This window comes from Hypanus sabinus, unplaced genomic scaffold (assembly GCF_030144855.1).
Source record: "Hypanus sabinus isolate sHypSab1 unplaced genomic scaffold, sHypSab1.hap1 scaffold_118, whole genome shotgun sequence".
NCBI classification, from domain to species: Eukaryota; Metazoa; Chordata; class Chondrichthyes; order Myliobatiformes; family Dasyatidae; genus Hypanus; species Hypanus sabinus.
The window spans coordinates 584864-729042 of record NW_026779240.1 but is presented as its reverse complement, the minus strand read 5'-3'; the positions used below and the strand labels follow the sequence as shown (position 1 = coordinate 729042).

General features: G+C 45.2%; 1 non-coding gene across 1 annotated transcript; it reads right to left on the bottom strand.

The window, feature by feature from the left end:
* Positions 1-5651: 5651 nt before the first annotated feature.
* trnae-cuc (transfer RNA glutamic acid (anticodon CUC)) lies at positions 5652-5723 on the bottom strand. The gene has a single exon. It is a non-coding gene; the product is annotated as a tRNA-Glu (tRNA).
* Between the last annotated feature and the right edge of the window lie 138456 nt (positions 5724-144179).

The window sequence follows — 144179 nt, the reverse complement described above, 5'->3', positions numbered from 1 at the left end:
AAAGGCAGTTGTGGGCTGTGTGTTGTGTTGTGCTTTGACCAGGTACATTAGTATACAGGAATGCTTCAGAAGCTGTGATTGTAATGTGATCGATTTTATCCTGCAGTCTGAGAGCGAGAATCTAAAATTAGACGTAGGAGTATTCCATGCAGTAAGTGGAACTGCAGTGGCACGAGTGAGGAGAATAGAAAGGTGCAAACGGTTAATATTATTCTCAAAGTCTGCATGTACAATACAACTCTGATATTTGTCTGCTCCGGACAACAACTGAATACAGACAGTTCTCGACACTGTCACTCGCAGAAAACAACAGCGACCTAAGTCTAGGGCTGGCCAAGTCGATTGGAAAGGGGAACCAGCAGGGTTAACGGCAGATCCCGCAGAACTGGTGTTCTAGGGGCAATTGGAAAGGCGCAGGATAGATGCATCGCAAATAAGAATAAATACTCGTTGCGGAGAATGAGGCAACAGTGGCCGACACCGGAAAGTAATAGCAGCATAAAGGCAAAAGTGAGGGCTTCTAATATAGCAAACATTAGTGGGAAGCTGGAGGTTTGGGATGCTTTCAAAATACAAAGGAAAGCAAATAAAATTTGATGACAGGAAAAAAATAAATGGCTAATAATAGAGAAAATAACATTTTTCAGACATATGAAGAATAAAAGGGATGCGAGAGTGGGTATCAGAAAGCTGGAAAATGACGCGGAGGAAACAGTAATGGGGGAAAAGAAAAGGGTCGAACTGAATGAATATTTTGCTCTGTGGAAGACTCCAGCATAATGGCACCGAGAAACAAGTGTCAGTGGGCATCAGTGAGAGTGGATATTATGGCTCTGGAGAAGGTGCCTGTGAAGCTGAAAGCTCTGAAGCTGTATGTCAACGGGACCAGTTGGACTACAAACCTGGGTTCCAAAAGTGGGAACTGAAGATTCTCGAGGCAGTAATAGTCCTCCTTCACGTACCATTACATTCTAGAATATATTCTGATGGTTGGAAAATTGGGATTGTTACTCCACTCTGAAAGAAAGAAAGAAGGGAGGCTAAAGAAAAGAAAATATAAGAAAGGTAGCCTGACTTCAACGTGTTCAAAAACTCAAAAGATTAAAACACATTTAAGATCAAAGACAGTTGAGGAGAATGGGAGGATTTGTCAAATAGTTCATCGTGTGGTACCGTGATGCACATTGGAAGGAAGGATATGGTGGGATACAAAGATTTGGGCAACGATGCTCAAAATTTCTGTTACTGTCAACAGCTAAGCGAGTAAAAGATGACCTGATTTCCAAAAGGCATAAACTTAAAGATGACACATTTCTTTAATATTTTAAGCAAGATTACTTTTTATTTATTTCCATCTTTTACAGTTTCAAGATAAGAAAAAAAGTAAAAGGAGCCGAAGCAAAAGTTTGTACCACCTGCATGTTGAGTACTTAATAACAACCCCTTTGGCAAGTATCACACCTTGTAAAGGCTTTCTGTAGCCTGCTAAGAGTCTTTCAATTTTTGTTTGGAGGATATGCGTCCATTCTTCCTTGCAAAAAGCTTCTCGCTCTGTGAGATGCTTGGGTCATCTTGTATGCACTGCTCTTTTGAGGTCTGTCCACAGATTTCTGATGATGTTTATGTCGGGGGATTGTGAGGGCCATGGCAAAATCTTCAGCTTGTACCTCTTGAGGTATTCCTTTGTGGATTTTGAGGTGTGTTTAGGATCATTATCCTGTTGTAGAAGCCATCCTCTTTTCATCTTCAGCTTTTTTACAGACGGTGTGAACTTTGCTTCCAGAATTTGTTGGTATTTAATTGAATTTATTCTTTCCTCTACCAGCGAAATGTTCCCTGTGCCACTGGCTGCAAGACAAGCCCAAAGCATGATCGATTCACCATTTCCTTTACCGAAAATAAATCAAGTACAACGCTCACTTCAGGTGCAGCGCTACGGTAGGTGCTGAACATTGATGGAGCTGCGATGGCCGAGAGGTTAAGGCGATGGCCTTGAAATCCAATGGGGATTCCCCGCGCAGGTTCGAACCCTGCTCGCAGCGCTCACACTACAAGCAGCAGCGTGTAGTGTGTCAATAAAATTTATCACCCTGGATGCTGTCTGAGCGCTGGCCCCAAATGTGTTCAGTTGTCAATCTGCAGTTGCCTTGCAAAATACATGATCCACCCATCGGCTCGCCATCTCTGTTTCGGGAACAGTTTCCTTTGACAGTCTCACTGCAACCGATCGTCCTTTGTGAGTCCTGTGTGAGTACATGACCTCACACATTCCAGCATTCCTGTTTATTCAAAAAATGAACACTTTTGTCCAGTTTGTGCCCTCACTGAACGAAAAAATTGCAGCCGAAATATTCTCATAGCAACCCGCTGTCCGGCAATTCACGACATCAGCCTCACACAGTAAAGACAGCTCATAAATGAACGACGATAATAGACCGTCATGACACTGCCGATAAAAATTCCTCCAATCTGCAAAGGAGCAATGTCGACACAGATGGCACCGGATATTCGGGTTGACCTTGGGTGTCTAAGGTTATGAGACAGAAACACACATTCAGCGGTTCAGGAACAGCTTCTTCCCCTCTGCAATCAGAATCACGAATGGACTTTGAAGCGTACACTACCTCACTTTATTAATATACAGTATTTCGGTTTCTACATATTTTTCAAAATCTATTCAATATAGATAATTGATTTACTTATGTATTTATTATGTTTTATTTCATTTGTTGTTATTATTATTATTTACTCTCTCTGCTAGATTATGTATTGCATTGAATTGCTGCAGCTAAGTTAACAAATTTCCCTTCACATGCCGGTGATAATAACCCTGATTCTGATTCTCTGTTCAACGCGGTACTTTCCCGATTCGTTTTTCATTAACGGCATTGATTTCGAGCTACTGTGTTCTGGTACCGTATCCAGCACAGATCTGGAGCCGGTAACACGTTCTTCAATAAATCCTGTTCCCTCGGCAAAGGAGATTGGAGAATTTGTGGAGTTGACATCCCATATTTCTGACAGTTCAATTCCCTCAGCATTTTTAGCCGAGAATATATACCAGATTAAGTGGCCCTGACTCAGTATTTCAACGCAAAACACTGAATTTCCAGCATCTGCAGATTTCCTCCTGTTTGCTATCCAAATCAGAACTAACTTTGGAATTTTAAGAATTAATGGCACTAATTTAATGTTAATTGCCTTTATAATTGAAGAAACTGGGAGAATGGCATCAATAAGTATAACGTGCTCTTGTGCCCTCTGTCGAAGGGCAATGTGTAAACGCATGAACCAGTTCTCCTCCTCAGTACAAACGGTGATAATACTGACGTGTCCTGCAGCGTTCGAGTTTAAATGAAGGGACGGAAAGATCCACTTCGTTTTGTCGGTGAGGTCAGTTACTCTGGTGGTCAAAAAACACTGGGAGGGAAACAGTGGCCGAAAGTGAACATGAAATTGATAAATTGCCGTGTAACTGTCTCTCTCCCTAACAGCCTTTCAATTCTCCCTTGTTCTGTCTACGATGTAACTCTCTACCCTGCCTCACTTCCATGTTCCTCTCTCTCTAACACGCCCATACACACATTCTCTCTCTCTCTCGCTCTCTCTCTCGCTCTCTCTCCCTCTCTCTCTCTCTCTCTCTCTCTCTCTCTCTCTCTCTCTCTCTCTCTCTCTCTCTCTCTCTCTCTCTCTCTCTCTCTCTCTCTCTCTCTCTCTCTCTCTCTCTCTCTTTTTCTCTCATTCTCTCTCCACATCTCAGTCCCTCACTCCCACACTTTCCTCACAAGTTGAAGCGAACGCTTAGCTGTCAATATTCGTGTTCAGTGAAAGGACTGCGTGAATGCAGTTGGACGTTTATAGATTTTCCTTTACAAGACCGCTCGGGTGGAGCGCAGGGGAGTGGGTGTAAACTGGTGCTGAAATGTCGGGGCGAACTGGTAATATGACATGAAGGAGTAGCGATTTTTTAAACAAATCTGCTCAAGGACTTTGGTTCACTGCTCCGTCATGACACGACCACCATGTGAAATTTCGGTTAGCTGAAAACACTTGAATTGTCAACTTATAAAAATATTTCCATATTCAATAAGATATGTTGTTCAGCCGCGGCTGGGAGAGGGGAGATTGAGATTGTGATTGATTCGCCGAAGTGGGCAGCACGGTCTCTGAACGCGAAAAGCTTTTGCCGTTTCATATCACTCACTGTACAGACTCCGCATTGCTCTCTTGTCTACCGAGCGACCTCGCCTATTGCCATACACAAATCGGTTCGCTGACATTCCGTCAAAATCACCCTCGCCAATTGTCACTGACGCGGTGTCATGGTCCGACATCAACCAATCTCGTCAAATACGTGCAACTACCTAGCTCCCATTCGTGTATGCAGATGACACTCCAATGTGTTATCCAATTGCGGAAAGGGTTTCACCCAAGAGTTGTTCCCTCCCACAGACTCTGACTGCTTCTGCCTCCCCAAAGTCCGCTCAATACTGAGCAAAACTCAGAACAATGTCCCATTATAAAACGTTCATATCCATATGCTTCTGATCGAAGCTGGGAACTCTGTCAGGGAGTCGAAATAAAGGCGGGCGACTGGAGTTTATCTCCTCTCACCGGGGGAGACGGTAGAAGATTTGGTGGAGGACACTGGCCGACTTTTGTCCAGCAACTGAAGTATGGGGAGTAGGATTGAGAAAAAGTCTGGGCCAGCCTGATCTTATTGAATGCCGGGGCTGGTTGAAGAGGATTAGAGTCTCTCCCTTCTTTCTGTTGTCTGTCTGTTTAAAGAAAATGAATAAACAGGCCTTTCTTGGGTCTGCATGCTACCCCGTGGATATAATAGTTCGCAACCTATGTTATCCGTTTGCCTGAGGAATCATTTCCAATCCTGAGACTGGCACAAGATTTATACCTATCTTTTGTTAATGGTGCAGAATTGTACAATTTATGTTTTGCGGACTGTCTGTCTTTTCGAGCCTGTAATGAAGCTGCAACTGTTTCATTGTACCTGTCCCTCACCGTCCCTGTCCACACGGCAATAAACCCGACTGGACCTGACAATACTCACTGAGATTTGGGCAGTGATGACCCCGGGCGGATGAGTCCAGGTGATGTCGGCAAACTGAGTGAGTAGGACCAGAGTCCAATATGGGAAATGTATGGTCACCCTCTTCTACAGAGAGACAGCGTCTCTGAGTGGATTGAGGTGCAGTGAGAAGTGAAGAAAATCAAATCTACATTGTATCGATTGCAGGTATTGTCTGTAAGACCTCGTACAGTTATTCCCAACTTTATTGAGACTGCACCTGCGATATTTTTTTTTTCAAAGTCATGTTTTCATTGTCTAACAAGTGTCATACAGAACAAATATTGAATCGCTGCAGAAACAGTGTTCAGCGGGTGAGGCAGCATTTGTAGACGGAAAGAGGTAGTACACACAGTAGAAAGCAGGAGAATGGGGCTTAGAGGAAATGTCGAAGCAAACCCGATAGGCCAAACGGCCCAATTCTGCTCCTGTTTTTTGTGGTTTTAATGCGCTGAATCAGGCGGATGCAGTTTAAGCACAGACAGGAATGGAGTTGTGGTGGAAGCAATGAAAACACAAAATAATTTAAAATCAATACACTAATTTACAGCAAGAAATATTTTTATTCCCTGACCGGGAATCGAACCCGGGCCGCGGCGGTGAGAACGCCGAATCCTAACCACTAGACCACCAAGGAAGCTGATGATACTCTGCATCACAGCAATATACAATATCAAATCAGACAAATACAAAACAAAATCAATGGATAAATAATAATAATGAATGAATGTGATAAATATTGTCACCAATCTACTGCTCAGCACTTTGCGTATCTCTTGTTCACCCAGTGCTTCTGGTTAACCAACACTCTGGACTGCATGAATCGGTGGGGAACAGTCTTTGTCCAGTGTCTTTCTAAAGATTGTGACATTCGGATTCTCTTATGAGTTCTTGGTCATTTGTTGTTTCTGTCTTTCGCCTCGAAGCAATTCAGTGGTCGGCACTCCGATTCCCGCGACATCGTTACCGATACATCTGGAGTCTTGTTCCTCACCCTGCGCCTGGATGGAGGTAGGAGAAAGAAAATCAGACGATCAGAATGCCTGAAATATGGTCTGGGGTTGAATGGTAGGCTTTCCTGATCGTTCTCTAACAGTGGTCGAGAGTGCGGGAGCCCCTGGTACTGAGGATGATGTGCTGATGACAAATAAGCCTAGATTTCATTAAATAAGCCTGATAGAAATCCCCGCAATTATTGGAAAGTCCTCAGGGTAGGCAGTTCCTTGTTTGCCGGTCGCGGCACTCAGTAAATGGTATGCTTGCTTAACGTCTGCTCTGGCGGTATGTGAAGTGCCGTCCGGATCAATGAGGAGAACCTCTCGGTAAGCAGCACCGACAGCACTCAATCATTGGATGTTGTGATTGGGGGAACAAGGGTGCGGCAAGACCGCCATGTACGGAGAAGGTGAAGAGTTAGTCATGAAACAACCCCGCTGTTCAACATCCACCCCACACCCCGCCCACCCCCTGCACCGCAATACCGTCTTATCTTCTCCGAACGGTGGATCGAGAAGCCTTCCGGCTGTTCCACCGAACTGAGCCATGTCTCCATGAAACAGAGAGGACACCAGCCCCTCATTTCCCACCGAAACTGCAATGTTGCGCTGACGTAATGCATCTTTTTCTTTTCAAGTAATTGACCTTTGGCTAAGAAGATGCTGGGCAGGGGATGCTTCATCACCCGTCGATTTAGTCTGGCTTGAAGTCTTCCGAACCGACCTCTTTTTCGGCAATGGAAATGGCTGACCTTCGCTGATCACTGAAAGGTGCCGCACCTGAAATCCCGAGAGTCAAGTCCACCTGGTCCTTCAGCAGCTCGTTAAACTGCCGATTAATTTAGACAGATCAACAGTACGTTTCTTAAAGGGAAACTAGGGGTTTCGGATTGCAGCGACAGTGGTTCAGCTGAAATACATCGAGTCATTTTGCGATCTGTCGGCAATACGTCGCGTGTATTGCCAGTGCCATCGTGAATCTTTGGATTTATAAACAAATCTCAAAATTTCTAAATCCTTATCAATAATGTAGACATCCCGCTCTTACTGGAGCCTACAAAATGCATCACCCGGCACTTCATCTCTCTCCCTTCTATCCCCCTCCTGCATTCTCCCGACACCAAACACCTGACTCCGATCTCTCTCCCCTTCGAAATTCTTTCACCAGCCTCCGATCAGGAACAGGAATATTAGCGATGGACAATATGGACCAGTACGTAGTAGATCATGTCTAACCAATCTCACAGAGCTTTACAGGTAGTAATCTGGAATGGTGTTGAAGGCAAAGCTGTGGATGCCGTCTACCGGAACTTCGGCAAGGAATTTGCAAGGTTCCGTGTGGGAGGATGCTCGGGAAGGATCAGTCGCTTGGCTTTCACAATGAGGAAGTAAATTGGATTCGCCATTGGATACGTTGGGGAAGCTAGAGTGAGGTAATGGATGATTGTCTCTCTGACTGAGGACCTGTAATGAGTGGAGTATCCCAGGGATCGTTGCTGTGCCCCTTGTTCCTTGTCATCCATATCCCTATCTGGATAATAATGTCGTTAAATGGATCAGCAAATTTGCCGATGATAACAGCATTACAGCTGTAGTGGACAGCGGGGGAAGAGTACCGGAGCATAAAGCGGGATCTGGACCAGCTGGAAAAACGGGTTGAGAATTGTCAGATCGGACTTAACACACACTGTCCTGGACCCTGGCTGGTCCGACACAATGAGAAATAGGGCACTGAGGAGGACGATAGAACAAACGAATCTGCGAATGCAGGTTCATAATTCAATGAAAGTTGCGGCACAGTTAGACAGGGTAAAGCTTTTCGCACATTGGCCTTCCCGGACCAAAGTATGGAATACAGGAGTTGGGACGTTACGTTGCTGTGGTTTAAGGCTTTATAGGGGCCCGAATTGGAATATTGTGTGCTGTTGAGCTCAACTACCTGCAGGAAAGATGCAAATAAGATTGAAAAAATGAAGAGAAAAATTACACGACTATTGCCGGAACTGAATGTTTTGAATTAAAAAGGAAAGATTACATATGTCAGCACTTTATTCCCGAGCGGGTAGAAGACTGAGGGGAGATTTGATAGAGGTATACAACATTATGAGGCGTATAGCGAGTGTAAATGCAAGCGGGCTTTCTCTACTGATGTTGGGCGAGAATACAACTCGAGATCATGGGTGAAGGGTGAAATGTGAAATGTTTAAGGGGATCATGAGGGGAAAAGTCTTCACTCAGAGGGTCGACAGAGTGTAGACAGTGCTGCCAACGCAAGTGGTAATTGAGTCTCCGAGGTCAACGTTTAAGAAATGATTGGAGAAGTACACGGATGAGAGTGATATGGATGGCTACGGTCCGGGTGAGGTCGATGGGAGTAGACAGTTTAAATATTTCCTCAAGGCCCGAACTTACTGAAGACCCTGTTTCTGTGCAGTAGTTCCCTGTGGCTGTCTGTCTGTATATCTGGGTTAGAACCTTACTGTCTCACAGCACCGACCAATCTAGAAAGTCGCTAATACTGTTCGATCCCTCTGTCCTTGCACACACTGAAGCATGGAGACTGAGTTAATGGATGGTTACAGCATGAGGAGATGGAAGCTTTGGAAATTGATCATTCTGTATTCTCCGACTGTCTGCGATGGTTTTGAAGGAAGACGAGAGTGAGTTCAGATATTTGCTTTGCCTTCGCTGCGTTTTTAGTTTGTGTAGTTTTGTATGTTTCGTTTATTAATGATTTCAGAGGGAGACACGGATTCCACACCGGCCATGTGGATTCAGGGTTATATAGATCGAAATATGTGCGTATCTACACTCGATGCAATAAAACCACGATTCAGAGGTAAATTGGCATTAGGATAAATTAGTGTGTACTGGAATTGGGATTTTGGAATGCTGGATCTTTTAATAAGCACCGGAAGCTGCTGCTGATCACTTTGAAATGTTGGTATCAAGTTGTCAGGCTCCATCAGACTCGCAATAGAGTTGCAAAGTGTGCCAGACTTTCAACTCTTCATGCGGAACACGGATGTCCTTTGTCTTCCAGCTAGAATTCACTCTATCTACTATATCATCTTCCTACTGTTAGGAAGCCAATTCTGAATCAACGCAGCCAGGTTTCCTCGATCCCATGTCTCCTCACTTTCAGAATGAGTCCACTATCGGGAACTTATCAGACACCTGACCAAAATTAAAGGACCCACATCGACTGTTCTGATTCAACTGTTAGTTTTATTTTCACTTTGTCAAAGAATTCAATCTGGCTCATTAACGACAACATGCCATGCTTTCTCTCCGTAGCCAGACTACGTTTCTCCAAATACGCATAATTTCCCTCTTCAATAATCCCCTCCAGTAGTTTACCCACTACTGATGTAAGACTCCCCGGTCTATAATTCCAAGAAGTATCCCTGTTATTTTTCGTCAACAAAAGAATAACTTTTTCCACCCTCCAGTCACCTCGTTCTACTTCCGTGGCCAGCGAGGACACTAATATCCTGTCCAAAAGCACAGCAATATCCGAGATCGCCTTCCAAAATTACCTGGACTATATCCATTCCGGCACCGGAGAATCATCTATCATAATGCTTTCCAAGTTTCCAACGCATCCTCTTTCTCAGCGTCGGCATGTTCGAACATATCTGCCTTTTTTCGCTGTGTTCACATTGATCAATGTATTCAGTGAGGAGCTTCACCGCCTCCTTGGACTCTAGATACACGTTTTCCTCTTTTGCCTCTGATCTGCCCACACTCTCTCTAGTCTCCTCCTGTTCTTCACAGTACAACTAGTCAATGATTTCTCAAATCCCCCTATCACTCTTTTAAGTCCATTGTTTATTTCCTTCCTGTCTACATTGTGACTCGCTTTAGCCTTACCTGATCCTTTCTTCCTGTTCTGTTAGTATCGTTCTTTCTTCCTCTTGACGTGTTGTTCCAACTTTCTTGTCTCCCAGGGTTACTTTACAGTCATCCTTTCCCTGCGTGACTGAGACAAGCCTATACTGAACCCCGTGTCAGAGCTCCCTAAACAATCCCCACATATCTGTTGCGCAACACCCCGAGTGCATCATTTCCCAATGTACCATCCTGAGCTCCTGCCAGGCAGCACCAGAAATCGCTGACCCCTAATTAAATACATCCCATACTCTCTGGTGCTATCCCTGGGCAAGGTAAATGGTGGGGAGTTCGCCCTGTTGATCTGAAATACGGACCCGCGGATAGATCTGTCACAAGACCGGATTCCTTTCCTAATATTATATCTGGTATGTAGTGTTAGCCAGTCAGCATTTCATCTTATAGTGACATGAAGTCTTCCTGAACACAACCGAGAATTTATGCCATTCCTAAACATTTTAACATGGGTAGTTGCCAGGGACTATTATGGAAGTTGCAGTTGCCCTTGCGAATAACATGGCTCATATCAAGGTTCTGCCTCCCAGTCGGTTCATCACTGTTCGCGTCGCGTTTTATTTTGTGAATCTGGTGGGCGGCAGTACAGAATACTCCAAATGATGAGATCGCGCCCATTTCAAACGCCAGAGCATAAGCAGTGTTCGTCTCCCGGTCTATTAACAAACGAATGCTCCACGTTGCCCTCCCTTTCTGCTGCTGCGATACTATCCCTAGTTCCCCATCGCACTCCATTTATACTCTGATACCCGACCCTGTCCATTTAGAAACATCTGAAACCCGGAAAGTCCTGAAGCCATCCCTGCCCTTGTGGCAGTAGAGTGTCTGTGATAGTTTGGAACATACTTCAACCAAAGTGACAATCACGGCAGCAGCATTGAATGTTTATATAGCTACCTACCTGTACTGTGTGAAGTCAGCAATCGTCCGCCAATTCTGTAATTTCCGTATGATCAGGCGTGTCATTGTTTGAATAAATTGTTTGAATTTATGACATATTTGCCAAACCAGTTCATTGTAAAACGGCTTTATTTGGAAAAAAATGCTGAATTGCCATTAGACAAGGGCGTTATCTACACAGATGGCCATTTAATGTAAACACATACTTCATTCCATTCCTCAGCTCTTCTCTGAATTTCCTCTGTGTCAGTGTATAGATACAAGTATTGGTGCACATGCTGAGAAATTGTAACATGAAACCAAGTTGTTGGAGGATGTACACCGGGGAACTCCAATATCTGTCCTGGTAAAGATAGTTTTGCACTTTCCATTTCAGAGAACGGGCTACATGGGGCATCCACAATAATATGAAATTAGCTGATATAGAAAACAGCAATATCATCGATTTTCTGCGTTTTTCCAACTCGGCATCTTTCTGATTGTCGCTGCTGTGCCGAAGCTTTCTGCGGACTCTATTTGCCACAACGATATGTCTTACGGTTAACCCGTTAAACACCAGGATTAATCCGATTGGTAGCAATGGCGTTAAAATACTGTCCAGTAATTGGTATCCTTTCCACACGGGTGAAGTAGCGTATTCATATTTGGCGGTGCACCGCCACGGCGTGTTGTCAATGATGACATAAGGTTCAATGGCAAAGTAAACCGGGACACATTTCCCGCAGCTCACTATAACCACGGTCACGATCACCACCGTTGCTGTTCTCTCAGTGCAGTATCGCTCCCGCAGCTTTCGGCAACATATTGCGATGAAGCGATCGAAGGTAAAACTGACCGTGAACCAAACAGAACAGTCCGTCGCTACTTCGACAAATACAAGTGTCAGAGCGCATACCGGAGTGATGAGCAGGGATCTGGAATAAATGTAGATATTGTTGGTCTGTTCCACTAAAGCAGCAACGATAACCACCATCAGATCCGCTGTTGCCATTCCAACCAGGTAACAGGTGATGCATTTGGAGAATCCGCATTTTCCCTGAGATAGGATCATAATCGCCGTTAAGTTAACTGCAAGAAATTTGGAAACAAAATAGAAATATGGTCAGCTCCCTGAATGCCCCCATTCTACCGATGCTGTGCAGGGTATTTCCTGTTTGGAAGAGGAAAGCCGGAATCCAGTGTGTGCGGTCTCGGTCGCTGCCCTCCGGCTGGAGGACAATGACGGATGTGAGTGTCAGTGGATTGGCTACCTTCCCACAGTTTAGAGCGAGGCATCCGAGTTCCAGGATTCACGTACCGGTGAACAGTCGATCGCTCCTGTAAACAACACCATTTCCGTTATTAGAGGTGAAGGGATTGTTTGTAGCAGTATCAAAGCAGTATTGTTTGTAGCAGGTGACAAAGTGGAGTCAAGAAGATATAAAGCACGAGTTCTCATTTACTGACTTACAGATGAACAGACCTACGTGTCGAAAATAGACTGGACCGTCATTTAAATAAGCTGCCACGGTGTTATAAGGCCGGATTGTCTGCACGAATGGAGACCAGGGCCTAAAAAAAACAGAGACCGGCATCACTTCACAAAGCCTAGCGAGGTGAAATTATGAAACAGTGACGATATCTGCACCGACTTCACTAACAAAAGTATAAAGCACTGCGATTGAAATATGGAAAATGGAAATAAAACTATTAGCTGCCTGAATCCTCCATTCCAGAAACACGTTTCAGGCGATGGTGGCATCTGTGCTCAGTAAAAGTGCGGATACCGCAGCAGAGTAACGACGGCACCATACATAAAGTGACCAGCTCCGGCATCTTACCGGGGACACCGACCGCTACAAGTGAGGGATAGAAAATGGCCGCGATGTAGTAAATCGCCGCATATCCCATATTCCGTCAGAAGCAGCGTTCAGTTGTACGTAACGTTTCAGCTGCTCAGATGGACTGGGGATCGGTTTCGCAGACTTTTATTGAGGAGAGAGCAATTCCACTGAGGCAATTAGCGTGGCGATCACGTCAGGGACATTAGTGACAACCAAATGCACAAACCCTTACGTTAACCAATTTTAACTCACTGTCTCCGTGTCCTTAATTTGTGTCCTGAAGGGATATTGCAATCTATTTACTTTAAATAAAGTATGATGCGAATTTTCCAAGTTATGTTCCATTATATCTGGATTCAGCTATTTAAATAGGATATTTCTATATCTGTGTTGCTTTTAAAGTCGGCATGCATATTGAAGACGATTTATTTTGCAACATTTGAAGGAGCACATTCGCTTCTGAAATTGAGGGAAGGAGTTTGTTCTGGCGGGTGAAACGGAGAACACTTCTTTATTAAAGCGGAACATTCGTTCATTCTTTTCTTTCGTTCACTCCAGTCATTCCGGGCGGTTTGAGTGCTGGAATAGACAATGACAGCTGACATGAGTTATAATAAAATACTCTGCACTTATTTTCCTCGAAACACTGTAAAAGATCCACAACGGTATTCCAGAGGCCTGTGATCAAAAATGGAACGTGTCCCCGGGAAGTTAGCAAGGACTGTGGGCGGTTTGAAGAACAGTGATTTCAAGCGCAAACATGGGGTGTTTCGCAGGAGCCTGACCTCTTTCAGCGGAAGACTTGACCATCCCATACCCATTACGCGCCATGCAGTCGATTTAACTTTAAAGATTTTCTCAAAACAGCGACAATTGTACCAGTATTTCGCCATCCATTCTATGTTTGAACAAAAGTAACAAGTAGAATCTGTGAACATTCTGCATGATTTCAGGCTGTTCTATAATTTGCCACGAAGTTGTCTGTCTTTCTCCTGATTCGCTTTCCGGTATATTGTCTTTCATACAAACATAGAAACATAGAAAATGTACAGCACAATATAGACCCTTTGGCCCAAAGTTGTGCCGAACATGCCCCGACCTCAGATATCACTAGGGTTACCCATAGCCCTCTATTTTTCTAAGCTCCATATACCTTTCCAAAACTCTCTCAAAAGACCCTATCGTATCCGCCTCCACCACCGTTGCTGGCAGCCCATTCCACGCACTCACCACCATCTGCGTAGAAAACTACCCCTGACATCTCATCTGTACCTACTCCCTAGCACCCTAACCCTGTGTCCTCTTGTGGCAATAATTTCCGTCCTGGGAAAAAGCCTCTGACTAGACACATGATCAATGCCTGTCATCACCCTGTACTCCTCTATCATGTCACCTCTCATCCTCCGTCGCTCCAAGGAGAAAAGGCCGAGTACAACTGTTTTCGTAAGACAATCGTCACTATGAGAATGTGCAGAGCAGCGGATGTGGTGAAGCTCACCTGTAAATCACACTTCTTTCTGCTCTGCAGTGCCGATTGTGGTACTCGTAGCGATGAGCGGCCCTCGGGTTACTGGAGAAAGTCTCATCACTCTGTTTCCATTGTGGAACTCGTACTAATGTACGACCCTCGGTTGATTCGAGCAAGTAGTCCCTCTGTCTTCAAATCCATTTTCCCGAAGTGAATCACTCTGTAACATTCGGGTTGAGCTCCATCTGTAACTTCTCAGCGCAGCTCTGAGTCCTGTCACTGTCCTGTTGTAATCCGTGACAACCTTCTAAAATCATTCATAAAAACACAAAAGCCGGGGGTCTCAAACTGATCTCTGCAGGACCCCACTTGTCGCCGACTTCCAGGGAGAAAACGCTCCATCCACAACTACAGTCTGCCTTCTGTGGGCGTCAGTCCTGAATCCACCAGCCAATTCTCCCTGGATACCAAGCCTTCTGACGCTATGAACGGTCCTACCATGGTTAACCGTATCAAATGCCTTATTAAAATCTATGTATACCTGATAAACTTTTCTACCTTTACCAATGTGTTTTGTCACATCCTCACCGAATTGAACCAGGCAGTGAGCTATGACCTGCCTCTCCCAAAGCCATTCTGATTCTCCGAAATCAATTTCTCCCAAACCTCGCAAATTCGGTTTCTAAGAAACTTCTCCAATAATCTGCCCGTCACTGAATTAGGTCCCCTATACTACAAGTGCGGCAGTGATAACGCAAAGGTAATCGCCAAGGGCGCAGAAATCTCTTCCTCCGCTTCCCACAGTAACCTGGGGTTTCTCGCAGCTTCAGAAGAGGACTTATCTATTCGAATGTTTTTCAAAAGTTCCTGTACGTCCTCTTTTTTTTACATCCTCGTCCTGTTTTTGCACATCAGCCCGTTCAGAACTGTTCTTCCAAATGTTAGGATTGCTCTTACTGTTGAAAATTGAAGTAAAGTCCGCATTAAGGACCTGTCCCACCTCCACCAACTGCCGTATGTTTCATCTCTATCCCTGACCGGTCCTACTACCCCTGACGCTAGTCATCCACTTCTTCGCATACATCTCGAATGCCATGGGGTTTTCAAGTTCCCTAATTCCATTCATCAGTTCGTCCCTGGCTGTCTTGTAACTCTACAGCCGTGTCCGATCCTAGCTTTCTAAACCTAGTCAGTTTATTTCTTCCTCTTGACCAGATGATCCACATCTCTGTCAAACATGGCTCCTTCACCTGTCCAGAACCCTATGCAAGTGCTGTCTAAAATACATTCTCATTTCCGGTGTACATTTCCCAGGGTGCACCCGTTCCCTGTTTCAGCTCTGAGATTCCAGCCTAAAGCATCACAATTACTTTTAGCCAATTCATTACTTTGTAAACTTCGGGCCTGTGGGGAGATAGACACACAGAAAGACAGAGAGACTTACTTTATTGATCCCGAGGGAAATTGGGTTTCGTTATAGCCGCAACAACCAATAATAGTGAAGAAATAAAACCATAAATAATTAAGTAATAATATTGAAAAAGACGCTTTGAAATAATTGCAGTATCTGCCCTGTAACATGTAAAATAGCAGGTCAGTTTAGATAACGTGGCAGTGCAGTCAATAGCTCAGCGATCTGTTTGCATCGTCAGCCCTAATTCCGTAAATTATTCAGCTGCTGCTGTGTGGTCAGATTAAATCTGTTATTTCCCTCAGACCTGTTTCTCGGAACACTGTAACTGCAGATTTCAAATACAGTTGTAAAGTGTACCAAAAATTCGACCCTCCATGCGGAACACGGCTGCCCGCTGTCTTCCAGCCAGAATTCTCCCTGTTTACTACATCATCTGTCTTCTGTTAGGAAGCCAATTCTGAACCTGATCTCATGCCTCCTGAATTTCTGAATGAGTCCAGTATGGGGAACCGATGAAACGACTGAACAAAATCAATGCACCCACTTAGACTGGTCTGGTGTATCTGTTTGTTTTATTTTTCACATACTTCAATCTGGCTCATAAACGACAATATTCCCCTCATAATCCTCGTTGACTCACTGTAATCAGACTACGTTTCCACAAATGCTCATAAATTACCTCTTCAGTAATCCTCTCCAAAGTTTTACCCACCACTGAGGTAAGAATTGCTGCTCTATGATTCCAAGGAGTATTTCTATTATCTTTCGTCAACAAAGGAATAATATTTGCCACCCCCCCCCCCCAGTCTTCCATTTCTCCTTCCGTGGTCAGAGAAGATGCAAAACCTCCGTCCCAAAGCTTAGCAATATCTTCGCTCGCTTTCTGAAATTCTCTCTAATATATCCCTTCCGGCACCAGGAAATCATCTGTCTGAATGTTTTCCTAGTTTCCAACACTTTCTCTTTCTGAGCGTCGGCAATGTTTGGCATATCTGCCTTTTGACGCTGTTTTGACATTCATCAATGTATTCAGTGAGGAGCTTTACTGCCTCCCTGGACTCCAGACACAAGTTCTCTCCTTTTCAGTCTGATCTGCCTACGCTCTCCCCAGTCTCCTCCTGTTCTTCACAGTGCATCTCGCCAAGGACTTCTCAAGTCCCCTTCTAACTCTTCTAAGTCCATTGTTATTTCTTTCCCTTTCTACATTGTGACTCTCCATCACCCGACCTGATCCTTTCTTCCTAAACCGTAAGTATCTTGTTTTTCTTCCTCTTGATGAGTTGTTCCAACTTCCTTGTCTTCCAGGTTTACTTCACGCTATTATTCTTTCCCTGCGTCAATGAGACAAGTCTATCCTGAACCCCATGTCAGTGCTCCCTAAACAATCTCCATGTATCTGTTGCGCATTTCCCGGAGAACATCAATTTCCCAATGCACGTTCCCAAGTTCCTGCCCGGTCGCGCCATACATCGCAGACCCCCAATTAAATGCATTCCGTGCAAGGTAAGTGTCGGGTAGTTCTGCCTAATCGTTCTGAAATGCTGACCCTCGGAGAGATCTGACACCTGACCGTTTCCTTTTCTAATATTAGACCCGGTTTGCACTGTTCGCTATTCTGTTTTTCTTTTTACGCTGACGTGAATCCTTCCTGCACACAATTGAAGAATTCTGTCGTATCGGAAACCTTTTACTCTGGGCAGGTGCCAAAGAATATAATGGACGTTTCAGTTACCCGTGCCAATAACATGGCACATGTCAAAACTTCCACTTCCCGATCGGTTCCTCACTGTTCCCGTTGCGTTTTTTTTTGTTAATCTGGTGGGCGGCTGTAGGAAATAGGAAATGGGGAGATCGCGCCCTTCATGTTTCTGTGTTCGTCTCCCAGTCTATTAACAAACGAACGCTCCACGTTGTCCTCCCTTTCTGCAGCTGCGATACTATCCCTTGTTTCCCATCGCACTCCCTTTACAGTCATTTTGAAACATAGAATGCCTACAACACAATACAGGCCCTTCGGCCCACAAGGTTTTGCCGAACATATCCCTACCTTAGAAATTACTAGGGTTACCAATAGCCCTCTATTTATCTAAGCTCCATGTAGCTATACAAAAGTCCCTTAAAAGACCCTATCGTATTCGCCTCCACCACCTCTGGCAGCCCAGTCCACACACTCACCACTCCCTGCGTAAAAAAACTACATTTGACGTCTCCTCTGTACCTACTCGTAAGCACCTTAAACCTGTGTCCTTTTGCTGCAAACTTTACAGCCCTGGGAAAAAGCCTTTGACTATCCACACGATCAATGCCTCTTGTCATCCGAGACACCTCTATCAGGTCACCTCAACAATCCGTCGCTCCAAAGAGAAAAGGCCGAGTTCACTCAACCTGTTTTCTAAAGGCATGCTCCCCAATGCAGGTATCATCTTTGTAAATCTCCTCTGCACCATTTCTATCGTTTCCACATCCTTCCTGTAGTGAGGCGACCAGAACTGAGCACAGTAAACCAAGTGGGGTCTGACCAGGGTCCTATATAGCTGTAACACTACCTCACGGCTACTAAATTCAATTCCACGATTGATAAAGGCTAATACACGGTCCGCCCTCTTAACTACAGCATCAACCTGTGCAGCTGCTTTGAGGGTCCGATGGTTCGGACCCCAAGATCCCTCTGATCCTCCACACTGCCAAGTCTTTCAATATTAATACCATATTCTGCCATCATAATTTAGTTCCGAAATAGCAGGTCCTGACCATATTCAAACATCTAAAATCGGGTAAGTCCTGAAGCCATTCCTGCCCCTGTGACAGTTGGGTGTCTGTGATTCAATCAATTGTTACAGTCAACAATCACTCCAGCAGCATCGAGCGCTTGTATTGCTGCTTACACTGACCTGCATGAAGTCCTATATTTCTGCAATTTCCGGATGTCCAGGCATATGATTGTTTGATTGTATGACATACTTGCCAAACCTGTTCATTGTAAAACGGCTTTATTTGAAAACTCCGTTGAATTGTCATTAGGCACGGGCGTTATCTACACAGATGGCCATTTAATGTAAACACATACTTCATTCCATTTCTCAGCTCTTCTCTGAATTTCCTCTGTGTCAGTGTATAGATACAAGTATTGGTGCACACGCTGAGCATTAGCAACACGACCCCAAATTGTTGTAGGATGTATACCGGTGAACCTAACTGTCTGTCCTGATAAAAAAATAGTTTTGTGCTTGCCATTTCAATGAATGGGTTAAATAGGGCATCCAAAATAATATGAAGTTAGCTGATATAGAAAACAGCAAAATCATCGATTTTCTGCGTTTTTCCACCTCGCCATCTATCTGATTGTCGCTGCTGTGCCGAAGCTTTCTGCGGACTCTATTTGCCACAACGATATGCCTTCCGGTTAGCCCGTTAAACACCAGGATTAAGCCGATTGGCAGCAATGGTTTTAAACTACTGTCCAGTAATTGGTATCCTCTCCACACGGGTGAAGTAGCGTATTCATATGTGAAGGCGCAACGCCACGGTGTGTTGTCAATGATGACGTAATGTTCAATGGCGAAGTAAAACGGGACACTTCTCCCGCAGCTCACTCTAACAAAGGTCACCATAACCACCGTTGCTGTTCTCTCGGTGCAGTATCGCTCCCGCAGCTTTCGGCAACATATTGCGATGAAGCGATCGAAGGTAAAACTGACCGTGAACCAAACAGAACAGTCCGTCATTACAGCCCGAAATACCACTGTCAGAGCGCATACAGGAGTGATGAGCAGGGATCTGGAATAAATGTAGATATTGTTGGTATGTTCCACTAAAGCAACAACGATAACCACCATCAGATCCGCTGTTGCCATTCCAACCAGGTAACGGGTGATGCATTTGGAGAGTCCGCATTTTCCCCGAGACAGGATCACAATCGCCGTTAAATTAACTGCAAGAAATTGTAAAGTAAATTAAAAATATGGTCAACAGCAACTCTCTGAATGCCTCTGCTCTACGGATGCTACAGAGTGTATGGTCTGTTTGGAAGTGGGAATCGGGAATCCAGTGTGTGCGGTCCCGGTCGCTGCACCCTTGCTGGAGGACAATGACGGATGTGAGTGACAGTGGATTGGCGACCTTCCCACACTTTAAAGCGAGGCATCCGAGTTCCACGACTCACGTACGGTAGAACAATCGATCGCCACTGTAAAGGACACCATTTCCTTTATTAGAGACGAAAGAGCTGACGGGATTATTTGTAGCAGTATCAAAGTGCCATCGAGGAGATATAAAGCACGAGTTCTCATTTACTGACTTGCAGAAGAACATAAATACGTGTCGAAAATAGACTGGACGTTCATTTATATAAGCTGCCACGTTGTTATAAGGTCGAAGAGTTGGCACTGATAGAGACTCGGGTCTGGAAAAGCAGAGACTAGCATCAATTCAGAAACCCTAGCGAGGTGAAATTATGAAACAATGACAATATCGACACCAACTTAATTTACAAAAAACAGCACTACGATCGAAATATGTAAAATGGAAATTTAACCATTAGATGCCTGAATCCTCCATTCCGGAAACACGTTTCGGCCGATGGTAGCATCTGTGCTCAGTAACAGTGCGGATACCGCAGCAGAGTAACGACAGCACCATACATAAAGTAACCAGCTCCGGCATCTTACCGGGGACACCAACCGCGACAAGTGTGGGATGGAAAATGGCCGCGATGTAGTAAATCGCCGGATATTCCATATACCGTCAGAAGCAGTGTTCAGTTGTGCAGAACGTTTCAGCTGCTCAGGTGGACTGGTGATCGGTTTAGCAGACTTTTATTGAGGAGAGAGCAATTCCACTGAGGCAATTAGTTTGGCTATCACACCAGGGACATTAGTGACAACACTTACGTTTGCACAAACACTTACGTTAAACTAATTATAACTCACTGATCCCGTGTCATGAATTTGACTCCTCAAGGGACACTGCAATCTACTTACTTTAAAACAAAACGTAATGCGAATTTGCCAGTTTAAATTTAATGACAACTGACCTCAGCTATTTAAACAGGACATTTTTGTATCAGTGTTCATATTGAAGTCGATTTATTTCGTAGCATTCAACGGAGCATATTTGCTTCTAAAATTGAGTGAAGGAGTTTGTTGAGGCAGGTGAAATGGGGAAGACTTCTTCATTAAAAGGGAACATTCGTTCGTTCTTTTCTTTCGTTCGTTCCAGTCATTCCGAACGGTTTGAGTGACGGAAATCACAGTGATAGCTGACAAGTGTTACAATAAAATATACTGCACTTATATTCCACTACACAATTTGAAGGATCCACAGCGATATTCCAGAGATCTGTGATCAAAAAGGGAGCGTGCCTTCAGGAAATTAGCGAGGGCTGTGGACAGTTTGAAAAGCAACGGTTTCCAGCGCACACATGGGCCGTTTGCCAGGAACCTGACCTCTGCCAGTGAATGGCCTGACCACCTCATACCCGTGGCTTTCCATGCAGTATATTTAACTTTAAACTTAAATCTTTACACTTTAGAGATATTCTCAAGCCTGCCACTATTTTTCCATCCATTTTCTCTTTGAACAAAAGTAGCAAGTGAAATCTGTGAACTATCCGCAGGCTCCCAGGCTGTTGTACTATTTGCCACGAAGTTCTATTTTTTAATCCTGATTTACTTTCAAGTATATACTTTCAGAGCGTCACGATATGTATGTGCAGAACAGCGGAAGTGTTCAAGGTCACCTGTCAATCACACTTCCTTCTGCTCCTGCAGTGCACCGCTCCGTGCCGATTGTGGTTCTCGCACCGATGAGCGGCCCTCGGGTTACTGGAGAAAGTCTCATCACTCTGTTTCCATTGTGGAACTCGTACTAATGTACGACCCTCGGTTGATTGGAGAAAGTCTCATCACCCTGTTTCCATTGTGGAACTCGTACTAATGTGAGACCCTCGGTTGATTCGAGCAAGTATCATCTCTGCCTTCCAATGCATCCTTCCAAATTGAATCACTTGGTACCTTTCCGGGTTAAACCCCATCTGTAACTTCTCAGCGTTTCTCTGCGCCCTGTCACTGTTCCGCTTTAACCTGTGACAAACCTTCACACTATCCATTTCTCACCAACCACCCCATCTTTGCAAATACAATAAACCACCTTTCCACTTCATTATTTAAAACATTTTCAAGCACAAAATCATTGAGTATCAGAACAGATCTCTGCAGGACACTACTTTCACCGGCATCCAGAGAGAAAACAACTATATTCTGCCTCCTCTGGGAATCAGTTCTGAATCCACCAGCCAACTCTCCCTGGATACCAATCCACGTAACGTTCTGAAAGGCCCTAACATGGTTAACGGTACTGAATGCCATATTAAAGTCCATTTCTACCATGCCTTGGAGTTCTCCTTAAAGCTACGGAAAATCTTCTGGTTGAGGTGAATGCTTACCCTCGACGCCACCGGAACAGGTCACGGAACGGATAAGAGGCTGCTCTGTACACAGTCACGGGAAGGTCCCTCTACGTTAGTTCCCTTTGCACTTGGGACAGAAGCATGTGGCAAGCCTAAAATGCTAGGCTGGAGGTTGGGGGCATTTTGAGTCCCAGGAGGAGACAAGGCACCCCGGGATCTTCGTTTCGAACTGCAGGTAAAGGAGAGAGGAGTGGGGAGCCGGATGCTTCAAGTTAAGGGCGACTACTGCCCGCGCCAGCTTCTCGCTCAGGGAGGGGAAGATGCCTCACGGACACGCCTCCAGCCTGCACTGAGCTCCAGCTGCGGCTCCAACCAGCTGACGGGACAGAAGGCCGCTGTGTTCACGGACTGCATGGATCACTCAGGGGCCGTCCCGCCCGAGAACAGTAAGGGGTACCGCACAGGGAAGGTAGGGCTATCTCTGCGGAGTGTAGGAGAGAGAGAGGGAGTGAGGGTCAGGTCGGAGAGACAGGGAGTGAGATCGTGATACGTGTTGGAAGGTGTGGATTCAAGCTGACGTGAAGGGAGGGGTCAGCCGATGAAAAAGTGTGGGTGTTTCACAGGAATTTCACAATGGTGGGAGTGCAATCCCATAATGTCCTGCGGGTCAGAAAGCCCTCTGTCCTTAACGAACATAAGCCTTTTCACTGACTCGCAAAGCCCCACCCTTCCTCATCCCAGTCTCTCTCTGACAGCCCCAGGCAGCCTGTCTCTACCCCCGACTCTTGGTCTGCCGTCTCTGTAAACCGTAGTTTCGCCCCACACCTACCAGGCTCGTTCATAATCTCTCCTCCTTGTCTCTCTCCCGCTACTCGCTCTCCAGCCCTGGCGTCTCTCCCAGTCTCTTCCTTCCTCCCGTGTCCTCTCGCCAGTATCCCACTGATCGCCACTGTTTTTCCCTGAAATGTCTTCCTGCAGTCTCACTCGCCTCCCACTTTCTCTACGGGCAGAGAATTAAGGTGCTTGAAAGTATGTGCAGAAGAGATGTCAGAGGTAAGCTTTTACGCAGAGTGTGGAGAGTGCGTGAAATGGGCTCCCGGTGACAGTGATGGAGGTAGAAACGATAAGATTTTTTAAGAGACTCTTGGATGGATACATGGAGCTTAGAAAAGTAGAGTGGTACGGGTAAAGCCTAGGTAGTTCTAAGGTAGGGTCATGTTCAGTACAGCTTTGTCGGCCGAAAGGCTGCGTGTTTTCTATGTTCCTCTAAGTCTTCTTGCGGGAGTCGGTAGAGGGATGTCCCTGTGGCCACCCATTTTAATTCCACTTCCCATTCCCATTCCGGTATGTCCATCCATGTCTTCCCCCACTGTCGTGATCGGGGCACTCTGACTTGAAGGAACAAAACCTTATATTCCGTTTGGGTAGCCTTCGACCTGATGACATAAACATTGATTCTTTTTAAACTGTCACCAATGACTCCAGCCCCACTTCACTATTGCCCATCCCCTTTTCCATCTGTCACCTTATCTCCTTGCCCGCCCATCGCCTCCCTCTGGTGCTGCTCCCCCATTTTCCTGTCTTCCGTGGCCATCTGTCTCTTTCAGCATTCAATTTCCCAGTTTTGTACGTTACCCCTCCTTCTCTAGGTTTCACCTGTCACCCGGTGGTTTTCTCTCTCCTCCCCACCCTCAGCTTTTAAATCTACTGCTAGGCTTTTTATTTTTTTCTCCAGTCCTGTCGAAGCGGTTAGGTCCGAAAAATCGAATGCACACATTTTTAACTAAAGTACAACGTGGCTTGCTGAGTTCCTCCAGAATTTAGTGTATGTTCATCCATAATAATAATCTGGATGGAAAGTTACAGGATAAATAAGCAAGAAAAACTTACTTAATAGATCCATTTCAAACATGCAGAACTTTCTGAATTCAGTAAGTGAAAAAAAAAACAGCAGAAATATGAAAGAGGAAATTGCAAAGTTATGTTACTTGAACAGGGTGCACATTGTCCCAATGCTAATATCTACAACTGTTTTCATACTAAAGTCATTAAACAACAGCATTAAACCGTGAGGCCGACACGGTAGTATTTCAGTAAATCTCCAGAAACCTAAAATGATAAACACCACTACAGTGATCAGGAAGAAATCTGGAAGTAGTCATTGGGTTTTCCTCCATACACAATTATGAAACGAATGTACACGTTCTATAGTGTTAAACATTTCTCCATAATAGATCTACCTCATGTGCAGGGCAAGTTTAACGTTTCCAGTAAATTCGTGCAGACTGTTTTGTTTTTGCATATTCATTTAATTCCGATGCAAAAGACTAAAGTAGCAAATCAGTTGCATTACCGCCGGTTTGGTCTTGAACGTCCCCAGATCATGAAACTCATCAATATTCATTGTTGCCGAATATCACCTCACAAGCCAATCAAACAGAAGTATCGAGTATTCCCCTTTTCCAAAACACCGATTCAAAATTGAACAAGCATTTAAACTCATAAATGGTTGATCCCGGATACAGCCCCCATATTTATGTTATGGATTCAGCAGCATTAAATATAATAGTGAGGCAGGGTTTTCTCAATAACAAATAAAACATTTATTAAACACTGAAAAACAAACCCCCAAAATGTAACAAACAACTATCATAACCAGAAATCAGCTGCTGTGCGGCAGCTTAAACAGTTCTTAAAAGAATAAAGTGAAAACAGTTTTTAAAGCGATGTTGCAAAACTGCTCTTCAAAGTAGTACTGCGAAAGTTCAAAATGCTTACAGTCCATTAAAGGAGATACCTTTTAGACGATTTAAATTCTCTTTCACGTCGTGCTGTTGCGGTTCCCAGTCGAACTATACTTTCCCGGAGAAGTTATGAAGATGAAAATGAAATGGCTTAAAGGCACTGACCTCTCCTTTATAAAACTGTACACAACCATTTCTGCTATTACTTGCAGGGTTTAACACCGGCACAGGCAAAGGATTCCTTCCGAATGAGGATCAAACAAGTTCAAACCTGTTTCACCGTCGAAATCAACTTTCCTCGATCTTTTAACTCCCGAACTCTGATCTTCAGTCTCCACTGACTTTTAACTGGCAGTATTTTAAAGAAACTTCCGGCAATGACATTTTGAACTTTAGTCATTAAATAAAACACCACCTTTCAGCCAAACTGCGTCATAATTTTGGACCACACAGTGGCATGGAGTGAAAACGGCAAATCCAGCCACAAACTGCCCCTCCTCACAGGGAGTGGTACTCCTTTTATATCCTGTTAAAAAACCTGCCACATGACCTCTTCTGGCGGGAAAATGTCGTCACTCCACCTTCACAAGACCACTACCTTAATCACAGTATAGCTTCAACACCACTGTCACGTGACGTGACAGATACCCACGGGTACGTTACAGTGTTTAGCTGAGTAGTGCTGGCGGTTTGCCGCTACTCCGAGCCACGATTCGAATTGTCTGTCGTTGATTGTTTGTCGTCTCGTGTCCAGCTGAGTATTGCAGGCCGATTGCCGCTACTCCGAGCCACGATACGAGTTGTCTGTTGTTGTTCAATTTGGACGTTCCGTGCCCAAGTCCGAGTCCCGGCTCCGTGAGCAAGTTCGAGTCCCGGCTCCCTGACCAAGTCCGAGTCCCGGCTCCGTGAGCAATTTCGAGTCCCGGCTCCCTGACCAAGGGCGAGTCCTGGCTCCGTGTCCATCTGAAGTCTAAGTCTAGGCTCAGTGTCCAAATCAAGCCTGTCCATACTCCGTGTGCAAATGTCACGCTATATCATTCCCTCCTACTTCCCCCATTTCCCCCTCACTTTTCTCCTTCTTCTCCATTTTCTTTCACTCCCTTTCCCACTCTCTTCCTCGCATCTTCCTCCCTCCTCTCTTTATCCCAAACCACACTGGATCACTAGCGCTTCCTTCCCATTCTATCCCTTCATTCTCTTTCAAATCTTCCTTCCCTCGCCCTCCCTCCCATATCACCTACGGTCACTCCCTCCCATCTTGTTCCTCCTCTCTCGATCCCGCTGGTCCCACTCCCCTTCTTTCCCTCTGTCAACCTTGCTCTCTCTCTCATTGCACCATCTCACCCTTTCGCTTTCTCTGCCTTTGCCATCACTTTCCCAGCATCAATATTTCTCTGGCTCTTTATTACCCATTCCCTTTCCCCCCACTCTCCCCCATATCTTTCCCTCTTTCACTCTCGCCCAGCTATCTGCCTCCCTCCTTCTGTCCCAGTCTCTCTCTCAGGTGCCCTCTATCTCCCGCTGCGATCTCACCACTCCTCTGTTCCCTGCTCCCTCCAACATCCCTCTCCTCTCTTGTTCCTGTCTATGTCCCCTCTCCCTCTCTCTCTCTCTCTCTCTCTCTCTCTCTCTCTCTCTCTCTCTCTCTCTCTCTCTCTCTCTCTCTCTCTCTCTCTCTCTCTCTCTCTCTCTCTCTCTCTCTCTCTCTCTCTCTCTCTCGCTCCCACCTCTCGCCTCCTGCACCCACTTTCTTCTCGAAGCTCGTCGCAGTTCTGCCAGTCTCTCCGCAGCTTTCTCTCTCTCTCTCCACCTGTGCCGATGGATTACTTTCGAGATTGTCTCCGGGCTGTTGGTACAGAGAGCAGTGGTGTTATTATTCTGTCGGTCGACTCGGGGCCGTGAAGACAGCGCAGTGCAGTTGGCCTAGAGTGTGGATCGATACCATGCACTGGAGCGCGAGGAGGTACAGAGATAATTTTCTGGGCATATAGTGACGGGCAGAGATCAGGGCAGTGGGATTATTTCAGGGACTGATACAGTGCTGTGGAGAAAGAGGGGTTAGTGGGAGTAGTTTAGGGACTGATACAGTGATCAGGGGAATAGGGGTCTGCGTGGAATGGCTTCGGGTCCGATACTGTGCTGTGGAGAAAGCGGGGTCAGTATGACTATTTTGGGGCTGATACAGTGTTTTTGAGAGTGGGTGGCCCGTGGGATTTGTTTGGGACTGATACAGTGTTGTGGAGAAAGGGTGGGCAGTGGGGCTACTTTGGGGACCGATACCAGGCTGTTGAGATCGCACATACAGAATGACACTTCCTTATCTATTACTCCAGCTCTTTGACCCATCGCCCCCCTTTACCGTGTTCTCCATTCTTCCCTCCGCTTCAATCGTGATCTTTGACACATAGTTCACCCCCTCCCCTTAGATTTGTAAATTTGATGACCATGCCTTAGGATTAGGTGAGCGTCTTGAATGTTATGACTGTGAGGAAGTCACTGAAGATACTGAAAAGTCTTCTGGACATGGAAGTGTTTATTCATCACCACAAGTAGATATTTTCTTGGACGCACTTTCGGCAAAGACTCTCAAACTCAAACTGCGTCAAGAATTTATACTCCTGGGGACAATGGAAACAATAGGCGACTGAATCCAATAAGACAAGCTGCAATATCAGAATTCACTCAAGAACTTGTGTCTGACAAATTGTTCCTCTGAAGTAAAGTGGAAGCACTTTCCTATTGATGAGACAGCTTTGAAGGTTCGGTCACTTTTGTCGGTTCCAACTAATCCATACAGATGATCAAAAAGCTTCTGGGAACTGAGATCCCAGAACTCCACGATTACTGTTGTGGGGTTGACAGTGAGGGAGCGTAGGGGTATTGATCAAGTGTTGGTAGGTAGGTTCCCTTTAATACGACGTCATTGTTGGCACAGTCAATGTGGGCCGAGTGGTCTGTTCCCGTTCTTTACCTTTCTCTGTTCTATGTAGAACAAACAGAAGACAGAAGTTTTATTTCTCTGAGCAAACATTCATCTCAGTGGTTATGACTGTAGACATGTTTTCGCCCCAGAACAAAGTTTGGTACACTTCACCCAAAAAAAGCTGAGGATGGTTTCCTGTATCGGGAATGGGAGATAAGATTACAGTGAGATGAGCTGTGATTACAATTGGTGCAGAATCAGAGTGGAGCCGCTGCTTAACTCTCAGTTTATCTGCTCAGTCGATGGACGAGTCGCACTGTCTCAAGAGTGGAGAGTTGGGTCTGATAGTGTTTGAAACAATATCCCCTTTTCTGGAGGAATGCCACTCGCTGTTTGCAACCCTAGTAACATCACAATTTCCACTGTTTGCAGTTTCGCAAATAATTCACTAAGTTAATCACAATGTCGCAACCCGAGGTTGCACTTGGCTGAGGCAAACAGATTGTAAATAAATTTTAATAAAATGTTTATTTTTAAATTTGTTGAAACCTCTCCCCGTGGAGTCGGTAAATGGTATTAAAACCCCAGGTACGTGCAGCATCGACATTTCATTCCTGGAGATCGCCTGTAGTTCACGGGAACAAATCACTGGCCAGAGAAAATGCCTGCATTGTTTGATAGGTACCTGCGTGTGGACAAAATACTGAACGTGTTCATTGTCGTCATCGGAGTTCCTGGTGAGTGAGCACAGATATTCGTGTCTGGCACTTCCGTCTGTAAACCGGACTGAGGCTGTTTGGGGCCATTTTACAATCTTCCCGCTTGATGCTCGTGTCAGTAATATCCGTCAGTGATATCGATCCTGTCCATTCAATATTCTGGTTTAAAATGTTTAATGACAAACGGAACTAAACCCCTGTCTCTCGTCTAACTCACGGAATCGACTCGAAAGTTGTTCTTGCATTTGATGGGATTTCGTGCAGAGTGATGCCAATGTTGGGATCAGGCAGCCCTGTGGGAATGTGAGACACGGAATGCTTTGAGTTCTTGACCCAATTGAATAATTGCCATCTTGTCCCAGGGCTGGGATCCGGGAATCCTTCGGGAAGGTGTAATTGCGAACCTTTAGTCCATTGTCAACACATCGCCACATCGCCACATTGAAGAAGGCAGGTCGGAGAGAGCGGAACACATGTTTGGGGTTGGATGAGCAACCATTCAGCGCATCTAGTCTCCTGATCTCTGGCTGAATCCCGAACCTGTGTCCATTCCCGGAGAATGAGTTTAATAATGCCCGGTGTCTGTTCTCTTCTCTCTCACTGCAGTGAATTTAACCACAATTCTGATCCTGTCCCGGAGAAAGTGCGGCGTCTCTACTTGCACCACTCGCTACCTAGTGGCCATGGCAGTGGGGGATCTGCTGACCGTAGTTATAGAGGTCCTTGTGCGCCGAGTTATAAATCATTACTTTCGATGGAATTTTCTGCAAATTTCCCCTGTGTGCAGGGTTGTCGAGGTACTGAGACTGACAGCCACATACTGTTCTGTCTGGTTCACCGTCACCTTCACTTTCGATCGGTTTGTCGCCATCTGCTGTCAGAAGCTGAAAAGAAAATATTGCACCGGGAAAACTGCGGTTGTGGTTCTCACAACAACCGGCGCGCTGTCCTTTCTGAAAAACGTTCCCCGCTACTTTCTCTTTGAACCCAGAAAGATAATCAACAATGTCCCGTGGTTCTGTAAACTCACGGTCAATACTTCCACTGACCTCGGTTGGGTAGTAAATCGTTGGCTTGACATAGTTTTAAATCCGTTCATCCCTTTCATGGTGATTCTGCTGCTCAACGCTCTGACGGTCAGGCACATTGTTGTGGCCAGTCGTGTCCGTAAGGGGCTGAGGGGTCAGAGCAAGGGGGAGAACAGCAGAGACCTGGAGATGGAGAGCCGGAGGAGGTCTGTGGTTTTACTCTTCACCATCTCCGCCAGCTTCATCCTCCTGTGGATGACGAACGTTGTAAATTTCATGTATTATGAAATCAAAGGATTACGATTCATGTATTTCAATGATTCTGAATGGATCTTTCACTACGTTGGAGCCTTCCTGAAGAATTTCAGCTGCTGCACGAACACATTTATTTACGCGGTCACTCAGTCGAAATTCAGGGAGCAGGTGATCAGCGCGGCGAAATATCCGTTCACCTCGGTGCTTCAGATCATTAATCAAGCCGCGCACTGAGCGGAGTCTGGAGTCGGCCGCAGTGTCTCCAGCCCGGGCCCCAGATATTCACATTCACCGCCTGTTCTTTCATGTGTTATTTCCGGGAGGAGTGTCCCATGGACCAGCAGTCTATAGACATTAGGAGCAGCAGGGGTGTGGACCAGAAGCCGACGATGGAGCGTGTATGTGTGTGTACGACAGGGAGAAAAAATGTAATCAAAGTGGAAAGTGTAGGAAACAATTTACGAGTCTGATGCCAGGAAGTGGGGTGAGGGAGCTGTGTTATAGAGTTTGACAAGACCGGGTCCTTATTCTCTTTCATGAGCGACCAGCCTTGATTGTAATTTCTACCCACAGTCAATGCGGGGCTGCAGATGGGAAAGGTGGACAATTCACATTCATTTTTGTAGTTTTGCAGTCGGGGCATAGTGAACTGTGTGGTTGTCGTGGTGGGTCTGAATTCTGTGTTGATTTCGCAGTCAACGCAGGATCATAGGATTTTGCGAGTAAAGCATGTCCGTGACTTCTCAGTTTATAACAGAAGTCGGAGACCTTTACTTTGATTCCAAAGAAGCCAAAACCAGTCGCTCTACACTTTCGTCATTATGTCAGTCACTACCTGTGTATGAGACCCGGTCCTACGTCCTGTTCCCAAGGAAAGGTCCAGACTCTGTGTTCGGTTTATGAGTCCCGGTTCTACGTCCTGTTCCCAAGGAAGGGTCCTGGCTCTGTGTTCGGTTTATGAGTCCCGGTTCTACGTCATGTTCCCAAGGAAGGGTCCTGGCTCTGTGTTCGGTTTATGAGTCCCGGTTCTACGTCCTGTTCCCAAGGAAGGGTCCTGGCTCGGTGTTCTTTGTATGAGTCTCGGTCCTACGTCCTGTATCCAAGGAGGGGTCCTGGCTCTGTGTTCGGTTTATGAGTCCCGGTCCTACGTCCTGTTCCCAAGGAAGGGTCCTGGCTCTGTGTTCGGTTTATGAGTCCCGGTTCTACGTCCTGTTCCCAAGGAAGGGTCCTGGCTCGGTGTTCTGTTTATGAGTCCCGGTTCTACGTCATGTTCCCAAGGAAGGGTCCTGGCTCTGTGTTCGGTTTATGAGTCCCGGTTCTACGTCCTGTTCCCAAGGAAGGGTCCTGGCTCGGTGTTCTTTGTATGAGTCTCGGTCCTACGTCCTGTATCCAAGGAGGGGTCCTGGCTCTGTGTTCGGTTTATGAGTCCCGGTCCTACGTCCTGTTCCCAAGGAAGGGTCCTGGCTCTGTGTTCGGTTTATGAGTCCCGGTTCTACGTCCTGTTCCCAAGGAAGGGTCCTGGCTCGGTGTTCTTTGTATGAGTCTCGGTCCTACGTCCTGTATCCAAGGAGGGGTCCTGGCTCTGTGTTCGGTTTATGAGTCCCGGTCCTACGTCCTGTTCCCAAGGAAGGGTCCTGGCTCTGTGTTCGGTTTATGAGTCCCGGTTCTACGTCCTGTTCCCAAGGAAGGGTCCTGGCTCGGTGTTCAGTGTATGAGTCCCGGTCCTACGTCCTGTATCCAAGGAGGGGTCCTGGCTCTGTGTTCGTTTTATGAGTCCCGGTCCTACGTCCTGTTTCCAAGGAGGGGTCCTGGCTCTGTGTTCGGTTTATGAGTCCCGGTCCTACGTCCTGTTCCCAAGGAAGGGTCCTGGCTCGGTGTTCTGTGTATGAGTCCCGGTCCTACGTCCTGTATCCAAGGAGGGGTCCTGGCTCTGTGTTCGGTTTATGAGTCCCGGTCCTACGTCCTGTTCCCAAGGAGGGGTCCTGGCTCTGTGTTCGGTTTATGAGTCCCGGTCCTACGTCCTGTTCCCAAGGAGGGGTCCTGGCTCTGTGTTCGGTTTATGAGTCCCGGTCCTACGTCCTGATCCCAAGGAAGGGTCCTGGCTCTGTGTTCTGCATTCCTGTCTCCCAAGACCAAAGCTCTGTGTTCTGTGTTCCTGTCTCCCAAGACCAAGGCTCTATGTTCCAGTCTGCCGTCCAAATCTGAGCTTCATGTCCGCATCCAGTCCATGAGTCCCACGTCCAGTCTTGTTGCCTTACCATGTTTTGTCCTCGCCTAGATCCGAAGTCCGAGCCCAATCAAGACCCAGGTTCCAATTGCCAGTCCAGTCGGGAGTCCTTGTTAGTTTCCTTGTTCCTCGTCCAGGTCCTGCTTTGCGAGTCTTTTCCTAGAACAGGCTCTCTGTCCTAGTCTCGTACAGGGCCTGTGGCTTCTCCACCGTCATTTCTTTCCCACTTCCCTTGCTTTCTTGACACCCCTAGTCTTGTGCCTGGTATTTCAGAGTCTGAAGCTTGCCACCCTATGACGGATCTCACCAAACCCGAATGGGACCGAACGGGAACAAGCCTTTCTGCTCATGGTGCTATTCTGAACCAAGTGAACTGGTAATTTCATGCCCAGCTGAAACAATCCCATATGCACACACAAGGTCCACATGCCTCCATTCTCCTCATGAGGATTCTGATATCCTCCATCGCCTCTGTTTCTACCATTTCCCCTGTAATTCATTCCAGACACTCACCACTATGAGTATGACAAAAAAGTACACTTGCAACGCACATCTCCTGAATCCATCATTTTGAGGATTAACATTACAGTGTTATACAGGTTGTGTGTTTTATTTTCCCCCGCATCAGTGTCGGGAAAAGATGCAAAATGATACTAAATTTAAAAACAAACAAATAAATAAATTAATAGTTAGAGAACAAGTGCCTGCGTTTCAACCGTCTCCCCGGGACAGGAATTGGCTCGAATAGACCACCGACGCTTTGCACTTGCGCTGAAGGGTCTTTTTTCCCCGCCGCCGGTGTGTATGACCAAACGTCCACTATCCTGCAAGCATACAAAACCATGAGGAGTTACAAGACGTCTTTTAAGATTGTTTAAGCATGTGGCCGTTGAGGAAGTCGTGTTGGCGCTCTTAAAGAGCATTAAATGGGATATGTTTCCAGCGCCTGACAGGAATTACTGCACATTATTGAGAGAGAGGAGATGGGTATAATGCGGATTTGACAAATGCATTTGTGTTCTCACCAAACCCGAAAGGTACAGAACGGAAACAAGTCCCTCTGCTCACTGCGATGTTCTGAACAAATTGAACGTAATTTCATGCCGAGCTGAACCAATCTCGTCTGCCCACACAAGGTCCACATACCTCCATTCTCCAGTCCTCACTCCCTCCGCCGGCCAGAGAGGAGGGGAGCCTGAGAGTCGTTCCTCCCGTACATTCCTTGAAGTCCGAAGAAGGCTGGCTCTTGAGAACGCTGAGAAAGCGGTTTAAGATGTACATAGTTTAACGTCAGTCTGATATCGAACTGTGATTGACAGAGGGGAGGAGAGTTGGTGAGACGAAGTCATTACATCGGCCCTCCCCTCATCCTCTATCCACCTCTACACCAAACCCCATCTCCGTTGCCACTCCCTTCCCAATGACTCACTCGGGCTCTAAGAACTCCTCTCTCCAGGGAAGAGTTCGGCGCCTCCGTCACGCCTGCACCTTCTACGCACCTTAATGTGTTAGTCGATTCTTCCGTACCCTGCACAGTTCCCCTGTACCCCACACCATTCCGGCAACCGCTCCGTCCTCGATACGCCGCCCAGCCCCATCTCCGCTCCACTCTCTGAACACTTTAGCGAGCTCATCATTCAATTAGGTACCTACAACCCTCACCGCCTACTCAAACTTCCCTCTCCTACAACCGTTACCCACTCCCTTCAAAATACCCTAGCGCGGGGGTCGGCAACCCGCGGCTCCGGAGACACATGCGGCTCTGGAGACACATGCGGCTCCGGAGCCACATGCGGCTCTTTTACCTCAGTGCTGCAGCTCCCTGTTGCTTTGGGAAATAATTGGTCAGTATTTAATTAAAATGTATTTTATGTTAGTTTGTTAGTTTTTGAAATGTAATTCTAAATTTGAAGATTATGGTGATCTTGTACAATCTAAATAAGACGTTGTGGCGACCCATTTCCTGGCACATTGGAACCGGCTCACAATTAGCCAGCGTTCAGGCTAAGGGAGATAGCCTACGGGGGTTTGTGAGTACGTGTCTTTTGCAGCATCCGCGCCCATGGGGGCCAGGTTGAGGGAGGCTTAAAAGCAAGGCTGTTTAGTTCGAACAAAGTTATTCGACTGCAGTTTACTGACTGCGTGAGCACACCGCTACAACGTGTTTTTATCGCTATTAATATACGTCACCACTGCCAATACCTGACACCCGCCAGTGCGCGATTTCTTTAATTTTTCGATCCAAGTAGGCCAACTATGCAGAATTCTAAAAAAAGAAAAGTGACTGAAGGAAACAGAACGTTTAATGATACGTGGACAGATTCATTTGCTTTCACTGTTGACGAGACTGGTTTACCAGTATGCTTAATATGCAATGAGAAACTAGCAAACAACAAAAAGTCAAATGTTGCAAGGCATTTCCAGAATAAACACGCAGCCTTTGCTCAAAAATATCCGGATGGAGATGAGAGAAAAAAAAGCCGTTTCGGAACTGATGCGGAAGGTTGATCTGAGCAAAAATCATTTCAAGCAATGGATGAAGTCCGGAAAACCAACGACATACGTTAATTATATTGCCGCTCAGGAAATAGTCAGGCACGGGACGCAGTTTACAGATGGTGAATATATAAAAGAATCTTTCATTAAGATTTCAGAACATCTATTCACGGACTTTAAAAACAAGAGTGAAATTGTGCAGAAAATCAGGGATATGCCCCTCTCTGCAAAGACTGTCAAAGACAGAACCATAAAAATGGCAGAAGACATAACAAGACAGCAAATTAAAGACATCAATTCAGCTGTGGCCTACTCGATTGCCTGTGACGAGTCTAAAGACAAAGGTGATATTGAACAAATAGCGCTGTTCTGCCGGTATGTAAACTCTGCCGGGCCACAGGAAGAACTGATTGAGTGATACCTCTAAAAGACCAAACACGGGGGGAGGACATCTGTGAGGCTGTCTTGAATTGTTTAAGAGCCAAAGGAATAAAGACCACCCACCTGGTGTCAGTAGCTACTGATGGGGCACCGAATATGACGGGAACGCACAAGGGAATTGTGGCTTTACTGCAGAAGTCGCTGGACAGAAAGCTGCTGATTTTTCACTGCATCTTGCACCAAGAGGCACTGTGCGCTCAAACATTTCCTCCGGAATGCACAGAAGTAATGGATGTTGTCATTCAGATTGTCAATAAAATAATGGCAAAAAGTTTAAATCACCGACAATTCCGTTAGTTACTGGACGAGCTGGGAAGCGCATATTCTGATCTCCTGCTGCACAACAAAGTCCGGTGGCTGTCCAGAGCGGAGGTGCTGAAACGCTTTGTCGCGTGTCTGGAAGAAGTGAAAACTTTCCTGGGCAGCAAAGGGCTGGAAAAGCTACACTTCATGGTAGACATGACAGCGCACCTGAACACGCTGAACACAGCTCTTCAGGGGAAAGGACGTACAGCCCTACACATGTTGAAGGATGTTTTGGCATTCGAGCGCAAGTTGACAGTGCTTGCCAGAGATTGACAGAAAGGCACTTTGTCTCACTTCCCCAATTTGAGAGAGTTCAAACAAGGTCACGACATGATAAATTCGGAGTATTTACATTCTGCAATCATCACAATGCAAACATCGTTTGGGAAACGCTTCTGTGAGTTCAGAGAGGGAAAAAAAAACACATTATCCTTCCCGGTCACTCCCATAAGCATCAATTCATCTCTACTGAATACGACTGCATTGGCAGGTGTGAGTAAACCTGATCTTGAGATGGAACTGGCCGACATACCCGACAAAGAGATATGGGTGTCCAAGTTTAGACGCTTGACAGCAGACCTTGAAGATGTTGCCCGTCAGAAGGCCGTTCTTGCTCAGAATCACAAATGGAGTGATACTGAAAACCAGACAAACTTGTGTTCGAAACATGGAATGCTATCCCCGACATTTATGTAAACATTAAAAAGTATGCGCTTGGAGTCCTGTCGATTTATGTATGTGAGCAGGTGTTCTCCAACATGAACTTTATTAAAAACAAACATCGCGCACGCCTCACAGATGACAGCTTGCGATCCTGTGTAAAGATGAAGGTGACGTCATACAGCCCTGATGTGCAGACGCTGTGCGCTGAGGTCCAGGAGCAGAAATCCAAGTAACCAAGTATGATAAATATTTTAATTGCCTATTGTTTTACTTATATTCATATTTTTTCATTGTTCATTAAAATAGTCCTTTTATTTTTCAGGTTGACAGCTGGCTGACGTTATTTTTGGTTTGCTGCTGGCGGAAAATTTAAGTTCAGCGTTTTTCATAAATACAAGAAGGACTCAAATAGACATTGAGTATTTTACTTAAAAGTAACCTTCAACCCAACGTCTTTTTTTCGGAGTTCAAAATGTTTTTGTTGCATGCAGAAATGTAATTTCGTTTTCTCTGCAGGAGTTCATCAATTTCATAAATGCAACACATTATAGTTTGTTTATACATAGCATAAAGGCAAAAAAACGTTGTATGCAGTGTTATTTCATTTTAAATGTCAAACGGGTTTTGCGGCTCCCAGTGTTTTCTTTTCTGTGGGAAACGGGTCCAAGTGGCTCTTTCAGTGGTAAAGGTTGCTGACCCCTGTGCTAGACGGAGGAGAGTGGTGGTAGAGGGGAATTGGTTAGGTCTGGAATCCAAAAAGAAGCGAAGAGCTTCGAGACACTCAGGTTGGAGGAACAACACCTTATATACCGGCTGGGTAGCCTCCAACCTGATGGCTTGAACATTGACTTCTCTAACTTCCGTTAATGCCCCTCCTCCCCTTCCTACCCCATTCCTGACATATTTAGTTGTTTGCCTGTTCTCCATCTCCCTCTGGTGCTTCCCCAACCCCTTTATTTCTCCCGAGGCCTCCCTTCGCATGATCCTTTCCCCTCTCCAGCTCTGTATCACTTTCGCCAATCAACTTTCCAGCTCTTAGCTTCATCCCACCCCCTCCGGTCTTCTGCTATCATTTCGCATTTCCCCCTCCCCCCACTACTTTCAAATCTCTTACTATCTTTCCTTTCCCTTAGTCCTGACGAAGGTTCTCGGCCCGAAACGTCGACAGTGCTTCTCCCTATAGACGCTGCCTGGCCTGCTGTGTTCCACCAGCATTTTGTGTGTCTTGTTGGTAGTAGGGTTGCGTTGCTTTTTGATAAAATAATAAATAAACTCATTAGAAAGAGGTTGTATCGGGTTGGAGGGTGTAGAATCTCCAGGTAGGGGATTCTACCTCTATGGTGGGGATTCACCACCCTCGGAGTGGAGACATTTCCCCTCATCTCAGTCCCGGAGAGTCCATGCCCTTTTGCAGAGACTGGGATCCCTGGTTCAACCGGGAGTAATGTTGTGCATTTCAATGTGTTCACCTCTCAGACCTCGATTCTCTAAATGAAAGTTTTATCATATTTGATCTTTCTTCATATAATGACCCCACCACACCAGGGGTCAGTCAGGTGAATCCTCATTGCACTCTTTATAATAAATACTCTCGAACCTCTTTGTTAATCCTCTGTGGAATTATTTTCCATCTTCTGCAGCCCCGTGTTGCCCCAACCACTCACCTCCCATCCCTGCCACGGTTTCCACTTTCCCACCTCCGCCTCACCTGGATCCACATCTCACTGCCCAGCTCTTGCCCAACCCCACCCTTCACCTCTTTTCTCTGACTATTTTCCCTCCACACTCAGACCAGAGGGAGGGTCTCGGCCCGAAATGTTGACGGTTCATTTCCATCCGCAGATGCTGCCCGACCCACTGTAAAGTCCCCTGTTATGTGTCCGGCTGTGCCGTGTTGTTGGTGGAGTGGGCAGCGTGGTGTTTGTATCGATTCAGGTCACAACACCAGAATTGCCAGCGGGGTCCACACACAGTGTATTAGTCAACAGAAAACCTCTTGTCCCTGCAGTCTTTGTCTCCTGGTAAACTCAACCCCCTGACAGTGTGAACGATAGGTATCCTTCCTCACCCACCCCCATTTTATTCACTTTATGAACAAACAATCAAACCGTGCACAGTATGTAAGCTGTGAATATATGTTTTCACCATTGTGTTGTTGTGTTGCATTGGAGCTGAAGTAAGAATTATTTCGACCTACATCACATTTGTCTGCTGAAAATGGAATTAAACAAACCTGAATCTTGAATTAACATTTCGGCTGCTGAACCGTCACATTTCTGTCTCTCAGAATTATTGCGGCAGAGCGCCGCCTGGTGACAATGGAGTCCACAAATCAGGGGTTCCTGTTATTGCGGCAAATTACCGCCAAGTGGCAGTGTTGTCCACAAAAGGGGGACGTTTACGGCGATAAGGAGCCAATTCTGCACGTGGATGAAGTACTAGACCTGCCCCAAACTACACTCCTCACGAAGAGTTAGGGTCCCAAACGATCCTTCCATTTGAGGCAACTTTTCAACATCGTGCCTGTTGGGGTCATCTGCTGTTTCCAGTTTTCCAGGTGTGGCCTCCTCGACAACAGAGAGACCCGATGTAGTCTCTGCATTCTGCACTCTGTCCCGATGAGATTCTGCAGATGTTGGAGATGCAGAGTAACATACACAAAATGTTGCAGGCAGTCGGGAGGTCTGGTAGCTTATATAGAGGGGGATAAAGCAAAACAGAGATTTCCTGCCGAGACCCTTCATCAGGACTGGAAGTGGGGAGAAGCCGGAATAAGATGGTGCGGGGAGTGGAAAGTGTCCAAGCTGGTAGGTGATAGGTGAAGCCAGGTAAGAGTGAAGGTGAGTGGGTGGGGGAGGTGGGAGATGAAGTGAGACGTTGTGATGTGGTAGGTGGAAAATGAAAAGGACTGAAAAGAAGGAATCTGATCGGAAATGAGAGCGGACAATGGGGAGAAAAGGAAGTAAAAGAGGAACCAGAGGGAGACGATCAGCAGCGGAGAAGAGAGAAGTGAGGAGACAGAATGGAGGAGACGGCCGTGTGGGTTGATGAAAAGAATAGATGGAGGTAGAAGGTAAAGATACCGATGATCATGCCATCATGTTGTAAACTACCCGGATGTAATATGAGGTGTTGCTCCACCAACCTGGGAGTGCGCTCATCGTGTTAGTTAAACAATGAACCGGAAGAGAGAGTGGGTTAATAATTTTCCCCTGGTATCCCTATTAAATCAATCCCCTCTCACCTTAAACTGGTGTCCTCTGGTTGTTGATTCCACAACAGCGGGGAAAAAGGACTGCACGCATTCCTCATTTCTGTACACTCATAGTTCGGAACACCTGCATAATGTCACCTCAATCTCCTAGACTTCAAGGTGTGAAGTCCCAACCTGCCCAACCTCTCTCCAGAACTCAGTCCCTCAAGTGCCGGCACCATTCTCATAAATCTTCCCTCCACTCATTCCAACGACGTCCCCTCTCCTATAGCAGAACGACCAAAACCGAATACAATAATCCAGGCCTGGATACCCTAACAATACCCTGACGCTACTGCAACCTCACTAGCCTCTTCTTCAGACCATGAGCCATGAGATATCAGACAGGGGCTGCTCACCCAATCGAGTCTGCTCCGCCATTCTTTCGTGTCCACTTGATTATCTCTCTCAACCCCATATCCTCCTGCCTTCTCCCCATGATCCTTGAATATCCATTTAAAATACACTCAATGACCTACTCCGTCTGTGGCAATGAATTCCAAAGATTTACCACTCCCTGACTAAGGAAACCCCTCCTCATCTCTGCTGTCAGTGGATGCCCTATATATTGAGGCCGTGGCCTCTGGTCCCAGACTCACACAGTACATGGTACATCTACTTCATGGCCACTCTGTCGAGGCCTTTCAATATTTAATAGGTTTCAATGACATTCCCTCTCTTTCTTTTAGGCCAGCGAGTAAAGGGTCAAAGCCAAATAATGCTCCTCATACTTGACCATTCCGGGAATCATTCTCGTGAACCTTCTCCGGACCCCCCCCCCCCTCCAATACGAGCACATCTCTTTCTCAGATAGAAGGTCGGAAACTGTTCACAAAACACCAAGAGCGATCTGGCCAATGCGTTTTAAAGCCACAGTGTCACATCCTAGTTCTTATATGCTAACATTACAGTTGTCATCCTTCATCAACACAATCTGCAAGCGAAACTTTAGGGACTCCTGCTCAAGGATTCCCAAGCACCTATGCCTCTCCGACTTTTGAATTTACTCCCATTTAATTGTTTTTCTACGCCCTTGTTCCTGCTAACAAATGTACATGACCGTACACTCGCATTCACTGTATTTCATCTGCTACTTCGTTGCCTGTTCCCTAAACCTATCGAATACCTGCTGCAGACTCCTGCTTTTCTCTAAACTACCTGTCCCATACCTATCTTTGATCAACTGCAAAGTTCCTCACTAATATTTCCATTCCGTCATCCCTATCATTCAGATTTAACATGAAAAGAAGCGGTCTCAATACCGACCCAGCGGGACGCCATTCGCCACCGGCAGCAAACAGAATCGGTTTGCATTGTTCTGGCCGTCTCCTGCCAGTAAACCAATCTTCGACCGATGCTAGTATCCTTCCCGTAATACCATGAGGTGTGATCCTGTTCAGCAGCTTCATGTGGAAGATCTTGTTAAAGACCATCTGAAAATCCAAGCAAACAACATCCACTGTCTCTCCTTTGTCTATCCTGCCTGCTATTTCATCAAAGAATTCAACGGATTTCTCAAACAAGATTTCCCCTGAAGGAAACCATGCTGATTAAGGCCTATTTTATTATGAAACGCCAAGTAACCCGAAAAGTCTTCCTGAATGGACTCCAACCTCTGAGGTCAGACTAACTGTCTTGTCGTTTCCTTTCTTCTGCCTCCTTCCCTTCTTAAACAATGGAGTGACGTTTAGTCCGCCAGAACCAGTCCCAAATCTAGTGATCCTTGAAAGGCAATTACGCATTATTTTAGAGAAACATGGAGGGGGGGGGATGGAGAAGGGATGTTCTTCACTCAGAAGCAGTGAGAATATTGAATGAGATGCCAGAGCAAGAGGCAGGGTCGATTTCAACATGTAAGAGGTTTTGACTGGGTACATGGATGCAGGGGGTATGGAGGGATAAGTCTGCAGAGTGTTCTCTGACTCTAATACCTTCAGAAACTCTCCAACCACCCCGTTTTGAACACTGGAGTGCTCACTGCTGGACCGGGAGTCTTATTTACCCTCAGGGCTTTCAGATTACAAAGCACATTCTCTCCTCACTAATACCATCTATGCTCAGCTTTCCCAATACTTTTGAATTATTGGCAAGTTTTTTTTGGGGGGGGGTGTGGCGCGAAAGGCGACGTCAGAGTAAGAAATGTAATGGGACAGGAGAGAAAGCAGAGACGGATATGAAATATAAGACCATAAGATGTAGAAGCAGAATTAGGTTATTTGGCCCATCAAGTCTGCTCCGCCATTTCATCATGGCTAACCTAATTGTCCTCTCAGCCCCAATCTCCTCCGCTCTTCCAGTATCCGTTCATGCCCTGATCAATGAACAATCTATCAAACTCTATCCTTTTCAGAAACAGACAAGTATATGGGATACAACAGATACTGCAGATGCTGGAAATCTAAAGGAATACAAAGAAGGTGCTGGAGGAGCTCAGCAAGTCGGGCTTGCTTGGGAGCCAATGTTTCAGGCCAAGACCACTCATCTGGATACTAGAATATCGACAGGGAAGAAATTAAAAAATATTGTCAAATAGTGAAAACGTTTGACAAAATTTACTGCAAGCCTTAAGAAAATATGGCAAGCAGAAGTCAATAGTATAACAAATACAACAACGGGAGTAAACACCTTCACTATACCCATATAAATGGCTTTATTAGGAAAAATACCTTGGTCCCCTTCTGATCTGGAAAACTTACAAAGAATAAAAACAACTGAAATGACAAATTTAGAAAACAGTGTTAACACTGAAACGCACTCAGATCAACACTACCGAGAACAGAAGGCGGACAAGGAATTACAGACAATAAAAACTGCCACAACAGTCAGCTAAAACTCCTGAGTGCATATTTTCTTCAAAAATAAGCAGGATTCAGCATTCCATGGGGAAGTATCCAAATGTGACTTGAAGTACACACCAGGAAGCTTAAATGAGAGGCCAACTTAGAAAAGTGAATAATCACTTGAAGAAACTGCTAACCAGTGGAACGTGTATGACCCTCTATGGGAGACATCCCAACGATCCGAGCAGACTCGATGTTTGTCAAGAAAGCCACGAACACGCGACTCAAAGTGGGCGATGTCTTCGCAGAAGGTGAGATTCCTCATGGAGATACAGGACAGGGTGGTTAACATAAAAATTATCAAAAACACATAAAATACTTTCAAACAAGGTGATGAATGCAGAAAATGCCGTGAGAATCCAAACACAATCCAACACTTCCCGGGATCCTGCAGCAGTTTAACTCAGTCTGATTGTTTTCAAAAATACAATCAGGTGGCAAACATCATTCACCAAAATCTTGCTTTAAGCCCACGAATGACCATCATAAATTCATAAATGCACCATAATGACTCTGCCATAGTTTGATGCATCAGCAAGGGAGATGGGGCTGAGTACAGAGCTACGGTGGGAAACTTTGTCACATGGTGTGAGCAGAATCATCTGCAGCTTAATCTGTAAAAAACTAAGGAGCTGGTGGTGGACCTGAGGAGGGCTAAGATACCGGTGAACCCTGTTTCCATCCAAGGGGTCAGTGTGGACATGGTGGAGGATTACAAATACCTGGGGATACGAATTGACAATTAACTGGACTGGTCAAAGAACACTGAGGCTGTCTACAAGAATGGTCAGAGCCGTCTTTAATTCCTGAGAAGACTGAGGTCCTTTAACATCTACCGGACGATGCTGAGGATGTTCTACGAGTCTGTGTTGGCCAGTGCTATCATGTTTGCTGTTGTGTGCTGGGGTAGCAGGCTGAGGATAGCAGACACCAACAGAATCAACAAACTCATTCGTAAGGCCATTGATGTTCTGGGGGTGGAACTGGACTCTCTGACTGTGGTGTCCGAAAAGAGGATGCTGTCCAAGTTGCATGCCATCATAGGCAATGACTCCCATCCACTCCATAATGTACTGGTTAGGCACAGGAGTACATTCAGCCAGAGATTCATTCCGCCGAGATGCAACACTAACAAAGACTAACGGATTGACATCAGACTGGACGCATGATGAGAAAAGTTATTGAAGAATTATTGTGTGAAAAGGAAAGGCAAACGCAGCATCAGTAATGTTATAGTCAGTGGGAATCAGCAGGACGCTGTGTAACAAATGCAGTTACGGAACGGAGCGGGACCTCTTCACTGAGTTACTGTGGGACAACGAAAGGACCCTCCTGGAGAGATGCTCTCCGCCGGCGAGGGGAGCGCTGACATCACTCCCTCTGGGGAGGGGGTGTTCTGTTGTGGAATGTGAATGAAGGAGCTTCATGATCCAGCTGCTCAGTCTATCAGCTGGGGAACAGGTGGCACCGGAGCGGAACATCAACCCTTGTTTGTTCGTTGGCTGTAAGTAACCTCATTCATTGCACAACCCGCCTACCCGTGACGGAGAATTCGTGTTTCCTATAAATTAGCAGGATATCGTGGTCCGAGTCACACGCTGATGTGAACTGCACAACGGGAGATAATTCAAGCAATCGAACATGAGTCGACCGGCGATCCTACAGGTGAAAGACGTTTGTTACCCTGTTCTAGCGGTGTTTGGTTTACCCGGTAAGTCGTATTAATACAGTGTCTAACAGCTATTGGCCTTCGGCAGGACATTGATATTCTTTATGAAGTATGATCAGAAGATGCGCCGCAATGTGTCCATTATACAAGATGCTCAATAGTCGCTATATCGTTCCGTGTCCACACGGCCGGTGAGGAGACTTTCCTCTGGACACAGGAGGCCGTCTCCTCATGTCCGGTGCAAAGGGAACGGAGGGATGCCATCGCTGAAATAGCAGTAGTGTTTCGCTCAGGAGGGAATGTATTTTTCATCGTGCCTGTCAGAGGATAAAAGTGTACTACTACACATGAAGTGGCCATTCGGCCCGCTATGTCAACCTGAACCTCTGTGGTCCTATCTACCGGCACCTGACTAATATTCCTCTACCTCCCTCCCACCTTGGCCCTTTACAAGCTTATCTTGCGTGGTACAACAGATCCCGCACCGTCCGCTCCGCGGGGAGCTGTTTCCACACTCGCAGCAAACTCTGAGTAAATAATCTCTCTCAGATTACCCCCGAAGTAATTCAGCTTTCACGCTAATCATATTGTCGTTCAAAATAATTTCACACAATCTGAGAGGAAAAGGCTGAAATACATTTACACCAATTATACCCCTAATGGATACAAAGATTGCTTATTCCCGTCTGTATCCTTGTAAATATTTTGAACACTGTCACGAATTTTGATATACTTCCCGTACTGAGATAAGTAGAATTGTAAACAATACTACGGATTCGGCTTTAATTACGTATTGTACAAATTCAACTCAATAACTCAACCCCAGTGCTCAGAGTCCTGATTTCTGATGGCCGATGTGCAAATTGATCTCTGTGCCGCCCGGTTTACCCAGTGTTTTACTCTAAATGAATGACGGGTCTGTATTTACAGCTCCGTTTCTTTTATGCGGAGCACCTCACAGCCTAGCATTCACCACGCAATGGTAACCTGGTTTACCCTCCTGCAGGGCAGCACATTACCCAGGCTCCCAGTACATTACACGTGCTGTTTCTCAGCCCGTTTCCAGCTGGTGAAGATCACACTGTGAAGTGCCTTTCCGTCCTGCCTCTGCTCACTCTCAGACCACCGGACCAAACAGAAATACATCCGAACGTATTTCAGAAATAAGTTGTCATATTCACCAGTCTTCCTCCTTCAGTGATGTCTTTATCTGTTGGTGTTTCTTTCTGTTGCAGCTAATTTGTTAACAATTATTATTCTGTCCCGGGGAAAATGCGGTCTTTCCAAATGCATCTCTGCCTACATGACGATGATGGCGGTGTCAGATCTATCGGTCATTCTCATCAATGTCCTTGTCTATGAGATTTTAATATTCCGCCTGTCCAGTTCATTTCTGCATTATACGGAAGTCCTTAAAGCCACGATCTACGTGCTGGCGGTCACTCTGGAACTATCACGGTGGTACACGGTGGCCTTCACCTGTGATCGATATGTTGCCATATGTTGTCAGAAGTTTAAAACAAAATACTGCAGAGTGAAGACAGCCAGAATCCTGGCAGCAGTAATACTGGCGGGGCTTTGCTTGGAAAATATACCCCTCTTGTTTGCATTTCAGCCTCAACGAATAATTGGAAATATTTCGTGGGGTGTCCGCCCGAAATTGGACATCTTCAACTCTCCAATGTTCGTCGCGCTCAGCAGATTCAAAACCTTTCAAAACCTGCTGTGCGCATTTGGTTTAATACTTCTATGTAATGGGATGACTGCCAGGCATATCTTAGTGACCAGCAAATCCCGGCGTAGCTTCCGAACCCATAAGAGTAAGATTGAACGTGACCCGGAAATGGAGAACAGGAAAAAGGGCATCATATTACTGTTCTGTGTATCGGGCAGCTTTATACTATTTTGGCTGCCGTCGGCAGTGACCAATTTTATCGCCAGCCTAACCATGTATTTTGATCGCGACTATTACTCTGCCCGATATATCGCTGCTCAAACCGGGACTCTGCTCACGAACATGAGTTCTTGTACAAACACGTGTATTTATGCAGCGACACAAACTAACTTCAGGGCAGAGTTGAAAACGTTGATACTGTCTCCTTGGACGCTTATCCGGAAATTGATCAAGAGAAATGTCAGATCACCTAAGGCTTTCTCCCCTGAGTAGAACTCAGTTCCAGCTCGCACACGTCTTACAACAGGCAACGTTTTGTTGAAGATCCGCGCTTTTAGTTTGATAATAAAATACAAATTATCATTTAAAACATCCCGATGCTGGTAACTGAAAGTGTCTCATACGTATCTGATAAGACTTAGCTCGAGGTAGGAATAGAATGTATGAATGTTTGGAATGGGCCGGATGGAACACAGTATTGAATTAGGACAAGCGTCATTTCAATGTTAAAGAGACCAGACGATTTGCATCCGACATTGGATCTCCATAAAGCAACAGATAGCTACGGTCAATAACATCCTGATTCCATATTTTCCAATCTGTCAAGCGGTATCATCCAAAACAGCGAATAAAAGGGGCAAAAACATTTCGAATACTGCACAACAGCCTCCAAAAACTTCAGCAGATATTGAGAATAGAAAATATTCTTTCTCAATAATTTGTACAAGAATACAAATTTTGGAAAGGCGTTTCATAACCTTTCAAAAGATCCTGTGTTATTTTAGCTTATTTCGTGATCGGCAGTGCCACTCAGCTGTACCAGAACCTCCTCAATTGACCAGCCACCCCTCAGCAATAGAAGGCGATCTTCTATTCCCGATCCTGCAGACATTATATTCGATGTTACCCCGCGATATTCCTTGTTACGGAAATCAGCCCTTACAGGAGTCAGAGATCAACGCCTAAATATTTGAGTACCTTCTATGAAAACTAATAAATAAGCACACGATTTATTCCTTTTGAAATTGACTTTATTAAGTCCTGTACAGATGACCCACATTCACTTTCTAATTAAATCTGAATTTGGTTCATATTTCAGGGAGGCGATACTATCGCCACCGCTCCACAGCACGCCCAGCATAGCCATCCCCAAAATGCCGGGACTCCGTGACAACTGATTTATTCAGGTCATTAACATGCAACATGAGAAGCTGATTCTCGAGGAGTCTCAAGATGGCGCTTATGGAGTGAAACAGTTTTAGGCTTCGCTCCAATCCTTTTACTTTTTTTCTACCTGCAAGCACCCCCTAATTGACCAGTTTATACCTATTCTAAAGGGGTTCATACTTATAAAATCTTTTTCATCTGTTTGAATCATTTTCAACCCGTTGAAATGTCTAAACAAAAGGAATCGAAACAGACGAGAGAACCGTTAACTCTGGAAGCAATTGCTAAACTTATGGACGGGAGACTTGAAAAACTGGAGAATAAATTAACCTCAAAGCTTTCTACGTTCGATGAAATTTTAAAGACAGTCGATGCAAAGCTTCAATCTCTTACACTGGATTCACAACAACAAGAAGCAAGAATTTTAGTTCTTGAAGATGCCGCTCGCCAGAAAGATCGCAAAATTGAAACTCTGCAACAACAGCCAGCTTCGACTTCCCAACTGCTGGATCGTTATAAATCTAAAATCACTGATCTTGAAAACCGCTCTCGCAGACAAAATCTCCGGATAATTGGGCTTTGGGAAAATTTTGCGAACGGTGATCTCACTGTATTTTTCTCCAATTTTTTAATGGATGTGTTCGGCTCAGAAGTACTGGATACCCCTCCAATAATCGACCGTGCGCATCGCATTTCCCGTTTTCAACCAGCTTCAGGTACGAAACCACAACCAGCGATACTCCGGATTCATTACCCTCATACCAAAGAACGTTTGATTCGGGCTGCCCGGAAAAAGGGTATGATCAGTTTTAATGATTTCAAATTTCGTATTCTGGAAGACTATAGTCCCGAAGTTTTAAGGGCAAGAATGGCTTTTAAATCGGTTATGTCGGAAATTCATCAGGACGGCTACAAGCAAGCGCTGTTATTTCCTGTACAATGGAGAGTTACCCTCAATGATGGGACCTATCGGCTGTTCAAATCTCCAGCGGATGCTCAAAGATTCCTTAAAGAATAGTACTTTTTTTTTACTACGGGTTGACTAATGTAATAACTAGTCTATAGATCTGGATCTTGTATAATTTGATGATTTTTTTACGTGATGGTTAACAGTGTATTTCTTACCAACGGTAAAGGTGCGTTTTTCTGGTTTATCCTGAGTTCGTTCCTTTAATATTATTATTCTGTTAGTTCTGAAAGTAACTCATTAGGTTTTTGTTTAAGTTTATGTCCACTTTTTATACTTTTGACGTTTAAATATTAAGGTTATTTTATAATAAAAAACTTTTCTAAGGCCGTTTCTTTTCCCCAAAGACCTTAGTGCTGGGATACGTCACATACGTTTTGATGTGTCTGAATGAGTTTAAGGACTTTCTTTTAAAACACTAATACAATATAATTCATTTATGGGTTTTAACGTTTTAAATTTTTCCCTTTGTTTAAATCCTTTTTATATATATAAAATTATAATTTTATAGCTTAATCTTTGTTATAGTAACCCTTTCCTAAAATATGGGTGGTTTGTGTCTTTTTTTTACTTTCGTGTTTGAGTTGCCGTCTTGAGACATGGGGATGAATTTAGTATTAGATTGCCTGCTTGCCTCTTTTTGGCTTTTTTTTCCCTGGGGTTTTGAGGGTGGAGGGAGGGGGATCTTTCTTTTTGCTTGCTTCACGCTTAGTTATATTTCATGGGCTGACTCGAAACTACAAAAATGGTTGCAATGTCAGAACTTCCGGTTCCTCCTTGAACTTACTTCCCTCTTCCGGATTCATGAGATCTATTTTTTTAACCTTATGTGTTAATTGTAATAAATATTGGCAATATGGATAAGATTATTTACTTTGTTTCTTGGAATACTAATTGTTTAAATCATCCGTCAAACGGAAAAAATATTCAAAGTATTCCACCGACTGAATGCTAATATTGTCTTTGTCCAAGAGACCCATGTGAGGAAATGGATCGTGAACGTTTTTTTCAGGTTTTGGAAGGAAAAACTGTATCACTCGAATTCCCAAGCCAAAGTAAGAGGCGTTTCCATTTTTATAGATTCTTCAACCTCCTTTATACACTATGAAACAATTTCGGACCCACAAGGTAGATTTTTGCTTATTACTAGTTTACTTTTTAATCAAAAAGTTGCTTTAGTTGACGTTTATGCTCCAAACACTGACTGCCCTGAATTTTTAAGTGTCTATTTACATCCTTTCCTAATTTGAATCAGTACATGCTGATGATGGGTGGGGATTTTAACTGCTGCTTAAACCCTTCGTTAGATAGATCTAAGTACACCCAAGCTCTTCCGAATAAATCAGCCTTTCCTATTAACTCCATTATGATTGATTCTGCAATTTCCGAAATTTGGCGTTTTTTACACCCCAATGACAAAGAATTTTCATACTTTTCTCATGTTTATCATAATTATTCAAGAATGGACTACTTCTTTATTGATCTTCGTTTACGTACCGAAGTTATTGATTGTAAATATGATTATATTACCATTTCTGACCATGCCCCTTTGAAGCTATCTGTTAAGAGAATGGATTCAACTTCTAACGCTAAATCTTGGATGTTCAACACCTTTATTGCAGGACTCAGAATTTCTTAATTTTATTAAACAACAAACTGATTTGTGTTTCTCAACAGATTCTACTGCAGAGATCCCTAGTGGATCTTTATGGGACACTTTTAAAGCATTTATTCGTGGACAGATCATTTCGTATTCTGCTGGAGTTAGGAAACGAACTAATTTTGAAATATCAACATTAGTTGATAAAATTAAAGCAATTGATAAGATTTATTCAGTGACCCCCAGCAACGAACTTTATAAAGAAAGAGTTGAACTTCAGATGGAGCACAGTTTGTTATTATCCTCTTCGATTGAAAATCAGTTAATCAAATCTGGAACCCAGTTCTATGTACATGGAGATAAATCTGGTAAACTATTGGCTAATAAATTGAAAACTGCTTCAGTTAAACGACAAATTACTAAGATTCGTAAACGAGATGGCACATTGTCGATTGATCATAAAGAGATAAATAAAGCCTTTCAAGATTTTTACAATTCTTAATTTCAATCAGAATTTATTGAGGATTCTTCTATAATGGATGATTTTTTTAAGAAAATTGAATATCCCCAAATTAACAACAGAATATAATGTATTTCTAGATACACCTATAACGGAAATCTAAATAAAAGAGGCGAATTTTTCAATGAATTCATGGAAAGCCCCTGGTCCGGATGGTTATACTGCAGAATTTTTTAAAATCCGTTTTCTCTATACTCTCCCCTTGGCTTTGTAAAATTTTTAAAAATGTGTTAATTTTATGTAAATTCCCACAATCTTTTTATGATGCCTCTATCTCCTTAATTCTTAAAAAAAGATAAAGACCCCACTGAACGTGTACCCTATCAGCCCATATCCTTGCTGAATAGGGACTCTAAGATTTTTAGCAAAGTTTTGGCCACTAGATTAGAAAACATATTACCTCGAATTATCCCTGAAGATCATACTGGATTTATTAAAAACCGTTATTCATCTTTTAAGTTCATACGTGCTGAGGTAGATATGGTTGTTGCATTGTAATCGTTGGAGAGTAGAGAGAGAGAGAGCGAGCGAGATGTACCAGGTACAGTCAGGCAAACCATCCTTTGCGTTCTTGATCCGTCGTATCGTTGTGGCCATTCACTTATGACCCCTCTGTCATTCAGTTAGACCGTTCTTCTGTGGTGAACTCATCACTATGGCATGAGTGGACACACACACAAGTCCCTGCCGGCCCTGCGATAACACCGTGAATTTAACTGACCGAGCTCCTGGTTCAGTCTCCGATGCCCCACACCTTCCCGTCGGTTCCAACTCTCAAACAGTGTCCACTAGTGTGTCTCCTGGTGCGTCCGAAGGGTGTCTCACCAGCCCTGACTTTTATCCCTGCTGTCCACTGAGGAATGTTAATGAACAGAATGGTACAAGATAAATAACCCTCTCAGAAGTCATAATACGGTGAATCAACAAGTCTCTCTCCACTCTCTTATCTGTAGCAGATGTTCTTGTATGTTTTCTTTTCCAGCTCACTCTGCCATGAGCAGCATAGCAACAGTAACGGTTTGTGATTCTGCCGGGGGCGGGGGCCATGGGTAACACTGCACCCTGCTGCCCATCCGAACTGTTCATCCTTCATAACAGGCATTAAAATTACCAAGAAACATTAGAATTCATTTAAAGTTAATTTTTTTTACCTTTAATTGCCCAAATTAAGCAACTTGTTAGTAGGTGGCCCCCATTATCTTTGTCATTGGTTGGTCGAATTAATGATATTAAGATGATAGTATTACCCAATGTTTTATATTTATTCCAACCATTACCAATTTTTTTCCTAAATCTTTTCTGATGTTATTGACTCCAAAATATCCTCGTATGTGTGGCAGAATAAAAGTCCTAGACTACGCAAAAAATATTTACAGAAGCCTAAGAAGGAGGGTGGTTTGGCTTTGCCAAATCTAAGATATTACTATTGGGCAGTTAATATTCGATATTTAATATTTTGCACACAACAATCGATTATAGCATCTTGCCCACAATGGGTAAATTTGGAATGCAAATCTGTACAAGACTATTCATTGTTTTCAATTTTAGGATTTTTACTTCCGTTTTCTTTATCTAAATTGAATAAACAAATAACGAATCCTATAGTTAACCATACATTGCGAATATGGTTCCAATGTCGTAAATTTTTTAGCTTGAATAATTTTGTCCTATCAAGCACTATTATCTCTAACATTATTTTTTGGCCCTCTTCTATGGATCAATCCTTTGTATTATGGAAAATAAAAGGTATAACATGTTTTCGTGATCCATATTTAAATAATAGTTTTCTGTCCTTTGAACAGCTATCTAATAAATATAATTTACCTTAAACACTTTTTTTTAGCTCTGAATCCTTGTGAGAAGGATTTCGTAGCCACCATATATAATATGATCATGAAAATACAGTCAGAAGTATCAGAAAAAATTAAGAAGGAATGAGAAAAAGAACTTCATTTTCTTATGCCCACTGAGCAGTGGGAGAACATTATTCAATTACTCAATTTTTCCTCTATTTGTGCTAAATATGCCCTAATACAACTTAAGGTTGTACATAGGGCTCACATGTCCAAGGATAAACTTGATCGATTTTATTCTTGTGTTAATCCAACCTGTGACAGATGTCATTCTGAAGTTGCTTCATTGACCCACATGTCTTGGTCTTGCCCTTGCTTGCAAAATTATTGGAAAGATGTTTTTGGTCCTATTTCAACAGTTCTGAGTATCAAATGGCAAACTATTACTGCAATTTTCGGTTTACCAGTGGTGGATAATAGTTGTTTATCCCCCTCAGCCTGGCGGATGATTGCATTTGTCACAATAATGGCTAGATGATCTATCCTATTGAACTGGAAGGAAATTAATTCTCCAACTATATTTCAGTGGTTTTCTCTAACTATTTCTTGTTTGAGCTTAGAAAAAATTAGAAGTGTTATTTTGACCCCAGTTAAATTTGAAGAAACTTGGAGACCATTTATTCAACATTTTCATATGAGCTAAACTGACTTCCCCTGAACCTTACTTTTATTATCCTTAATTATTTGGATTGAGGTGCGGAGTTATTGACGCTACTGTGAATATTTGACATAATGCAATGGCCCATGTTGGTTAGGTTTCTTCCTATTCCGTTTTTTTTTTATTTACTCACTCCATTTTTCGTAATTACTATGAGTTTGGGAGGTTATTATATAAGGATTATTATCTATTTGTATTTGTATTTTAACCTATTAATTATGTACTCTCAGACTCTCTGTATTCATGTTTCATTTATTTGTTTAAAATTAATAAATATATTTAAAGAAAGAAAGACAGGCGCATAAATGTGAGGAAAATGGACAGAGGTGGATATTATGCTGCCACAAAGATTCAGTTTAATGGCCATTTGGTTGCTAATTTCGTTGGTTCAGCACAACATTATGGGCCGAACTTTGTTGACGTACTTTCTTACACCCACGTTGTTTCAATGTGATTTCCAATTCTGTGTGTTGTATTACCGTACCGAACTTCAGAACTACTTTCAGCATTTTGTCCACCTTTGCTAACTTATTGCTCATTTCCACAAAGGATTCCCACATCACTCCCTGGGACTGGCAGCCTTTCCCCATCACCAGGTTTGAGGAAATGCGAGGAATCCTCTGTTGCGGTTTCTTTCTCTGTGAGTTCTGTGATTTCCTGTAAATATGGAAAGTGTTGAGTGACAGACTTAGTGAAAGAGAATGGAGAAGACAATATCTGCTCAGTGATGGGACGTCCCAGTCACACTGAGCACAGGAAGAGTCACTGAGCAGCCTCTTCACCAATTCTGTAAATTACCGGGTTCAGTCATTAGCAGCAAAGCAATGACTGGGGAAATTACAGTTCAGAATATTATTAGAGCCACAGAGCCCAGCAACACTGAAACAGGCCGTTCGACCCTTCTAGTCAATACCGACCCGTTTTTGTTTTTATTGTCAACTACCTGCATAAACCTCCCATCCATGTCCTTACCCAAATTTCTCTTCAGTGTCTCAATCGAACCCACATATACCACTTCCACTGGCAGCTCATTCCACAGTCTCACGAACTTCTGAGTGAAGAATTCCCCTTCAGGTTCCCCAAGAATATTTCACCTTCCACCCTGAAATATCAAGTGTGACAGTGGGGAAGTATGTATGGAACCGGAGGAAATAGCAGAGGTCCTTAATGAATACTTTACTTCAGTATTCACTAAGGAAAAGGATCTTGGTGTTTGTAGTGATGATTTGCACCAGACTGAAAAGCTTGAGCATGTTGATTTTAAGAAAAAGGATGTGCTGCGGCTTTTGGAAAACATCGAGTTAGATACGTTCCTGGGACCGGATGAGAAGTACCCCAGTCTTCTTTGGGAGGTGAGGGGAGAGATTACTGAGCCTCTGGCGATGATCTTTGCATCATCCATTGAGACGGAAGAGGTTCCAGATCATTGGAGAGTTGCGGGTGTTGTTCCTTTATTCAAGAAAGGGAGTAGAGAAAGCCCAGGAAATTATAGACCATTGAGTCTTATCTCATTATTTGGTAAGGTGATGGAGAATATCCTGGGGGGCACGATTTATGAACATTTGGAGAGGTATAATATGATTACTAATAGTCAGCATGGCTTTGTCAAGGGCAGGTCGTGCCTTACTAGCCTGATCGAATTTTCTGAGGATGTGAATAAACACGTTGATGAAGGAACAGCAGTAGACGTAGTGTATATGGATTTTAGCAAGGCATTTGATAAGGTACCCCATGCAAGGCTTATTGAGAAAGTAAGGAAGCATGGGATCCAGGGGACATTGCTTTGTGGGTCAAGACGTGGCTTGCCCGCCGAAGGCAAAGAGTGGTTGTAGACGGGTCATATTCTGCATGGAGGACGGTCAGCACCGGAGTGCCTCAGGGATCTGTTCTGGGGCCCTTACTCTTCGTGACTTTTGTAAATGGCCTGAATGAGAAAGTGGAGGGATGAGTTAGTAAACTTGCTGATGACACAAAGGTTGGGGGTGTTGTGGATAGTGTGGAGGGCTGTCAGAGGATACAGCGGGACGATGATAGGATGCAAAACTGGGTTGAGAAGTGACAGATGGAGTTCAAGCCAGATAAGTGCGACGTGGTTCATTTTGGTAGGTCAAATAAAATGACTGAGTATAGTATTAATTGTCAGAATCTGGGCAGTGCGGAGAATCAGAGGGATCTTCGAATCCGAGTCCATAGGACACTCAAAACAGCTGCGCAGGTTGACTCTGTGGTTAAGAAGGCGTACGGTGTATTGTCCTTCATAAATACTGGAATTGAATTTAGGTGCCGAGAGGAAATGTTTCAGCTATATAGGACCCTGATCAGACCCCACTTGGAGTACAGTGCTCAGTTCTGGTCACCTCACTACAGGAAGGATGTGGAAGCCATAGAAAGGGTGCAGAGGAGATTTACAAGGATGTTGCCTGGATTAGGGAGCATGCCTTATGCCAATAGGTTGTGTGAACTCCGCCTTTACTCCTTGGAGCGATGGAGGCATGAGAGGTGACCTGAAAGAGATGTTGAGAGGCATTGATCGTGTGGATAGTCAGAGGCTTTTTCCCAGGGCTGAAATGGTTGCCACAAGAGGACACGGATTTAACGTGTTGTGTCGTAGGTACAGAGGAGGTGTCAGGATTATGTTTTTTACTCAGAGAGTGGTGAGTGCATGGAATGGGCTGCCGACAACGGTGGCGGCAGCAGATACGATAGAGTCTTTTAAGAGACATTTGGATAGGTACATGGAGCTTTGGAAAATAGAGGGCTATTAGCCTAGTAATTTCCAAGGTAGGGACATGTTCGGCACATATTTGCGGGCCGAAGGGCCAGCATTGTGCTGTAGGTTTTCTATGTTTCTTTCACCCTGAACGTCTGCCCATTGCGGGGTTGAGAGAGAAGACGGGGCAGAGAGGGAAGACATTAAGGGGAGGGTGTGGTCGAGTGAGGAGCGAGAAATGGAGGGGAGTGTTTATACTGAGTATCTTTCAAAAACAGTAATTGTTTGAAGTTACTTGCTGCAAATTCACTATCCATTGCCTGTACACTCTCAACCAAATTATTGGTAGAGATGACAAGTTGCAGTGTGCAAAGTCAATTTCATTTTCAGAGTACATACATTTCACCACATACAACCCTGAAATTCTTCTTCATGCGGGCATACTCAGCAGATCTATAGAATAGTAACTGTACAAGGAACAATGAAACATCAAGTAGAGCACAGAAGACAACAAACTGCAACAATGCAAATATAATTAAATAGCAATAAATAAAGAGATCAATGAGTGTAACCCCGGGGAATACCACTAGATTCGGGCCTCGAGTCGAATAATCAGCCTCCCACCATCACTCCCTGCTTCCTGCTATCAAGACAACAGTGCATCCAGTTAGCCAGCTCTCCCTGGATGCCGCGTGATCTACCTTTCCACAGAATATTACCATGCTGAACCTGACGAAGCCCGAAACGTCGACTGTACTTCTTCCTATCGATGCTGCCTGCGTTCTACCAGCATTTAGTTTGTGTTGCTGCAGACCAACTCCTCACTTGAGACGACTGCCTAAACCCGGGACACAGGAAATCAAATAATGGTCACTCTATTCCAGTTGCTACATCCGGGAAGCATAAAAGCCAGGACCTGCAGGCTCTGGGACAGTTTCTTCCACTGGGACATGAGACTGATGAACTCACACTGATTTGAGAACACTCTAGATTACATTGACTGTTATATTTGTTTTAAGCTATTATAAATTACTATATGTGCACATTTCACATTTAGATGATTTTTACTCCTCATGTATGAGAAGGATGAAATAAGTGAACTCCATTCAATTCAATTTCTCATTCTGTTTCTGACCTGCTCACCTCCGGGCATCCTCCGCCAACAAGCTTTTTCCTCAGTCACCGTCTGTGAGATTATATAAAGGAATTAAAACAATCTATCAGACAGCTTCTGTACCCCTTTACCCCTAAACATGTTCCCCGATTAAAACTCTCTCTTTAGCCCTTTGCCTACTCCCTTTCCCTTTCAGACTCCCGATATGCCACCAGATCTGAATCCACTCTGAGGACATTGATATCTCACAGGAGGCTGTCCTTCTCTGATGCAGAGGTCAGTGACCCCATTTCCAATCTGCACTCGCTGTTCATGACGGTGACAGCTGTTCCCAGACTCTGAGGCTCTGGAACAAGGACAATCTTAATAACAAGGTTGGACAGTTCCTGTAATTAATATGAAAGAGGACTGATATTTCCTGAATCTGTTTCCAGACTCTGGTGCTCTGTAACAAACAAAATCTTAACAGCAAGGTTGGACGGTACCTGTAATTAATATGAAGAGAGTATTGATGTTTCCTGGAAGGACCCGCGAGCTGAGCTGGCTGACCCAATTCACCAGATCCTCCCTTGTTTACAACTTAGTTTGTCACGAAGTTTCCTATCATCCCACCTTCACCCAACAGACCCCAACCCGCCTACGACGACACACCATTCCAACTACTCACCCCACTCACACACGTCCACCCATAACCTCTACCGACACACAGACAGATCCCCTTTACCCCAAACCCCTTGGGGATCCACAACTAACTAATCCCACAGCCCGGTCTCCATCGCAAAGCTAAAACCGGGGCAGCGGGACAGGAGATCACAGAACCACCAGCCGTTCGGCAGAGCACAGTCCCGGCCCCTTACACCGCAATCGGCCCCCGATTTACACAAACCCGGTAATAGCTCCTTCCTCAGCGCCGCCCGGACGGTACAACAGGGGGCAATACTTGGTGTCGGCAACGCGCCTGCGCTTCTCCGAGGCTCGATGTTCCCACAGCGCAGAGAGCTCGGCCGTCCGGCTCTTTCACTGGGACACCCCGAACACCATATCCATTCCATGTCCGAGCGAAATTTAATGACCAACAAATATAATTCCTCTCACCGATCAGTTGTCAGAATGATCCCCTGACTCTGAGGAAGGGGTATCTATGGTCCACACTGTCAGGGTGTTGAGTTTACCAGGAGATAAACACTGCAGGGAATAGAGGACTTCTGTTGGCTAATACACTGTGTGTGGACCCCGCTGGAAATTCTGATTCGTATTAATTTTTTTTTTTAAAAAGAAAAAAGCAGTTGTTTATTAAAGTTCTAGACACCAAGATACTGCACTGACTGAAGCCATCCCAAACCGGATCACTCCCGAAAGTCCTCTCCTGAAACATTTAACACAAGAGAAAAACTGCAGATGCTGGAAATCCAAGGAACGCACACAAATGCTGGAGGAACTCAGCAGGCCGGGCAGCATCTACGGAAGATATACAGTGGACGTTTAGGGCGGAGACCCTTCAGCAGGACCGCTGTGTTCCTCCAAAATTTTGTGAGTTGCCCAGAAACATTTGTGGATTTGTGACTCAACTCGAGACAAACACCACGCTGCCCACCCTCCACGAATAGCCAGACAAATAGAAAGGACTTCACATCACACAACAGGGGATTCAGACCTGAAACCCTAATTAAGTTATGCTGTACCAAATCGTACGAAACGAAAGGTGTTTTTAAATAGAAGCGCTCCCCCTCACGTGACGTCACAGAGCAGCCCCCCACGCGCCAGATGTCACGCATGATCTCACAGTATCTGCATCTGCTGTCACAAGCACCGGGCCTTACGTCACACACGCACTGCTGTGCTACAGCTTTTTCGGTTTAACGGCTGAACTACTAATCACTTGCCAAAGACCCCCTCCCTGCTCCCCACCCCCCAGCAGTCAACAGAGGAATTGAATTGAATTGATCTGCAAGCGGGGCCAATGGTTCGGGCAAAGTGACAATTATTTGTACTTTCTTGAGATTGTACCAGGAATATGGTGTAAAATCCCGCTCCCCACACTAACACAAGGTTTATATAGAACAAAGGACAAACTGCCGGAGGAACTCAGTGGGCCGGGCAGCATCTGTGGAGCGAAATGGACCGTCAACATTTCGGGCCGAGCCCCTCCCTCTGGACTGAGAGTGGACGGGAAATAGTCAGAGAAAAGTGGTGAGGGGTGGGGATGGGGCAAGAGCTGGGGCGTGAGAGGTGGATCCAGGTAAAGGGGGAAGGTGGGAAGGTGGAAATAGTGACAGGGAGGGGTGGGCGGAGAGTGGTTGGGGCTACACGGGGCTGCAGAAGATGGAAATTAATTCCATAGAGGATCAAGAGAGGTTAGAGAGTATTTGTTATAGAGAGTGCAATGAGGATTCACCAGATTGATCCCTGGAGTGGTGGGGTCATCATATGAAGAAAGATCAAATGTGATAACCTAATGTGATTTGGAGAATCGAGGACTGAGAGGTGAACACATTGAAATGCACAACATCATTACCGGTTGAACCAGGGATCCCCGTCTCTGAAAAAGGGGGTGGAATGTCCGGGACTGCGATGAGGGGAAATGTCTCCACTCCGAGGGTGGTGAATGTCTGAAAATCCCCTCCACAGATGGCGGTGAAGACTCGGTGATCGTCCTCACATAAAACCGCGGCCGGCAGATGTATGGAGACCGAAGGGATCGAGGAAATAAGGATCGGACAGAAACATGTGGCTGAGATGGGAGAAGAGGCGCCATCTTGTTGATGGTTAGAGGGGCTGAATGCCCACCTCCTGCACTTTCTCACAGATGTTTTAGTGTTGCTGTCCAGCGAGGCTGGAGAAATGTGAATAGAAATTAGTGTTTATAAACATGGACTGTTTTAAATGAAATCTGGAAATTTCCGGTTTGGGTCTGAAAACTGCTTCGGACCAGAATCGGAACGGAGCGCGTGAAACTGTGACCTGAAGGTGGAGGGAAAGGGACTTGAAAGATAAGGCGGGAAAAACTAAACACGTATCTGGTGTCAATATGGAATAATGTGGGTAATGCGGCGGATGGGTCGGGCAGCGTGTATGGGGCGAGGAGCAGAGTCACCGGTTCAGACGGGAGACCCTCCACCCGTCACCTGATCTCGTTTACAGCAGATCGTAATGCAAGGTTGAAACATTTTCTAATTATTTGTGTTCTTCAGAAATGCCAACAGTTCAGTTAAGTTTCCCTCTGAATTTCCGAAGCAGAAGGTCAGTCTGTCTAATATTTCCACACAATTAAAATGGGGAATTGGTTTATTCTAATTACGTACTGAGATACAGTGAAAATCTTGCTGACGTACCATCCACACAGATCGATACATTACAACAGTACATTGAGCTGATATATGACCAAACATTAACTGTAACAACGCATTATGACTGCAGAGCAAGTGCAGTGCAGATAGACATATGGTGCAGGGGCACGTCGAGTTACATTGTGATTTCCCGTCCATTTTATTACTCTTTTGGCTTATAATCACAGGAAACCGTCCGTTGGTTTGCAGCAATAATATCCCGGGTTGTGGGTATATTTGAGTGCACGGTCTGCTTTTCAGATTCAGGGGGAAATTTAGGAAGAGTCCAGGCTTGTTTCTCTGATGTTCTCTGCCGTTCCTTGCAGTCATGGGCAGAGCAGTAGCCATACGAAGGCGTGAAGTATCGACAAAAAGCTCAAAGACCTCGGCCTTCACCCTGCCTTGTGTAGCTGAATCCTGGACTTCCCGTCAGATCGCTGGCAGGTGGTAAGAGTGGGTCTCTCACCTCTGTCTCTCTGACCTTCAGCACACATTACCCACAGGGTTGTCTCCTTGGCCCCCTCATTTACCCTCTGTATACCCATGATTGTGTCGCCACCCACAGCTCCAAGCAGCTGATCAGATTTGCTGACGATAGTAGACGGATTGGCCTAATGTCAAATAACAATAAAGCAACCTACAGAGAAGCTGCTACCTCCTGGGAAACGGTACCTCAGCACAAAACTAGGATTTCCTCCCCATTTGGGAAATTCGCTGTACAACCTGTATCCCACCAAATCAAAGATATATATCAATCGTCTTGTTCAAAGTCTGTCCAGTCTGAATCCCTCCACCTCAATGATATATATCAACCATCTTGTCCAACCTTTGCCCAGACTGTATCCCACCACCTCAATGATATATATCAACCATCTTGTCCAACCTCTGTCCAGTCTGTATCCCACCACCTCAATGATTTATATCAACTATCTTGTCCAACCTCTGTCCAGTCTGTATCCCACCACCAACGATATATATCAACCATCTTGTCCAAGCTCTGCCCAGCCGGTATCCCACCAATGATTATCTATTAACAGCCTCTCTTCTACCGTTGTCTTCGTTGTGACGTATTTTCCCTCACTCTGAGGCTCACTCATTCTGAAATATGTGTTTGTTACTTGGAACTAGGAGAAGATTTATTGAATACAGCACCAGGTAGGGTAAAGACAGCCATTCCGACTTTAGCTTCAACGTTGCCAAATGTCCGCCGTGTTAGTCTTTGTCGGAAGGAGGCTTGGCAGCAGAGATAGCAGATTGATAGTGGGGTGGGGAGGAAGTTGTGTGCATTGACTGCATTCTCCCGGAATTGGATTGAAGAGAAATCTAATGTATTACATTTGCGCTACTTTGTTCAGGCCGTTATAAATAACTTGTTATCAGTTAATAGTTGTGCATCATTTAAAGTAAAAAAAAAGAGAAAATGCTGGAAACGTTCAGCGGATCTGGCAGCATCTTGGACCTTCCCAGTTCTGATACCGGGTCTTCCACAGTTTCTCTTTACACACATCCAATCTGATGTACCGAGTTTCCAGCTCTTTACATTCAATTTTATTTTTAAACGCGTTTTATTCCTGTTAGACTACAGGAAATGTGGTGGTTAATTGTGCTGGGCAAGATCTCATTTAACAATAGGATAATGATAAAATGTGTTCAGTTTAGCTGGTGGAGACAATGTGAAACATTATACCCGCCTGCTGGTGCCCCGCGCCCAGGTTTTCCAGCCCGCTATCTGGCCCAGTCAGAGATTCATCAGGTTCCCGTTCAGACACAGGTTGATGTCGGAGTGTTGGTGTTTGAACTCTGAATGGCCGGGACACTGCAGCATATTACTAGCAACAAGGAGTCCTGACTGAGCTGTAATCCTGGGAAACACTCGGCATTTAGACCTGTCAGTATCGGGGATTTGGCCCAGGTCAGTACTTCCACAGATGGGGGCTGGATGTTCCTCCCTTCACAGTGAATCAAGAGGCTTGGGGTGCTGGGCATTGGTTGTGGGGAGATTTCTGATTACACCACTCGCTGTGAGATGTGAGGACGATGTCTGAGGATTCGGGGGTCGGTGAGTGTCAGATTCAGCAGTGTGACACTGTGAGGTTGGGTCCTGAGATAACACAGTTTTAGATCCAACTACAATGGACCCGGGGCTCAACCTGCCCAGGTTTATGAGGTGTTGAACGAGTATTTCTGTCCTGGGTTCAGATGTTTGTTTCTGGAATTCCTTTGGAAGTAATGACTACTTTTCTGAGGAGAGGAAATGTTACCATCCCATCCCTTACAGTTAGAAACTGAGGGAATGGACTGTTCCGTGTTTGCAGCAGTAGAAATAGACCCGTGAGTTTGGTGTTCAATCTGTGTTTGGAAATTCCTCCCCGCCCCCCGCCACTGTCACCTGTCTGTCAATCGATGGAAATTCGGCGGAATCTCAGGATGCTGGAAACCTGCACCAAAAATGGAAAATATTTGAAGCCATTCTGATGAACGATTATGAACCCAAATCACTAAGCTTGTTCCTCTGGAAATGGACGTATGCACAAGCGCATGTTTGCTGATACTTGGTGGAACAGTAAAGAAACCGCAACTTTTCCCCTGTATATTGTCCTGGTACCACATTCCGTGTTCAGTAGAACTGTTGCTCACGTGGTTCACAGGAGTACTCTCAGGAATGAGAGCGTTTCTGTCGGACAAGCATTTGATGACTCTGGGCCTGTACTCTAAGGAGTTCAGAAGTAGAGAGGAGGACGGGATCATATTTAAACCTACAGAATGCTGAACAGCCAGGAAATAGTGGACATGGGGAGGATATTTCCATCAGACGGAGAGTCTGGGGTCTGAGAGGACAGCCTCGGAATAAGCAAGCTTCCCTTTAAAACTGAGATGAGAGAAACTTCTTCAGCCAAAGAGTCGCCGATCTGTGGAGTCTTTTGCAACAGATGCTGAATGAGGCTGTCACTGGGTATATTTCTGGCAGAGATTAGTACATTATTGATCGCTAACTATTGATCATTTTTGTTAGCCAGACTACTAGAGAATTAAGTGAATGCAGAACGTTAAAGGCAGACTATACAGTTTTAGATTCTTCATTCCAAAATGGCTGCAGTGTTAACCTTTGTCATAATGAAACTCATAGCGTACGATGTTAGGTTTGTTAATTCCCTTTTCGGTTATTTTTGGTGAGCTGCTTCCTCCGTTTCCAGGGTAACGGCCCACTAGAGCTGCAAGAAGAGTTGCACATTTTTTTATCGCTCTGTGTTCACCGCCTCTCAGCGTAGAGTCAAAGGCCTCGGGAGCAAATGTAACAGCATGATAGTGGGAGGAAAGGAAGCTGTGAGCATTGAATGCATGGGATGAACTGAGAACACAGAACCAGAGAAACGTAGAGAACCTACAGCATAGTAAACACAGCAGCATGATAGTGGGAGGAAAGGATGCTGTGAGTATTGACTGCATGAGATGAACTGAGAACACAGAAGCAGAGAAGCGTAGAGAACCTACAGCATAGTGCACAGGCCCTTCGGCCACAGTGCTGTCCCAAACATGTACTTACTTTAGAAATTTGCCTGAGTTACCCATCAACCCTCTATTCTTCCAAGCTCCAGGTACTTATCCAAAATTCTCCTGAACACCTTACTTTATCCGCCTCCACCACCGGCGCCGGCAGCCCATTCCACGCACTCACCACTGTCTGCGTAGAAAAACATTACCCCAGACATCGTCTCGGTACTATTTCCAATCACGTTAAAACTGTGTCCTCTCGTGTTAGCCATTTCAGCCCTGAGAAAAAGCCTCTGACTATCCACACGATCAATGCCTCTCATCATCTTACACATCTCTATCAGGTCATATCTCATCCTCCATCTGTCGTAGGAGAAAAGGCCAAGTTCACTCAACCTCCAGCCGTCAGGCTGAGCTCAGTCCCGGCCCTTCACACCGCACTCGGCCCCCGATTTACACACACCCGGTAATAGCTCCTTCCTCAGCGCCGCCCGGACGGTACAACAGCGGGCAATACTTGGTGTCGGCAGCGCGCCTGCGGATCTCCGAGTGTCCAACGGCGCCACCAATGGTTCGATGTTCCCACAGCGCAGAGAGCTCGGCCGTCCGGTATATTCAATTAGTAACTGGACATTCGCCCCGTCAGTCCTGTTCCGTCATTCTCTATGATCACTGTAGGACTGTGATCTCAGTGACAGATCCCCGCGACCGTTTGCAACACTTCACTCCCTTGCCTGTCAATAATCTGTGTTCTGCGGAATTAAACACATTAAACACTTTTTCTTTGAGGAAGCGAATTTCAAAGACGTACTAATTCCACCTCAGAAAAATAACCTCATCTATCTTCACTTGTTTCAGCTACCCCTATAGTAGCAAACATGTTCTCGATATTCCTCTTCAGAATCCTCGTGATGTTCAATGTCTCCAGCAAAAGCTTATTTCATTTATGTAACCACCAGCGGATAAAATCTCCTCACCTCCATCTAAATAACAGCGAATGCAATCAAATCCCCGTCGTAATCGAATGCCAGCGAATACAGCGCAGTGGTCAGCGTTGGAATGGACGGGGAACAGTAGAAGACCCCGGACATGCACTCAGTGGCCACATTATTAGGGACAGGAGGTACATAGTAAAGCGCCCAATGAGTGTAGAATTTGCTATTTTTATCTGCTGTCAGTGAGAATTACCACAATATTTGTTAATATAACTATCACTGCCAGTGCTTCCTCGTCTTACCTAAAAACACACACACTTACAGAATAATCGAGCACCTAGATCCGTGAAGCCGCGCGATTTCAGTATTAATATTGATATGGTAGAAATATTAAAATACTGCCGTTACAAGTGTGCTTATTAAAACATCATTACACTGCCGAATACAGTCCATCTTCCTGCCTGATGCAGGACTCCTGGGTCTGGTTTCAGCGAATCCAGTCATCTGAATTTTATGTCCCTAACACAGCCTGAGCAATGTTCAGTTGATAACACGCTCATAAAGCTGAACTTCAGTCTATTCAGCATGTAACGCCACACCTTGTTCCACAACACTTGTGTTAAACCACACAAAAACTCACCTTGCTTCAACGAGCCTTTCTAACTTGTGGTCCGAACCAGAATTAATAATTCAGTGCGCAAAATTTTACCACCTCCAGAGAGGAATCATAACCCGCATCCTGGTTCAGTTTGGTTTGTGCCGTCACGTTGAAATTATTGTTCACCCGGGGACAAGTTTATTGTCGGATTATAAACCCCAGCGACAGCTCAGATCGCAGTGGGTTTATTTCACAGAGACATCAGAAGGAAAGGCGCTCTCCACTCTGATGGAATATTATGCATTTGGAATAATGTTCTCTTTCGATCAGCGGACATCCCCTTTCTCCGGATTTAACTGTGCCCCCGTAGCCTGGACATGCACTGATATTAAGTTGGTCCTTTTAAAAGCCATCTTTAACAGTTCTCCGCAGTTGTAACATTGTGGGAATGGACAACTCGGAAGCGGCTATGCCAAGGTTACCATCTTACAGAGATAACGACTCGGCAAAGTCGACAGCAAGACAAGGATGCCCTTCTCCTTCAGTTTATTGTTCTCTGACTGGAAACGAATTGCTGGATTACAGCGCCATCATATGAAATTTAGACCATTTCCCGGCTGCTGAATTTGCCTGACATCGCATTTAATTTACACCTACATCAAACGTTTTCTTATCAGTGACGGATGGAAAAAACTCTGAACATTAATTTCACTGGGACTCTTATTTGGCGGAAGTTGCTGCTGGCATATTGGATTAGTAGCAGGACATTCGGCCTCTCAGTTCTATTCCACCATTCACTGATTCTCTGATCTCAATTGAACTCTGATTTCAGCGGCCCAAGCCTGCACAGCCTGCAACACGTCACTCCATTGACTGTCAAGAAACTGACTGTGTTCTGCGGAATTAAACATTAAAAAAACTCCTGCTCTTTCTTTTTTTCCTTTGAGGAAGAGAATTCCAAAGACACACTATTCCCCTTCGTAAAAATAATCTCGTCTATCTTCACCTGTTTGAGTTTCCCTTACAACAGCAAACATATTGTCCACATTGCTGTCAAGATGTCTCGTCATGTTACATATTACTAGCAACCTGTCAACTCATTTATATAAACAAGCGGATAAAGTCTCCTCTCATTGATCTAAATAGCAGCGAATACCATCGTCTCCCAATCTTTATCTAATACCCGCGAATACAGTAAAAATTCCGACATTCATCCATTTCATCCGACACCTCCCTCTGCAACAGGATCCTAGACTCCCTGACTGGGAGACCTCAGTCGGTCCGGAACGGGAGCAGCATCCCCAAAACCATCAAACTGAACACGCCCCCCCCCCCCCAGGTCTGTGTGCTCAGTCCACTGTTGTTCACTGTGCTGACCCACGACTGTGCTGCAACACACAGCTCGAATTACATAATCAAGTTCGCTGATGACACGACCGTGGTGGGTCTCATCAGCAAGAATGACGAGTCAGCTTACAGAGAGGAGATGCAGCAGCTAACGGACTGGTGCAGAGCCAACAACCTGTCTCTGAATGTGAACAAAATAAAAAAAAAGGTTGTCGACTTCAGGAGGGCACGCAGCGACCACTCCCCGCTGAACACCAACAGCTCTTCGGTAGAGGTCGTAAAGACCGCCGAATTTCATGGTGTTCACCTGACGGAGAATCTCACCTGGTCCTTCAACACCAGCTCCATAGCAAAGAAAGCTCAGCTGCGTTTCTACTTTCTACGAAGGCTGAGAAAAGTCCGCCTGCCACCCCACCCCCATCCTCATCACATTCTACAGGGGTTGTACTGAGAGCATCCTGAGCAGCCGCATCACTGCCTGGTTCGGAAATTGCACCATTTCGGACCGTAAGATCCTGCAGCGGATCGTGAGGTCAGCTGCAAAGATCATCAGGGTCTCTCTTCCCGCCATCACGGAAATTCACACCACACGCTGCATCCGCAAAACAAACAGCATTATGAAGCAGCCAACGCACCCCTCATACAATCTCTTCTCCCTCCTGCCGTCTGGGAAAAGGCTCCGAAGCATTCGGGCTCTCACGACCAGACTATGTAACAGTTTCTTCCCCCAAGCTATCAGACTCCTCAATACCCAGAGCCTGGACTAAAACCATACTGCCCTATTGTCTTGTTTGTCGTTTATTGAAATGCCTGCACTGTTTTGTGCACGTTATGCAATCCTGGGTAGGTATGTAGTCTGGTGTAGTTTTTTTTTTCTGTGTTGTTTTTTTAACGTAGTTTAATGTAGTTTTCGTACTGTATCATGTAACACCATGGTCCTGACAAACGTTGTCTCATTTTTACTATGTACTGTACTAGCGGTTATGGTGAAAATGACAGTTAATAGTGACTTGACTTGACTTGACTTGAAAATTGATGCGAAATACTTATTCAGTGCGTCCACCATTTTATTATCCCCCATTACTGTCTCTCGGTCATTGCTTTCCACTTTCTCCTCTCTTGTACACGTTGTGTATCTGAAAAAAAGAACTTTTGGTATCATCTTTAATCATATTGGCTAGTATTATATTGCATTCCTTCTTTAACTTTTTAATGGGTTGTATTTTGCGTTCTGCTGGCATATAAAATTTCACAATCATTTAACTTCCCGCTAATACTTATACTGCATTCCTTCTCTATGCCTATGATGTTGGCGTTGAGCAGTGTTCTGCGCCACAGTGTATCATTTCCTTTATAACATATCTCCTCTTTAGTAAGTATATATCGTGTGCTTTCGAAACTCCTTTCGGAAACTACAGCCAGTTTTGTTCTGCCGTCATGCCTGCCTGGCTTCTTTTCCAAACGATTCTGGCGAACTCTCGCTAATGTCTCTGTAATTCCCTCTACTCCGCTGTAGTTTTGATGCATCCTTTCTTTTCAAGTTTGAGGGTGAATCCGATCATATCGTGATCATTTTCACCAGAGCCCTCTGATCAATTCCGGCTCGTTACACAGTATCTCGCGGTGGGTTCAACATCGAGCTGCTCTGAAAAGCCACGGCGTAGGCATTCTAAAAATTCTGTCTCTTGGAGTTTAGGATCAACGTGATTTCCCCAGTCTTGCGGAATATTTTCAACCCTCATGACGATTACCATACTGCCCTTTCGGCAGGCATTTTCTATCTCATGTTATATTGTGTAGACCAAATCCGTATTCTGATTTGGGTTGTCTGTAAATATAACTCACATAATGGTTTTTATCATTACAGTTCGTGGTTCTATCCACAATGATTCAACACCTTGCAACCCCATATCACCTCTTTTAAATGATTTAATTTCGCATTTAACCAAAAGAGCAACACTGCCCCTTCTCCATTCTTGGCTATTTGTCCAACGTTAGTGGATGGTCGCATAACCGGGTCCTGTGATAAACACCAGCTGCTCATAGGACCCTCTTCCACCAACTCACATAACTGCATGTACCGTTGATCGGTGGGGTGGAGGGTGGAAGTGGGCTAAGCAGGTTTGCTAACCATGTTTGCTCAAATGTGACCTGCAATCTAGCGGAGGAAAGGAGATCTTTACAACTTTTATTTGGTCCATCTGCAGAAAAAAATATAATTCTGGGCATTTTCCAGTGGAGAAGTGGATAAAGAACCTAAAGTACGTTTTCAGCTTGTTTTCCGTGGTGCAGATAATGGAACACACCAGGAAAAAATAAAAATATCGTGTTTACTTCAATTACAGATTTGGACAGATGTACTTTTTTCTGATGTCCAAAGGTGTCAATAATATAGTAAATATAACTTAACGTATACTGGTGGATGTTTATTTCTGTGTGATCTTCAATCGAGGGTAAATTGTACAAAGTTACAGCGACACGTTTGCTTGGCGATAAATACAAAGTCACTTTATAGAAAAATGCTGATTCTGCCCGGATTAAAGCGCATCCTCTCACACCGACACATCGCAAACAGCGGAACAGCATCGACTGCCACACAGGGAAATCTCTGTAGGTCTGCGGCCTGGGCTCTGTATGGGATGTGGGGAGGCTTATGGACCGTAAGGAAAACACTCTATTTTTCTTGCTAATTTCTGGTTCAACAGCATCAGGATTTTACAGGAAAGTGAGACACAAGTAAACATGTTAAAGATTGTTAATCTACTTGTATATCAGGATGACATGAAAAATAATAATCAGCCACTGGTAAAACCACAGAAAGACCGTCGCAAAGAATCCTTATTGACCACTCAGTGATCTGATCCGCATTGCGCTGGAGGGAACCCAGTTGCCGACAGTTAATTCCTTCGTTATTGTCTCTGTATCTCTCTCTCTCTCTCTCTCTCTCTCTCTCTCTCTCTCACACTCTTCCTTTTCTCCCCTTGTCTACCTTTCTTGTCCACTTGCTACTCCTGTCGAACATGACAGCACGTTTGTACAGAGGGCTGACAGTCCTTTTCTCTCGCATCAAACCTCCACTTTCCAAGCTAATGCCGCTCTCTTTCAGAACCGTTCTTTTCTTCCATTCATCTTACAGCAGCAAAGGATGGATCAAATATGATTTTTGACTAATTTACTGCTTTCCCAACACGGGGGGTTTTAAAGAAAATGCATATATTTGCTTATTTTGGACTTAATTCCACTTCAAACTGTGTTAAACCAGTGCAGTGCGAGATTTAAAAAAATATTTTAGTATTTTCGGTATATATGGCCACAGCAGCATTTATCTACACACTTCTTCCTCTGCCACCTGGTAGACCAAGGGTTAACTCTTCCTGTAGCTTTACGGAATATAATTAGAGTCTGTTCAGGGTAGGCTGCTGACGTCACCGGAGATTCTTGTTCTCTCTGTTTAATAAGAGCCCCGTTCACCCGGTTCCTTCAGTTTCAGCGAGAGCAGCCTCACCTGCCACGGACAGATAAGCGGAGCTGCAGTGTCAGGGAGAGTGAGGACGGATTGTCTCGTTCTGTCATGGATCGGAATCCGGGAAGCGCAGCCTGGAATATAACGGGAAATGGAATAAGTGTCTTCTGGATGATTCCATATATTTCTGCAGACTATTGGGTGCCGGACGATTTTCGGGTTACACATGTTCTCCTCGCCATTCAAGTGGTTTTCTTCCCCATCCTCGCCATTATTGCCCTTCCTAGTGAGTCTCTTTAATACGTTACCGTATTTTCTTATCACGTGTATTTCTCATAATAATAATTAATGATGCTGTCGCACTACAATGTGTTAATTAAACAAACCATTTTCTATGCACTTTGGTGGTTTTCAGCCCTGACGATCTCTGTTCAAGAGAATATGTGTTGGCAGTGGTGTTGATCCAGAGCAGGTTTACGAGAATGCTCCAGCGATTAAACGATCTCACGTATGCGGCGCGTTTGATGGCCCTGTGCCCGTATTCGCGCAGTTTAAGCGGTTGTTAACTGAGACATCAATGTTCATGTCGAGAAGGCAAGAAGACAGTTTTGGAAGTGAAACACGTCAATCAGGATTGAGTAGCTTATGGTCCTGTGGCGTGGTCAGACTGGCTCAGTTAATGCTCCGGGTGTAATGGTTAAATTTCTGACGAGTGAACTTACTGACAGTCGCTCAGCACAGCAGCCTACCACCGAGACGTTGAAACATTACATATTAAAATTGATCTCCGCTTTCTATTCACTTTCTCATCGCCGCGAGAATATCTGCTATGAATCAAGATTTTTTTCTTCCTCAATTGAGAGACAATTCCAATCAAACTGGGTTCCAACCCTTAGTCTTTCCGTGGCTAATCGGTCTGATCGGTCATCTGTAGTGCAGGATTTCCGTGAACTGAACCAGGTCCCTCCGCTGTCAGGACCTTCGGCCATGCCGACCACATTATCGAAGTAGCTTTCGCATTTTGGCTCCTATCTCGCCCTATAGCTTGCGGGAGTTCCTTAGAAAACGTCGTTCGTTCTTCACGTTTCCACATTGGCTGTCGTTCAGCAGTGGCATTCCGTTCTCTAAACTGTGAACATTTATCTTAATGGCTCCGCTTCCGGGCGTTTTGCGTTCGCTAGCTCAGTATCCACATTTCTTTTGCTATTGTTTCCGTTGGCAGCGTGAGGCTGTCGCAGAACTGTGTTGGATAAATCGTCTAATTATCTGCCTTCCAGCAGAAAGAATAACGTTAGTGTGACGACCCTTCCTCCATTTCTCTCTGATCATTATCAGCAACAGATGATTGTTGTACAGATGATTACAGAATATAGATGAATACAGATGATTGGGAAAGTTTTAAGGAACAGCAGATCTTAAGTAAAAAAAACAATACGGAGAGAAAAATTCAGGTATGAGCTCAGTCCAGCCAGGAATATAAAAGGGGATAGCAAAAGCTTTTTTAGCTATGCGAAGAGAAAGAAGATAGTTAAGAACAATGTTGGCCCCTTGAAGAATGAATTGGGAGAAATTGTTATGGGAAACAGGGAAATGGCAACAGAATTTAATGCGTACTTTAGATCTGTCTTCACCAGGGAGGACACAAGCAATCTCCCAGATGTATGGATGGGCCAGGGTCATAAGATATCAGAGGAATTGAGACAGATTGACATTAGGAAAGAAACTGTGATGAGTAGACTGGTAGGACTGAAGGCTAATAAATCCCCGGGTCCAGATGGTCTGCATCCGAGGGTTCTAAAAGAGGTGGGTCAGGAAATTGCGGATGCATTGGTAATCATTTTCCAATGTTCCTTAGATTCAGGATCAGTTCCTGAAGATTGGAGAGTGGCTAATGTTATCCCACTTTTCAAGAAGGGAGGGGAGGAGAAAACGGAGAACTAACGTCAGTCGTGGGGAAGATGCTTGAGTCCATTATTAAGGAGGAAATAGTGACACATCTAGATGGCAGAAATAGGATTAGGCCGAGCCAGCATGGATTTACCAAGGGCAAATCATGCTTGACTAATCTGTTGGAGTTTTTTGAGGGTGTAACAAGAATGTTAGACGAGGATAAGCCAGTGGATGTTGTATACCTAGATTTTCAGAAGGCATTCGATAAGGTGCCACATAGGAGATTAGTGAGTAAAATCTGAGCTCATGGCATTGGGGGCAATGGTTTCAACATGGATAGAAAACTGGTTGGCAGATAGAAAGCAAAGGGTAGCAGTGAATGGGTGTTTCTCGGACTGGCTGGAGGTGACTAGTGGGGTACCACAGGGCTCTGTATTGGGACCACAGCTCTTTACGATTTATGTCAATGATTTAGATGAGGGCATTGAAAACTATATCAGCAAGTTTGCTGACGATACTAAACTGGGTGGCAGTGTGACATGCGAAGAGGATGTTAGGAGAATACAGGGAGACTTGGATAGGCTGGGTGAGTGGGCAGATACTTGGCAGATGTAATTCAATGTGAATAAATGTGAAGTTATCCACTTTGGAAGCAGGAACAAGAGGGCAGAGTATTGTCTGAACGGTGTAGAGTTAGGTAAGGGAGAAATGCAAAGAGACCTAGGAGTCCTAGTTCACCAGTCAATGAAGGTGAATGAGCAAGTGCAACAGGCAGTGAAGAGGGCAAATGGAATGTTGGCCTTTGTTACAAGGGGAATTGAATACAAGAGCAAGGATGTCCTTTTGCATTTGTACAAGGCCCTGGTGAGACCACACCTGGAATATTGTGTACAGTTTCGGTTTCCAGGTTTAAGGAAGGACATACTGGCAATTGAGGAAGTGCAGCGTAGATTCACTAGGTTGATTCCTGGGATGGCAGGGCTGTCTTACGCAGAGAGATTGTAGAGATTGGGCTTGTACACGCTGGAATTGAGGAGATTGAGAGGGGATCTGATTGAAATGTTTAAGATAATTAAAGGATTTGATAGGATTGAGGCAGGAAATATGTTCCAGTTGTTGGGAGAGTCCAGTACCAGAGGGCATGGATTGAGAATAAGAGGTCAGTTATTTAAAACAGAGTTGAGGAAGAGCTTCTTCTCCCAGAGAGTTGTGGAGGTGTGGAATGCACTGCCTCGGAAGACGGTGGAGGCCAATTCTCTGGATGCTTTCAAGAAGGAGCTAGATAGATATCTGATGGATAGGGGAATCAAGGGATATGGGGACAAGGCAGGGACTGGGTATTGGTCGTGAATGATCAGCCATGATCTCAGAATGGCGGTGCAGACTCGAGGGGCCGAATGGTCTACTTCTGCACCTATTGTCTATTGTCTATTGTCTATAACATCGGTCGGATTAGAAAGTTAATAAATTCGTTAGTTCCTTTCCAACTTTCATGTGCTGGCCGAGGTGCCACTGAAGCAAAGGAAGCTTTGTCTCCGGAATGTAATCACTGGTTGCCTCTTCTGACTCTGGCCACCATCCTGCCCACTGTGTTCATAAAATGGTTTTCCAATTGGGACCCAAAAATTGTAAATTACAATGATCTTTAATACATATTTTCACGCCAGCTGCATTTGACAGCGTGTAAAGCCTGAGGAACATATTTCTGAAAACATGATTTTTTTTTCCAAAACTTGATAGACCACTGTAAGTTCTTGAAATGCTGACCATGACGTATTGTTCTGGTGACAAATCAGTTTCACTGTTGCTGAAAAAAAATAAGGCATTTTCGAGACATTAACGAGTGGCATAGGATTGTAAAGGCAGAAGTACAAGTAGGAGCTGGTGAGACTCGTGGTACGATTTCAAGGTAATACTCCCTCAATGTTGGCAAACAGGAAGTGACGTGCAAAATAAGGTTGTGGACTACATCTGCAAATTCAGCCGCCCTGGCTAAGGATCAGGGACGGGAATTTGCGCCTCAGCCAGAGATGGTGGGTGTCAAGGATAATTATTTCACGGAGATTCCGCGGAGCATCATTCAGATCTTTTCCCCTCAGCATATACGGAATTTCACAACCATCTACCGTCGTTATCTGTGTTCTTCGCTTTCCGTTTCGTTGCTGATATTCGATCGAACAGATTGCACTAAGATTAAACTACTTTGCAAAACGGTTCAATTTTATTCAACTGGTAATCGCTACGATTATATTATTCCGTCAGGTACACTCATTTCAATCATTGACACACATTACACTCGTTTTAAGAGGAATCTTCCTGTTGTATTTACCCTGATGGTTTATTCTGTTTGGCAGTGAACATGGTGACCATATTCATCCTGTCTCGGAGAAAGTGCGGCCTCTCCAGAGTTGTCACGTGCTATCTGGTTGCCATGGCAGCGGCGGATCTTCTGGTTCTTATCCTGGACTTGATATTGAGCAAGATTCCTCTTACGTACATGCAGCACTCGGTTTTCGACCGCTCAATGCCCAAGGTGTGTAAAGTCCACGCTGCTCTGATTTACACCGCAACCGACTGTTCGGTCTGGTTCACCGTCACGTTCACCTTGGATCGGTTTGTCGCTATTTGTTGCCAAAAGATGAAAACAAAATATTGCACACGGAAAACCGCGGCCGTGGTTTTGGTGACAGTGACTGTGATCAGCAATTTAAAGAATATGTACTGGTATTTTCGACTGTCAGAGGAATACACATGGATAATTGCTCCATTCATTTGTCAACAGAGATATCAGTTTTTAAATTTCACGAATCAAATTGACCTATTTTATTCCTTCCTCACCCCTGTACTCCCATTTGTGCTGATTCTGCTGACGAACGGCCTCACTGTCAGGCACGTCTTAGTCACCAGCAGAGCCCGCAGGAGACTCAGGGTTCCCGGTAACGGACAGAGTGCCAGAGACCCGGAGATGGAGAAACGCAGGAAATCCCTCGTTTTATTGCTGATGGTCTCGGGTAATTTCATCCTGTTGTGGGCACCTTTCAGTGTGTTCTCTGCGTGGGATCGGCTGTATTATCTTCCCATACGTTTGCTTCCGCCAGATTCCCTTCGAGAGCTGGGCATCATTCTGCAGCTTCTGAGCTGTTGTACAAACACGGCCCTTTACGCCGTTACACAGGGCAAGTTCAGGGAGCAGCTAAAGAATGTGGTAAAATCTCCGCTTGCCCTCATTGTTCCGAAAAAGTTGTGAATTTGCGGCCTCGCCCGTCCGGATACCACTACGTTCTATATATTGCGGGCATTTTCTGTCCCTCTTGGCCCGGCGATATCCTTATTCCTGTCACACCTCACAAGCGGAAATTGCATAGACAAACCCCTTATGCAGCTGCAATGCTGGTCTCGAATTCACTGGCTCATTTCCCTTCTTTGCCCTACTGATTGTAGTGCATTTCGCCCCATGGTTCCACTGTACATTGCTCTGTTCTCCCGATCCGTTGGTCCAGCTGCAAGGCCATATTCCTGCGAGGGCATCTGTGTTCCCGAAACAACCCGTTCATTCCCGACAGTGGCGGCTGAATTGCTGCTACAAGTCCATTGACAAATGAATTGGTGCCTCTTCCTGCAGCCACGCTGAGCTCGTCACTCTCACGTACATGGCCTACAATTTGCCATACCGCCCGCAGATCAGGTTGTACCCGGTCTGACACCACTCTTGTCTCTCGAGATCTCTGTTCCCAACTCCAGGGAGAGATTGCCTACCGACATCTTTTCCAAAGCCACGCAACTGACTCTAACAGTTATCTTGACGATACCTTCTGCGAAACTCGCAAAAGTGTTATTCCATTCTATCATTTCCTTTGATGAGAATTTCATCTCCAGACATTTTACAGTCAATGGAGATTCCCTTCCGCCACGATCGATGCTGCTATCACCGTTATCTGACGCATTTCTCCCAGGTAACATCACTGCATCCCACCCAGAATAATAAAAGAGATTGGGTCTCCTTATCCTCAGTTAACACGCCACGAGCCTCCTCAGCCAGATATATTACCGTAACTTCCACCATCTCCATAGCCACTCTACCACCAGGCACGACTTCCCCTCCCCCATCTCCGATTTCTGTTGATCGTTCTCTGCGCGTCTCCATTGTTTACCAGCGGTGCCCACAAGTCTCCCTTGTTCCTGTAACCATACTGCAGACATTATTTCCAGCAGATACTGGTTATTCAAGGAGAACGGACATGACACTGGCAACACACTGCATTTCCAGCGTCCGCTGACTTGCAAGAAATAAAATGCTGATACTCCATCCAGCTGCAATCGTCAAAAACCCATTGTCATCAATGATGTCATCTACAATCCCTGTCAGACCAAGATGTTACGGTTGCCGATGACAGAATTGCCATGAAAGTTGTTATGAGCAAGATATTATCGAGTTTGGAGGAGAGATTTTTTCGAACAATGGCCCCATCAAGTGAGAACACGGACAGAAGAAGATCGACGCCTTCAACATTAGTTGATATTATTCTGATCCAATAATATCGGGAATAGCTCAAACTGTTGACAGAAAAACTCGCTGTTTTATTTTTAAATATCACATTGTATCGTGTTTACACTTCGAAGGATCTGATGTGACCGGGGCTTCTCCCGACACATGCATAGTTCTACTAGTGGTGACATTTCCTCACATTAATTAAGCTGCTCATGCTGTTGCATCACTTTATTGTTCTCAATGAGAGGGTCGCTCCTTATCCTGTCAATCGCAAACATAACGGTCATATCTGAATATAAACACGTCCGTCAGCTGAACCATACGACTAAGCGCGAATCGCAGATATCAGTGGCCGTAAGGTCAGTGTTTATCCAGACCCAACTCTGATTTGATTCGAATAAATGTGTTAAACTGGCAATTGCCGCTGAACGGATACAAGGTACAGAGCCTGTAAAAATATTCACATTTCACACCGACCACCCTCCCCGCACGTTGAAGACCCTTGTGGCCATGGGCACTCGCATGGATCCCAGCCGTTCCTGCCGTTTTGTTGGCTACGCGGAACGGTCCGTGTTGCGAGCCGACACCGGTGTCACTGCCCGACTTCTCCCGCGCGACACTGACGACAGCATGGCTGCCGCTTCCTGCACGCTGCTCGTTGGCTTCATCAACCAGCTCCAATTTCCACCGCGCATTTTGTTTTACCTGATCCGTTTCCAACAGCTCACTCCCCTTCTCAATCTCCCTATCTCTGTCTCCAGAGCCAGCCTATCTGCTGTCGTACATCCCAAACCCATCGACTCACACAGCTCCCTGGACTATACTTCACCCATCCTGTTACTGGTAAAAATGTCATCCCCTTCTCTCAACTCCACCCCCCTCCGCCGCTTACGTACTCAGCCTGAGGCGTTTCATTTCAGAACAATGGAGATGTTTCTTTCTTCTTCAGAGAAGGGTGCCTCCCGTCCTGCACCATCAACACTGTCCTCAAACTCGTTTCTTCCATTTCGCACAAATCTGTCCTCTCACCAACAGCCCGCCACCTCACTAAGGATAGGAACCTACCATCCCACCAGACACCGCGTCCAGCGCATAATTCTCTGTAATTTCGCCATTACTAACGTGATCCCAACAACAAGCACATCTTCCCTTCCCCTACTCCCAGTCTGCGCTTTCCAGGGATCTCTTCCTACGCGACTGTCGTCACTGATCTCCTTCCTGGCACTTACCTTGCAATCTGAACAATTGATGCACCCTCCCCTGCACATTATCCCTCACTAATATTCATGTCCTCATACTGTCCTCCTAGGTGAGGCGACACTTCAACTCTGGGTCTGTTGGGTCATTAATTGTACCTGCTGCTCCGGTGTGGCCTCTTGTATATCTGTGATACTGGACGTTGATTGGGAAATTGCTTCACCGCGCACATCCGTTCCGTCCATCAGAAAAAGCGGGACCTTCCAGTAGCCACCTACTTAAATTCCACTTCCCATTCCCATTCTGACTTGCCCGTCCATGGCCTCCTCTCCTGTCGGAGTGAGGCCACATTCATTGTTCTTGTGGAGCCTGTGTCTCCTTCAACCAGATGGCAGGAATATCGATTTTTCGAAGCTCTTGCAATGTTCCCCTACAGCAACATTCGCCATTCCCATTGCCCTCGCTAACCTTATCTGCCCCGCTACTAGCTACCCCCTGGTCCTCCTCCACCTTTTCTTTCTTCTATGGCCTTCTGTCCTCTCCTATTAGATTCCTCTTCTCCGCCCATTAACCTCCCAGCTCGGTACCTCACCACTGCCCCCATCCCGGTTTCACGCATCCACATGTGGTTCTTCCTCCTCTTCATCCAACATCGAAATCTGTCTCCAGTCCTGATGCCGGGTACAGTTTGTAATTACGTGCCAATAATTTCTAACAAGGTATTAATGTACGGTATCCACACAAACCGGTGTTTAGGGCGGGAAAGCTCTCTCAATCACAAGCGTTTGGCGGGAACGGAGACTGTCTTCCCTAGACCTGTGTAGCCAAGGAAACCGCGCGTTTTGATTCTGCGGCTCCTCCAGAATTGATTTTGTTCGAGGCTTATATGATTACTCTGAGCATTGTTCCAGTGCGTTGTGTTTGTAAGCCCGTGTTTGAAACGTTGTCTGGCAAAGTAATTACGATACGGGGTTACAACGGGCAGTGTGCTTTCCATGCTTTCCATGGCGAGCATATTGTAGGCGAGCGTGGTGAATCGCAAGCCGAGCGTCCCATTGCTGAGGTTGGAGACATCTGCAAATGAAACAACCTGGAGATACGGCACAACTCTGAATCCGCTGACACCACAGGTGTGCACCTTCATACTGGCGGTTGCATCACTGAATCTGTTCGCATCCTTACACCAATGTGCATCCCCACATTTGCCGACACCGCCCGAAATCTGCGCACTTCCCGAAGAGTGCGCACTCCTAACGGGCTGACACATCAATATCCATAATAGATTACTCAGAGCAGGACTCATTTCAAACGGCGCAGAAAATGACTGTTCCCACGATAAAAATCCGCACGCATCCCAAATCCGTCTGGAACTGCAAATCGGCCGAAACACCGAAATTTGGTGAAACCCAACATCCGTGTGGACCTCCATATTCGACAACAGATTCCGAAAATTGCGCACATCACCAAATGAGAGCGCACACGTAAATCCATTTGTATGTCAAACCCGATGACAGCTTCACATGCACATTAGATTATCCAAAAACAAGTATTTTCAAGCAGTTCAGAAAATAGCTGCCTCCACGCTCAAAATCTAGAACAAATCTGTGCTCCATGTACATTTATTATGAATGTATCTATAAACGATACGATCTTGAGATTCATCACACACCACGATCCACCGACATCACCAAATCTGCATGTTCCCAAACCTGCCGCGTATATCTCCAAATCTCTGCGCAGCTCCAAATTCGAAGGCGGCCCTATAAGTACAAATGTTTATCCCAGAGCGAGAATCATTTCAAACTTTTCACAAGATAGCTTAATCCACATTAACAACAGCAACCAATCGAAATGGAACGTTAAAGTGCATTATTTATTGAAGTGTTTGTAAAAGAAACAACCTTGATATTTTCCATTACTCCAAATCCACAATTGCTCAGAAATCCGTGAAGACGCGCTTGAGATTCGTCACGACCACAAATACACCACATCCCGGAATCTGTGAGCACCCGAGGGCCGTGGACACCGTCAAGCCGACTGAAACCCAGCGATGCACATTCGATTTTTCCAAAAGAATCATTCACAAAATAGCAGCCCTCACCTGAAAGAAATAGCTAGAACATCTTCAATGTTTAAAGATCAGTTGTTATTAAAACTCAAATAAATGAAACTACTTTGAGATTTTAACAGCTCGGAATCGACTGGCACCCACAACTCCATGTGCACCCATATGCGCCGACCAACACCTAAACCTGCGAACATCACCAAAACCGTGTGCACCCCAAACACGCATGATAATCCCTGTGCGCACATACTTGGTGTCATTCTCATCAATAAGTGCGCACGACGTCTTCCGTATGCGCCCCCAAAGCTGCTGACATACCCACTTGCACATTAGTTTATCCCAGAGCAAGAAACTTTTCCAGCAGATTACAAACACGACTTAAACAACCAAGTAGGTACTGTATAAAGTACAAGATTGAAAGTGCATTTGTTAATAAATTATCACTAAACGTCCACCGATAAGCTAAATCCCCATGCGCAATGACGGCCATCAGCGGAGCGGCCATTGCACACATGTAGGCTAGTCGGCGAGTGTAGAACCGACAGGCTTTGTCTCAAAGGAGCCTTCGGCTCTGTGTAAAGCGTCTGTAAGGTTCCATTTTTGTTATTTTTCCCTCTCTCACTGGACCATTTAGACGCCTGTGGTCTGCTCTTCGTGCCGGATTTTGGAGAGCTGGCGGTCCCAGGGTGTCCATGAAATGCATCCGGCTGCAGTTCCATGAAGACCGTGTTAGGGATCTGGATCGGAAACGGGATGACCTTCAGCTTGTGCGGGAGAGCGAGTTACAGGGATGTAGTCACCCCTAAGTTGCAGGAGGCGATTAGTTGGGTGCCCGTCAGGAGAAATGGTAATAGGCAGTTGCAACGGAACACACCGTGACCATTTTGTCACAAGTTGTGGCATTGGGACCGGACCCAAATGCAAGACACAGACAGTGAACTACCAGGAACAGGACTAGGCGTGCGAAGGAAGCAGGGGAAGAGAGGAAGAAAGGACGCTGGACATGACACAGGCCCCGGACGAGACAGGGATTCCGGGCCTGGGCTAGGATTTGACCTGGATACCGGAACCAGGACATGGAACTGGGAACCAGGAGCTTGGTCTTGGACTTCAAGCCAGAGACTGGACAAGGACACAGAACCTGGGTCTTGACTCGAACTTGGACACCAGAACTAGGCGAAGACATGACGAGGTTACAGGATGAGGGGACGCAACAGGACCGGACGTGAGATTCATGAACAGGACGTGGGAACACCAGCACTGGGCTGGGCAAGGTACTCCAGGGCCGGGCGTGGCACATGACAAGACGTGAACAGAAAGCCGTGGCTTCGACAAGACAAGAACCTTGACTAGGACTGGATGAGGCCCCGAAGCCTTGACATGGTCGAGGAAGAGACAAAAACGCAGAACACTGAGCCTTGGACGAAAGAGAGTCAGGAGCATGGAACACTGAGCCGGGACCTCTCCTTGGGTACAGAACGTAGGGCCGGGTCTCATCACACCGAACACAGAACCCGACGAGACAGTTCCTAACGCTAGTTAGCGGCAAAACAGCCGGACCGAAAGAGCGAAGGCGTGGACACAGACAGTTCCAAACAGGGCGAAGCTCCAAACACAGGCAAGGTGAGGCGGGGCTCCAGACACAGGCAAGGCGAGGCCAGGCGGGGCTCCAGGCAGAGGCAAGGCGAGGCTCCAGGCAAAGGCAGGGGGGGACCAGGCACCAGGAGGAAGGTGAAGGGAAGGGATGCAGACAGGAGGATCTGGGCAAGAGGCTCCAGGCAGGAAGGTAAAGGAAAGGGATGCAGACAGGGTGTTTTCACAGGAACAATCCAGCAGCCTGAGGCGTAATCCTGAAGGTATTTATGAGGTCAGCCAAACAAGAATAAGCTGCCTCAACAGAAACTAGGGAAACCCGGAAAACCTGGAATAAGGTACGTAGACCGGACAGTGAACCGGAATGCGGATTTCACGGACCATACCACGACACATTGCCATGAAAAGAAAGTATACCGCTTTGATACATTTTTCAGGGGTGACGTCCTGGAAGAATGCCGCGGCAACCTAGTTACAGGCACAGAACATGGGACGGTGGCGGAGAAGGGAAAGGGACAGAAGAAGGAACTGCAGCGATAGAGGATTCGATAGTGTGGGGAACAGATAGGAGACACTGTGGACGTAAACTGCACACACGAAAGGTATGCTGCCTCCCAGGTGTCATGGATGGGACGGCTCAGATCGCGTCCACAACATTTTTGGGGAGGGAGGTAAAAGTGAATATAGCATTCAGTCACGTTGTCAGGAAGGGCAGGCAGGTGATGGGACTTATTTGCAGCCAAAAGGTTGAGTCACAAATCATTAGGTGTGCAGGATCAGAAAGGACAGCAAGGTGTTGAATCTAAATGCTCGTCGTATCAGAAATCAGGTGGATGATATTGTGGCAATATTACAGATTGCCAGACATGATGTTGTAGCCATCACTGAAAGGCGGCTGAAAGATGTTTGCAGTTGGGAACTGAATGTCCGAGGTTACATGTTATATCGGAGGGATAGAAAGTTAGGTAGAGGGGATGATGTGGGTCTACTGGGAAAGAATGCCTTAGAATCAGTAAAAGGATGTGATCGAGTATGGGAAGATCTTGCATCCTTGTGGGATGAGTTAAGAAAAATGCAAGGAAAAAGAATGTGGATGCCAGTTTTATACAGCCTCCCAACAGTGGCTGGGAGCTGGACCGTAGGTTACAACAGGAAATAGAAAAGGCGAATAAAAAGGAAATTATATGGTAGTCATGGGTGACTTTAACATGCAGGCCGATTGGGAAAATCAGTTTTGTAATGGATCTCAAGCAAGTGATTTCTTTGAATGCCTAAGAAATAGCCCTTTAGAGCAGTTTACCGTTGAACCTTCTAGAGGTTTAGGTATACTGGATTGGGTGTTACGTGAGTCGATTTGGCAGCTAAGGTAATAGAACGCTTAGGAAGCACTGATCACAATATGATTGTGTTCTACTTGAAATTTGATAAGTAGAAAGTGAAGTCTGAAGTAGCGGAATTTCATTGGAGTAAGGGAAATCACAGTGGTACGAGAGAGTAGCTGGTCAAAGTACAATCGATTGGTAGGAGCTACAGGCAGGGAGGTCAGCAGCGCATAAACGTCGTCTGTTTCTGTGAAAATGAAGAATGTGCAGGACATGTGTATCTCAAATTTTGATAAATACTCGAATTGTAAAATAGTACAACTATGGCTGACAAGGGAAGTCAAGGCTAGTGTAAAAGCAAAAGAAAGGTCAAACAGCAAAGCAAAAATTAGTGGCTAGATAGACGATTGGGAAGTTTTGTTTAAACCTACAGAGAGCAACTAAAATGATCATTAAAAGGGAAAAGACAAAACATAAAAGCAAGGCAGCAAATAATATCAAAGTGGATTGTAAATGATTTTTCAAGTCTTTTAAAAATAAAAGAGAAATAAGAATGGATATTCGACCGCTAGAAAGTGAGGCAGGAGAAATAATCACGGGGGACTGATGAATTAAATCAGTATTTTTCACCAGTGTTCATTGTGGCAGATACTAGCTGTATGCCTGATGTTGTGGCGTGTGAAGGAAGATAAATGTGTGCAGTTACTGTTAAAAGAGAGAAGGTGCCCATAGAGCTGAAAGACAGAAAATTACGTAAGTCACACGGATCACAAGAACCGCATTCTGGGGTTCTGAAAGAGGTAGCATTAGAGATTCTGGTGCATTAGAAATGGCCTTTCAAAATCATTGAAATCTGACATGATGCCAGAGGACTAAGAAATTGCAAACGCTACTCCTCTCTTTAGGAAAGGAGGAAGGCAGCAGAAAGGAAATTACAGAACAGTCACCTAGCTGCCATACCCTCTCCAGCAGCCCCCCCACTCAATCTGATCCGCCTATACGGCCCCAATGACCACAAATCCCACTACGTTGTTTTCCACTGACTCTACCTCCCCATTTTCCAATGACCACATACCTCCCACATTTTCGCTGACTCCACACCTCCCCGTCAGCTCACACTGCGACTATTCCTCCCCAGCAGACCCCACAGCTCTCAGGCATCTGACATTGACCTCGGGCCTCTATCGAACAGCAACCAGCTCATACCTCACCCGTCAGACACTGAAGCCGTCCTCATACACCACCTCCCCCATAAGCAGCGCGACTGCATCTCCACTTCCGCACTGGCTTGACCAGAAAATCAAGATCAGTGTATCTAATCTTGATTCATAACCGCACATCAACCACTTCCAGAGCACCCATCTGACTCCTCACGCTCAACAGACGCCCATTGTTCAACAACCACAGAACCCCACCACCCACCAAAAACATCCACAAGAACAGCAACGCACAGCACACTCGCACCCCCAGTCATTTAACTGAACACTCTGCTCCCTCGGGATCCAGTATCTGTGAATCCTCGGGAGGACGCCTTTCGGCATTTTGAACCCGTGATGCTTCGCGCGTCATTCTGCAGTTTCCCGTGGGCAGGAAAAGTCAACGTTGATTGCATCAGCACAAGTCAGGTTTAGTAGAGCGATAAGGACGAGAATCATCTGATACCGAATGGGGAAAGGAGAGAAAGAGGGAGGGCCATTCTTTGGAAAACCAGCATCCTTGACCACCACAGAAATAACCCAGAGAACGCTATGGAAGGTGGTCACTCGCCCGATTCAATATAACGTTGAGACTTTATAAAGCACTGTTAGGGCTGCACTTTCAGTGTTGTGAGCAGATTTGTGCTCCTCCGCTTAGAAGGGATGTGCTGAAACTAGGGAGTGCTCAGTCCTGGTTTACGAAAATTATTTCCGGATTTAACGGCTTGTCATATGAAGACGGTTTGTTGGCTCTGGCCCGGAATTCACTGGAAAACAGAAAAATGAGATGTGACGTCATTAGAAATATTGAATGGTGAGAGATCTTGACAGAATAGATGTGGAATGGATAATATTTATGGTGAGAGAGTCTAGGACCAGAGGACGCTGCCTCAGAATAGAGGAGCGTCCTTGTAGAACGGCAAACAGAACTAATTTCGTTAGCCAGAGAGGGCTGAATGCTGTAATTCCTTGCCACGGGCAACTGCAGAGTCCAAGTCTTTATGTATATTTAAGACGGAAAGTGATAGATTCTTCATTCTGCAGGTCATGGATAGAAAAAAAAACAAGACATTGGGGCTGAAAGTAAAATTGGATCAGCCATGATTAAATGGCGGGGCAGACTCGAGCGACCAACTTGACTAATTCTGCTCCTATTCTTAATGTCCTTATGACCTTAACTGCTTTGCGCTGATTGTTATATGAGCCGTCTCGTTAACTTTGCTTCCTGTATCGTTTCGATATCTACACATGAATCGCCCGTTATCTGTGTGTGCAGTTACATTTGAAGACACCTGGTGACCCCATCTCTACCACAGGAGCAGGCAGCGCCTTCCAATCACAACCACTTATTGTTTGTACAACACCGCGTGTGTAGCCCAGGTGGTATCCCGGTAAATCTGCTCTTCATCCCCTTTCACGTTTCCACCGTCTTCCTAAGCTCAACATCTCAAGTGTGGTCTAACCTGTGCGTTACAGATCTGCAACATTTTCTCACCATGTTTGAGCTCCATTCCCGACAAATGAAGGCCAGCACGCCTTCCTAACATTGCTCCCAACTTGTTCATAGTTCAGAGTACATTTACCATCAAAGTATGTATACAGTAGACAGCCTTGAGGTTCATCTTGTTGCAGGCGGCCACAAAGCAAAGAACCAGCTTAAAGAAAACAAAAACACACAGATTCAGGATTAGGGATAACCCCGAGGCATTCCGCAAGTATGTGAAGAGCAAGAGGATAAGATGTGAGCGAATAGGACCAATCAAGTGTGAGAATGGAAAAGTGTTTATGGAATCCGAGGAAATAACGGAGGTACTTAACGAATAATTATTCACTATGGAAAAGGATCTTGGCGATTGTAGGGATGTCTTGCGGTGTACTGAAAAGCTTGAGAATGTGCCGGAGATTTTGGAAACCATCCAGTTGGATAAGTCTCCGGGACCGGACGGGATGTACCCCGAGCTGCTGTGGGAGCGAGGGTGGAGATTGCTGAGCCTGTGGCAATGATCTTTGCATCATCAATGAGGAGGGGAGAGGTTCCGGAGGATTGGAGGGTGGCGGATTTTGTTCCCATATTCAAGAAAGGGATTAGGGATAGCCCAGGATCTTATAGGCTGGTGAGTCTTACTTCAGTGGTTGGTAAGTTGATGGAGAAGATCCTGAGGGGTAGTATTTACGAACATTTGTGGAGGCATAACATGATTCGGAATAGTCAGCATGGCTTTGTCAAAGGCAGTTCGTGTCTTACGAGCCTGATTGAATTTTTGAGGATGTGACTAAGCACATTGACGAAGATAGAGATGTAATGTCGTGTATATAGATTTTAGCAAGGCATTTGATAAGAAACACCATGAAAGGCTTTTTGAGAAAGAAAGGAGGCATGGGATCCAAGTGGGCATGGCTTTGTGGAACCAGAACTAGCTGTCCACAGAAGGCAAAGTTTGGTTGTAGACGGGTCATATTCCGCATGGAGGCCGGTGACCAGGGGTGTGCCTCAGGGATCTGTTATGGGACTCCTATTCTTTGTGCTTTTTTTACTGACCTGGATGAGGATGTGGAGGGATAGGTTAGTAAATTTGCTGATGACACAAAGGTTGGGGGTGTTGTGGATAGTGTTTTGGGCTGTCAGAGTTTACAGCTGGACACTAATAGGATACATATTGGTAGGTCAAATATGATAGCAGAATATAGTAATAATGACAAGACTCTTGGCAGTGTGGACGAATAGTGGGATCTTGAGGTTAGAGTCCATAGGACACTCAATGAAGCTGCGCAGGTTGACTCTCTGGTTAAGAAGGCATACAGTGTACTGGCCTTCATCAATTGTGAGATTGAGTTTAAGAGCGAGAGGTAATGGTGCAGCTGTACAATGTGGTGATAATGGATTCTAAATTGAATTTTCCTAATGTGTGTCCTTAATTGGCGATTCTGCATTTAGTTCTACCAGTGCACTGTGGAGGTAATCCCAAATACAGATGTATTTTACGTTAAAGCAGGAGATGAAGACATCTGTTTACGGAGTTGAATCTATAAATAACGGAAAATATCATGCCAGTATTTACACCTGATGAAGTCCGGTCCGGAGCCCGCCTTCCGGGTCTGGAGCCCACCTTCCGGGTCTTACTCCGGTCCGAAGACACCTGACTCCGGGCGATGCAGCCAGCTCTCCTAGCACACGGAGCCAGTGGATCATCTGGCCTTAAGGATGTACACCTGTTGCCTATTAGGGGGATGGTGTTTATCAGGGGCTCGGGGACTGAGCCTAGTTGTGGGGTCGTCCTGCTCCGAAGCCGGTTTAACCCGCTCTGTACCTGGACAGCCGGCTCTGAATCATGTCTGTATTCTGTTCTGCCCTGGTTGCCGCCCTGCTCGGCATCCTGTTCTACCCTGGTTGCCGCCCTGCTCGGAATCCTGTTCTACCCTGGTTGCCGCCCTGCTCGGAATCCTATTCTACCCTGTTTGCCGCCCTGCTCGGGATCCTGCTCTACCCTGGTTGCCGCCCTGCTCGGAATCCTGTTCTGCCCTGGTTGCCGCCCTGCTCGGAATCCTGTTCTACCCTGGTTGCCGCCCTGCTCGGAATCCTGTTCTACCCTGGTTGCCGCCCTGCTCGGAATCCTGTTCTACCCTGGTTGCCGCCCTGCTCAGAATCCTGTTCTACCCTGGTTACCGGCCTGCTCGGAATCCTGCTCTGCCCTGGTTGCCGCCCTGCTCGGAATCCTGCTCTACCCTGGTTGCCGCCCTGCTCGGAATCCTGTTCTGCCCTGGTTGCCGCCCTGCTCGGAATCCTGTTCTACCCTGGTTGCCGCCTTGCTCGGCATCCTGTTCTACCCTGGTTGCCGCCCTGCTCGGAATCCTGTTCTGCCCTGGTTGCCGCCCTGCTCGGAATCCTGTTCTACCCTGTTTGCCGCCCTGCTCGGAATCCTGCTCTACCCTGGTTGCCGCCCTGCTCGGAATCCTGTTCTGCCCTGGTTACCGCCCTGCTCGGAATCCTGTTCTACCCTGTTTGCCGCCCTGCTCGGAATCCTGCTCTACCCTGGTTGCCGCCCTGCTCGGAATCCTGTTCTGCCCTGGTTACCGCCCTGCTCGGAATCCTATTCTACCCTGTTTGCCGCCCTGCTCGGAATCCTGTTCCACCCTGGTTGCCGCACTGCTCGGAATCCTGTTCTACCCTGGTTGCCGCCCTGCTCGGAATCCTATTCTACCCTGGTTGCCGCCCTGCTACGAATCCTGCTCTGCATGTGTTTCAAACGGTTGGTCTTGTTCCGCTGCTTCTCTCCTGTGCGCTGGTCCCGCTGTTCCGCCTTATTCTCCTTGCTCGCGCTGCCACGCTGTCGGTCGTCTTTCCCAATGTACCGTCGTATCACGGTAGTCCTGCTGTTCACCCTGGACCCAGCTTCCTTCTGATCCCTTGGCCCCGTCGGGCAGCTCCGGACGGACTGCCGCTGCCCGGCGGGAGATCGGCCCTTTCCACCAATCTGCCTTTTCCTACCCGTTGCCTCCGTCGGGCAGCTCCGGCCGGTCTGCCGCTGTCTGACAAGGGTTCTGCCCCTTCCTATCCGTTACCTCCGTCGGGCAAGTCCGCCCGGATTGCCGCACGCTCACACTGTAGCAGATACTGACAGAATGAAACCCACACTCTCAAACTGTAGCAGAGACTGACAGATACAGAATGAAACCCACACTCTCACACTGTAAAGGAGACGGGCAGGTACAGAATGAAACACACACCGTAGCAGAAACTGACAGATACAGAATGAAACCCACACTCTCACACTGTAACAGAGACTGACAGACTGAAATCCACAGTCTGACACTGTAAAGGAGACTGACAGATACAGAATGAAACCCACACTCCCACGCTGCAACAGAGACTGACAGATACAGAATGAAACCCACACTCTCACACTGTAACAATGACAGATACAGAATGAAACCCACAATCTGATACTGCAACAGAGACTGACAGAATGAAACCCACACTCTCAGACGGTAACACAGACTGACAGATACAGAATGAAACCCACACTTTCACACTGTACAAAGACTGACAGATACAGAATGAAACTCACACTCTAATACTGTAGCAGAGACTGACAGATACAGATTGAATCCCACACTCTCACACTGGAGGAGAGACTGACAGTTACAGAATGAAAACCACACTCACACTGTAACAGAGACTGACAGATACAGAATGAAACCCATACTCTCACACTGTAAAGGAGACTGACAGATACAGAATGAAACCCACACTCTCACATTGTAACAGAGACTGACAGATGCAGAATGAAACCCACACTCTCACATTGTAACAGAGACTGACAGATGCAGAATGAAACCCACACTCTCACATTGTAACAGAGACTGACAGATGCAGAATGAAACCCACACTCTCACATTGTAACAGAGACTGACAGATGCAGAATGAAACCCACACTCTCACACTGTAACAGAGACTGACAGATACAGAATGCAACCCACACTCTCACACTGTAACAGAGACTGACAGATGCAGAATGAAACCCACACTCTCACATTGTAATAGAGACTGACAGATGCAGAATGAAACCCACACTCTCACGTTGTAACAGAGACTGACAGATGCAGAATGAAACCCACACTCTCACACTGTAACAGAGACTGACAGATACAGAATGAAACCCACACTCTCACATTGTAACAGAGACTGACAGATACAGAATGAAACCCACACTCTCACACTGTAACAGAGACTGACAGATGTAGAATGAAACCCACACTCTCACATTGTAACAGAGACTGACAGATACAGAATGAAACCCACACTCTCACATTGTAACAGAGACTGACAGATACAGAATGAAACACACACTCTCACATTGTAACAGAGACTGACAGATACAGAATGAAACCCACACTCTCACACTGTAACAGAGACTGACAGATACAGAATGAAACCCACACTCTCACACTGTAACAGAGACTGACAGATACAGAATGAAACCCACACTCTCACACTGTAGCAAAGACTGACAGATACAGAATGAAACCCACACTCTCACACTGTAAAGGAGACTGACAGATACAGAATGAATCCCACTCTCTCACACTGTAACAGAGACTGACCGATACAGAATCAAACCCACACTCTCACATAACAGCAGAGACCGAGAGATACAGAATGAAACCCATACTCTCAGACGGTAACACAGACTGACAGATACAGAATGTAACCCACACTCACACACTGTAGCAGGGACTGACAGATACAGAATGAAACTCACACTCTCATACTGTAGCAGAGACTGACAGATACAGAATGAAACCCACACTCTCACACTGTAGCAGAGATTGACAGATACAGAATACAACTCGCACTCTCACACTGTAACAGAGACTGACAGATACAGAATGAAACCCACACTCTCACTCTGTAACAGAGACTGACATATACAGAATACAACCCGCACTCTCACACTGTAACAGAGACTGACAGATACAGAATGAAACCCACACTCTCACACTGTAACAGAGACTGACAGATACAGAATGAAACCCACACTCTCACACTGTAACAGAGACTGACATATACAGAATACAACCCGCACTCTCACACTGTAACAGAGACTGACAGATACAGAATGAAACCCACACTCTCACACTGTAACAGAGACTGACAGATACAAAATGAAACCCGCTCTCTCACACTGGAGGAGAAACCGGTATGTACAGTACGAAATGCATAGGCACAATCTATGGGACAGATAGGGTGTGTGTGTGTGTGTGTGTGTGTGTGTGTGTGTGTGTGTGTGTGTGTGTGTGTGTGTGTGTGTGTGTGTGTGTGTGTGTGCGTGCGTGCGTGTGTGTGTGTGTGTGTGTGTGTGTGTGTGTGTGAGAGAGAGAGAGAGAGTCTATCTGTCTGCGCGTTTGTGTATGTGAGTGACAGTGTATCTGTGTGAGTGCATGTGTGCGAGAATGTTAGTATCTCTCACTGTGTGTGTGTGTGTGTGTGTGTGTTGGTAATACTTTTTCATATGGCTTTATGTGATGACGAGACTTTATCGACCCAGCGAAGGGCACTGTAAAGGAAATGCCAAAGAAACTGGTATTGTTATGACAAAACATGAGATCATATCGGAATGGAATCTTGTTATTGGAATGGATTTTGTTAAATCGTGCCGGTATTTACACCAGAGAGAAATTGTGTTGATGGTTGTGCTTGTAACCCAAGGGCAGTGAATGCCAGCATTATCAGTCCATGATACGTACTCCTACAGCTAATTGAACGCCACAATGTTTCAGCATCAAACTGTTCTTCAGGTGGATTCAGCAGCGGCTTTGTCCGTCACTTTACCATTTCAAAATGGACAGCACGAGCAGGTAATTTTATTCACATACATTATAAGATGTATAAGAGGTATTTCAACACACACACACACACACACACACACACACACACACACACACACACACACACACACACACACAAACTAAAAATATGTGGAAAATATAGGTTACCAGATGGACGAACTGTCGACAGCTCTAGACTAACAGAAACAGACTAACTAAACATCGATATCGCCCAGGGCTGATGGAGAACTGGACAGAGTGTCTGTCTACACAGTGGAGATTCGTTATATCCGGGAGCACATAAGTGGATGTGGTGTGGTGTGTTTAACAGCTGAGCGGTCAAAGTGAAGCTGCTGAATTAAATAAAAACAAAGTGAATAACATTAACTGAAAGTCTTGCAGAGGGAGACTGAGAGTGTCCCTGGATCCGGAGCACACTGAGGAGAAACCAGGTCTATTTGTAGATTAAACAATAGGTATGACAGTGAAGATTGCCAAAAATGCCGGACACACCCATTCCCGATTGCTCGTGGAAAGAGCACCGAAGTGAAAGTTTCATGTAGGAAAATAGGAACAGCCGTGACCGCTGCCAACACTATTGTGGAATGTTGTAAACAGAGCCGATCATTGCTCACTTACTAGTCTCATTACACATTTCTGTAGAATTGCATGTAACACAAAGTAATCATTAATAACATTGGCATCACCTCAGTCAGATCGCAGAGAGATCGCAGAGGGATCTGACTGAGGGAATGCCAATGGTATTATTGTGTTTTTGTTACATGCCCAAAACATCTGCACCTGAGACACTGCCGGTGATGTAATTTGTTTATTCAGTAACAATGGTCAGATGTGGGACCTTGTCACTGGAGATCGATCCCCTGTATAAATCAGAGCCTGTTGCAGTACGTCAGCCCAGAGTGTCTTGCCGAGCTGTGGAATTCAGAGCAATCTCGTTCACTGCGTCACTCAAATGGGATATCCAGTAATCTGGCGGATAGAAGACATTTACTACGCTGCTATTTCAGCCGTTGGAATTCCCGGTAAGCCGCTGTCACTCCTGCAAACGGCAGAAACTGATAGTTAACTCCGATGTTCCGAAGTGTTTTTCTCGCTACTTGTTTCCACAGCCACCTGTTCAGTCCCCTCATTTCAGTCATGGGCAGAAGGCGCTGACAATATTAATCCCATTGCTTTCGTAGCAGACAGCGCTCTGTATTGCAGCCGAGATGCTGCCTTTGACTGAAACCCTCTCGCTGCCTTGATGTGGAGGAATAATCGTGAATTGAAATGTCTGAAAACGAGGACACCGGGCGACACTGCATCCGTGGGGAACTGCCGTCCTTCTTTCATGTCCCTATGAATCGTCTGTAATTTGCGTGACTGGGTGACAGAACGACGCGAGTAGCTCATTTATTTGAGAAATGTGAGCAGAGTGAACTGCAGATGTGGATTTCCTTTCATTCCTGTGCTGCGCAGAGCCAGTGATGCCGGTATTTAATGCCCATCCCTTACTGCGGCCGCGGTAGCATTTCAGCAGCTCATCGTTCGTCAGTCCTGGAAATTCACCCAGATTCAACAGAACTCGCAGGAAGTCTCTGTCACGCCGGTAATGCCACTCTCAGTCGCTCCATATGTCCTCGGTCCGGTTTCCACCCTCTGAGGCAGATAACAAAACACAAGATCTAATCTGATTCTATCACACTGCGGCTCGATTTTCCTGACTAGTCAGTAATGTCCCTGACTCCTTCCCTCTCTCTTGTAGTTAACCTGGTAGCGATTGTTATCCTCTCCCGAGGAAAGTGCGGTCTCTCCAAATGCATCACTCGCTACCTGCTGGGAATGGCAGCGGCCGATCTCCTGGTCGTTATCTCTGACGCTCTGCTGAGGTGGACTGTTCCCATATATTTTAGTTCTTCTTTCCTCTATAGAACTCCCGCTTGCAGGTTTGCCCGTTGCCTGCTCATAGCAAATACCGGGGTCTCTGTCTGACTGACAGTCGCGTTCACCGGTGACAGATTTGTGGCCATTTGTTGTGAAAAGCTTAAAACAAAATATTGCACCGAAAGAACGGCGGCTGTGATTATCGGGACAGTGAGTGTTCTGAAAGTATCCCTTTCTACTTTACATTGGAGCCTTTGGTGATAATTGATGCAGTTTTCTATGGCTGTGTCACCAAAGAGAGTTTCTATACGTCCCCCTCGTGGGCCGCACTTCGCATGATACATCGCGTTTTCATGCCTTGTCTCCCCTTTGTTCTGATTTTATTGTTCAATACTCTTACGGTCAGACGAATTTTGTCCGCTAATAAAGTCCGGATGGGGCTCCGAGGCGGCAGCAACAGAAAGAATGACAAGGACCCGGAGATGGAGAACCGAAGGAAATCGGTGGTTTTACTATTCAGTGTAACCGGTAGTTTTATATTTCTGTGGTTAACACTGGTAGTATTTGATATTTACGCACGGATAGTAAACAACCCTCGTTACACGGTCGCTGATCCGATTTATATCGCAGACTCCACGGCGACGACGCTGCAGATCCTCAGCTCCTGCACCAACACATGTATTTACGCCGTGACTCAGAGCAAGTTCAGAGAGGAGATGAAGAACGCGGTGAAATACTCGCTGAAACTGTTAGCCAAATTCGTTAAATCTTAGAGTGACTCGTTGGTTTCTGCCGGAGATTTCAGTCAAGCGCCATGTTTCCTCCATAATCTATCCACTTGCCGATATGTGGAACCATGGGTAACAACTGAGCGCTCTGAAATGCGCATGCGTTTTGTGATGATATATTTCACTCGCTGTTTACCCCGTACAGGTGAAAGGTGTCCATCAAATATGTAATATGTAGCGGTCACCTCAGCTGTAATTCACCCCGATGGAGGGTCTATAGTCAGGTCCCGCCCTTTTCAGTGACGCTCACGGTGTTTTAGCCCAATATCTCTCATGTCGTCCTCGCTCACTCCTTCCCCCACGCCGGTGAGGGGAACGTGATCAGACTGACACCTAGCGATGGTGTGTGTGTGTATGTGTGTGTGTGTGTGTGTGTGTGTGTGTGTGTGTGTGTGTGTGTGTGTGTGTGTGTGTGTGTGTGTGTGTGTGTTTTCTTTACTTTACCAACACCTTTTCCATCTCCAGTCTGCTCCGCTTCGTCCTTTCCTACCTCCCTCTTTATTTCCGTTCACATCCTGAGGTCCTGTGAAAATCTGTTTCCTCTGTTCCCTGTTTCTCTCTGTCCACACGTTCGGTCACGTTCCGAACAGAATTTAATCTCATTGCAGACGCGTGAGGTTCATCGTGAGGGAGACATTATCGGGCTGGAACAGAGCGTGTGCGGGTTCTTTCCGTTCTTTTTCAACTCCATCTCCATCTCCGATCTGCTCCGTCGTTGTCCCCGCATCTCTCCGGCTTTATCTCTGTTCACATCCCGAGGCCCCGTCACAGTCTGTTTCTTTCCCTCTGTGTCCCTCTGCTCTCTGTTTCTCTCTGACCACACCTTTCGTTCGGTCGCGTACTAATCAAAGTAAATCTCATTGCAGGAACATATATTTATATTGATAATCAATGTACGCTGAAATTTAATCAACTTCCAGAGCCACGGGAAAAAGTAATTTGTTCATTTTGTCTCTCTACATCTAACTAATCTCTACCTGGAAGTTTTATCGATGTATGAAAAATAAAAGAATGATACTGGAAATCCGAATTAAAATTAATTTAAATGATGTTTTACCGCTTTCTGACGGAACATTACCCACTCTGTTGCATTACCAGTTCCGTCTCACTGATGTCTGCCCTGCCACCGATCATTTAATCACCGATCACCGATGATTTAATTTCAATTTAACACCCCCACCCCGCATCTGAATCAGAATCAGAACCAGATTTAATATCACAGCCATACGTCGTGAAATTTGTCAACTTTACGGTAGCAGTACAATAACAGTCAATGAAGGGAAAAGGTATTACACGGGAAAGGCGCCCATACTGGTCAGGCTTTCCTCGTGATCCCGATCTCCACGTGTCCGTGGGGTCCTCCTTCTCCAGGTGAGTTATCTCCCCTGCATATTTGGAGCTCCTGATTTTTAAATTGCTCCTTATCAATTGAACCATTGGATCTCCAACCCATTGGCTCAAGGTCACCAGACCTACCTGGGTCACCTGGTTACTGGTTATTGTACAGGACTACAGATAACATTGTTTCATGGCTCTGCGCAACTCAGACTTGTGTATTTGTGGCTTTACACTCTGACTGGTCCACGTCAGTTCAATGAGGCAAACCAGACAGAGTCTCGCGAGATTACAGATTACTTCTTTAGTAGGTCTGGCATCTTACATAACAAGTAGCTCCTCCTCTGAGAATGGTCTCAGGTTTATTGTTCTCATTAGATTGCCCCAGAATCAATAATCAGTTCAGAATCCAAATGGCTATTTGTTTGAGAATGGCCTCAGGTTTCGCAGATTATTACCTGAACCTTCCACCACGGTTAGTTGCTCTAATTAGATTATCCAAGAGCATGAATCTGGACTGATTCCACAGAATGGTGTGTGTGTGTGTGTGGGGGGGGGGGGGGTTGGTAGAGAAATCAGAGCCTTTTCATAACAAAAGGCTACTTGTTTAACAGTAGTCTCAGGGTTAGCAGATCGTCAACTGAAGCTTCCTGTGTCCAAGTTCAGTTACTCTGATTAGATCATCTAAAAGCAAGAATCAGTTCAGAGTCCACAAAATGGTTTAGGGGTGGGGGGGGGAGGGGCTGTTAGAGAAATCAGTCCCTTAACATAACAAATGGCGACTTGTTTGACAATGGTCTCAGGTTTAGCAGATCTTCACCTGAAGCTTCCTGTGTCCACATTCAGTTTCTCTGATTAGATTATCCAAGAGTAGACAAACTCGCGGGGGAAACAGAGAGAACTGGTTTGTCTGCTTCCCCTGTCCTTGATCAGACAATAGTTTCTTATAGTCAGCAGGGTGTTTTATGAGCCCTTCCTTCTGCCACGGACAGTGTCTTTCTCGGGTCAGCTGTCGTTAAATGTTCCAGGGTGGATGCTGGTGGGTTTTGCTGAGATGCCGAGTGCTGTAGAGGTCGGAGGGTTTTTCAGAAATGGGGAGTGATGTAGGGGTTGAAATGGATTTACGGATGGCGAGGGGTGATTGGGTGTTTCTCTGCCACTGGTGGAAACCAGGATTCGCACTCCATGACGGATGTGTAAAAATAATAAGTATAGACAGATAAACTTAAGTGAAAGCACAATCCAGGGAAATGATGAAATGGTCACTATAGAAGGTTAAGTTAACGTCTAATGACCCTCCATTGAAAACATCCCGGGGAGATGAGCAGACAAGTTCCTAGCAAACTGAGAAATGAGTCCATTTCGCTCTGCCCGGGCTTCCAGTTTTACCCGCTTGAGCTGAGAAACAATATAAATATAATAATTGTTTTTATAGGCTGACAAATCCTCCATAGGCGGACGAACGCTGCTTCATCATCAAAGGCAGAGCAATTAATTTAATTAATAGAATTTATATATAAAGATATAAACACGAACATTGGACAAGATAAGTACAGAGCAAAGTAAAGCATGAAAATTGTAATAGAGCTGGTAGAATCAGCAAGATACAACACAACGAAGAGATGAGCATGAAACATGAGACCATAGGACGCAGGAGCAATTATTGGTTCATCGAGTCTGCTCCGCCATTTCATCATGGCTGACCTAATTTTCCTCGCAGCCCCAATCTCTTGCATTCTCTCTATATCTCTTCATCTCCTGACCAATGGAGAATCTATCAAACACTGTCTGAAATAAACGTAGTCAACTGGCCTCCACAACTACCTCTGGCAACGAATTCCGCAGATTCATCACTCTCTGGGTAATCTCATCTTCGTTCCAAAAGGAAGCACCTCTATTCAGAAACTGTGTCCTCTGGTTCCAGACTCTCCCAACATAGAACATTCTCTCCACATCCAATCCATCGAGACATTAGATAGGTTTCAATTATGTCACCCATCAGATTCTATTCTTATGACAAGATATTCAATCCTGGAATCATTTTCGTTAAGCTCCGTTAAGCTCACGTCATGTTAGCCCATCCTTTCAAGAAGGAGCTAGATAGATATCTGATGGATAGGGGAATCAAGGGACATGGGGACAAGGCAGGGACTGGGTATTGATAGTGAATGATCGGCCATGATCTCAGAATGGCGGTGCAGACTCGAGGGGCCGAATGGTCTACTTCTGCACCTATTGTCTATTGTCTATCAGGGGCAAAAACTGCTTACAGTATTCCAAGTGAAACCTCGCCAGTACTATATTCAGCCTCAATATTAAGTCCTTGCTTTTATCTTCAAGTCCTCTTGAAATGAACGCTAAAATTTGATTTTATTTCTTCACCAACAGAGCTATGCAACCCTTCCCGCGTCCCTGCGCGTCCTTTCTAGAAACTTACAAGTACATGGGACACATGAGATGTGCTGGATACTGCAGATGCTGGGAATCCAGAGCAATACACGCAACCTGCTGGAGGGGCTCAGCAGGTCAGGCCGCATTTATGGACGAGAATCAAAGTTTTGTGTTAAGACGTTGCATCAGAAATCTTGATACTCGGGTTTCTGGAATGCCAACTGGCAAGTGAAATATAAAGTAGTGCGATAAAGGGAAAACATGACAAAATTTACTGCAAGGCTTAAGAACATTTGCCAAGCAGATCTCCAATGTATAGCAAATACATCAAAGGCAATAAACACTTCTGCTACACCAATTGTTTAAGCATTATTTCGGCAAAATTTACTATGTCCCATTCCGATCTGGAAACTTTAGAAATGAACAATAGGAACTGAAATGACAAATTTAAAAAAAAACACTGCTTGCAATGAAACCCCCCCAGATTAACACTACCGAGGACAGAAGGAGGAAAAGCTATACAGACTTTAAAAAAACACCCAACAGTCTGATAACACTTCTAAAGTATGTACTTGGAAATAAAAAAAATAAACGGGTTTCAGCACTCCATGAGAGTATATGGAAGTCTGCTAAGAAATACAGACCAGAAAACATAAATCAGAGGCCAGTTCAGAAAAATGAAACATCACTATGGAAGAAAACGTTAACCAGTGGAATTTAATTAAACAAATTTGGCAGGGGGATGGGAACCGGAGTGATGGGATGAGGAAGGGGAAAACTAAAATAAATCAGAGATAGTGTGCAACATAGATGACAGAAAGGACAGGCAGGAGATGAGGCATAATCACGGCCAGTGGGATGAGTTACAGGACAATAGATGCCTGGTGCAGTTACAATAGAAACAACACATACTGGACTGAAAGAAAGAAAGAATGGAATGGAAGAAGAGCACTGCCGTGGCTGACAAATGAAATCAAAGCCAAGGCGAAAACAAAAGAGACAGCATTCAAGGAAGCCAAAGTTAGTGGGAAGATAGGGGATTGGGAAGCTTTTAAAAACTTGCAGAACGAAACTAAGTTCATTAAGAAGGAAATGGTAAATTATGAAAGGAAGCTGGCGTCTAATATCAAAGAAGATAGGAAAGTTTTTGTATAAGTATATAAAGGGTAAAAGAGATAGATATAGATAGGATATAAAGGGTAGCAATAGGAACAATGGAAAATAATGCTGGAGTTATTGTAATGAGAGCCGAAAAGATGGCAGAAAAAATGAATGAGCATCTTGCATCAGTCTTCACAGTGGAAGACGTCTGCAGTATACCAGATATTCTAGCGTGTCAGGGAAGTGAAGTATGTGGAGTGAAAATTACGACTGAGAAGGTGCTCAGGAGGCTTAATGGGCTGGGGTTTGATAAATCACCTGGACCTGATGGAATGCACCCCAGGGTTCTGAAGTAAGTAGCTGGAGAGATTACGGAGGCATTAAAAACGATCTTCCAGTAATTGTACTGAATGACTGGAGAATTGCAAATGTTACTCCGCTACTTAAGAAGGTGGGAGGCAGCAGAACTGAAACTATAGACACGTTAGCCTGACATCTGCGGTTGGGAAGTTGTCGGAATCGATTCTTAGGGATGAGATTACAGAGTACCTGGAGGCACCTGACAAGATAGGTCAAAGTCAGCATGGTGTCCTAAAATTACTACATTCTTTCAGGAAATTACAAACAAGGTAGACAAAGGAGATGTAGTGGATGTGGTGTGCTTGTATTTTCAGAAGTCCTTTGACACACAAGGCTGCTTATCAGCACAAGAGCCCATCGAATTACAGGGGAGTTACTAGCATCAGTAGAGCTTTGGTTGCTCGGCAGTAAACAGGGAGTGGGAATAAAGGGATCCCATTCTGCCTGGCTGTCGGTTACCGATGGGGTTCCACAGGGGTCTGCGTTGGACCCGCTCCTTTTTATGTCTATGATGTGAATTATGGGATTAATGGAATTGTAGCTGAATTTGTCGATGATACAAAGATAGATGAAGGTCTCAATTAAGCGGCATAGTGTCCTCAATAAATGAAGGGAGTTTCCGGACATTTTAACCACTTTGTTTATATTCTTCAAGAGTTGTCCCAAATAAATTGCTACCCAAATTAACTGATGCCCTAATTAACGGAAAATATAAAAATACAAAATAAATAAACAAACAAACAAACAAACAAAAAAATAGATAGATAGATAGATAGATAGATAGATAGATAGATAGATAGATAGATAGATAGATAGATAGATAGATAGATAGATAGATAGATAGATAGATAGATAAATAGTACCAAACCAAAAATACTTCCTGCTCGGCCAGGAAGCTGATGCTGGAGGGGGACATGCTGGTCGTAAAAGTTGAGTGTGTGTCTTCATGTGTCTGTACCTCCTCTCCAATGGTATTAATGAGAAGTGGGTTTATCATGTGTGGTTGCGTGTCCTTAATGTTTCCTTTCGAAGGGATCCTGGATGATAGGCATGCTAGTGTTCATGATGGGATTTTTTCAAGATTCAAGTTTCAAAAACTTTATTGTCATTCTAACCGTACATCAACTCTGCAGGGCAGAATGAGACAGCGTTTCCCAGTGGCAGTGCAATCATTACATAACAATAGCAACACTAAATAATAAACATAACAATAAATAGTAAAACGCAACAGCCACATGTGAGTTAAAAATAAGTTTAAGTGTCCAGTGGAAGTTAAAATTGTTCAAAGCAGAGTCAGGTAGAGTAGCTATTTAGCAGTCTGACTGCCTGTGGGAGGAAGCTGTTTAGTAGCCTTGTGGTTTTTGTTTTGATGCTCCTGTAACGTTTGCCTGATGGCAGAAGAGCAAACTGTTCATGGAGAGGGTGTGACGAGACTTTAATGATGTACCGTGCCTTCTGGAGGCATCGACTCGGAAAGAGGTCTTGGACGGAAGGTAGGGAGACCCCAATAACCTCTCTGCTCCTTTAACCACTCTCTGCAAGGCTTTTTATCGGCAGCACTGCAGCTGGAGTCCCATTTTGTGATGCAAGACGTCATCACAATCTCAACAACGCCTCTGTCCAATGTAGTTAGGATGTTAGTGGGGAGTGAAGCTTGTTTAAGCTTCCTCAGAAAGTGCAAACTCTGCTGGGCCGGTTTCACAATCCCAGTGGTGTTTCTGGACCAGGTGAGATTGCCCGAGATCTGCACCCCTAGGAACTTGATGTTGTCCACTCTCTCCACTGTGGAGCCGCTGATGCTGAGGGGTGTATGTTCAGGCTGAGACCGTCTGAATCGACGATCACCTCCTTGGTTTTAGTGACATTAAGCATCAAGTTGTCACTGCACCAGCTCTCTAGATGTTTGACCTCCTCCCTATTCATTGTTTCATCATTTTAGCTTATGAGCCCCACCACTGTGGTATCATCAGCAAATTTAATGATCAGGTTCTCCTGGAATCTGGCTGCACAGTCATGTGTTAGCAGTGTAAACAGCAAAGTGCTAAGGACACAGCCTTGTCGGGATGCAGTGCTCATTGTGATGGAGTCAGAGATGTTCCTGTCAACACGGACTGACTGTGGTCTCTCTGTCAAGAAATCCAGAAGCCAGCGACACGTGGCAGTGTTAACCCAAGCAGCGATAGTTTCACCACTAGGCTCTGCGGGATGATGGTATTGAACCCTGAACTGAAATCAATATACAGGATGCTGGTATAAGTGTCTTTGTTGTCCAAGTGAGAGAGAACTGTGTGCAGTGTGGTGGACATTGCGTCCTCCGTAGAGCGATTTTGACGATAAGGAAACTGCAGAGGATCCAGCGATGAGGGGAGGCTGGCTGTGATATGCTTGACAAACCGTTCAAAACATTTCATCACTATGGGGGTCAGTGCGACGTGACGGTAATCATTGAGACAGACTACCACTGATTTCTTTGCTACATGGATGATTGTGGAGGTTTTGAAGCTTCTGGGGCAATGACTTGACTAAGGGAGGTGTTGAAAATGTCTGTCAGGACATCTGCTAATACATCAGCACATTCCTGGAGCACACTTCCAGGGATGTTGTCGGGATCTCCAGATTTTCGTGGGTTGACCATGGCAAGGGTCCTCTGTGTGTGCTCTGAATCAATGATTGGAGCCGGCGGGTCATATGGTAAGAAGGGACTGGCTCTCCCACTTGCTTTAGTGTTTAATGCTTCCAAGCGTGCAAAGAATTTGTTAAGCCTGTTTGGAAGAGAGACGGCGCTGTCATCGGTTTTCTGCCTGACCTTGTAGTCTGTCAGAGCTTTAATTCCCTGCCACATCCGTCTGGTGTCACCTGTGTCACAGAAGTGTCCATGCATTTTTCGCTTTCCTGATCCCTGGTGAAAGCGCAGACTTGGCTGAGCGAAGCGTACTCCTGTCCCCCGATCTTTAGGCTGATTACGGGCCTTCAGTAGTGAACGCTCCTCTGTTGCCATCCATGGCTTTTTATAACCACGTGCGGTGAAGACTTTCATCACAGTGACATCCACCGTGCATTTGGATATGTGGCTGATTACTGCCTCCGCATGCTCCTCAATGTCTATATGGTCATCATAGGAGGCTGTTGTTTTGAATATGTCCCAGTCTGTGTGCAAAAGACATTATTGTAGTGCAGAATTGTAGACAGTGTGCAAAAGACAGCTGAGGCTGCTCCTTTTGGCCAGACCCCTTTTCTCTGCTCTCACACGTTTAAGCAGTGGTTTATGTGCTGGTGTTAACATGACAGATATGTGGTCAGAGTGGCCAAGATGGGGGCGGGGGGCTGCTTTGTATGCCTGCGGTGTGTTGGTATAAACCAAGTCCAGTGTGTTGTCTGCCCTGCTTTTGAAATCCAAATATTGCAGGAATTTGGGGAACACAGCCTTCAAGCTGGTGTGGCTAAAGTCCGCAGCAATCACCACAAAGCTGTCCGGATTTGGGGATGCGGACGGATTTCGGGTGTTTTCTCTAATACGGGGCGACATACCGAATGTTTGATCGAACAGATTGAGGTCTATGCTTCAAATATGGGAGCGCGGAAAGCATTCGCTGGGTGCACGGAATTGGGGATGCGGACGGATTTCGGGTGTTTTCTCCAATACGGGGATACATACTGAATGTTGGATCGCACAGATTTAGGTGCATGCTTCAAATGTGGGAGTGCGAAAGCGTTCACTGGGTGCCCGGATTTGGGGATGCTCGCAGTCTTAGGGGTGTGATCTGGAAAACGGGGGTGCACCCGGATCTGGAGCTGAAAAACAATGTTATGTTATGTGCGGATTTTTAATGTTGAGGAAGTCATTTTTTTTCTCAACTGTTTGAAATGATTTCTGCTCTGAGATTTATTGATATGTCCGCCAATATGGAGGTGCACACTAATTTGGGGATGTTCGTTGATGTAACCGTGTGTCAGCCTCTCTGGAGTTGCAAACGACTTTCGGGGATGTGCGGAGATTTGCGTCTGTCGGGGTGTGTGGAGTTGCCCACTAATTTGTGGGGTTCAGGCGTACTTGGTGGTGCACATGGATTTGGGCCTGCACACTGATTTAATGTTGCGTGTGGATTTGGGGCTGTGCACAGATTTAGGGGTGTGTTGGTGAAAAACGGTTACAAAAATGTGTATGTCGGTTGATTTGGAGAAATGATAAACTCGAGGCTGTTTCATTTGTATACGCCTAAGCAATGAATGCACTTTCAATGTTGAACTTTGTTCTTGCTGTATTAGTAATGTGGATACAGTTATTTTCTGAATTTTTTGAAAGGTTTCTTGCTCTGGGATAATCAAATGTGAATGTGGGGTGTCAACAGGTTTGGCCAGATTTGGGGTTCATATCGATTTAGGGATGTGCGCAGATTATGGAGTGTGTTGGGGAACATTGGCGCAGAGGAATTTAGGGTGCACTCGGATGTAGGAGTACGTGCGCAGATTATGGAGTGTGTTGGAGAATTTCGGTGCAGAGGAATTTAGGGTGCACTCGGATGTGGGAGTACGTGCGCAGATTTAGGGATTTATTGGCGCATATGGATGCAGACGGATTTGGGGTTGCCAGTAGACCTGGGTCTCGAACTTACTTCATTTACAGGTATTTTCATTATAGATGGACTTAAACTGAAACTTGCTCGGTCTATGTCTCTAATATGGAGGCAGAAATTCCGTGAAATGTTTGAAATGACACGTTCTCTGAGATAATGAAATATTCAGATGGGGGTTTGAGCAGGTTTGCGGGTGTACGCGGATTTTGGATGCACAAGCACTTCGGGGTGTGCGCTGATTTATGGGCGTGTCGTCAGATCTGTGGCTGCGCACGAATTTGCAGTGTGTCGGTGCATTTGGACACGTGACGTGTCTCAGGAATGTTTCATTTCTAGATACTTTATTAATAAATGTATAAATGCACTTTAAACTGTTTCTTTAACGAGGAGATAACTATTTTGTGAACTATTTGAGATTATTATGATTTTTCACTCGGACAGCGATGTGTGCATGTGGGGATGTCAGCGCGTTTGCAGGTGTACAGGGATTTGACAACGTATGCATTTCGGGATGTGTCGTCAAATACAGGTACGATCACCGATATTGGAGTGTCGTTGGAGTTGAGGTCGTGGCGATTCTCAGGATTGATTCGGAAACCCCCTTTCTTCCCGGACGTCTCAGTAAAGGGCTCCTTCGCCCTCGCCGGCAGTCTCCAACTCAGCGCCGAGAAACCCGCAAATCTCCAGCCTGGTACGTCTGGGGTTTACACGCTCGGTCCCGCCAGACCGTGAGATCGGGAAGTCCCGCCCACCCACGCCTCAGTATTTGTCTGAATGCTGTGCGTTTTGCTGCCCTGTTACAGCTCGTCACACGAGACAACAAATTCACACGGTACGCAAATAAAAGAAGTTTATTCAGAGCTGAAACATTACTGAATGTGCACAGGCTGGAGCACAAAATTTCCAAAACCCGTACTCATCGATCCGCAGCAGACTCCCCACGTTGTCTCCACCGAATGACGGTCCCCACCGGATCGGATCCTACGACCTGTCCTCTCCGGAGTTTTCGCCGGGAAGTAAACTGTTAACCGATGGACATTTACGTTCGAGTGCGGGATTCAATATCGAAAGCGGTATGCCGGGTGACGAGAGCGGGACTATGAAAGCAATAAATGAAAACAAAGGGAAAGGCGAGTGTAATAATTGGTCGGAGATGGTTGTCGAGGGCTGGGTGACGACAGTTCCGAAGCTGTGTCTCCCATAGGTTTTGGACCACAGAAACACAGAACAATACAGCAGAGAAACAGGCCTTTTTGCCTTTCTTGGCTGTGCCGAACCATTTTCTGTCTAGTCCTACTAACCTGCAAGTGGTCCATACCCCTCCATATACCTCTCATCTATGTACCTGTATGTTTTTCTTAAATGCTAAAAGTGAGCCCGCATTTACCACTTATTTTCCAGCTCATTCCACACTCCAACCACTCTCTGTGTGAAGAAGCCCCCCCCCCAACCCAATGTTCCCTTTAAACTTTGCCCCCTTCACCCTTAACACATGTGTTCCGTTTTCTTTATCTCCCCTAGCCTCAGTGGAAAATACCTGCTTGCATTCACTCTATCTATACCCATCATAACTTTATCAATTCTCGCCCCATTTTTTCCACGCTCCAGGGAATAAAGTCATAACCTATTCAACCTTTCTCTGTAACTCAGTTTCCTAAGTCCCGGCAACATCCTTGTAAACCTTCTCTGCACTCTTTCAACCTTATTAATATCCTTCCTGTAATTAGGTGACCAGAGCTGGACACAATACTTCAAATTCGGCCTCACCAATGCTTTATACCACCTCACCATTACATTCCAACTCTGATACTCAATACTTTGATTTATAAAGGCCAATTTCCAAAAGCTCTCTTTACGACCCTATCTACCTGTGACGCCACTTTTCGGGAATTCTGTATCTGTATTCCCAGATCCCTCTATTCTGCTGAACTCCTCGGTGTCTTACCATTTACCTTGTATGTTCTACCTTGGTTTGTTCTTCCAAAGTGCAATACGTCACACATGTCCGCATTAAACTCAATCTGCCATTATCAGCCCAAGTTTCCAGCTGGTTCAAATCCCTCTGCAAGCTTTGATAACCTTCCTCACTGGCCACTACCCATCCAGTCTTTGTATCATCAGCAAATTTGCTGATCCAATTTACCACATTAACATCTAGATCATTGATATAAATGACAAATAACAATGAAGCCAGCACTGATCCCAGTGGCACACCACTAGTCACAGGCCTCCACTCAGAGTGGTAATCCTCTACTACCACTCTCTGGCTTCTTCCATTGACACAATGTCTAATCCATTTTACTACCTCTCGATGTACAACTAGCGACTGAATCTTCCTAACTAACTTCTCATGCGGACCTTGTCAAAGGTCTTACTGAAGTCCATGTAGACAACATCCACTGCCTTCCTTTCATCCACTTTCCTGGTAACCTGCTCGAAAAACTCTAATAGATTGATTATACATGACCTACCACGCATAAAGCCGTGTTGCTTCTGCCTAATAAGTCCCTGTATAACCAAGTATTTGTAGATTCTATCTCTTAGTACTCCTTCCAATAATTCACATAGTAATGGCATCGGATTTACCGGCCTATAAATTTCCATTTCTTTTAGAGCCTTTTTTATTTAACGGAACAACATGAACTATCCTCTGATCCGCCAGTACCACACCCGCAGATACCGATATTTTTAATATATCTGCCAGGGCCCCTGCAATTTCAACACCAGTCTTCTTCAAGGTCCGAGGGAATACCCTGTCAGGTCCTGGGAATTTATCTGCTCTGATTTGCCTTGAAATAGCAAGCACCTCCTCCTCTATTTCCTATCATCAAATTTACTACCTCCATGGCATCAATACTTGTTTGCCTTATTTCCATAGCCACCATGTCAGTTTCCTTAGTAACTGCAGATGCAAGAAAAAAAAACCCATTTAAGATCTCCCTTTTTTTTGTTCCATACATAGCCGACCACTGTGTTCACCAAGAGCACCAATTGAATCTCTTACTATTCTTTTGCTCTTAAAATACCTGCTGAAGCGCTTTGGATTATTCTTCACCTTTACTGCCAAAGCAACCTCATGTCTTCTTTTAGCCTTCCTAATTTCTTCCTTAAGTATTTTATATTTGCAATTTTATACTGCTCAAGCATCCTATTTGCTTCCTGTCGCCAATAGATGACATACATCTCACTTCTTCTTCATCAGAGTTCCAATATCTCTTGAGAACCAAGGTTCCTTAATTGTATTCACTTTGCCCTTAATCATAACAGGAATATACAAACTCTGCACTCTTAAAACTTCTCCTTTGAAGGTCTCCCATTTACCAATCACATCCTTGCCAAAGAGCAACCTGTCCCAATCCACGCACTTTAGATCCTTTCTCACTTTTTGAAATGTATTATTTTTCCTGGTTAGAACCTCAACCCGAGGACCAGATCTATTTTTATCCATGATCATGTTGAAGCTAATGGCATTATGATCACTGGAGCTAAAGTGTTCCCCTGCACACACTTCTGTCACCTGTCCTAAATCATTTCCTAAAGGAGATCTAAAATTGCATCCTCTCTAGTCGGTACCTCTATATATTGGTTTTGAAAACTTTCTTCAACATATTTTACGAACTCTAACCCGTCTAGAGCTTTAACCATATCGGAGTCCTAATAAATATGTGGAAAATTATAATCCCCTACTATCCCCGTTTTATGTTCCTGCAGTTCTCCACAATCTCTCTGCAGATTTGCTCCTCCAATTCTCGCATACTGTTGGGTGGTCTATAATACAACCCCATTAATGTGGTAATACCCTTCCTATTTCGCAGCACCACACATTTGTCCTCAGTAGACAAGCCCTCTAATCTGTCCTGCCTGAGCACTGCTGTGACATTTTCCCTGACTAGCAATGCCCCGCTACCCGTCTTTCCTCTGCCTCTAACACGTATGAGACATTTGAACCCTGGAGCATTGAGCTGCCAGTCCTGTCTCTCCTGTTCCCCCAGTTTTATTCCCCCCGCTGGAACGTTGTCCGGTGACAGCCAGTTCTGCAGTGTCAAGATGGAAAACAGTGCGACCGCCTGTAAAAACAACTCAATATATATTATTTATTAATCAGTTGAATAACTGACAACAGCGGAAATTTTGCTGCGTTGATGAACTGCTGTCTGAACTTGGACTGAGTTACCCCATAAATAAACGTGTTTGTGCAGCAACTTAACACCAGCAACATATCTCCTGTGTGTCCAAATATATATTCCGAATCATTGTAAGTATTCTGATCTAATCCGGAAATCGTGCAATAAAGAAATTCGCCAACAGTCACCGACCACAGGATAATGAATTTTTTCTTCGTCTCTCCGTTCTTGAAGAGAGGAGTGACAACAGCAATCTTCTGTTCATTTGGAACTATGTCAGAATCAATTGATAATTGAAACTTGTCCCTTCAGGCATCTCTTTCAGAATCCTAGTCCAGTTGACTTTTGTACCTTTTGAGCTTGCAGTTTTCTAAGTACCTTCTCAACAGTAATGGCACACTTCCAATATCTCTGCTCCCTGCCGCTCCTAACTTCCACAGTGCACACAGATACAATAAGTACTTATTCCGTTCGCCCGCCATTTTATTGTTCTGCTAATCCTAGCTCTCCAGCATCGTTTTCCAGCTGTCTGATATCCAATATCGCTTCTTTTTACACTTTATACATCTGAGGAAACATTTGTCATCCCCTTCACATTGTGGGATCGTTTACCTTCGCATTTCATTATTTCAAAAACATCATATATTAATTATTTCTGGCCTTCTGCTAGCAACAAGCTTACCACTACATTATGCTTTTTCTTCTATAAGCTATGTCTTCTCTTTGGGTTTCATGTTGGCTTCGACTTCTCATGACAGCGACGGTGGTGTCATATTGCCTTTAGAATACTTCTTTTTTCGATGGACATATTATTCGGATTTCGAAGTGCTTCAGGAATACCCAGCCATTGCTGCTGTACCGTCATCGCTGCCAGTGTTCTTTCCCAAACAGTTTTGGCCAGGTCCTCTCTCAAGCCTCAGTAATTCACTTTCCTTCACTGATATACGAGGGGTGATTGATATGTTCGTGGCCTGATGTAGAAGGAGTCAATTTTAGAAAACCCAGCACATTTATTTTTTCCACATAGTCCCACCCTACTTAGTCCACTTAGTCCAGATGTCGTGGAGCATACGGTCCCTTCCTTGTTGAAGTCGGCGTCTTGGACCTCCGGAAGCGGTCGACGGCAGGGCTGATTGATAAGTTCCTTTGGCCAAGGAGATGAGTTTTACTGTTCTGGTTACATGCAGGTGCAGGTCAACCCTTAGAGTGATTCTGCAGAGAGTTTGAAGTTAATAACGCATCTTCTTCTACCGAGATTTTCTAAAATTGTCTCCTTCAACCTTAGGCCACAGACATGTTAATCATCCCGTATCTGACTTCATCTTCCCTTTGTTAAATTCCAAGCTGAGTTGTATCACCTTGTCAGGGGAACACGAGGGAGAGAGATAAGTGGAGAAAGTCAGAAGAGAGAGACGTGGCGTAGAGAGACAAACAGAAAGTAAGATGAACGTGGGAGAAAACAACGAGGAAGAATCAAATGAGTAGAGAGGGAGCAGCAAAGAGAAAGAAAGGGCGAAAACGTAGGACTGGTTTGGGGAGAGAGGCAAAGTAAAAGAGAAATCGTTGATAAAGAGATGTCGTAGCGGAAGACTGAGGGAGAAAGAGTTAGTGGGCGAGAAGCGGAGGGGTGAGAAAGGCAGAGAGGACAGAGAGTAGGATAGAGAGACGAGTATTTGGAGAGAAGCACTGGGGGGAAGATGTATGAGAGACAGAATGCTGTGCCAAAGTGATAAGAGAAAGGCTTGCACAAAACATTGTGGCTGATACAGATTGGGGAACGACAGCGTGACTGGGGTAGGAGAGAGAGTGTACGAGAGAGATACTGGGGTGAAAAATGTCGGAGTGAGTGTCTCAGGAGAGAGGGTGTGAAAGAGATTTGGAGAGAGAAAGACAGGGGCAGCAAGAGACGTGGAATATGACTGAGTAGCGAGTGCTGGCGGACTTAGTAACAAAGCGGGAGAGGGAGACACAGCGAGAGAGACAGGCCGATTGAGACAGAGGGGGAGTCTGGAGGATGAGACAGGTAGGGGCTGAAACGGGTACTGATGTGAGAAAAGAACTGAGTGAGAAGATAATGTGGAAAGAAAGACTGCTAGGGATCCGGGAGATAATGATAAGGGAAAAAAGAGACAGGAAAGAATATGGGGAAGGGGCGAGACGGGCGAGAAGACAAGCGGAAAGAGGGAAGGCGATAGAAGACGGTGGCAGAGATGGGAGTCGAGCGAAAGATTGCAGGAGAGGTATGCCAGGAAGCGAAACGGCGGGGAGGGGGAGAGAGAGAGAGACGAGGGCGAGGGTAATAGTAACTATCTTTTATTTCAGTTAGTCCTGAGGAAGGGTCTTGGCATGAAGCGTCGACTGTACTTCTTCCTGTAGATGTTGCCTGGCCTGTCGCGTTCCACCAGCATTTTGTGTGTGTGTTGCGTATATTCTCCAAGGGCTGTGTAAACACAAAGCTTGCAATAACAGTATAACAACTCTGATCCGCTTCGTGCCTCCCTGATCATGGCCCATGAGCGGGTAGAAAGGACGGGATCGGCTGAACCGTGTCGGAAAGACGGCAGTATTATGTGAAGTGTTGTGTGAAATAAGGAGGTCCGGATCCGGATCCTAGTCCCACCCAGGATGTTCTCCGATTAGTAAATAAAACCAGTAGATATAAATAACACTTGAAGAGACGAATATTACGAAATTACTTTCGCGCTTGTGCCTTCGACTGTCCGTCTTTCCATTGCAGGACCAGGAAAGTAGATTGAAGGCGGATAGGAAGTGGTGACAGCAAAGTTGATCAGGAATGCGGGGGAGAAAGTTCACTGTAAAAATAAAGATGAAAACCAGGTAAGTAGATTGAAGGAAGATGGTAAATAATGACAGGCAAGTTGATGAGAGAAATGCGGGGAGGATTTTCTCTGTAAAGGTAAAGAAAAAAAAATGAGAAAGTAGCTCCAGCCCGTTGAACGAGTAGAGAAATCCCTGGGAGATCAGCTGGTGCCGCCAGTCTCCCCGCTGATGAGGTCTAGTTGGAAAGTGGTTATACTAGATGTGTGATTCCTTTTACTAGTGGCTTGTGCGTTTGGACACAAGGACGGTGGCTCTGTGGGAGTCTTTTTAGTTAAAGAAAATCAAATATTTTCAACAAGAAACTGGAAGCGGAGACGGAGACCCTACGTGGGATTATGATGATATAAAATGGTGTTTAGATTTATGTATTTTGGTTTGTTTATTTGTGCCTGGCTCATCGGAGGATGTTGGCCCTGCTTTGATACGTGATTGTGTGTTGTGTGTGTTGTGTGCGCTGCTGTGCTTTACACCCTGGGTCGGTGAAACGTTGTCTCTTTTGTCGGTGTGCATGTGTGCAGTTAACTGACAGTAAACTTGACTTGAGTTGGATAAGAGCTGGAGGAATTTAAGAGACACCAATCTCCGAAACAACAAAAAAAGGACTGACTGACCAAACGATGTCCAAACAAAACAAAAGTCTCTGTCCTCACCTAGACTGCCTGAGCCTAGGCCGGAATCAGGGCTGGACGAGGTTTTAATGTTAAATAAAAACACAAAATGCTGGCAGGGCTCAGCAGGCCAGACAGCATCTATGGGAGGGGGTAGTGACGACAGGCCGAAAACTTTCATCAGGAGTGAAGTAGCATGGGATGGTCGTGGGGGGGGGGAGAATAAGAAGTGGGGGGAGGGATGAACCAGAGAGCTGGGAAGTGATAGGCTGAAGGGAAATGGGCTAGGGGAAGGTGGAGAATTATGGAAAAGAGAAAGAAAGGTAGGGCTAGGGGAAAGATTATAGTGGGGTGGGGGGGGGGGCAGAGAGAGAAAGAGATCCAGACTAAAATTACGGATAGGGATGGGGCAAGTGGGGGCAGGGTTATCAAAGGTGGTCTGTGAGTTGAATGTTCATGCCGGCAGGTAGGAGGCTACCTATGCGGGAGATAAGATATTGCTCCATCAACCCGCGTGTGGCCTCATTGTTAATGGTTAATGTTTAAAGTTTCCATGTTAGCAGATGCGACACGACAGAATCAAATACCCCGACCCCGCCTGATAATGCTCAGGCAACTGAAGCAGAGGGACAGGAGGGGGCACACGGCAAGACAAAGAGCTATGCAAGGAAAGATGACCCCATTTTTAGGACTGCTTCTGAACGGCGAGGGTTCTCAAAAAAGGGACATGACTATAATTTGCGTATTGGAACAGGACATGGGAGAGATAAAAAAAAACAAATTCAGAACTCTTACAGCATATCCAAAAATATATAATTGACACCACCGCGGTAACTGGGCTATAGACCCCGTCTGAAGTCCGGGCTTTGGGGCAAATTTGAGAAATTTCTAACTCCTTGCCTGGAAATGTTGAGATGTTCTGAAAAGTGATGTGTGGACACCACTTGGCCTGCAGTACAAAGCGCGTTTGAATTCCCCAGAGGAATAGAGGGGAAAACGATAATGATGGATATTCCATCACCATGGGGACGTGGTTAAAGTGGACCGTGCTGGGCTGCCCGTGTGGGGCAATCCATCAGCATAGTGATTTTGGAGAGGGAACCAGGTGCAGGCAAAAATCAGGAGACAATATAACTGACTTCATTTCCCGTTTCCCTGACACATGGTAGACTTACAGAACAACTCTGCGCGGCCGTACACAGAATTGGAAATACACCTGGACTAAGATGATAACCAACGACAGCTTATCCTGACAGGCCAAACTCTGATGTATTCCCATTACACCGTCCGATACACTGAAACATCTCAGCCGAGCGATCACCAGAAGCTCCTTTCCGTGACTAACAGAGCAGAAACTCTTTCTGTAACTGAACACATCTATTATGGTCCAAAGCAGAAACTCTTTCTGTAACTGAACACATCTATTATGGTCCAAAGCAGAAACTCTTTCTGTAACTGAACACATCTATTATGGTCCAAAGGACAAAGTGGCAGAAGTGTTTTTGAGTGAACATCAGAATGAGCGATTTAAACTGCCAAAACCTAACCCCTCATGTCACCACAGACATCAAACCTCCTGCAACTCCTGAAATACTCGGACCCGTGCTTCAGACTTTACAGGAGTTAAACCGCACACAGTGTATAACTCTGACTAATACTAACGCTATTCTACAGCTTCATTCCGCTCAGGATGGGTATTTAATATTTCCTTCTTCTTCGTTAAAAGAAAGTTTGACCTGTATTTTTTTGTTTTACCCCCGATTTGCTTGCGTATGTCGTACACGTGTTGCTTTCGCAGGCACCTCCTTCTCTGTGGGCGATAAACAAAAATCACGAGGGACTTGTACAATCGGCCCACCACACAAAGACCGATGCTATTCTACCCTCTATACGACAATATGATTTGTCTCTGACGACAATGTAAAGAATGAAACCTGTCATAAAGCACTTTTCGATTAGGAAGGGCTTGTACCAACCTGCGGTCCTTGCAATTCCCTTATTTAACCAGTTCCGAAACCAGGTCGTGATAATGACTGACATTGTTTCTGCAATACTTACGGGCGATTAGCAAGATAGCACGTCAAGGGTTTACTGATGACAATTTAGCAGAACGACACGGGGCCGCAGACAACCCAGTGCATAGTGCTCTGCACAATTACCATCAGCTGTAAGAGACATGCCTGGGTGTCTAACATCTGTCGCCGACACTACAATAAAACAAAAACATAGAACATTGAAACCTACAGCCCATTACAGGCCGTTTGGCCCACAATGTTGTGCCCACCATGAAACCCACTCTAGAAACTGCCTTGGATTTCCCTGGTGCACAGACCTCTACTTCTCAAAGTTCCATGTGCCTGTCTAAGAGGCTCTTAAAGTCCCTGTTGTATTCGCTTCCATCACCGCCGGCGGCAGTGTTTTCCACGCACCTAACACTCTTTGTGTGAAAACTGAACTCTGACATTCCCTCGGTACCTATTTACAAGCACCTTAAAAGTATACCCCGCGTAATCGCCATTTAACCTCTTGTTATCGACACAATCAAAGCGTCTGCATATGTTCTCCAGTTTGTGAGTAGACTGGGACAACGGTCAACAGCATAAGAACCTGCGCTCGCTTCACCAGGCAAAATTAACCCGAGGTCATTACCAACTCCGGAATGCGATGCTCTTGTCATTTAATCTTGCCAGGCATTTATGTTGTAGTCTTTAAGCAACTCAATCTGATTGGGAGAGAAGTAGACAAGACTAGAATGACGTCGCTCGGGATTCACGCTGCTTTAGCGTTCACGGTGGCCGGAGATGGGACACAATCCTTAAGTATCAATAGAAACATTATTTATGATAAAGCGTTGAACTAGTAATAACTGACGCGGCGCGCCTAAATCAATTGTGCACTCGAAAAGATATCTGTCGTGTCGACTCTTACTTCCGTCATCCCCAGGCGAGGAGAATCGCCCGTGTTGTGTAACGCTGATCTGTGGCAGGACAGACATCAGTGAGACGGAACTGGAAATGCAACAGAGTGAGTAATGCTCCGCCTCAGAGTGGTACAACGTCTTTTAAAGTAACTTTAATTCAGATTTTCAGTATCATTCTTTTATTTTTCAAAGGTCGATAAACCGTCCAGGTAGAGCTCAGTTAGTTGGAGAGAGAAAAAAATAAACAAATAACTTTTTTCCCGTAGCTCTGGAAGTTGATTAAATTTCTGCGCACATTGATGATCAATATAAATATATGCCCCTGCAATGAGATTTACTTTGCTCAGTACGCGACCGGACGAAATATGTGGTCAGAGAGAAAAAGTTAAAAAGAAACAGACAGTGACGGGGCCTCGGGATGTGAACAGACATAAAGCCGGTGAGAAGCGGGGACAACGAGGGAGCAGGTCGGAGATGGAGATGGAGTTGAAAAAGAAGGAAAAAAACGCACACACGCTCTGTTCCAGCCCGATCATGTCTCCCTCACGGTGAAACTCACTCGTCTGCAATGAGATTAAATTCTGTTCCGAACGGGACCGGACGTGCGGACAGAGAGAAACAGAGAACAGAGGAAATAGATTTTCACGGGACCTCAAGATGTGAACGGAGATAAAGAGGCAGATATGAAAAGACAAAGCGGAGCAGTCCAGAGATGGAAAAGCCGTTGGAAAAGTAAAGAAAACACACACACACACACACACACACACACACACACACACACACACACACACACACACACACACTCCTCCGCTATGTTTCAGTCTGATCACGTTCCCCTCACCGGCGTGGGGGAAGGAGTGAGCGAGGACAACGTGAGAGATATTGGGAGTAAAACACCGTGAGCGTCACTGAAAAGGATGAATCAGAAACAACGGAGAGAATGGAGAAAAGGGAGAGGATTATTCCTAACTGGACCAACCCATAGTAAAACGCTGTCAGATGTGATGAAGATTATTAAAATAAAACGGGCGGATTCTGACTATAGACCCTCCATCGGGGTGAATTACAGCTGTGGTGACCGCTACATATTACATATTTGATGAAGGACACATTTCACCTGTACGGGGTAAACAGCGAGTGAAATATATCATCACAAAACGCATGCGTATTTTAGAGCGCTCAGTTGTTACCCGTGGTTCTACATATCGGCAAGTGGATAGATTCTGGAGGAAACATGGTGTTTGACTGAAATCTCCGGCAGAAACCAACAAGTCCCTCTATGATTTAGGGAATTTGGTTAACAGTTTCAGCGGGTATTTCACCGCGTTCTTCAGTTCCTCTCTGAACTTGCTCTGAGTCACGGCGTAAATACATGTGTTGGTGCAGGAGCTGAGGATCTGCAGCATCGTCGCCGTGGATTCTGCGATATAAATCGGGTCATCGTCCGATAAACGAGTGATGTTTGCAATCAGTACGTAGATATCAAAAACCAGCAGTGTGAACCACAGAATTATAAAACTACCGGTTATACTGAATAGTAGAACCACCGATTTCCTTCGGTTCTCCATCTCCGGGTCCTTGTCATTCTTTCCGTTGCTGCGGCCCCGGAGCCCCATCCGGACTTTATTGGCAGAAAAAATCCGTCTAACTGTCATAGCATTGAACAATAAAATCAGAACGAACGGGAGACAAGGCATTAAAATGCGATGAATCATCTGAAGTGCGGCCCACGAGGGGGACGTAAAGAAACTCTCTTTGCTGACACAGCCATAGAAAACTCCATCAATTATCTCCGAATGTTCCAATGTAAAGTAGAAAGTGATACTTTCTAAACAGCCTAGAACACTCACTGTCCCGATAACCACAGCCGCCGTTCTTTCGGTGCAATATGTTGTTTTCAGCTTTTCACAACAAATGGCCACAAATCTGTCACAGGTGAACGCGACTGTCAGCCAGACAGAGACCCCGGTGCTTGCTATAAGCAGGCAGCGAACAACCCTGCAAACGGGAGTCCAATAGAGGAAGGAAGACGTAAAGTATATGTAAACAGTCCACTTCAGCAGAGGGTCAGAGATAACGACCAGGAGATCAGCCGCTGCCATTCCCAGCAGGTAGCGAGTGATGCATTTGGAGAGACCGCACTTTCCTCGGGACAGGATAACAATCGCCACCAGGTTAACTACAAGAGAGAGGGAAAAAGAAAGCAGAGAAGCTAGTGAACTTTCAGGGCAATGGGGCAGAATTATAATAGCATTAGACTTCATCCTCTGTTTTTTTTTTCTGCTTCACATGGTGGAAACTGGACACAGAACATATGAACGCGCTGACCGTATGCAATATCGGCGTTACAGAGAACTCTCCACGAGTTTTGTAAATGGGTTCAATCTGGGAGAATTCCGAAACCGACCAGATGACAGCTGGTTAAACGTTTCCTGGCCGCAAAAAGGATTGGGTCTGATATACCAACGTCACTGGTCTGAGCCGCACAGGAATGAAATGAAATCCACACCGGCGGTTCCCTCTGCTCATATTTCTAACGTAAATGAGCCATTCGCCTTGTTCCATCACCCAGTCAGGCAATTCACAGTCGATTTATACGGACAAAATACCAGGTCGTCTGGCTCACAGGGATGCAGTGTAGCCCGGTGTCCTCCAGTGCAGACATTTCGATTCACAATTATTACATGATATCGAGGCAGCAGAGAGGATTTCTTTCAAAGGCAGCATCTCGGCTCCAATATGGAGCGCTGTCTGCTGCGAAAGCAATGGGATTAATATTGTCAGCGTCTTCCGCCCATGACTGAAATGCGAGACCGGGCGGGTGGCTGTGGAAACAAGTAGCGAGAGAAACACTTCGGGACATCGGAATTAACTCTCAGTTTCTGCCGTTTACAGGAGTGACAGCGGCTTACCGGGAATTCCAACGGCTGAAATAACAGGGTAGTAAATGTCTTCAATCCGCCAGATAACTAGATATTCCATTTGAGTGACGCAGTGAACGCGATTGCTCTGAATTCCACAGCTCGGCAAGACACTCTGGGCTGACGTACTGCAACAGGCTCTGATTTATACAGGGGATCGATCTCCAGTGACAAGGTCCCACCTCTGTCCATTGTTAGTGAACAAACAAATTACATCACCGGCAGTGTCGCAGGTGCAAATGCTGTGGGGATGTAACATCAACACGTCAGTATCTTTGGCATTACATCAGTCATATCCCTCTGTTTAATTTGACCAAAATGTGCAATGAAACCAGTAAGTGATCAATGAGCGGCTTCATTTACAACATTCCACAGTTGTATTGTCAGCGGTCACGACTATTCCCATTTTCCAAACTGAAACGTTCACTGTGGTTCTCTTTCCACAAGCAATCCGGGATCGATGTTTCCAGCATTTTCTGCACTTTTCACTGTCACACCTGCTGTTGCATCTATAAATAGATCCGGTTTCCCCTCAGTGTGCTCTGGATCCAGGGACACGTGAAAAACCCTCCCAGTCTCCCCCTGCAGACTTTCATTTAATATCGTTCGTTTTCTTAATTCAGCGGTTCCATTTTGGCCGCTCAGACAACAAACCCACCCCACGCCCCCGCCGACTATGTGTCACCATATATAAAACATACTCGTTGGGTACACAGACACTCTGTCCTGTTCTCCTTCAGCCCGGGACGACAACGATGTTTACGTCATTTTGATCACCTTCCCGCTACAATGATTATTTTCGACACCTTCGATAAGTTCAAAACTGTCCACGGTTCCCTTCATCTCTTAAACTATCTTCCACACATCTGTAGTTTGTGTGTGTGTGTGTGTGTGTGTGTGTGTGTGTGTGTGTGTGTGTGTGTGTGTGTGTGTGTGTGTGTTTATGTGTGTGTTTTAATGTGTGTGTGCGCATGTGTATCTCTGTGTGTAACTCCTGTATATCTTATAATGTAAATGCATAAAAAAAATCTTATTCGTGCTGTGGATTATGACACGTTGAAGTGACGGACAAAGCCGCTGTTGAATCCGCCTGATGAACAGTTAGATACTGAAATACTGTGGCGTTCAGTTAGCTGTAGGAATATAATGGGCTGATAAGGCTGTCACTCACTGTCCTATGGGCTACAAGCACAACCATCAACAGGTTTCTCCATGGTGCAAATGCCGGCATGATTTAATAAAATATTTTCTGCCCTGTACGGATTCCATTCATAACATAAGAATGTCCGAAGCTTTGGCATTTCTTTTGGAGTGCCTTTCGCAGAACCGTCAAATCTAGCCACTCCATTAAATAAAGCCATATTAAAAAAGTTTTATCAGCACACACACACACACACGCACAGACACAGACACACACACACACACACACACACACACACACACACACACACAGACACACACACACACAGACACACACACACACACTCACACACAGACACACACACACAGACACACACACACACACACACTCACACACACACACACACACACACAGACACACACACAGACACACACACACACACTCACACACACACACACACACAGACACACACAGACAGACACACACACACACACACAGACACACACACACACACACACACACACACTCACACACACACACACACACACACACACTCACACACACACACACACACACACACACACACACGCAAAGATACACATTCCCTCATATAAACACATACAGACACGCACGTGCACACAGATGCACCCTTTCGCAGACAAACATGCAAACACAAATACACACACCCTCTCACACACACAGATACACACCGTGTACGAGTGTGGGTTTCATTCTGTATCTGTCAGTCTATGCTAGTGTGAGAGTGTGGGTTTCATTCTGTATCTCAGTCGCTGTTACAGTGTGAGAGTGTGGGGTTCATTCTGTATCTGTCCGTCTCTGTTACAGTGAGAGAGTGTGGGTGTCATTCTGTATCTGTCAGTCTCTAATACAGTATGAGAATGTGGGTTTCATTCTGTATCTGTCAGTCTCTGCTAATGTGAGAGTGTGGGTTTCATTCTGTATCTGTCAGTCTCTGTTACAGTGTGAGAGTGTGGGGTTAATTCTGTGCCTGTCAGTCTCTGCTATAGTGTGAGAGTGTGGTGTTGATTCTGTATCTGATAGTCTCTGCTACAGTGTGAGAGAATGGGTTTCATTCTGTATCTGTCAGTCTCTGTTACAGTGTGAGGGTGTGGGGTTCAATCTGTATCTGTCGTTCTCTGCTACAGTGTGAGAGTGTGGGTTTCATTCTGTATTGTCAGTCTCTGTTACAGTGTGAGAGTGTGGGTTTCATTCTGTATCTGTCAGTCTCTGCTAATGTGAGAGTGTGGGTTTCATTCTGTATCTGTCAGTCTCTGCTAATGTGAGAGTGTGGGTTTCATTCTGTGTCTGTCAGTCTCTGCTACAGTGTGAGGGTGTGGGTTTCATTCTGTATCTGTCAGTCTCTGCTACAGTGTGAGGGTGTGGGGTTCAATCTGTATCTGTCGTTCTCTGCTACAGTGTGAGAGTGTGGTGTTGATTCTGTATCTGTTAGTCTCTGCTACAGTGTGAGAGAATAGGTTTTATTCTGTGTCTGTTAGTCTCTGTTACAGAGTGAGAATATGGGTTTCAATCTGTATCCGTCAGTCTTTTTCATTTTTATCCACAAGTCACGGGTGCAATTTGAGAGTTGCGGGGTTCTTTTTGTAGAAATCAGTCCCTGGTACAGTCTGAAAGTGTGGGCTTCTGTCGGTGTGACTCTCTGGTTCAGTGTGAGAGTGTGGGATTCATTCTGTATCAGCAGTCTCTACTCGTGCGTTCAGTGTATCGTATCAGTCCTTTACCTGTGAAACTCTGATTCATTGTGACCGTGTCTATTGTTTTCTATATTTTTCTCGCTGTTACTCAAATCTAGTAAATATTCTTAAAATAGTTTTTGTATTCCTGAGGTATTATTAGAACAAGAGTCGTCTGCAGTTGGTTTATATTAATTTTTCTGAGATGGACAGTGCAATGACGAATGATGACGGTTGTATGGAGCAGTACATCCTTTGGAATAGAGTCATAAGGCAAACAGACCGTTCGGCCCGACTATATTCTGCACGCTATTCGTTGCTCAACCACAAAGAGACAATTGAGAAGCACCTGATCTGTAACTTTCTGTGGCTTGGCAACAGAACTGCTTAAATGTTGAATGAAAATTAATAAAAACTAATGAGATTGATTAATGTAAATGAATAACTGCGTAAGTTCATAATCTGATCGAAATAAAACTCAGAAACAGCGCGTTTATGTTCCAGCAGCATTTACATGAATACATTCTTCTCAAGAATTCTGTGTCGGTACCTTCACCGTGTATCTCTGCACTTTTATGTTGTATTGATATCCCTTCCACCACGTGCATCAGTATCAATTCATTCCAGCGGTCCTATTCATAAATAATATAATATTAATTTCAACTTAAAAGTGAGACTGGTCTGTAATATGTCCTGAATTTTCATGGAGTGTGACAGTACGGGGAGGTCGGAACTACACTTTGTGTCTGACCCCGGGAGAGTGTGTGAATGGACAGTGTCGAGGCAGCTACATTGTTTTCGGACATACATGGTGTACTGTACTTAATGAAGCAACTAGTGCTGTAGAACTCCTGGCAAGCTCTCTCGATTGCATTAATGTGCAGGACCTGTGATGGATACTCTTAGATATTCTCATTCCCAGCCCTTTTGCATTTCTGATTTCTTAATTTGATTCTTGTTTAAAAAAGATGTACACTTTTATTTTTTGTATTAAAGAGCAAGGCAACACACTTCCCTGCGCTATATTCCATCTGTAACTTACTTTGCCTGTTCTCCTCTCCTGTGTTAGTCCGTCTCCGTCACAGAATCACAAACTCCGTCACCAATATCATTGACATAGGGTGCAGAGAGGAAAGAAGGAAATGAGAAATGCGGTAGTCATAGGGGATTCCATGGTGTGGGAAGCAATCAGGAGGTTCTGTCAGCCTGATAGAGATACCCGCATGGTGTGTTGCCTCCCAGGTGCCAGGTTACCGGATGTCTCCGATCGGGTGCAGACTATTATGAAGGGAGAGGGCGAACAGCCAGAAATCCTGGTACACGTCGATACCAATGAGATAGGTAGAAAAAGGGGAGGAGGTCCTGAAGAAAGAATTCAGTGAGTTGGGTAGGAAGCTGTAAAGCAGGAACACTAGGGTAGTAATCTCAGGATTGCTAACGAGTGCAAGGACAGCATGTTTAGGCAAATTAATGCCTGGCTGTGAAAGTGATGTCGGGGGTAGGGCTTCGGTTTCCTGGATCACTGTGTGTTCTTCTGGGGGAGGTCAGAACTGTACAAAAAGGAGGAGTTACACCTGAACCCAAAGGGGTCCAATATCCTTGCAGACAGATTTAATAGAACTGTTCGGGAGGGTTTAAACTAATTCGGCAGGGGAATGGGAATGAGAGTGATAGGCCGAGGAAGGGAAAAACAGAAATAAATCAAAGAATCCGTGTAAAAGAGAAGATGGATAGGATAGTCAGGAGATGTGGTATAATTACAGCTGGTAGTGTGAGTTACAGGGCAATAGAGGCGTGGCATTTAAAACAGAAAGCAGCAAGTACAGGACTGAAGATGTTACATTTGAATACACGCAACATAAGAAGTTAAATGGACGATCTTGAAATTCCGCTACAGATTGGCAAGTATGACGCAGTGTCCAGCCCTGAAATTTGGCAAAAGGTTGGCCGCCATTGGGAGCTGAACGTCCAGGGATATACTGTGCATAGGAAAGGTAGGTTAGTAGGTAAAGCAGTGGTGTGACATTGTGTATAAGAAATAATATTAAAGCATTAGAAAGGGATGACATAGGATTGGAAACTGTATGGGTTGAGGTAAGAAAGGGAAAGGGGCAAAAGACCCTAATGGCAGTTGCATACAGGCCTCGAAACAGCAACGGGAATGTGGATTTCAAATCTCAGCGGGAGACAGAGAAATCGTGTCACCAGCAGGAAGGACAACAGAGCAGCAATGGCTGGAGTTTCTGCGAATGCTGTCGGAAGTGCAAAGCAGATATATTCCAAATAAGAAGACATTTTCGGATAGAAGAAGGGCACTATCGTGGATTACCACTAAAGTCAGAGCTGAATTAACAGCAAAAGAAGGCATGGAAGGAAGCCAGAGCTATTTGGAAGACAGAGGTTTGGGGAGATTTTAAAAACTTGCAGAGAGAACCTAAGAGGATCATTACGAAAGAAAGATGAATTATGAATAGAAGCTGGGATTATTATACAAGAAGATTCTAAAAAAAAAAATTAAGTAAGGTTTTAAGATTTTTTTAAAGGTAAACGAGATTCGTGGGTAGACATTGGACCAATAGAAAATGACGTTGGAGATAATGCAATGGGAGACGCTGAGATGTCTGAACAACCTAATGCTTATTTTGCATCAGTCTTCTCAGTAAAAGACATCTACGGTATACCGGACATTAAAGAGTGTCAGGGAAGTGAAGTACGTGCAGGGAAAGTTATGACTGAGAAGGTGCTCAGGAACCGTAATGATTTGAGGGCGGTAAATCTCCTGGACTTGATGGAATTTACTTTCATGTGGAGAGATTGCGGGGGCATTAACGATGATTTTTCAAGAATCGACAGATTCTGGCACTGTACCAGATGACCGGAAAATTGCAAATGTTACTCCGCTATTTAAGAAGGGTGGGGGCAGCCGAAAGGAAACTAAAGACCTGTTAGCCTGTCATCAGTTGTTGAGAAGTGATTGGAAACTAATGGTAGGGATGACCTTACAGGAGTACCTGGAGGCACATGACAAGACAGGCCAAAGCCAGCATAGCTTCTTGAAGGGAAAATCCTGTCTAATGGGCATACCGCAAACTTTTGAGAAAGTGACAAGCACGGTAGACAAAGGAGACTTAGTAGATGTGGTGTACTTGGATTTTCAGAAGGCCTTTGACAAGGTGCGCACACGAGGCTGCTCAACACAATACGAGCCCATGGAATTACAGGGAAGTTTTCTGCATGGGTGGAGCATTGGCTGATCGGCAGAAAACAGAGAGTGAGAATAAAAAGATCCTATTCTGACTGGCTGCCGGTTACTCGTGGAGAACCACAGAGGTCAGTGCTGGGACCACTGCTTTTGACGATGTATGTCAATGAATTGGACTATGGGTTAATGGATTTCTGTTTAAATTTGCAAATGAAAGAAAGATCAGTAAAGTAGCGAGTAGTGTTGAAGGAACAGAGAGCCTGCTTTGAGTCTTAGATAGTTTAGGGGAATGGGCAGAAAAATGGCAAATGAAGTACAATGTTGGTAATTGTATGGTCCTGCACTTTGGTGGAAGAGATAAATAGGCAGACTATTATTCAGATGGGGAGAACACTTAAAACGCAGAGATTCAACGGGACTTTGGAGTCCTTCTGCAGGATACCCTGAAGGTTAAGCTCCAGGTTGAGTCGGTTTTGAAGATGACGGTATAGAATTTCTAGAGGTGTAGAATATAATAGCAGAGACGTGACGTAGCGGATTTATAATACACTCGTAAAACCATACTTGGGGTGTTGTGTGCAGGCTTGGAATCAATATTTTAGAAAGGAGATATTGACATTCGAGAGGGTTCAGAGAAGATTCACGAGAATGATTCCAGGTATGAGGAACGTCTGGCAGCTCTTGGTCTATATTCCCCGGAGCTCAGGAAAACAAGGGGGACATCTGATAGAAACTTCCCCAATGTTAAAAGGCCTGACCAGATTAGATGTTGTAACGTTATTTCGCATGGTAGGGGAGGGTAAGACGAATGTACGACTTAAGGGTTGAAGGACTTCCATTGAGAACAGAGATGCGGAGAAAATACTTTAGTCAGAGAATGGTAGGTCTGTGGAATTCGTTTCCACGTGCGGGTGTGGAGGCCAAGTCATTGGGTGCATTTAAGGCAGAGATTGATCGCTTCATAATTATACAAGGCATCAAAGGGTATGGGGAGAAGGCACGGGAGTGGAGATGTCTGGAAGAAGTAGGTCAGCCTAAGATTGAATGGCGGAGCAGACTTAATGTGCCGATTGGCCGACTTGTGCTGTTATATCTTATGGTCTTATCGCCTTCTAACATGAAAATAAATATTTCCTGCACTATCCCGTGCAGAATAACTGCTAGTTACTGGCAACCAATCAGGAGAAAAGTCCCCTTTATTCCCACTCTTTGTGCCCTGCCGTTCAGCACCTCACCTTTCTTATAAGACCGCGTTTCCATTCTGGTTTAGCAGTGTCATATGCAGCACCCTGTCAAAGGCCATATGAAAATCCAAGGGAACGACATCCATTTACTCTATTTTTTCTACCTTCACTGTTACTTCCTACAGAAATCCAACTGATTTGTCAAATTACTATTTGCATTTCGGCCTCCAAATAACGTATAGATTTCCCGTATCTTGGTCCATCCCTTCTTGAAGAGTGGAATGACAGTTGTGATTTTCCGGTTCTCCGGAAACATTTCAGAATCTTACAATCTGCATAAGGATCGCTACAATCCCTTCAAGTAGCTCTTTCGAACCATGGGATGTAGTCTATCTGGTATGTGACTTACTCATCTACAGACCAATCCGCCTCCCAAGGTCTTTCACCTTCCTAACAGCATTTACTATCCCCACTTCCTCCAACCGTTCAGGACTCTTACATTTGCCGGTGTCTAACAAAGTGAGGAACAACGCTGATACTGAAGCTTGTCAACCATTTCTGAATCCCTCATTGCTACCTCTCCAGTCATCCCCCAGCGTTCCGATGTGCACTGTCTCATCTATTGTAATGTTTATATTTCTGAAAAATGCAAACTTTTTTGATTATCACTCGCGTATCTCCTTATTTGATCTTATTTACCTCTCCTTATTGCATTTTAGTAGCCTTCTTTTGGTTCACAGGTAGGTGGAGCTCGTCAGCCTGAGATGGCAGCCCATCTAAGAGAGGGAAAACTCTTATTTGAAACCTCCGCTGCCTTGCGGCCATGCCCACTCATGGGGAAGGATTCGAGAGTAAACCCTAAGGACAAATCCGGAGCTGTAGACCCTAAGGCAGTCCGACGTTGCCTTCAGCCTTGTTCTGCAACTCCAGCGACGATACCGGTGTCAAGCTGCATCGTCCTTTGCCCTTCCCTTGGACAACAGCGGTGGCGTGGAGAGGGGAGACGCTGCATGGGCAACATACGGTCTTCCATTCAACCTTGCTCAGCCCTGCGCCCTGGAGAGGACACTCCAGCGTCGACTCAACGCGACGGCACGGATGAAGCAAGAGTTTCCAGGCGCAGATCCATTGTCCAACGAGACTGACTGATGCCACCACTTTGGGTTTCAATGTCTCCCCGGTCGTCTAGATTCCCACTACTTTTTGTTACTTTCTGTGAATTTTCTTTTGCTTTCGCGCTCCCACTGACATCCCCTGTCAGCTCCGGTTGCTTTAGAATACCTCTCCCTTGGGCTATATCTGCCCCGCACCTTCCGAATTGCTCCCACTGACATCCCCTGTCAGCTCCGGTTTCTTTAGAATACCTCTCCCTTGGGCTTTATCTGCCCCGCACCTTCCGAATTGCTCCCACTGACATCCCCTGTCAGCTCCGGTTGCTTTAGAATACCTCTCCTTTGGGCTATATCTGCCCCGCACCTTCCGAATTGCTCCCACTGACATCCCCTGTCAGCTCCGGCTGCTTTAGAATACCTCGCCCTTGGGCTATATCTGCCCCGCACCTTCCGAATTGCTCCCACTGACATCCCCTGTCAGCTCCGGTTGCTTTAGAATACCTCTCCCTTGGGCTATATCTGCCCCGCACCTTCCGGATTGCTCCCACTGACATCCCCTGTCAGCTCCGGTTGGTTTAGAATACCTCTCCCTTGGGCTTTATCTGCCCCGCACATTCCGAATTGCTCCCAGAAACACCAGGCATCGTCGCTCTGCCGTCATCCTCGCACGTCCGTCCTTGCAATCAACTTTGGTCAACTCTCTCTTATGTGTCTGTCGCTCCGTTTTCACCATTGAAAAGCTGATGACATCTGATGTCAGGCTCTCCCTCTCAATCTGCTATTACGATCACTGCCCCCTCGGGAAGTCACCTCAAGATCCCTGATCAAATCTGGTTCGTTCCGGAATATCCAGCCCACGGCAGCCTATTCTTTAGCCTGCCCAAGCACAAGCTGCTCTCAAGTCCATCTCGTCGGCATTCCACAAATTCTTTCTCTTGCGTTCCATCACCAGCCTGTTTTCCCCAGTCAACCTGTATATTATCTCCCGTCATTATGGTAAAATTGATCGTTTAACATGGCTTTTCAATCTGTCGTTGTCATATCCTTGCCACTGACCGGAGGCATGTATGTAACATCGTTAAGGTAATTTAATACTTGCTATTTCATAAATATATCCAGCTGGTTTCTGCATCTTCCAATCCTAGTCTAGTCAAAGGTTTTACTTTCATTGACTTTGCCAGCATAGTCGCCACCCCGTCCCCCTAACTCTAACCCCCTTTGCCGTTCGGTCTCCTAACACGGTTTGCAGTGAGCTGCACCTGGGTGCTGTAAGTGAAAACTTTATTATCAGGGAGGCTGTAGGTCTCATGAAGAACACGACGAATACACCAGTGACTCTGGACGCATTCATACTGCACTGTATCTGCACTGATAGTCAAAGAAAGAACGAAGTCTTCCAGAAACTTGGCTGGAGCCTCCGCCCCTTCTCGCTCAAGACTCTGGTGTCAAACACTGAGCCAAGCATCTCTGACGCTCTCTACACCAAAACCGGCCGCTCCCACAGTGGCTGCTCCGCTTAAACCTAACTTTATTTTATTTCATGTTCTTCCTGAAGTTCTTAATAAATCTCGACGATAGAAGCTCGCAAGGAAGGCCCGGAGATCCTGCGATTTCTCAACAAAAACAAGCGACTACTCGCGAAGATTACATCCCACAGAAATGTCCACACAGATTACCTGCAGTAATGTTTGAAATGTCATTTGCTCTCAGTGTTCGTCTTTCTTGCCAGCAGAATGAGAGAGAATGGCAGAGTTAACCCGCAGCGAGCTTCCATTAGAAGTGTAATGGGTTCATTGCCGAGAATGAATTACACAGGTTACTGCACAGGAATGTGTGATTCAGCGCAACACCTCGTGGTGGATGTAATAGTCCAGACCGTCCTACTGACCCGGGATGAACTGGACGCTCAGCTGTCCGGCAGGCAACGTGGATCGGAAAAGGAAACCTGAAGAGTGTTTGTTTACTTTCCTAGATGTTGCCTGATCTGCTGAGTTCCTCCAGACTCTTGAGTATATTACAGATGAATTTCTTCCACACTAAATGTTAAAGCAAATGCTCTTTGATTTAGTTCTGTGAGATGAAATTTAACTCATCTGTCCAAATTCTGTGTGGTGCACACAACAGAGTTCAAAGTACATTTATTATCAAAGTTCTCAGACTCTCTAGAACCTTGAGATTCAACTCCTCACGGGCAGCCACGAAGCAAAGAAACACAATAAAGCTCATTGACAGTGTCAAACACCGACTCTGGAAAGAGAGAGAGAAATATCGAACAAAAATAAAAGCACTCACACAATATGCAAAACTAAAGGTTGGAAAGTCAGGAATCACTGCACCAGGGCGAGAAGTACACAAGCTGCAGGTCACAGTCTTAGGCCAGCACAGAGACGTGCAAACCCCGCGGAAAAGCAAGCAGAGCCGGACACTCTCTTGCCTACGGCTCCGACAACAGGCCATTTCTATGCGCCCTGTTTATTAAATCTTCAAAACCTTCGGTCACTCCTCACTCTGTTACTTCCATACGCACTCGAGCTCGGGTCTCGTCGCTTCGAGTCGGCCCGTACCCGACACAGTCATCGTCTGTATTCCCACTTGTAAGCGTGTGTCAACGTGTGTTTCCAAGTTTGCTGGCAACTCGAAAGGGCCAGTTGCAATGCACAAATTTGGACTTGCGCACTGATAGATAGAAAGAGTAAATGAAAACTCTGCACATGGAGGTTAATGGTGAAAAATGTGAGGGACGAGGAATCGTTTCCAGGAATTTACACGTGAGATGTTCTTGCGTGTGAAATGTAGAGTAGTTAGTGTGATGGTGCATCAAGCAGTGAAGACAGCCAATGGCAGAATTGTATTTATTACCACAGGGATGGAGATTAGAAATGCAACGGTGCAGAGCGTTAGCAAAGCCAGACCTCGACAACTATGTACAGTTCTGAATCCCTTATTTAAGAGAGAATACGTTCACCTTGACAGTCCAGAAGATATTACCTCAGCGAATCCCTGGATCAGAGGTGCTGTGCTGTCACGAATAGCTAAAGATTACAGTATGACGGGACAGAACCAGACAGAAGCTCAGAGGACACATCAGGGTAGTTGAGAGAGAGGTAGAGAAATAAACAGCGTGGAATTAGGTTCAACACATTAACTCCATGCCAGCCAACAATGATAATTTTAAACAAAATATGCCCCAGATAATTATATTACCCTTACATTCCAACTTACTCTCATTACTTACATTAAAATAAACCAAAATCGCACATATATATTAGGATGTTGTAGAAAACTGTAACATCCAGGTGAGATCCCGGGGATTCCGTGTAATCTCCACTTACCCACCCAAGGGATGTGTTTCTATTTGCAATAGAGCTTTCAAAAATGGGACATACTTTACAACTGAGGTAGATCGCAATTTCTTCCCACTCAAAGAGTGACTGAAACATAGAATCATAGAAAACCTACAGTACAATAGAGGTCCTTCTGCCCGCAGAGTTGTGCCGAATAAGTCCTTACCTTAGAAATTACTAGGTTTACCTATAGCCCTCTATTTTTCTAAGCTTCATGTACCTATCCAAAAGTGTATTAAAAGGTCCTATCGTATTAGCCTGCACCACCGATGCCGGCAGCCCATTCCAAGCACTTACCACTCTCTGAGTAAAATAACATACCTCTGATATCTCCTTTCTACCACTTCCACAGCACAATAAGCATGCGTCCTCCTGTGGCAGTCATTTCAGCCCTGGAAAAAAGCCTCGGACTATTCACGAGATCAATGCCTCTCATCATCGTACCCACCTCTATCAGGTCTCCTCACGTCGTCCGTCGCTCCAAAGTGAAAAGGCCGAGTTCACTCAAACTATTCTCATGAGACATGCTCCCCAATCCAGGAAACATCCTTGCATATTTCCAATGCACACTTTCTGTGGCTTCCATACCTTTTCTGTAGTGAGGCGACCAGAACTGAGCACAGTTCTACAAGTGGCGTCTGACCAGGTTGCTATATAGCTGCAACATTACCTCTCCGCTCCTAAAAAAAAAGATGCAGGACTTCCTGTCAGAGCGGGCAGCGTCGACCGGGCAGCGGAGTCCGTTGAAGCAGAGTCCTGGGCTTTGGCTAAGTGGGCTTCGGCGTAAGGGGACTTCGGTAAGGCTGTGTGATTGCTCGCTGAGGGGAAGAAGGTAAGGTCGCTAGGTGCTTTTTAGACTTATTCTATTAATTCAGTTCAGGTATGGGGGAGACAGAGCAGTGGTGTGCTCCGTATGCAGTAGGTGGGAAGTCAGGGTCAACACAGTTGTCCCTGATGACCACACCTGCAAGAGGTGCGTCCAGCTGCAGCTCCTATCAGTCCGAGTTAGGGAGTTCGAGCTGGAGCTGGATGAACAACTGATCATTCGGGAGGCAGAGGCAGAGATAGATAGGAGTTATCAGGAGGTAGTCACACCAAAAAACCAAGAAGTAGGCAGATGGTTGACGGTCCAGAGAGGCAGGGGGAGCAGGCAGGGAGAGCAGAGCACCCCTGCGGCCATTCCCATTAACAATAAGTATACCGTACTGGATACTGTTGATGGGGATGACCTACCAGGAATGAGTTGCAGTGGTCCTGCCTCTGGCACAGAGGTTGAACCCTCAACTACAAAGGCGAGGAGGGAAGAGAAGAGAGCGATAGTTTTAGGGGATTCTATAGTTAGGGGGGGCAGATAGGAGATTTTGTGGGGCAGATCGGGAGTCTCGGATGGTATGTTGCCTCCCTGGTGCCAGGGTCCGGGACATCTCAGATCGGGTGCCGGCTATTCTTGAGAACGAGGGTATGAACCTAGATGTAGTGGTCCATGTAGGGACCAACGATGTAGTTAAGGTGAGCGAGTGGGTCCAGCTTATAGAGTTCAGGGAGTTAAGAGTGAAGCTGAAAGGCAGGACCTCCAGGGTGACAATCTCGGGATTGCTACATGTGTCACGTGCGAGTGAGGCGAAGAATAGAATGAATATGCACCTTAATACGAGGCTGAGAGCATGGTGCAGGAAGGAAGAGTTCAGGTTTTTGGACAATTGGTCTTTGTTCCAGGGACATTGGGATCTGTTTCGAAGGGACGGTCTACATCTGAACCGGAGGGGTACTAACATTCTTGCAGGAGTGTTTGCCAGTGCTGCTCGGGGGGGGGGGGGGTTAAACTAGATGTGCAGGGGGCAGGGATCCAGATCCCGAGGGTTGGTCAGAAGGAGCATGGGGTTAAAAGTGTGGAAGGTTTGGGTGATCTTGAGAAGGTCATCAAAATTCAGGGTGCAATTAGTCCGATGGAAGTTCAAGGAGCTGGGTTAGGTACAGTAGACAGTGTTTTAAGCAAAGAGAGGAGGAATGGGATAAGAATTCTATACTTGAATGCGCGTAGTGTCAGAAATAAGAAAGATGAGCTTGAAGCTCAGATGAATATGGGGAACTACGATATTGTTGGGATAACGGAGAAATGGCTGCAAGGGGATCAGGCCTGGGAATTGAGTGTACCAGGGTATACGTGCTATCGTAGAGACAGAAATATGGGAAGAGGGCGTGGGGTGACCCTGTTGGTGAGGAATGAGATTCAGTCCTTAGCAAGAGGTGACTTGGGAACAGGGGAAGTAGAGTCTGTGTGGATTGAGCTGAGGAACAGTAATGGTCAAAAGACCCTAATGTGTGTTGTGTACAGTCCCCCAAACAGTAGCGTGGATATTGGGTACAAGTTGATTAGGAAGTTAACATTGGCATGTGCTAAAGGTAATGTAGTCGTGATGGGAGATTTCAACATGCAGGTGAACTGGGAGAATTAGGTCGGTGCTGGACCCCAGGATAGGGAGTTTGTGGAGTGTCTAAGGGATGTATTTTTTGGAACAGCTTGTGCTTGAGCCAACCGGGAACGAGGGTATTTTGGAATTGGTGATGTGTAATGAACAGGAATTGATAAGTGATCTTGAAGTAAAGGAGCCATTATCATAACATGATAAGTTTTTATCTATAATTTGAGAGGGTTAAGGGCAGATCAGAGGTGTCAGTGTTGCAATTAAATAAAGGAGACTACGGAGCCATGAGGGAAGAGCTGGCCAAAGTTAAATGGGCGGATGCCCTGGCAGGAAAGACAGTGGATCAGCAGTGCCAGATATTCTTGGGCATAATACAAAAGATGCAAAAGCAGTTCATTCCAATGAGAAGGAAGGATTCAAAGAGGGGGAAGGGGCCACAGTGGTTGACAAAGGAAGTCAGAGATTGTATAGCATTAAAGAAAAACAAGTATGACAGGGCTAAGATGAGTGGGAATACAGATGATCGGGAAAGTTTTAAGGAGCAGCAGATCTTAACTAAAAAAGCAACACGGAGAGAAAAAAATCAGGTATGAGCTCAGTCTAGCCAGGAATATAAAAGGGGATAGTAAAAGCTTTTTTAGCTATGAAGAGAAAGAAGATAGTTAAGAACAATGTTGGCCCCTTGAAGAATGAAATGGGAGAAATTGTTATGGGAAACAGGGAAATGGCAACAGAATTTAATGCGTACTTTAGATCTGTCTTCACCAGGGAGGACACAAGCAATCTCCCAGATGCATGGATGGGCCAGGGTCATAAGATATCAGAGGAATTGAGACAGATTGCCATTAGAAAAGAAACTGTGATGAGTAGACTAGTAGGACTGAAGGCTAATAAATCCCCGGGTGCAGATGGTCTGCATCTGAGGGTTCTAAAAGAGGTGCCGCAGGAAACTGCGGATGCATTGGTAATCATTTTCCAATGTTCCTTAGATTCAGGATTAGTTCCTGAAGGTTGGAGAGTGGCTAATGTTATCCCACTTTTCAAGAAGGGAGGGAAGGAGAAAACGGAGAACTATCGCCCTGTTAGCCTAACGTCAGTCGTGGGGAAGATGCTTGAGTCCATTATTAATGACGAAATAGTGGCACATCCAGATGGCAGAAGTAGGATTAGGCCGAGCCAGCATGGATTTACCAAGGGCAAATCATGCTTGGCTAATCTGTTGGAGTTTTTTGAGGATGTAACAAGTATGTTAGACAAGGGTAAGCCAGTGGATGTTGTATACCTAGATTTTCAGCAGGCATTCGATAAGGTGCCACATAGGAGATTGGTGAGTAAAATCAGAGCGCATGGCATTGGGGGCAGCGTTTCAACATGGATAGAAAACTGGTTGGCAGATAGAAAGCAAAGGGTAGCAGTGAATGGGTGTTTCTCGGACTGGCTGGAGGTGACTAGTGGGGTACCACAGGGCTCTGTATTGGGACCACAGCTCTTTACGATTTATGTCAATGATTTAGATGAGGGCATTGAAAACTATATCAGCAAGTTTGCTGACGATACTAAACTGGGTGGCAGTGTGACATGCAAAGAGGAAGTTAGGAGAATACAGGGAGACTTGGGTAGGCTGAGTGAGTGGGCAGATACTTGGCAGATGTCATTCAATGTGAATAAATGTGAAGTTATCCACTTTGGAAGCAGGAAGAAGAGGGCAAAGTATTGTCTGAACGGTGTAGAGTTAGATAAGGGAGAAATGCAAAGAGACCTAGGAGTCCTAGTTCACCAGTCAATGAAGGTGAATGAGCAAGTGCAACAGGCAGTGAAGAGGGCAAATGGAATATTGGCCTTTGTTACAAGGGGAATTGAATACAAGAGCAAGGATGTCCTTTTGCATTTGTACAGGGCCCTGGTGAGACCACACCTGGAATATTGTGTACAGTTTTGGTCTCCAGGTTTAAGGAAGGACGTTCTGGCAGTTGAGGAAGTGCAGCGTAGATTCACTAGTTTGATTCCTGGCATGGCAGGGTTGTCTTGCGCAGAGAGATTGGAGAGATTGGGCTTGTACACGTTGGAATTGAGGAGATTGAGAGGGGATCTGATTGAAACGTTTAAGATAATTAAAGGATTTGATAGGATTGAGGCAGGAAATATGTTCCAGAGGTTGGGAGAGTCCAGTACCAGAGGGCATGGATTGAGAATAAGAGGTCAGTTATTTAAAACAGAGTTGAGGAAGAGCTTCTTCTCCCAGAGGGTTGTGCAGGTGTGGAATACACTACCTCGGAAGACGGTGGAGGCCAATTCTCTGGATGCTTTCAAGAAGGAGCTAGATAGATATCTGATGGATAGGAGAATCAATGGATATGGAGACAAGGCAGGGACTGGGTATTGATAGTGAATGATCAGCCATGATCTCAGAATGGCGGTGCAGAATCGAGGGGCCGAATGGTCTACTTCTGCACCTATTGTCTATTGTCTATTATCCATTGTCTAACTTCAATTCCACGCTTGATGAAGGCCAAGATACCATACGCCTTCTTAACCACAGTGTCAACCTGCGCAGCTGCTTTGAGCGTCCTTTGGACTCGGACCCCAAGATCCCTCTGATCCTCCACACTGCCAAGAGTCTTACCACTAAAACGATATGCTGCCGTCATATTTGACCTACCAAAATGGACCTCTTCACACTTATCTGGGTTGATCTCCATCTGCCAGTTCTCAGCCCAGTTTTGCATCCTGTCAATGTCCCACTGTAACCGCTGACAGTCGTCCACAGTATCCACAACACATTCAACCTTTGTGTCGTCAGCAAACTTACTGACTCATCCCTTCACTCCTTTATCCAGGTTATTTATAAAAATCACGAAGATTACGGGTCCCAGAAGAGATTCCTGAGGAACTCCACTGGTGACCGACCTCCATGTAGAACATGACGCATCTACAACCACTCTTTGCCTTCTGTGGGCAAGCCATTTCTGGATCCACAAAGCGATGTCCCCTTGCATCCCATGCCTCCTTACCTTCTCAATGAGCCTTGCATGGAGTACCTTATGCCTTGCTAAAATCCATATACACTACATCTACTACTCTACCTTCATCAATGTGTTTAGTTACATCCCCAAAGAATTCAATCAGTCTCGTAAGGCACGACCTGCCCTTGACAAAGCCATGCTGACTATTTCTAATCATATTATGCCTCTCCAAATGTTCATAAATCCTGCCTCTCGGGATCTTCTCCATCAACTTACCAGTGAGTTCGGACTCACTGGTCTATAATTTCCTGAGCTATCTCTACTCCCTTTCTTGAATAAAGGAACAACATCCGCAAACATCGAATCCTCCGGAACCTTTCCCATCTCCATTGATGATGCAAAGATCATCGCCAGCGGCTCAGCAATATCCTCCCTCTCCTCCCACAGTAGCCTGGGGTAAATCCCATCCTGTCCCGGATACTTATCGAACTTGATGCTTTCCAAAAGCTCCAGCTCATCCTCTTTCTTAATATCTGCATGCCCAAGTTTTTCAGTCTGCTGCAAGTCATTACTACAATCACCAAGATCCTTTTCTATCGTGAATACTGAAGTAAAGAATTCATTGTGGATCTCTGCTATTTCCTTCTGTTCCATACACATCTTCCCACTGTCGCATTTAATAGGTCCTATACTTTTACGTCTTATCCTCTTGCTCTTCACATACTTGTAGAAAGCCTAGAATTCTCTACCTTAGAGGTTTGCTGAGATTAAATAACTGACTGTACGTAATGAAGAAGGGGATACATTTTCAAAGACTGGGGATTCAGAAAAATGTGGACATGAATCATGAGAGAAGATGTGAGATGATAAATGTTCATAGATAGTATCGACTGTCAGGACAGGTTTGAGAGGCTGAAGAGCCTACAGCTGCATATATGTGTTTACTTTCCAGTCTCAAATGAAAGAGGGATCTCGGATGGTAACCTCAGAACACAGGGATTTAGAAGGAAGGGTTGGAGGATTTACCTTGAGCATGATAAAGTGAACAGGGCTGTGCAGCAGTGATATCTAGAGGGGATTAACGCCTCCCCTAGTCCACCCTCCCTCTTTCACCTCCGTCTCATTTGTATTGGTAGTTCAAACCCTTTGGGAAGAGCTGGAACACAAAATATTCACTGTCCATTCCCCCCGCACACATTAGTTACCTGGCCCGATGAGTTCCTGCAACAAATTCTTATTTTCGATATACATATCTGGCGTCTCTCGTGTCTCCATGGTGCTCAATGGTCTTGTGAATTTTCCCCAGAGCTTGTCTCTGTCTCTGTGTTCCTCATGATGACTCCATCTTTCTCGGTCTGACAACTTCCTGCTACAAACACCACATCGGTTAATCCTGCTGTCATTAAAATCAACTATTACGAACGACAGGTCAGTGACGATATATCTGATTGTGATTGGGAAATGACATACGGCAGCTATAATACGCAGCAAGAGATGCTAAATGCTCGAAGGAAGATCATAGGTGAATTAACCGAGGCAAATGATTACGTTGTGACCATGGAATTTATAATCAATTTTAATAAATGTAACCACGCAGTAACAGCTCATTCAAACCAAACAGATACACACTGTGTTTCTGGTCTGCACCAGCTCATTAAACAACCACCTTTAAAATGGCCGACTCATTAACTATTCCCATCTCTCCTTAAGAAATTACGCAGCCACTCTTTGAATAAATACTGAGCTGAATTTATAGGAACTATGTCCAAGTATGAAAAGGGCCCACGGCAGCTTCAGACAAACGCTGCGTATACAGAAATATAATGGCAATATTATAAACTCCCCCACATATGCACAATGTCCAAGTTGGACACTGTGATGTGCCTACTGGAATATAATAGATATTAAGGGATCGGGGAGCGTACACAGTATCAAACACCACACTGTGTGATGAACCCATTGTGTGGTGCGCTCCAACCCATGAACAGTGCCATTCGATGTGTGGCTTGTCACGTCAAATGATCAATGTAAAAGACACGGCCCTCCAATCATCAGACAAGAGGTATTGTTTCTTTATTCCCCTCGTGAAGAACGGTAATTACAGCCGTCTCTTTTTAATTCGGCTTTCCAGTATCATTTTTTATTTTCAAATATAGATGACACTGCCAAACAAAATACAGTTAGATCCCTGGGAGAGACAAAAAAAATCAAATTCATGTTCCTGTTGCTTCAGTTCTTCAAAGTTCAAAGTATATTTTTTATCAGTGTAAATATATGTTCCCATGTACTGCAAAGAGCTTTATTCAGTTCAGTAGCGGACCGGGCGTGTGGACAGACGGAAACAGACAACAGAGGGAGAAGTGAGGAAGCAGATTGTCACGGAGCCTGAGGATGTGAAGCGAGATAACGGCGGAGATATGAAAGGTCAAAGAGAGAGCAGCCCGGAGATGGACAGAACGTAGGAAAAGAAAATAAAACACATGTGACCCCGTTGTGTGAATCGGAAAATGGTTCCTCGTGCTGCAACTCACCATTCGGAATTTGTATATCGGCGAGGGAGAAGACATAAGCGGGGGAGTTTACGCTGGAATCAATGGGATCGAGAGAGATAGACTGGGAGCAAAACATCCTGAGCATCACTAATGAGAAACAGCGAAAAGGATGGAGAAAGAAGAGTTGATCCATTCTGACTGGACAAGCCCCGAGTAACAAACCGTGAGCCACACCGGAACGGAAAATAAGACCGAACGGGGAGTGATAGTAAAACAGACGGTACATGAGTGAATAGTTCCCGTCCCTTTCCGTGTCCCACAGAGCGTCCATTGGGGAGAATTACAGCTCAGTGAAAGTATAACAGGTGGTACATGAGTGAACAGTTCCCGTCCCTTCCCGTGTCCCACAGAGCGTCCATCGGGGAGAATTACAGTTCAGTGAGAGTAAAACAGGCGGTACATGAGTGAACAGTTCCCGGCCCTTCCCGTGTCCCACAGAGCGTCCATCGGGGAGAATTACAGCTCAGTGAGAGTAAAACAGGCGGTACATCAATGAACAGTTCCCGTCCCTTCCCGTGAATTACAGCTCGGGAGATCCCTAAATATTACATATATGATGAAAGACAAATTTCCCCTATACGCGGTAGACAGCGAGTGTAATATATCACCACTAAACGCACGCGTATTTCTAAGTGTTCAGTTACTAACCGGGGTTCTACATATCGGCAAATGGAGAGCTTATGGGAAAATGGCGATTGATTTAATTCCACTGCAGAAACCGACTGGTCGCTCTAGGACTTGCCGAAATTAGTTAACAGTTTCAGCGAGTGTTTCACCGCATTCTTCAGCTCCTCTCTAAACTTACTCTGAGTCACTGTGCAGGAGCTGAGAATCTGCAGCATCTCCGCCGTGGATTCTGGGACATAAATCGGATCCGCGTCCGAGTAACGAGTGATGTTTGCAATCAGTACGTAGATATCATAAACCACCAGTGTTAACCACAGAAATATAAAACTACTGGTTATACTGAATAGTAAAACGACCGATTTCCTTCGGTTCTCCATCTCCGGGTCCTTGTCATTCTTTCAGTTACTGCGGCCCCGGATGCCCATCCGGAATTTATTGGCGGAAATAATCCGTCTAACTGTCAGAGAATTGAACAATAAAATCAGAACAAACGGGAGAGAAAGCATTAAAAGGCGATGAGTTATGCGAAGTGCGACCAACGTGGGGGACGTATAGAAGATCTCTTTGGGCAAACAGCCATAGAAAACTTCATCAATTATCACCAAAGGCTCCAACGTATAGTAGAAAGGGACACTTTCTGAACAGCCCAGAACACTCACTGTCCCGATTACCACAGCCGCCGTTCTTTCGCTGCAATATATTGTTTTCAGCTTTTCACAACAAATGGCCACAAATCTGTCACAGGTGAACGCGACTGTCAGCCAGACAGAGACCCCGGTGCTTCCTATGACCAGGCAACGAACAACCCTCCAAATGGTAGTCCAATAGAGGAAGGAAGAACTAAAGTATATGAGAATCGTCCACTTCAGCAGAGGGTCAGAGATAACGACCAGGAGATCGGCCGCTGCCATTCCCAGCAGGTAGAGAGTAATGCATTTGGAGAGACCGCACTTTCCTCGGGACAGGATAACAATCGCCTCCAGGTTCACTGCAAGATGGAGGGAAAGGAGCAGAGAAATTAGTGACCTGTCAGGGCAATAGAGCTTAATTATTATTATAAGCGTTCATCGTGTGTATTTACTCTACTACAAATGATGGAAACTGGACCCAGAACATATGAACCCGCTGACAGTGGGCAATATCGGCGTGACAGAGAACTCTCCGCGAGTTTTGTAAATGGGTTCAATCTGGGTGAATTCCCAGAACGGAACAGATGACAGATGGTTAAACGCTTCGTGTCCTCAGTAACGAATGGGTATGATATACCAACGTCACTGGTCTGAGCCGCACAGGAATGAAATGAAATCCACATCGGCGGTTCCCTCTGCTCATATTTCTAACATAAATGCGCCATTCGCGTTTTCCATCACCCAGTCAAAAAATTCTCAGTCGATTTATACGGAGAAAACAGAAGGTCGGATAGCTCCCACGGATGCAGTCCATCTCGGTGTCTTCCTGTGTAGACATTTTCTTCACAGTATTTACAGGACATCGAGACAGCGGAGAGGATATCAGTCAAAGGCAGCATCTCGGCTCCAATATGGAGCGCTTCCTGCTACGAATGGAATGGGATTAATATTGTCAGCGCCTTCCGTCCATGACTGAAATGCGGGTACTGGACAGGTGGCTGTGGAAACAAGTTGCGAGAGAAACACTTCAGAACATCGGAATTAACTCTCAGTTCCTGACGATTGCAGGAGTGACAGCGACTTACCGGGAACTCCAACGGCTGAAATAACAGGGTAGTAAATGTCTTCTATCCGCCAGATTACTGGATATCCCATTGGCGTGACGCAGTGAACGCAATTGCTCTGAATTCCACAGCTCAACAAGACACTCTGGGCTGACGTACTGCAACAGGCTCTGATTTATACAGGGGATCGATCTCCAGTGAAAAGGTCCCACCTCTGACCATTGTTATTGAACAAACAAATTACATCACCGGCAATGTCGCGGGTGAAAATGCTGTGGGGATGGAACAGTAACACGTCAGCATCATTGGCATTCCCTCAGTCAGTTCCCTCTGTGTAATTGGAGCAAAATGTGTAATGAGACCAGTAAGTGAGCAATGAGCGGCTCTATTTCCAACACTACACAGTTGTATTGACAGCGGTCACGACTGTTCCCATTTTCCAAACTGAAACCTTCACTCTGATTCACTTTCCACAAGCATTCAGGAAACGATGCTGCCAGCATTTTCAGCAATTTCCAGTGTCAGGCCTGATATTACATCTATAATTAGATCCGGTTTCCCCTCTGTTTGGATCCAGGGACACATGAAATCCACTCCCAGTCTCCTCCAGCAGACTTACATTTTATTTTTACACAGCAGCTCCACTTTGACCGTTCTATCAGCAAACCCACCACACCCATTCCCACTATGTGCTGTCAGATATATAAACATACCCGCTCTGTACAGAAACACCCTGTCCAGTTCCCCATCAAACACCAAACCCATCGCACCCTGTCCCACTGTGTGCCATCAGATATAAAAGATACCCTCTGTATCAAAACATCCTGTCCAGTCCTCCATCAGACACCAAACCCTCCCCACCCCGTCCCGCTATGTGTCATCAGATATAAAACATATCCGCTGTGTACAGAGACACCCTGTCCAGTTCCACATCAGACATCAAGCCCACCCCACCCCGTCCCACTATGTGTCATCATATATAAAACATACTCGCTGTATACAGAGACACCCTGTCCAGTTCCCCATCAGACACCAAACCCACCCCACCCCGTCCCACTATGTGCCATCAGATATAAAATATACCCGCTGTGTACAGAGACACCCTGTCCAGTTCCCCATTAGACACGAAACACACCCCTCCCCACCCCGTCCCACTATGTGCCATCAGATAGAAAACATATCCGCTGTGTACAGAGACACCCTGTCCAGATCTCCATCAAACTTGGAGGACATCAGTGTTCTCGTCATTGTGATCAGCTTCTCCATGATTATAATTACTTCCGTAACTATGAAGTCCAGATATGTCCATGTACACCCCTCCCCCATCTCTTAAACTGTCTTCTCTGTTGAATCTACCTGAGGACCAGTGAGAGGCTGAATTACTGTGGCGTTCAATCACTGTAGGAATATAATGGGCGGATAAGACCATTCACGGCCCTGTGGGTTACGAGCGCAAACATCAACACGTTTGTCTCTGGTGTAAATACCGGCATCATTGAACAGAATATTCTCTGTCAAGTGTAGATTCCACTCGGTACACAGAGGTCTTCATCTGCTGCTTTATCATAAAAATACTCGTGTCCTTGTCATTCTCTCCGAGGTGCCCTTGTAGAAATAAATGCAGGACCGCCGGGTGTCACATCATCAGATAAGGTCATATTATAAACCGTTATAATCACACACGCACACAAACACACACCAGTGCATGATTTGAATTATTGCCCTGCCCCACCGTTCATTTATCTTCCCTCACTGAAACCGTTAAACAGGGTATTGTACGACCGATCACATCATCGGTAAAGGGACAGAAGAGACATTTAAATAGCCGCAGAACCAAGTTGCAGATCGAGAGAGAGAGAGAAAAAAAGAATAGTGAGTTGTGAGAAAGTAGCGTAATAACTCAGCCTACCGGAGAGCAAAGTGTTTATTATGCAGTAGGCTTCAAGCTGAAAATGAAGAGCGAGTTTCTGTGCATTTCACATGAAATGAATAACTAGTGAGAGAGAACGACAGCAGTGCAGAGACAATCAACCAACTGGAGACATTCAGTCGAATAATATGAAAATGTTAGTTTACATTTATACTTGATTGTCGCCGGTGAAGTGTGGTTCATTTTAGATCCACCTGGCTCTAGTGCAATGTGAGAGTATGTGGTTCATTTTCTAGATTGAGAGTGTGGGCTTCTGTATGTATCACTCTCTGGTTCAGTATGAGATAGTACATTTCATTCTGTAACTGTCCGTCTCTACTGCAGTGTGAAAGTGGGGATTATGGGTGTCATTCTTTATCTGTTCGTCTCTTCTCGAGCATTACGTGTGTCGTCTCAGTGCTGTACCTGTGAGCCTCTGATTCAGTGTGTGCGGGTTTATCTTCTTCATTCTTTCCCGCTGTTCCTCAAATTCAGAAAATACTCTTAAAATAGATTCTTTATTCCCTGAGCTATTTTTAGAACAAGAGTCTCCTGCAGTCGATTTATGTTAAAATTGTGAGAGAGACAGTGCACTGATGAATAATGACGGCTGTATGAAGCAGTACATCCTGTTTAATAGAGTCATGCGGCAAACAGACCATTCGGCCGGGCATTTTTGTGCTTGCGACCCTTGTTCACACATAGGGCCAATAGAACAGTACTAGATCTGTAAAATTTCTGTGGTTTGACAAAATAATCTCTGAAATGTTGAATGAAAATAAGGCAAATAAATATTTTAAATAATTTAATCAGATAAGTGCATAACTAGATTAATAAACTGAACGAAATAAAACTATTAGAAGCACCAAGTTTCATGTTTGAGCAGGAGTTACAAGGGGTGATTGATAAGCTTGTGGGTTAATGTAGAACCCATTTTGTTAAGGACCATTTTTTTTTCAACATGGTCCCTTCCTACATTTACACACTTAGTCCAGCGGTCGTGAAGCATACGGATTCCTTCATTGTAGAAGTCGCCGTCCTGGACCTCCAGAAGTGGTCCACAGCAGGGGTGATTGATGAGTTTGAAGGAGATGAATTATACAGTTCACGTTACATGCACGTGCATTTCAGCACTTTGAGTGATTATGTAGAAAGTTTGAAGTTAATAACTCATCATAACTCATTGAAAAATAAATGCACTAGTTTTCCAATGTTGACTCCTTCTACCTCAGGCCAAGAAATTATCAATCACCCCTGGTGTAGACATTTCTCTCACAGTTCTAAATGCGCCCTTCACCCTGTATTCTGCACTCTTATATTTGCCGATTCTGTCACATATTCCTCAGTGTGCACCTGACCATGAATTAACTAGAGTTATTTCCCACTCACAAAAATATAATATTCATTTCGATTTACTTATGACAGCTTCAGACTGCTCTGCAATATGCCATGCATTTTTCATTGATAAAATTGTGACAGCCTTGTTCTGTGCAGCACTGAGAGAGTTTGTGAGTGGGAATGGGAGGGGAGCTCAAGTTTCACATTTGGAATCATCCAAAGCTACACACTGCAGCACGCGGTTGATGGAATAATCCTGAGAATTTGGCGTCACTGATTACGTCACTGACCAGCCGGGAATGTTCCCCTCGTCAGGGACATGATGGGCGGAAGAGTTGCTCCTGTGTTGCAGGATACAATGTCCTATGTTACACCCATCAGTGCAGAAGAACGAGATGAATGGGGTTGAATGGACCGAAGATGATGAATAGACTGATATCACAATGTGAACACATCACCTGGACGTGTTGGGATCATGGAACAACAGAGAACAGGAACAAGCCCTGTGATTCACCACTCCTGCGCTCAACAAGATACCGAATGAGACTAAACTCTGTTGACTGTACATGACCCATCTCCAATCATCCACTGCGTGTTCATGTGCTACGCCAACAACGTCGTAAACCACAATGTATAACCGACTGCCACACAGGACAGATTTTCCAGTCACCCACCATTATCTGTGGAAAATCCAAACTTGTCCCGCATCTCCTCTAAGCTACTGTCCTCTGGTGTTAAATACAGACCATCAAACACTAGATATTTCTACCTTGGCCACAATAATTAACCTTCTTGGCTTCTCATAACTCTATCATGTTCCGCCAGATCTCCCCTCAGTCTCTGTGCTTAGAAAGGCGAGGTCGATGGACCATCCAACAGTCCTCTCGTTACAGACCGGAAGTGGAGGGAGTGAGCAGTTTCAATTTCACTGGTGTTAACCTCTTTGAAGATCCATCCCGGATCCAATATATTGATTCAATCTCAACGGGAGCACGACTGCGGCGATCGTTCATTCAGAGTTTGAGAGGAATCGGTCTGTCACGGAGGACACTCGCACATTTCGACAGATGTACCGTGGAGAGCATTCCGACTGAAAGCATCACCGTCCGCCATGGAGGGGCCACTGCACAGGATCAGCATATTGGTAGAAGAAATTAAAGCTTTGAATCTTTTCGAAATGTAAACAGAAAATACATACAGAAGCTCAGCCGCAAAGGGACCTGGGAGCTCCTGTGTAACAGTCCATAAAGGGGAATTTGCAGGTGGAGTCTGCGGTGAAGAAGGCGTGCAATGTGAGCGTGGATTTCCTGAGAACCAGAAGATAGAAGCAAGAAAATAAAGTTGAAACTTTATAAAGTACTGGAGTATTATGAGCAGTTCCTTATCGTAGATGTGTTTGACTGGAGTTTGTTCAAATCAGTTTCAAGAATGCGATTCAAGGATTGGATGGCGTGCCATCTGAAGAACGTTTGATCGCTTTGGGTCTGTATTCACTGGAATGCAGAAAAAAAATAGGAGTGGCCACATTGAAAACTATCGAATAGTGAAAGGTCTTGATAGAGTGGATGTGGAGAGGATTTTATGGAAGGCAATCCTTTAAAAACAGAATTGAGTAAGAATTCCCTCAGCCAGAGAGTTGTGAATCAGTGGAATTATTTACCACAGTCATATGTGTACTCCAAGTATTTCTGTATATTTAATGCACTGTGTGATATATTCCACATTGTTCAGGACATGAGCGGATGAGGGTGGAAGACAGAAGACTGCAGCTGAAAGGAAAATTGGATCAGCCATGATGGAATTGCAAAGCGCGCTCGATGTAACAAATGGTTTAATTCTACTCCTACATATTATGGTCTCATGGTCTTATGCCATTTCTGGTTAAACAGCCGATGAATGACACCTTCTCAAAGGCATTCTGAAAATCCAAGAGCACAACATCCAACGATTCTCATGATTGACACAACCAAGGTAAACCGGACGTGGATCCCGTCCGAAGTTCGGGCTATGGGACAAATTTGTGAAAGATAGGTGGAAGCGTTGGTAGTGCTGAGGAGACAATGTGATTGCAGAAGGACACAGGCAAATTTGAAGAAAGAGCAAAAATGTGCAGATGGAATACAATATTCCATGGATTAATAACTGGAAATATGATGTTGTAGCTATTAGTGAAACATGATAGCAGGGATTGGCAACTAAATATTCCTGGATTTCGTTGCTTCAGGTTTGATAGAATCGAAGTAAAAAGAGAAGGAAGTGTTGCATTGCTTGTCTGAGAAGATATTACAGCGGTGCTTTGGCAGGATAGACTAGAGGGCTTATCTAAGGAAATATTTGGGTGGAATTGAGGAATGGGAAAGGTGTAGTAACACTTATAGTGGTGTTTTATAGAACACCTAATAGGGAGCGAGAAATGGAGGAGCAAATGTGCAGAGAGATAGCAGATATTTATAGTAAGCAGAAGGTTGTGATTGTGGGAGATTTTAATTTTCCGGACATAGACTGAAAAGCACATACTCTTAAAGGGGTAGATGGTTTGTAGTTTGAAAAATGTGTGCAGGATAGTTTTTTTTTTTTTGCAGCAATACATAGAGGTACCGACTAGAGAAGGGAGCAGTATTGGATCTCCTATTAGGGAATGAGATAGGTCAGGTGACGGACGTATGTGTTGGGGAGCACTTCGGGTCCAGTGATAACAACACGATTAGTTTCAATATAATTATGGAGAAGGATAGGACTGGGCCAAGGGTGTAGATTTTAGATTGGAGAAAGGATAACTTTGAGGAGATGCGAAAGAATTTAGAAGGAGTGGATTGGGACAATTTGTTTTATGGGAATGATGTAA